Source organism: Cynocephalus volans, chromosome 1 (genome assembly GCF_027409185.1).
Source record: "Cynocephalus volans isolate mCynVol1 chromosome 1, mCynVol1.pri, whole genome shotgun sequence".
Classification (NCBI taxonomy): Eukaryota; Metazoa; Chordata; class Mammalia; order Dermoptera; family Cynocephalidae; genus Cynocephalus; species Cynocephalus volans.
In genome coordinates, this window is record NC_084460.1 from 22,081,332 (window position 1) to 22,205,792 (window position 124,461).

General features: G+C 40.0%; 3 protein-coding genes across 4 annotated transcripts; 1 reads left to right on the forward strand and 2 right to left on the reverse strand.

The window, feature by feature from the left end:
* Positions 1-18,814: 18,814 nt before the first annotated feature.
* On the reverse strand, positions 18,815-61,201 carry MCM8 (minichromosome maintenance 8 homologous recombination repair factor). The gene is made up of 19 exons (XM_063101936.1): positions 60,965-61,201; positions 59,833-59,985; positions 59,477-59,560; positions 57,570-57,652; positions 56,992-57,141; positions 54,703-54,806; positions 53,700-53,898; positions 50,212-50,297; positions 45,457-45,608; positions 45,016-45,205; positions 42,215-42,245; positions 41,520-41,660; positions 38,779-38,920; positions 32,742-32,937; positions 31,109-31,328; positions 30,600-30,809; positions 29,519-29,595; positions 26,174-26,363; positions 18,815-19,042 (listed from the first exon to the last, which is right to left on the reverse strand). The coding sequence occupies exons 2-19, from the start codon at positions 59,978-59,980 to the stop codon at positions 18,950-18,952; spliced, it is 2,496 nt and encodes an 831-aa protein (XP_062958006.1). The 5' UTR covers positions 59,981-59,985; positions 60,965-61,201; the 3' UTR covers positions 18,815-18,949.
* Positions 61,202-61,439: 238 nt separating this feature from the next.
* On the forward strand, positions 61,440-72,870 carry TRMT6 (tRNA methyltransferase 6 non-catalytic subunit). Of its 2 annotated transcripts, none has more exons than XM_063104085.1 (11): positions 61,440-61,725; positions 65,014-65,141; positions 66,736-66,845; positions 67,506-67,597; positions 67,705-67,812; positions 68,071-68,195; positions 68,969-69,327; positions 69,725-69,810; positions 70,419-70,521; positions 70,624-70,710; positions 72,018-72,870. In XM_063104085.1, the coding sequence occupies exons 1-11, from the start codon at positions 61,598-61,600 to the stop codon at positions 72,207-72,209; spliced, it is 1,518 nt and encodes a 505-aa protein (XP_062960155.1). In that variant the 5' UTR covers positions 61,440-61,597; the 3' UTR covers positions 72,210-72,870. The 2 variants fall into 2 exon arrangements, with proteins under 2 accessions (XP_062960155.1, XP_062960166.1); XM_063104096.1 differs by having other exon boundaries at positions 67,729-67,812.
* Positions 72,871-86,474: 13,604 nt separating this feature from the next.
* On the reverse strand, positions 86,475-99,618 carry CHGB (chromogranin B). The gene is made up of 5 exons (XM_063080404.1): positions 99,481-99,618; positions 94,713-94,759; positions 94,107-94,197; positions 87,421-89,156; positions 86,475-86,552 (listed from the first exon to the last, which is right to left on the reverse strand). Exons 1-5 carry the CDS (start codon positions 99,527-99,529, stop codon positions 86,475-86,477), a joined length of 2,001 nt encoding a protein of 666 aa, XP_062936474.1. The 5' UTR covers positions 99,530-99,618.
* Positions 99,619-124,461: the final 24,843 nt, after the last annotated feature.

The window sequence follows — 124,461 nt, forward strand, 5'->3', positions numbered from 1 at the left end:
TTGACTATGCCACTCGCCAGAGAGGGAGTGGCCCAGTCCCCAACCTACAGCCTTTGGCTTCATGGCCATCTCCACCGGAGCTTCTAGGCTTTGCCCAGGAAGAGGATTGACCCAGGGTAACTCGCCTTGTAGCAGGTAAGCTGATCTCTTTTGTCATAGATAAAGGGGCCATTTACTCTACCCTTCCTGAATATGCAGGACCAACAACCCCGTCCTCTATCAAAATAGTAGGGGGTCACAGGATCAGAATACCAAATCACTCAAACCCTTTCCTGCACCCTACATCACACCCAATTCACACACAAATTCTTAGCAATGCCTCAATGCCCAACCCCCTTACTGGGACAGGACATCCTTTTCAAATTCAAAGCTACTCTTACCCTAAACACTTTAACTCCAGCTACAATACTCCTGTTACAGGCCGCCCCAGACCTGGCCCCTGAGGCTTCCACCTTCCCCTCCCACTTGGACAAGGTTAATCCCTAGTATGGGATGCTTCTTCTCCCTCCATTGTACCATCCCCCTATCCTTGTTAAATTGGTGAACCCCTCTATGTTCCCTGATGTCCCACAGTACCCCATCACTAACAAACACCTAATAGGCTTAAAACCCATTGTACACAAACTCTTCTTCTCATCTCTCATGGCCTACCCACTTGCCTTTCAATACACCCATCCTTCCAGTTATAAAGCCTAACAGCTCATAACATTTAGTACAGGACTAATCCTGACATGCATCATTCCCAACAACTTACTTGGACAGTCCTACCTCAGGAGTTTCGGGGTAGCCCCCACTTTCTGGCCAGGCCTTAGCTCAAGACTTATCTGAACTTCCCCCAACCTCTAGCACTTTAATACAATATGTGGATGACCTCTTCCTTTGTAGCCCCTCCTATGAGGATTCACAGGCCCACACTGTTGCTCTCCTTAATTTCCTGGCCTCCAGGGGATATTGAGTGTCCCCAGCAAGGCCCAAATTTCTTCTTCAGTTTAAGAGTCTAATTTCTGAACTCCCTACGCCTACCACAAAAGGTGAAATCCTTTCTTTCTTGGGGCTTGCAGGGTATCTTCACCTATGGATTCCTAACTTTGGCTGCTAGCAAAGCCACTTTATGAGGCAGCCAAAGTGGATCCTGCCATTCCTTTAGATCCACAAAGCCCATTTATTCTCCTTCCAGTGATTAAAAGCCACTCTCCTCACAGCCCCAGCTCTGCCCCTCCCAAACCTATCTCATCTTTTATCCTATGCATCACTGAAACCCAAGTATTGGCAGTCGGGGTTTTGGGACAAAAAGCAGGAGATATTTTCTCCCTGGTTGCATACCTCTCTAAACAACTAGACACCACAGCTCGAGAATGGGCCCCCTGTTTACAGGCCTTGGCAGCAGGCACCCTTTTAACACAAGAAAGCTCTAAACTAACTTTTGGACAGCAAACAGTCAAGACCGTCTCAGCCATAAGGAAAATTCCCAGTTCTCCTTTAAACCTTGCCCTTCCTTAAATCCAGCCACTAACATCCCAAAAGACTCATGACCCTTAAAACATAACTGCATGGAGGCTTTAGACCTCTTTCTCAATCCCTTTCCACACGTCTCCTCACATGCCATTACACAGTTCATAGATGGGAGCGCCACCTCCATGCCCGCCCCCCCGGGTGGGTTATGCCATAGTAAATCTAACACAAGCTATTGAGGCTGCACAACTCCCAAAGGAGGTTGGGGTTATACACTGCAGAGGACACCAAACCTCCAATGACCCCATGGCCCAGGGAAACAAACTGGCAGATCTAACTGCAAGACAGGCTGCTCAGTTACCAGGCCCCCACTCTTCCTCTCCTGCTCAGGTCCTTCTCATGGCCCCTATGCCCTTATCCCAATACACACCCCAAGAAATACAACACCTCCAACAATTGGGGGACACAGGAAGGACAACTGGTATACTCTCTGGTCACTACGTCCTCCCTACTACACAAACTGAACAAATCCTTTTAGATTTTCATAATTCAGTTCATATAGGCTATGAACCCCTACTACACTTTCTTCAGCCCTTATATTACTCTCCCCACATGGCCAAGTTACTAAAAAAAATCACTCAAAACTGTCCTTTGTGTACTTGTTGCTCCAATCAAGGTGGCCTCCAAGTTTGCTCCTTTCCCACCCACCAGGCCAGAGGATACAGTCCTGGCCAGGATTGGCAAATTGACTTTACTCACATGCCTCAGGTTGGGTTGAGGCTTTTCCCTGCACTTCAGAGGATGCTACAGCAGTAACGCATGCTCTCACCTCAGAAATCATCCCTCGTTTTGGCCTACCCACTGGTCACTCACTCGCCTACGGGCTGCCCCCTGCAAGCCCACAGGCCTCAGCCCCCCCAAACTTATGTACAGTAGACCCTTCACTCTCACACCTCTTCCTTCCAGCTCATCGCACTTAGGCCAGTATCTCCCTACTCTTTCGCTCATTAGGGATCTTCTTAGGGAACAGGCCAACATTCTATTACCTCATCCTTTCCCCACCACCCTCTCAGACTTTAAACTGAGCCCAGGACAGCAAGTGTATTTTAAAACCCAAATCCCAAACCCCCTCTCGTCATGCTGGGAAGAGCCTTATACAGTACTTCTCACCGCCCTCACAGCAGTAAAAGTAATAGGAAAGGCCCCTTGGTATCACTTATCCTTGGTAAAACTAGCACCTGAGACTTTACCCAAAAATCTGCTAACATCAAGCCAGAGGGGTCCCTCTACTCAACCCCCAACCTAACATCTCCTGACATGTCATCCATTTTATGACCCGCAAAACTGAAAATCTCCAGGACCTCGACTCTTCCCCCAGTCCCAGAAAAAGGATGATCTTTCCCCTGGCGATTATCCTCTCACTCTTGCAGGCCCGCTCCACATCCCTCGCACAAGAGCTACTATTATACTGTCTGTTCTAGTACTTGCTACAGAATTGGCCACTGCTGCCCCAAAAGATTGTAACATTACAGGAAGATTTCTCCTGGCACTCCTTTACCTCCTATGGTAGCATGCTTCTTAGCAATTTCACTGTGGCAATGTGCCCTTTAAATTCTTTTGGCTCCCTAACCCTTCGCATCCTTCTCTTGTGTTTCCTCCTATCTCAATGCTCCCCCTTACCTGGAACATGGAGGTTCCAGGTCCGCAGGGACAAGCAGTCCTCAGCGAATCAGACTGGTCCCCGAGCGACTCATCTGTCTCCCACTTTGCGAGAAACTTTTTGTGGTTACCCCCCTCCCTGTCGATGAAGTCCGCAATGTTTCCACAAATGTCTCTTCACTTTCCTCTAATCTCACCTGAATGGGGACTGTCAGCGTTGTGCAGGGCCTGCCCACACTCTGCCTTACTAATACCACCAAACGTTACCACTCACTTACCCCCTCCTCATCCATGCCCTAAAACCGGAATATATTTCCTTTGTAAAACTACTGTTATCCTGTTGCCTGCCCCTAATGCGATTTCTTGCATATTCCTTTGGCTCCTCCCTGACATCACCCTCCAGACAGATGGAGGGATGGAGACGGGACTGGGACTAACTTTGGCCCCTCCCTCTCAGGAAGTGCCCCCACTCCTGTAGGGCACTTACCCTTTTTTTTTTTTTTTTTTTTAAAAAAAAGATGACCAGTAAGGGGATCTTAACCCTTGACTTGGTGCTGTCAGCACCACACTCAGCCAGTGAGAGAACCGGCCATCCGTATATGGGATCCGAACCCGGGGCCTTGGTGTTATCAGCACCGCACTCTCCCGAGTGAGCCACGGGCCGGCCCTAACCATACCTTTTTTAATTGGGGCAGAGATCCTTCCTGCAACTGGGACTGACATAACGGACCTTGCTACTGCCTCTTAATTCTATCAATAACTCTCAGAAGAGCTAAGTATAGACAGCATCTCTTCCCCCCAGCGACAGGTCACCTCACTTGCAACAGTCGCTTTACAGAACCATTGGGCCCTTGACCTCCTTACAGCTGAGAAGGAAGGCAGCTGCCTCTTCTTGGGGGAGGAATGCTGTTATTATGTAAATGAGTGTGGGGTGATCCAAAACAACTTCAACCATTTCACTGAACCCTTGGATACCCTGGCTTATGCCCCTACTAGGCCCCCTAACTGTGCTGGGACTCATCCTACTTTTGGTCCCTGTCTCTTTTGGCGTTTCTCTAATTTCTTGCAGGAATGTATACAGGCTTTCACCAACCAAAAGGTCGCCGAATTGTTCCTGTGAGGAGGATATCAGCCCCTCAGAATCAGCGACCCTTCCCCAGAGGAATACAGCCTCCCCACATAAAACCAATACCCTGCCACCTAATTGTTTTACTCGCCAACATAAATCTTCTACTTTTTCCATATCTTCACCCATCTCCAGCAGGAAGTAGCTTCAGAAGAATGAGACCGCCCTTTTTCCCACACTTAAAGGGCAGGAATAATAGATCTGCAACATAACCAGCGCCATTTTAGACAAGCCCAAGTACAAAATGGCACCGTCCACCTCCTCCCCTCCCGTCCCCTGTTCTCTTTTACAAGAAGCCTCATGGTTTCGGAGAAAATGAAACTTCCGGCATTTCCACATGAGCAGAACTCTCCATCCCCATGACCTAACTCAATCCCCACCCCAGAATTACATCACCCAGCTCTTGGCGCCAACATACCAATGTAAGCTCCCACTGCTCTAGGTTAGCTGCTGTCCCGACTAGGGACGGTGGGGTCCCCAGTAGCTGCTGACCTCAGGGCAGCCCCAGGCTGTTCCCTACTTTGAGCACAGCCTGGCAGATTCTTTTCCTTTAATAAAGGTTGAACGGTACCCGGCATCTTGGCTCACTTTCTTTCACATTAGTATGTGACTTACTTTATTTTCTATTTCATTCCTCCTTCCTGTAAAATTTAAGAATCTTGTTTTCCTTTTGGTAGTTTAGAGATCCGTTTAAATGTTATCATCTAATTATCCTTTCCATTTCAGAACATGTGACTGAATTTTGAAAGATGATAAAGCACCTCCTTCCCCTCCCCTCCTGCACCAGAAAAAATTAAACCAGTACTGTGGTCTTCAGTGACCACAGTGATTTATGTCTGAAAGAAAACTTAAGATACATGCATGAGATAATTTCTTTTCCCTCTACAAAATCCTAGGTACTTTAGTTAATTTTAAAGGGATCTATGTAATACCTGCAAGTGGAATGCAAATGTAAGAATTTTGTTTTTCAGAGTGTTTTTGAATACACTAAAATATTCTTCAACTATTAATTTTCATGCATACCTCATGTTTCTCAAGAATTGCACAGGGGTGTTACTGTTTACATTTTTACAAACCACGTCTCCACCCAACCCAGCACTAATTTTTTTTTTTAGTTAAATCAGATTATTTAATAACCTTCATTCTGGTGCATATACTGATACCAAGGATAAGATTCTAGAACTGCCCACATCCTTGCCTGATCCCTCCTTCCTTTGCCTTCAGAGCTAGCAATATTGCATCCGTGCCTTTCTTCACCTGTCACATCTTCCTCTGACTCTCCTACCTCTGTCTTCCACTTTTAAGATTCCTTCTGATTATATTGAGCCCACACAGATAATCCAGGATAATCTCTCTATTTTAAAGTCGCTTTTTAGCAACCTTAATTCTCCTTTGCCATGTAACATAATATATTCACAGATTCTGGGGATTAGGATGTGGATGTCTTGGGGGGTGGCATTATTCTGCCTACCAAACATGTAAATGCAGTGTTGTGAGGCACTTCTCAGGACTTAGGAGAGTCGTTTTTAATATCGAAGATGATATACAGTCTCTAAGGAAGAGTATATTTTAGGCTATCCAGTATTTTCAGTATATTGAGATGAAGCTTGTTGAAATTAGTATTCATTATAGAAGTAAAGATTAAGGTTCTATAGTTCCAATGAATTATTCAGTAACTTTGCAAGTCCGTTGTACTAAGAATAGTTTTGATATAAAAATTGTAACTCTAACCTGCATTATTGCCTATATAACCTTAGCCTGCACAAATTGTAACAGAAAAGTAACAGAGAAATATGACTTTAACTTAACCTGCACAAATTATTCCTGTAAGCACTTACTAAAAACGGGGAAAACATATCTAAAGGTATTTTAAGTGAAGCAGCTTTTAAGAGGTCAGGCAGAAGTCAAAGCAGAACCAGGCACACATTCCAGGAGACAGCCAGTCCCAAGGACTGAACCAGCCCCCTCTTATCCTCTGAACACCTGGCTGGACCAGGGAAGATAAACATGTAACATCTTTTATAGGAGTGCTAGCTGTGCGGGCCTGTTGAGCCTAACCATAAATCTTAAGGTGCCACGGCTAATTAACAACTCAGCCTGTTATGAGAGTCTGTCTAAGAAAAACTGTATAAAAAGCCTTGGTATTGTAAGTTCAGGGCCGCTTATGAAAAAGCGACCCAGAATGCTGAAATAAACACCTCTTGCTTGATTGCAGCGGACTCTTGTCTCATGGTCTTTGTGAAGCTAGACACTCCGGGTGTAGGATTTGTGCTTAGTGCATGGGTCTTACAGTTTCAGTTTAAATGTCAAAATATCACTCAATTTTTTTTTTGTTTTAACCTTTTCATTTATTGATTTGTATTTTATAAAAGCTGTGTATACACGTGATAACTAATTCCATCATATAGAAAAACTAATGATGAGAATCAATAGGTATATTCTACCTTTCCATTCCCAGGCCCACTCTCCATAACAAACCTGTTATACCTTTTCTGTTTTTAGTTCTTCTGATGTTTACCTACATAACTTTAAATAAAGCCAGTATGTAGTTTTTGTGAATTAATATTGCCTCAAAACTTTTAATACATGATATAGGGGGAGTGCTTTAGATAAAGGTCTGTCACTGAGAGTCTAGTTACAGGAAACACAAACCACTCTAGATAGCCACATTAAAAAGGATTCTAAAACAAGGAAGTGGATGCTTGCAACAATGCTGGAGGTGCTAGAGGAGTGGGTTCCTTTCTGGGTCTCCAGAACTGACTGCCAGAAAAACACCAGGTCCAGCTGGCCAGGGGAGTTGCTACCCCACAATAATGAGAAAGGTGGAGAAACAGGACTGTGGCTACATCACCACTGTTAATAACTGCTAGAATTCTGCTGCAGGGAAATTAACTGTCTTCTGAACCCCACGAGCCACCAGAAAACAAGCAAGAGGAAGATGGCTTTCTCTTCAATTCTGCCTCCCAAATCTCACACAAGGACATCTGATCAGTGGAACCCAATTCACATCTGGAACTCTAGCTGCAAAGAGAATTTGGGAAATGTGGTTTTTTTCACCTTCTAGCCTTCTGCATCATAGGAAGGTACACTAGGAGTGTTGAATGAATGTTGAATACCAAATCACTATACCTACTGTCATCCATCTCTTTGCTTAGTCAGTATCCATACACATAATTCTACACATTCATAAACAGTGTATAAATACTATTTAATATCCTTTGTATGACCATAGCAACTATAACGTGTTAATGCTACCATATTTCCCTTCTTTATAAAAGATGAGCTATAAAGATCCATCAATCACAGGGTGGTGTTTATTCCTCTTCTGTTCAGTTACACTCTCACCTTGATAACCTCTATCCTAAGGACTAAATTATCAAGTTAATTACTACCAATACATTTTATTTAAAGTAATAGAGGAAAGTAAGGGGGGAGAAAGGCAAATTTGTTAATGTATAAATGCAGGCAGACTTTCTGCAATGGGTCATGAGATTCTAGCTAATATCTAGAGCTACCTTCTTCCATTCCTGTTCCTTACTACCTTTGTGCTCGGTCAGCATCTCAGCTGATCTGGATTCTTTACCTGGTAGGATGACCTAACTCCTCCTTTCTGAGGAGTCCCAGCCTTTAGTATTCCTGCCTATAGCCTTCTATCACCTTTACCATTGGATGTGAACATATTAGGAGTTGCGTCTTCTAAGATCTTCTAGGTTCCAGAAATGTTCTTCCATGCTCCCTTTTATAGCAGTGGCCCAATTTCCCCTTCAATATCAGGTGCAAACCTATTAATCCTCTTTTTGTTTTCTAAATTCATGGGCATGAGTCTAGAATGTTTAGGTTGTAGTCTGTTTCCAGTTCAATGGAGCCATTGCTGTGTCCTCTGGTAGAAGTATTCCTCTTTTTGATACTAAGCCCTCTAACCAGTAAAACCCAAATTTATGGGGGTGCAAAGCAAAACCTTTATGAATGGGTCATTAGAAGTAACAGTGACAAGCGTTATTCTCACACCTTAGTGCCTGGACCCATATATTCTTGCTGTGGGAGAAATAGCAGATTGGTCTTTGGCTCAGAGGAGATAATACACCCTGTAGGGCAGTACTCCAGATTTTCAAGATATTGTCACCTAGATGGCAACATAATGATTTTCTTTGTCCATTCCAGTGTTCTCTAAGACCAGATACTCTTAGGTGATGGGGTGCAGTATCCCATGAACTCCAACCCATTGCCTTACTTCCATCTTAAAATGATTTCCTTCATCAGAACTTAGATTAGGTAGGATACCATGATGGTGAATAAGGCCGGTAAATCCACATATGACATTGTTGAAAGAAGCAAGGTGGGAAAGGAAGACATAAGCTCACCTCTCAACTTCCAGTGAGAACAAATGCTGCCCCTCTCAGAGCCCAATGTACCTGATCTGCCATAAGCGGCAAGCTGGTCGCCCTTAAGGATGGCACTGTGTTGTTTCAGGATGGGATGCTCTGCTGGCAAGTTAGACACTGAGCAATGGTGGTAGTCTAGGTCAGCCTTGGGGAAGGGAAGTTCATGTTGTTGAGCACATGCATAACTACATATCTGCCCCATGGTCACTTTATGAACTCAGTGAGCAAGGAATGGGGTGACTGGAGAAAGAAGCTAGCTGACATCCATGGAATAGGCCACATCCATCTAACTGCAAGGCCCCTTTGGTGACCATTCACACAGACACAGATGTTCTAGTACTCAGAGTACATTCTGAGAAGTTCCTTTACATCCTCTTCCCCAGACCTTTTCATTCATTTAGCAAGCATTTATTGAGAGCCTGTCATGTGCCAGGCACTATTACAAGAACAGGGAACTTAGCAGTGAAGAAAATAGTAAAATATTCATATTCCCATGGAGCTTACATTGTAGTGCGAATGAGGAAACAGACATAAACAAGATGAAGAAAGTACACAGTATGTTAGATTGTGTTGATTACTATGAAGTAACAAAGTAGGGAAAGCAAATAGGGTTAAGGGAGTGAAACTTTAAACAGAATGTCCAGGGAAGATGTCATCAAGAAGGTGACATTTGAGTAATAACCCAAAGGAGTTGAGGGGATAAGCCATGTGGGTCTCTGGTAGAAGAGCATACCAGATAAAGAAAAGAGCTGAAGCAGAGTGAGGGAGAGGAATGAGTGCAGTAGTTGATGTTAGAGCATGTACCGGGGGGCAAGATCACGAAAGGTACTGAGTATTTTTGCTTTTACTACAAGACAAGCATATAATGTGACATTATCTAACTTACTTCACCAACCCTCCAATCTTGTTTCTTATAAGTCCTGACTGTTTTGCTAATCCACATAGTGTATGCTAGAAATTGTACCCACTGGGAAGAAATCTTTTCCCCAGTGTTCTCCAGGGCAATCCTTAAAAGGATCTGTGATATGCAGCAGGCCACTTTTGGTTATGCCAGCATGTCATGTAGAACCTTCCATAAACCAAGCTCAAAATGTTTCTTTCTCAGTCAGCTGGACCTAGGGAACTCCCCACGAGGCCTCGGATATGGAGGGAAGAGGGCAGTGTGGTAGGACCAGACACATTGGAAGTGAGTCACATGCTCCTGAAAACATACTGGGCCTTCGAGACCCACTCAAGCCTGTTCTTGCATCTGCTGCTTTCACTTTATGATTGGTGCTGCTGCACCCACTCAACTTTATGACTTGGGGGATCAGAGAATACTTCTAGAGTCCTGTGGACAATAAATAAGTGTTCAGTGGAGAGCTTGGAGCTGTTTCTTTCTTTTTTTTTTTTAGCGATTGGCCAGTATAGGGATTCAACCCCTGACCTTGGTGTTATCAAGACCATGCTCTAACCAAGTAGGCTAACCGGCCAGCCCTGAAGCTGTTTCTTAAAAGGAGAAATAGCTATTTGCTGAAGAGAATCTGGCCTTATTCCAATCCTGGAGGCCTATGTTGTGATTGTCCTATCAGGACCTGCCTGGATCAGGCTTCATACAGTAATCTGACACAGACTTTTAGAGCACAGTGACCAGGATGTTCGCACTGCAGCTTGGATCAGCTGGAAAGCCTTCTCTTGCTGAGCCCCACTCAGAACTAGCAGTATTATGGGTAAGACAGTAAGTGGGTCAGAGTAGCACACCCAGTGGGTTGTACATCGCTTCTAAAATTCAAAGAAGCTCACCAAGTATTGTGTGTCTTTCAGAGTAGAAGGGGATGCCAAAGGAGAACTTGTCTTTCACTTTGCAGGGTATATTCTGATATGCTACAGACTCCTCAACCCCAAAATCTTCATCGAGAAGGTAGGCCCCTAAATTTTTGTGAGGTTTACCACCAAGCTATGGTACTGATGACTTACCAAGGCATCTAGGATGTTTGATACAGTCTGCTCACCTTTATCATTCTATCAGCATGATGTCATCAATGTATGGACCAGAATGGCATCCTTTGGGATGATGAGGTGGTCAATCTCCATGTATCAAATTATGATGGAGAATTAGAGCTGTCATAGTCCCAAGATAAGACATTGAGGGAATACTGTTCTCGTTGGTAGGTGAAAGCAAACTGTTTCCAGTGTTGTCTATTAGAAAACAGAAAATAGGATTTGCTAAATTTATAGCTGCATACCAAATTCCAGGGCTTGTGTTGATTTGCTCCAGTAGAGACTACTACACTTGGAACTACAGTTGCAATTAGAGTAATTTAAGATATTCCACTGCCATTTTTCTAAGACATCTTCTACAATAAGCCTAACAAGTGAGTTAAATAGTACATTTCTTCATCTTCCAAAAGAGACAGCAGCACTAATCTTTTTAATTAATCCAGGGACACAGCATTGCCTTTGCTTTACTGTTGGGTCCTTCCCATCTTAATAGGTCTGATCTACAAATGAGGGAGCCAAGTGGATATTCTGCAGTTGATAAGTGTGTCTATTCCAATTATGCAGTCAGGAACTGAGATAACTAAAGGATAAGGTCAAGGACTCACTGGGCCACTGTAAAAGGATTTGAGCCCAAACTTAAGTTACCTGATCCTCATAGCTCTGCCCCTAGCCCCACCCAACTCTGATCTACCATGCTGTTTTCCAGAATTAGTGTTAACTCATAGACGATGTACAAAATTTTTGGTTTTTATTTCTTAGACTCCAGTTACTTATGTGCAAATTTTAAGTTTTTAGTTTTATTGCTTTGCGATAAGAGAATATTGCCTAATATTGACACTTTCTGGAATTTTAACATCTACTTTGTGGTTATTAACATTTGCAACTTCTGTGAATATTTGAAAGAAGGTATATTATTTTAAGGATACAGACTTGGTATTTATCGATTAGATTCACCTCACTATAATTCACATTTTTTGTCCTTCATTTTTACCTATTTAACTGCCATGAAGAGAGAGAACTAAAATCTTCCATTAATGAGTTTCTGTTTGCTACTATCTCCTGTAGCTTCTGCTTCCTAATTGTTACTTGGCACATATCCAGAATTATGTAATTATTGTGAATTGCTCTTCTTAGCATTATAAAGTACCCTTCTTTGTTTAATGGGTGCAGTAGGTTAGAAATCTTGATTCTCGTTTGATTTTTAGAATAGGGTTTTTAAGTAATGCATGTACGGAACAAAAGTCATCAGTTCAGAGACAATGGTCTACAGCCAGTGGGCAAAAGCCCATCTAATCAACTCTAATCACTGTTTAGGTATGGGATTGTACACTTTAATGATTTTAGAGCTAACAGGTGGTTGACATACCGATCCTGTTAAGAGACTTTAAAGAATTGCTGTAGGAAAAATGTGAAAAAATGTTTGCTATGTGCAAGCTATTTGTTGATGTAAACTTTAGAGACAATTATACTTAGATTTAAATGATGTTACTAGTTTCCATTGCTTAAGCTATACTTAGCCATAGATAACTTTTGTCACATTGCCCATGTCTTTGTGTCCTTTTGAAATGATTAAATCAATTGCTTTTTCTTGTGAAACTTCCTTGTCTTCACAATAAAAAACAAGCCAACTTTGAATTGGGGCTGTACTCAGTTTTCTCCTTCTAACAGGGGAGTTGCTGAGGTAAAGTTCCTTTGGGCTTCTCATTGCGTTCATATTGCTTTGTTATACAGCAAGAAGTGTAACAAATGGGCTTTGCCCTGATTTCAATACACACACACACACACACACACACACACACACACACACACACACACACACACACACACACACACACAAACTATACCCTTGCTTTCTGTTGGCTTGCATTTTCCTGGTATACCTTTGCCTACCCTTATGAGTTTGTGATCCCATCTGAAAATCTTTTTGTTTCAATAGGTGAGTTTAGCCCATTTACATTTAATATGGCATTTAGGTTTAGGTTTATTTCTGCCATGAATATGCTAGGCAATTTTTGCATGTTAAAAACTTTTCACGGGCTGACCCCGTGGCTCATTCGGGAGAGTGTGGCGCTGGGAGCGCAGCGGCACTCCCGCCGCGGGTTTGGATCCTATATAGGGATGGCCAGTGCACTCATTGGCTGAGCGCGGTGCAGAAGACACCAAGCCAAGGGTTGCAATCCCCTTACTGGTCACAAAAATAGAAAAAAAACAAACAAACAAAACAAGCTTTTCATGATGTTTTTTGCTTTGCTTTGTTTGTATATTTCTGTTCTAAAACTTGTACCCAGGATTTGTTTTAACCAGGCATGATAAGACAGACATGAGACTACTGCGTTTGAAAGAATGTGTTACAGTACTTGCATTTCCCAGGGAATGGGGACATAACTTGCTATGCCATGCTGGGCCACATAGGGAGGCATCAAGGCCAGAGCCTTTATTGCTAAAGTGGTGGGAAGTTGTTAGGTGGGGACGTCACCTATTGGTTTGGTTTTTTTGGCAGCTGGCCAGTATGGGGATCCAAACCCTTAACCTTGGTGTTAAAAGGCTGTCCTGTAACCAACTGAGGTAACCAGCCAGCCCAGGATATCCCCTATTGGGCAGGAAGTGAAACACAGATGTTGAGGTTTATGGTTGGAGTATTTGTAGTGTAACTGCTTTTGTTTTTGTTTTTGTTTTTGTTTTGGCAGCTGGCACGTTCAGGGATCCGAACCCTTGACCTTGGTGTAATTTACTTTCAAAGGAAGGGAGAAATAGCAATGTATTTATTTTGTAATTATTATATATATTTTATACATTCAAAGATGTTGTGGAGCAGTGGGGGAGGAGAGGAAGGGGAGAAGGGGTATGGAAATGGAGGTGGGGGGGGACTGGCCCATGGCTAGTACCTTTGATGGCCTGGTTGCAGAGGGCAAGGGGGAATGGCTGAGGCACCCAAAATGCCCCCATTTCAGCTCAGGAGCCCAGGTGGCTTCTGGCTCTTTTAGGTTTTATAGGTTTTCTTTGGTGGTGTTAGACCTTTACTGGTTAATATCAGAACTTTATCTCTGATCTGTGGGTGTTTTGTGTTTTCTTTCACTTCTGTGTTGGATTATTAGCTACCCCCACTACTTCAGCTCTGCACTGGAACTAATTTGTTCTCCTTTGCTTACTTCTAAAATAGGGGAACTTCCTATGGGGATCATCAGTTGAGCTCTAGGTTGAGTTAAACTGCTGCTTTGCTGCTGAATCCATGGGGAAGGCTTTTTATGCAGCTCAGGTTTTAACTGTTGATCTTTTAAGCACTTCTGGGTCTTGTAAGGTCCAATACACCTGGGTTGTGTGGAAATTCTGGTCTGGACCTGAGTCTTTTCAGCAAACTGCACCCCCTGTAGATCTATACTCCTGACCAGTCTCCACTGAGTGGGCCTAAGCTGACTGGAGGGCAGATCAGTTGTCCATGCTGTGCCCGTGTTCCCAAGGTAGGCCCATTTCCTCCATCCCCTATACTCCTAACAATTCCCATGGGACAGGCCATGTGCTGGTTCCTTGTGATGACTCACCAGCCTTTGAGTGGTTCCTTTTTTCAGTTGTCTGTGGCCACTCACTCCTGTGTGGGACCATGGGTACCCTGTCAGTGGTCTTGCTGGCCTGGGGTCCACCAAGGCCCTCCTCTTCCCTGCAATCTGCAAGCAACTTCACACAAAGGGCACAGCTGTGGTTTTTGCCAGCTCTTGCTCTATGTGCTTACCAGGGCCAGCCTTGAAATGGCCGGGGCTCAAATCAGTCTGAGTGGTCCCTTCTTTCTTTCATTGCAGCTAATCCCGCCTTCATGAACTCAGTAGATCTCTCTTCCTCTTCCCCTGAGCTCTAGTGGCCCCAGCTTGGCAGTCATTGCTTTTTTTTTTTTCTTTAGTGAGTGATCAATTTATTTTTTTTTTTTTCTTAATTTTATTTTGTCGATATACAATGTGGTTGATTATGGTGGCCCATTACCGAAACCTCCCTCCCTCCTCCCTCCTACCCAACAATGTCCTTTCTGTTTGCTTGTCATATCTACTTCAAGGAATTGTAGTTGTTATGTCTTCTCCCCCCCGCCCCCCGGCTTTTTTTTGTGTGTGTGTGTGTGTGTGTGTGTGTGTGTGTGTGTGTGTGTGTGTGTGAATTTATTTATTTATTTTTAGCTCCCACCAATAAGTGAGAACATGTGGTATTTCTCTTTCTGTGCCTGACTTGTTTCACTTAATATAATTCTCTCAAGGTCCATCCATGTTGTTGCAAATGGCAGTATTTCATTCGTTTTTAGGGCTGAGTAGTATTCCATTGTGTAGATGTACCACATTTTCCGTATCCACTCATCCGATGATGGACATTTGGGCTGGTTCCAACTCCTGGCTATTGTAAAGAGTGCTGCAATGAACATTGGGAACAGGTATACCTTCGACTTGATGATTTCCATTCCTCTGGGTATATTCCCAGCAGTAGGATAGCTGGGTCATATGGTAGATCTATCTACAATTGTTTGAGGAACCTCCATACCATTTTCCATAGAGGCTGCACCATTTTGCAGTCCCACCAACAATGTATGAGAGTTCCTTTTTCTCCGCAACCTCACCAGCATTTATCATTCACAGTCTTTTGGATTTTAGCCATCCTAACTGGGGTTAGATGGTATCTCAGTGTAGTTATGATTTGCATTTCCCGAATGCTGAGTGATGTTGAGCATTTTTTCATATGTCTGTTGGCCATTTGTATATCTTCCTTAGAGAAATGCCTACTTAGCTCTTTTGCCCATTTTTTAATTGGGTTGCTTGTTTTTTTCTTGTAAAGTTGTTTGAGTTCCTTGTATATTCTGGATATTAATCCTTTGTCAGATGTATATTTTGCAAATATTTTCTCCCACTCTGTTGGTTGTCTTTTAACTCTGTTAATTGTTTCTTTTGCTGTGCAGAAGCTCTTTAGTTTGATATAATCCCATTTGTTTATTTTTCCTTTGGTTGCCCGTGCTTTTGGGGTCGTATTCATGAAGTCTGTGTCCAGTCCTATTTCCTGAAGTGTTTCTCCTATGTTTTCTTTAAGAAGTTTTATTGTTTCAGGGTGTATATTTAAATCCTTAATCCATTTTGAGTTGATTTTAGTATATGGTGAGAGGTATGGGTCTAGTTTCATTCTCCTGCATATGGATATCCAGTTATCCCAGCACCATTTGCTGAAGAGGCCGTCCCTTCCCCAGTGAATAGGCTTGGTGCCTTTGTCAAAGATCAGATGGCAGTAAGTGTGTGGGTTGATTTCTGGATTCTCTATTCTATTCCATTGATCAGTGTGTGTTTTTATGCCAGTGCCATACTGTTTTGGTTATTATAGCTTTGTAGTATAGCTTAAAGTTGGGTAGTGTTATGCCTTCAGCTTTATTTTTTTTGCTCAGCATTGCTTTGGCTACATGTGGTCTTTTATTATTCCATATAAAGGTCTGGATAGTTCTTTCCATTTCTGAGAAAAATGTCTTTGGAATTTTGATGGGGATTGCATTAAATTTGTATATCACTTTGGGTAGTATGGACATTTTCACTATGTTGATTCTTCCAATCCAAGAGCATGGGATATCTTTCCATCTTCTTGTATCCTCTCTAATTTCTCTCAGCAGTGGTTTGTAGTTCTCATTATAGAGATTTTTCACCTCCTTGGTTAACTCAATTCCTAAGTATTTTATTTTTTTGGTGGCTATTGTAAATGGGCAGGCTTTCCAACAAAGAAAAGCCCAGGACCAGATGGATTCACAGCAGAATTTTACCAAACATTCAAAGTGGAATTGACACTGATTCTTTACAAACTATTCCAAAAGATTGAAATGGACGCAAGCCTCCCGAACTCTTTTTATGAAGCAAACATCATCCTGATACCAAAACCAGGTAAAGATATAACCAAAAAAGAAAACTACAGGCTGATATCCTTGATGAATATAGATGCAAAATTCCTCAATAAAATACTAGCAAACAGATTACAGCAACACATACGTATAATTATTCACCACGATCAAGTGGGATTCATCCCAGGGATGCAGGGTTGGTTCAACATACGCAAATCAATAAATGTGATACACCATATTAATAAAATCAAACAGAAGGACCATATGATCATCTCTATAGATCCTGAAAAAGCATTCGATAAAATTCCGCACTCATTCATGACAAAGACCCTCTATAAGTTAGGTATAGAGGGAAAGTATCTCAACATAATTAAAGCCATATATGATAAACCCACTGCCAATATCATTCTGAATGGGGAAAAGCTGAAAGCTTTTCCTTTAAGAACAGGAACTAGACAAGGATGCCCACTCTCACCACTCCTATTCAACATAGTGTTGGAAGTACTAGCCAGAGCAATCAGAGAAGAGAAGGAAATAAAGGGCATCCAGACAGGAAAAGATGAAGTCAAACTGTCCCTGTTTGCAGATGACATGATCCTATATATCGAACAGCCTAAAGCCTCTACAAAAAAACTCTTGGAGTTGATAAATGATTTCAGCACAGTAGCAGGATACAAAATCAACACACAAAAATCAGTAGCATTTCTATTATCCAATAGTGAACATTGCTTTTTTAATAGTTGTAAATTGGTCAATTGTGGGAGTGACGCTGGGGACTGTCCATTCCACCATTAACCTTGCTGTAATTTTTGTGTTCCCACAAAAACTGGATTGCAGGGGAGAAGTAAACTGGATGTTTGGCCCAGTGATTAATGGTTGCCAAGTAGACAAATACAGAATCTAAGAAAACATGGAACAGTTTCTTCTGATACCTTAGGTTTATATCATCTTTTTTTCTATAGCTTTATAGAATAATAGCCTTATCCTTTGACCTTCTGGACAAAAGGTATAAAAGATCCTTATTTTCCTCTCTGAACAACTATGAATTAATATATTTCCTTTTCTCTCTTATGTCTGCCACTTTATTTTGGTTGATATTATCTATGTGCTGACCTTTGAGAAATATTCTTCTAATGCTATTAAAAGACTTATCAGGTTTAAATATCTTTTAACCCCAAACCTATCCTTTAAATATAAAAACAGCATATTTCCACTACCATCTACCTTCTCACTCCTTCCTTTTTAAAAATCAGGATTTAATATTTACATTGTGTTTTATGGCACTAATGCTCACATATATTTTAGTTTTGGTCTGACAAACATTCAATGGATACTGCTAGTTTGTTTTTTTTTTTAATTTTCCATTTATCTTCTGGTTTGCTGAAAGTTGTATTTTAATATATACTCCAACAATGGTTCACATTTCCTGAGTTCTTGGAACATTAGAGCTTGTGCTTTATAAATAAATGAATTTGGCTGCCAGCCCAGTACCATCTGAATCATCTCACAAAATATGGGAAATTCTGGACTTACTGGTCTTGCTTCCCTAAAGCGGAACCAGGAAAACTCCCTAGCATCCTATTAAAGGAGCATATGACCCAGACTTTTTCAATCAGATGTTTCTGGAAGAGAATTCTTTTGAATTCAGCAATTTAAGAACACCCCATGAAGAATCCTTTTTTTGCCATTCTGGTCTGAGTAGGGGCATTCTTCCATCTTTCTGCAGAGGCAAAGCTTCTCAGTATAGAAGTGGCATCAGTGGAGCATGAAGACAGTAGCACTTGCCTCTGGTCCCCTGTGTGGCAACAGGATATTAGTATTCCTCTTCAGGTCATTTCTGAGGCATGGTTTTATAAACTGCTCCTGGAAGCTTCCCCTCCTGGTTCAAAAGCCTTCTAACAATTCTGAGTGAACCAAAATTCTTTCAAAAAACTCTGGTATCAGTTAGTCAGTTCCCATTATTTGCAACCAAGAGTCTACAAACTACAGCCTGTAGGCCAGGTCAGGTCCACTGCCTATTATTATAAAATGGCTAAAAAAAAAAAAAAAAAAAGTATTTTGTATTCTTGATGCATGAAAATTTTATGAAATTCAAACTTTAGTTTCTATAAATGAAGTTTTATTGGAATACAGACATGTTCATTTGTTCACAGATTATCTGAATGTGTACCCACATGGAGATTTGATATGCAAAACAATAAAATATTTATAAAAATAAAAGGTCAAAAATATAAGTAATTTATAATTATATCATTTAGATAAAATACTGTAAGTAGCCTTTTAGAGAAGTTGCAAAAAATTAACACATGACTATCACTTCTTAAATTAGTTTGCCATATCTAACACTATTTTCCTTTACAATACTTTTGAGACATCATTTTCCAAAGAACACCTGGGTTTTTTTGTTTGTCTTTTTGTTTGTTTTTTGTTTTTTTTTAATATTCTTCATTATTGAGATGGCTTTAAATTATTAATAAACTCAGGAGGCCCTAACTTGGTAAAGTCCTTTTACATAGTTTGAAGCTGGTAAGCCTTTGGCCCTTTTTTCAAGAGGTAACCCTGGTCATTTAGTGATCCAATAAAGTTTTCAAAATCAGCAACCTGGAAGAAGACATCAAAAGAGTTAGTCTACTAAGTAATAACTTTTGAATTAAATCTCTCAAACAGTAATATACAACTGTCAGGTTTCTTGGGCAAATAAAATTATTTGCACTTTTTACAGAGCAAACTGCTTATATTTAAGCTTTGGATTCTATAATGCCATAATAAATACAGGTTGAGTATCCCCAATCCAAAAATCTGAAATCTGAAATCTCCAAAACCCAAAACTTTTTGAGCACTGACATGATGCTCAAAAGAAATATTCACTGGAGCATTTTGGATTTTGGGCTTTTGGATTAGGGATGCTCAACCATTATGAATTCTGTAAACATACCACAGTCAAAAAAAAAAACCAAAAACTAAAATCAGAAATACTTCTGATCCCAAGTGTTTTGGATAAGGGATGCTCAACCTCTAAAAATGAAAACTCCTGTATGCAGAGAATCTTTTATATTTGTTTTAGCTTAACTTAAAAAAAAAATTAGACCAGCTTTTGAAATTAAGACAGCAATTTTCCACATAAACTGTTTTATATGTTTAAAGTGTTATTACATATTGTTTACTAGAACTTTGAATTAGGAAGAGCAGGTGGAATCTTGTCTGTTTAGTAGATAAGAAAACTGAGGTTTGGTGATGCAGCAGCAGGAGCAGCAGCAGTGGAGGACTGAGGAGACCTGAGAGGGGAACGGCATGGCAGACCAGGTTCCCTGATCCACCTGATGAGACTCTGCACCCTTTCCAGCTGGGAGGAATAGGCTTATTAAAAACCTGGAGGAGGCGCCCCGCTGGAGAGGCCCAAGTCCTGCGGAGACCATGCGCCCCCACAGCGCCGGCGTGTGACCGAGCAGGTAGGCCTCGTCGCCACTGGACTCCATCCCCAGCCCAGCCAACTGCGTGCTGAGCAGAGAGGCGCCCCTCTGGAGAGGCCCGAGATCCGCGGAGACCACAGATCCTGTGGTGCCAGCGTGCAACCTAGCAGGAAGGCCTTGCCACAACCAGACCCCATCACCAGCCCGGCCGAGTGCATGTCAACCAGAGAGGCGCCTCCCCGGAGAGGCCCAAGACCTGAGGCGACCATGCGCCCAAGGTGCCAGCGGGTGACCGAGCAGATACTGAGGTAGCCATGCCAAATTGGCAGCCCCAGCAGCATCCTAGCCAGACAATAGTGTCAAGCCAGTGGACCATGAAATCCCTAGCCACAATGATTAAACATCAAAGGAAAAATACCAGAAATATGAAAAATCAAGGAAGTACACCACCAAAGGGTAGTAACTCTCAAAATATAGATACTATAGAACAAGAAGCCCTTGAAATGTCTGACAAGGAATTTCAAGTGATAATTCTAAGGAAACTAAATGAGATACAAGAAAACTCAGCTAGACAACATGATGAAACGAGGAAAACTATATAGGACCTGAGAGAAGAAATGACAAGGAAATGAATGCCCTGATAAAGAATGTAGCAGAGCTTGCCAAGCTGAAGAATTCATTCAATGAAATAAAAAACACAACAGAGTTTAACCAGCAGGTTTGCAGAAGCAGAAAAGAGAACATCTGACCTTGAAGATGAGTTGTTTGAAATAACACAGGCAGACAAAAAAAAAAGAAAAAAGAATTAAAAACATGGAAGAAAATGTAAGAGAGATACCGATCAACCTTAAGCGCCCAAATATCCGAGCCATGGGTTATCCAGAAGGGGAGGAAAAGGAGACTGCATTGAAAACATATTCAATAAAATAGTGCCAGAAAAATTCCCAGGTATAGGAAAAGATACAGATCTTCAGATTCAGGAAGCTCAAAGATCCCCAACTGTATTCAATACAAAACGATCTTCTCCAAGACATGTTATAGTCAAATTGGCAAAACTCAAAGACAAAGACAGAATCTTAAAAGCTGCAGTAGAGAAGCATCAAATCACCTATAAGGGAGCCCCAATTAGATTAACATCGGACTTTTCATCACAAACCCTAAAAGACAGAAAGGAATGGGATGATATATTCAAAATACTAAAAGACAGAGATTGCCAGCCAAGAATACTCTACCCTGCAAGGCTATCCTTCCAAAATGAAGGGCAACCAGTATATTTCTCAGACAAACAAAAACTGTGGAAGTTCACTACCATATGACCAACCTTACAAGAAATTCACAACGAAATACTGGGTTTAGTACCTGAAAAATAACTACCACTGCCATAAAAACTCAAGAAAACTTAAAACCCACTAGTAAAAAATAAAAATGCCAACAATGAAGAGGAAAAAAAAAAGTTTATCTACAAACCAAGAAACCAACAAATACAGAAGACAAACAGTAAATCAGAAAGAAAGGAACAAAAGACATCCAAACAAAAATCAATAAAATGCTAGGAGTAAACCAACACTTTTCAATAACAAGTCTTAATGTAAAAGGCTTAAATTCCCCAATCAAAAGACACAGACTGGCTGACTGGATTAAAAAGGAGGACCCAACTATATGCTGCCTTCAAGAGACCCACCTCACCCATAAACACTCACATAGACTAAGAGTGAAAGGATGGAAAAAGATTTACCATGCAAACAGAAAAGAAAAACGAGCTGGAGTAGCTATTCTTTTTTTTTTTTTTTTTTTAAAGATGACCGGTAAGGGGATCTTAACCCTTGACTTGGTGTTGTCAGCACCACGCTCAGCCAGTGAGCGAACCGGCCATCCGTATATGGGATCCGAACCCGGGGCCTTGGTGTTATCAGCACCGCACTCTCCCGAGTGAGCCACGGGCCGGCCCAAGTAGCTATTCTTTTATCTGACAAAACAGACTTTAAACTAAAACTCACAGAAAGAGATAATGAGGGCCACTGCATAATGATAAAAGAATTCATCCATCAAGACATAACATTCATAAATATATATGCACCCAATGTTGGAGCAGCCAGATTTATAAAGAAAACTCTATTAGACCTAAAGAAGAAAATAGACACTAATACCATAATAGCAGGGGACCTGAACACCCCACTACCAATATTGAACAGATCATCTAGGCAAAGAATCAGCAGAGAAACAGAAGATCTAAATAACACTCTAAATCAATTGGATTTGGCAGATATCTATAGAACATTCCATCCAACCTCAGAATATTCATTCTTCTCATCAGCACATGGATCATTCTCCAGGATAGATCACATGTTACGTCACAGATCAAGTCTCAACAAATTGAAAAAAATTGGAATTATCCCATGAATTTTTTCAGACCACAATGGATTAAAATTAGAAATCAATAATAAACAAAATTCTGGAAACTATACAAACACATGGAAATTAAGCAGCACTCTACTTAATGACATATGGGTCCAAGAAGATTACAGGAAATCAAAAAATTTATTGAACCTAATGAAAACAATGATACATCATACCAAAACCTTTGGGATACTGCAAAAGCAGTACTAAGGGGGAAATTTATCGCATTAAATGCTTACTTCAGAATGGAAAGATGGCAAGTGAACAACCTAATACTTCACCTTAAAAACTACAAAAACAAGAGCAATCCAAACCCAAAGTTAGTAGATGGAAAGAAATCATTAAGATCAGAGCAGAACTTAATGAAACTGGAACTCAAAAAATGATACAAAAAACCAATGAATCAAAAAGTTGGTTTTCTGAAAAGATAAATAAAATTGACAAACCCATTAGCACGGCTAACTAAAAAAAGGAGAAGACCCAAATAACAAAAATTAGAAATGAAAAAGGTGACATTACATCTGATACCTCTGAAATACAATGAATCATTAGAGACTACTATAAACAACTATATACCAACAAATTTGAAAATCTGGAGGAAATGGATAAATTTCTAGACACACACAAACTACCAAAACTGAGCCAAGACGATGTAGAAAATCTGAACAGACCAATAACAATAAAAGAGATTAAAGGTGTTATCAGAAGGCTCCCAACAAAGAAAAGCCCAGGACTAGATGGATTCACAGCAGAATTTTACCAAACATTCAAAGAGGAATTGAAGGGCCGGCCCGTGGCTCACTCGGGAGAGTGCGGTGCTGATAACACCAAGGCCCCGGGTTCGGATCCCATATACGGATGGCCGGTTCGCTCACTGGCTGAGCGTGGTGCTGCCAACACCAAGTCAAGGGTTAAGATCCCCTTACCAGTCATCTTTTAAAAAAAAAAAACAAAGAGGAATTGAAACCAATTCTCTATAAACTATTCCAAAAGATTGAAACAGAGGGAATTCTCCAAAGCTCATTCTATGAAGCAGACATCACCCTGATACCAAAACCAGACAAAGATACAACTAAAAAAGAGAACTACAGGCCAATGTCATTGATGAATATAGATGCAAAAATCCTCAATAAAATACTAGCTAACAGAATACAGCAACACATACGTAAAATTATACACCATAATCAAGTGGGATACATCCCAGGGATTCAAGGTTGGTTCAACATACACAAATCAATAAATGTGATACATCATATCAATAAAATCAAATACAAGGACCATATGATCATCTGAGGTGCTAAAAAAGCATCTGATAAAATTCAACACTCATTCATGATAAAGACTCTCTACAAGTTAGGTACAGACGAAAAGTATCTCAACATAATTAAAGCCATATATGATAAACCCACTGCCAATATCATCCTGAATGGAGAAAAGCTCAAAGCTTTTCCCTTAAGAACAGGAACTAGACAAGGATGCCCACTCTCACCACTCCTCTTCAACATAGTGTTGGAAGTACTAGCCAGAACAATCAGAGAAGAGAAGGAAATAAAGGGCATCCAGACAGGAAAAGATGAAGTCAAACTGTCCCTGTTTGCAGACGACATGATCCTATATATTGAACAGCCTAAAGCCTCTACAAAAAACTCTTGGAGTTGATAAATGATTTCATCAAAGTTGCAGTATACAAAATCAACACACAAGAATCAGTAGCATTTTTATTCTCCAATAGTGAACATGCAGAAAGAGAAATCAAGAAAGCTTGCCAATTTACAATAGCCACCAAAAAAATAAAATACTTAGGAACTGAATTAACCAAGGATGTGAAAAATCTCTATAATGAGAACTACAAACCACGGCTGAGAGAAGTTAGATAGGATACAAGAAGATGGAAAGATATCCCATGCTCTTGGATTGGAAGAATCAACATAGTGAAAATGTCCACACTACCCAAAGTGATATACAAATTCAATGCAATCCCCATCAAAATTCCAATGACATTTTTCTCAGAAATGGAAAAAACTATCCAGACATTTATATGGAATAAGAAAAGACCATGCATAGCCAAAGCAATTCTGAGCAAAAAAAAAATAAAGCTGGAGGCATAACACTACCTTGACTTTAAACTATACTGCAAAGCTATAATAAACAAAACAGCATGGTACTGGCATTAAAAACAGACACACTGATCAATGCAATAGAATAGAGAATCCAGAAATCAACCCACACACTGACAGCCATCTGATCTTTGACAATGGGACCAAGCCGATACACTGGGGAAGAGACTGCCTCTTCAGCATATGGTGCTGGGATAACGGGATATCCATATGCAGGAGAATGAAACTAGACCCACACCTCTCACCATACTAAAATCAACTCAAAATGGATTAAAGAATTAAATATACACCCTGAAACAATAAAACTTCTTAAACATAGGAGAAACACTTCAGGAAGTAGGACTGGACACAGACTTCATGAATACGACCCCAAAAGCATGGGCAACCAAAGGAAAAATAAACAAATGGGATTATATGAAACTAAAGAGCTTCTGCACAACAAAAGTAACAATTAACAGAGTTAAAAGACAACCAATAGAGTGGGAGAAAATATTTGCAAAATATACATCTGACAAAGGATTAATATCCAGAATACATAAGGAACTAAAAGAACCTTAAAACAAAAAAAAAAGTAACTCAATTAAAAAACGGGCAAAAGAGCTAAATAGGCATTTCTCTAAGGAAGATATACAAATGGCCAACAAACATATGAAAAAATGCTCAACATCACTCAGCATCCTGGAAATGCAAATCATAACTACACTGAGATACCATCTAACCCCAGTTAGGATGGCTAAAATCCAAAAGACTGTGAATGATAAATGCTGGCAAGGTCGCGGAGAAAAAGGAACTCTCATACATTGTTGGTGGGACTGCAAAATGGTGCAGCCTCTATGGAAAATGGTATGGAGGTTCCTCAAACAATTGTAGATAGATCTACCATATGACCCAGCTATCCTACTGCTGGGAATATACCCAGAGGAATAGAAATCATCAAGTGGAAGGTATACCTGTTCTCCAATGTCCATTGCAGCACTATTGACCAAAGCTAAGAGTTGGAACCAGCCCAAATGTCCATCATCAGATGAGGGGATATGGAAAATGTGGTATATCTACACAATGGAATACTACTCTGCTATAAAAAAGAATGAAATACTGCCATTTGCAGCGATACGATGGACCTAGAGGAAATTATATTAAATGAAATGAATCAAGCACAGCAAGAGAAATATCACATGTTCTCAATTATTTGTGGGAGCTAAAAATAAATTAATTAATACACAAATAAACTGGGGGAGGGGAGAAGAAGACACAACAATTACAATTCCTTGAAGTTGATACGACAAGCGAACAGATATGAGGTTGTTGCGAGGGAGGGGGGAGAGGGAGGAGAAAGGGAGGTTTCGGCAATGCACCACAATAATCAACCACATTGTATACTGACAAAATAAAATAAAATTTAAAAATAATAATAAAAAGAAAAAGAAAACTGGGCCGAGCCCGTGGCGCACTCGGGAGAGTGCAGCGCTTGGGTGCGCAGCGACCCTCCCGCCGCGGGTTCAGATCCTATATAGGAATGGCCGGTGCACTCACTGGCTGAGTACCGGTCACGAAAAAGAGAAAAAAAAAGAAAAAAAAAGAAAAGAAAACTGAGGTTCAAAGACATTAAGATGGCTTCCCCACAAGGGACTGTCAGAAAAACATGGAGACTGAGTCTTGCTATAGTGCTTCCCTCTAACTATCAAGATGTTGAAAACCTTTGAGAAGAGATAGGTATGAATCTTAAATAAATAAAACCTGTTTTTGTTTCATTATACATTAATAAGGACCTCCTGAAATTATTACAAAAAATAAGTAGTTTATCATACCTGAATGTTTAGCTCTTTGGCAATCTGCCGCAGTTGATGAAATTGAAATAAATTATTATAAGTTCTTTCAGCAATGTTGTTGAGAGCAGAAATAAATCTTTTTGCTGTTGACCTGTTGCTCATTCCAGAACCATGCTGGGATCGCTCAAAATCTAGGTTCCCAAATTCATCAGAGTAAGTTCCTAGCATGCTGAAAGGAGGGAAGAAAAAGTTACCCAATGTGGCATGGCTAGAGAAATTTTTGTCCTGGGCTTCTAGGTTATAAGAAGAAAAATTTGGAAGTAGCCATGAGGCTCACTTAGCAAAGATTTACACGTGTATATTGAGTAGCCACTTGGAAATTCATTATGGTATGGACTGTTTTGGGTTAATACTATTTTGTACACAGTTACTGCTTTTAAGAAATCTCCAAATTTGAAAGGGGAAATGCATAAAAACATGTTATTTGCAATATAAATACCTGAAAAATTCTTTTTGATTCGTGAAAAAAAGAAATTCTAAACATAATAAATTTAGGCTTTACCAGGTAATGAAGTGTTCCTATAGTTACGCTTAACATATCTTTCATTGATTTCACAACCAAATTTATTTTTCTCTTCTACTTAGAAAAAATCCTAAACTCTAAATTCTTATCAGTGAAAATCAAATTATTTGCACAAGTATTTGGCAGTCTCTAGGATTCTTATTAGTCTCCCAAGAAGTCATTCCCAGCAGAAGTCAGGCAGGCAGCATGTTTGTGACCACTCCTTTATTTCATATGCTAGTACAATAAGCCCTTGGCAGCACATTATATGAGAAAATCTAGTAATTCCTAGACTATCTGGTTACTAATAAATGGCCATTGGAGGATCTCTAACTCAATTAAGTCAACTGAAGAGGAAATGAAGCCAGCTAGGTAAAATTTTCAGCTACGAGATCTCTCAAACCCTATTACTGAATCACATAAAGAGAAAATTGATGATTCAAGCACTACATGATGTCATACCAATAGGATATTTAAACATAGAATATGTTACGAATTGGTTGAAAGGGTTGGTAATCATTAATTATTAATAATTTAACTTGTTATGAGGTGCAGTTGCTTTGGGGCCAGCAATAAAAAATTAAGGTTTGTTAATTCTAGAATCTTTAAAACTTTTAAAGGCAGTCAGTATAACTTCACTGTTGCTGACACACTGGATTAAGGAGAAACGTTCCTCTTCTTCCAAAGGCTGCCTATAAGGGTAGAAACCAGATGTAGATTATTGCTCAGACTTTCAGGAGATGCACGGGAGCCTTTCTACTCATATGCATACTTCTAGAGGCAGCAGACAGAACAGAGCAGCCTCCAGTGATGGGCCAATATCAGCCTGGGGATGAAGAGACAACTAAGTAAAGTCTCAGCCTATGAAGAGAGGGAGAAAAGGATCTGCAGCTCAGAGCTACTGGAAATTTAGATGGACAGCATTGAGGAACAGACCCCAAAGATTCTTTGAAAAGGGTAATTTTAGAAACTTGTGATCAGGGATCCAAGGTTTGCCAGTTTTTGAAGACTTCAGTTTATGGTATGGGTCAAAGAAAATGGATCTCTCAGTCTCTTCTTAATATCATCATCAAAGCTGGGACTGCTGATAGTAAATAGAGTTTACTGAGTGTCCACTAATGTGCCAGAACCGTATTTGTTACTTTATACAGCATCACTGCATGATACTCAGAGCAAAAGTCTTTGTAGTTTGTTTTACACCAGAGGAGACTGAGAAGCAGAGCACAACCCATCATGGCAGCTTCAGGTTAGATTCTAATGCCCTTGCTCTTCCAGCTTTGCTGCATCATTTTTATTCACAGCCGAAGAGGAACAACTGGGCAAAGCCACCTAGCTCTGACAACAAGTAAGTCCCAGAATAGCAGCTACTAGGAAAAAAAAAAAAAAAAACAATCCATCTACCTTTGAAGAAATAGAAATTACTTAACAAAATAAGATAAAATAATTGCATCGTTAATTTTTTTTTGGCCTTGGAAAAGTAGATTCCTAACAAATTTAATTGCTGTGACAGTGTATTTTAAAAAGCTAATTTCTACATTATGACACAGTTGTGCAGATGAAAAGGAAGCTCTTTAGGCAGTGATATGGAATGATCTCCAATATGCATTTTAAATGAAAAAAGTACAGTATAGAATGTGTATGGTAGTTATCTACTATTTGTCTACAAAGGGGAAAACAAATATACAGATACATACTTGTGATGTGCATTTTATATGTGAAAGTCACACATATTAAACAGGGTAGAAAAACTTTTTCCACTATATACATTTTGAACTTTGGAATTTTAAAGAATATCAATGTATTAACCTATTCAAAAAAATTTTTAAGATGGAAAAAATCCTACCTAAAATAAACAGCTTTCACTTTCACTCATTAAAAAAAAAATCTATGTCTAAGATGACCTATATGTTTAATTAAAATATAAGTTTTTTTTCTTTAGGAATCATGATCTACCAAATGATATAAAACGCAAAGGATACAATTTAGCAGTATTTATCAAAATCCTAACGTACTTACCCTTGGACCCAGAAATACCTCTTCTGAGAGTTTATCATACAGGTATACAACCTACTCACATATGAAGTACCTTATATAGAATATTCCTCATTATAGCATTGCTTGTAATAGCAAAAGAATGGAAAATATTCGTGGTCTAGCAATAGGGGACTAATTAAATATCTACACAATAGAATACTATATAGTTGTTTAAAAAAAAAAAAAAGTTGTTTCTATGTCCTAATAATGAAATAATGAAAGATCTCTGGATACAAAGTGAAATTAAAAATTGGTAGAACGGTGTAAATGATATGCTGTTTTCAGGAAAGTAATGGGTGAATGGGTGGAGGAGAGGGGCAGGTGGTAAACAGGTGCATTATCATTTGAATGGGTAATACATCCACATAGTTCTAAAATCAATTCAAAAATACATATTTTGAGAAGGCTTGCTTTTTTTTACACAGTTAAAAAGATTTTAAGACAAGAAAGTACAGTTTGTTCAGAGTAAAATAAGTCATCCAACGGGCTAAATAAAAGTTATTTTGCTTGCCCTAATTAAATACATAATTTAGGGCCTGCCCATGGCTCACTTGGGAGAGTGTGGTGCTGATAACACCAAGGCCACGGGTTTGAATCCCTATATAGGGATGGCCAATTAGCCCACTTGGGAGAGCGTGCTGCTGACAACACCAAGTCAAGGGTTAAGATCCCCTCACTGGTCATCTTTTAAAAAAATAATAATAATAAATAAATACATACACACATAATTTGAGATGGTAAGATAACTGGTATTTCATCTAAAACAGCATTTAAAATTTTAATCGTACCTATATTTCATAATTTCAACTATATCCTCAGCATCTTCTTTGGTTGCTTCCTCTCTTAAGTCCAACCTTGTTCGTGCCTTTGAAAGAAAACCACCATTTTCAGACAACAAAAAATAAATATATCTACCACTGTTTAAGCAGGTACAGTATAGCTAAGTTTATTTCATTTATTCTTTTTCCACAAAAACTGACTTTTGGAAGAGAGAGGCTGTAATTATCAAAAGTCACGATTTGAGTACTTGGATATGAAAATAACAACTCATGTAGCTGGCTGATTAGCTGGGAAGAGCACAAGCACAATGTTATACCACCAAGGTCAAGGGTTCGAATCCCCATACCAGACAGCCGCCAAAAAGAAAAAAGATGAATATAAATAACAGACAAACCTCTGGTGAAACTGACCAAGAAAAAGAGAAATAAAATATGAAAATAACAACTCAATATATGGATAAAACTAATTTTTACCTACTAACATATCTTTCTGAGAATGTTCCGATTTCAGGAGATTTTATTATGAAACACACTTGGCTTGTCCTTGCCTTTCACTTTCCGGAAATCAAGCCTAACCAATTTGTTAAAATAACAAAGAGGAAAAAGCCCAAACTCTGACCCAGCCAATTTTAACTGCCAAAGTTCTCTTAGCATTCTACAGCTGTGAATAGATATTATTGCTGTTATGTAGAAACATAGGCATTATCCTTACAGACCTGTCATGTAATCAAATCAAATACTCAAGACAGTTGACATGGTCTACATTCCCATATACTCAACTTGGAATCCCAGAATCCTAGTTAACCTAACCTCTGTTCAGTCACTTTAGGAGTCTCCTAAGTGTCATTAAAAGAAAAAAAAAAAAAAAATGTATGGTAAGAACTGGTCCTGTGCCTAGAAAGAAGTGGCTATGCTTTGACATATTACATATATTACATATATGACCAAATCTTTTTAAAATGTTTATCCATTCATCTCTAATGTCTCTGAGTAGGAAGAAGAACTTGGTCAATTATGCAGAAAATTGTTCAGAAGAGAAATCATACTGCATCCTACTCCCTTCCAAGAAAGGATGAACATAAAAATAAACCTCTGTTAGACGAATCAAAGATTCTAGCTGTCTGGTAGTGATTGGTGAGCTATTTAACCGCTGGCTCTGTTTCCGGAGCTCAAGGTAAAAATCTTGAAGAACTTGAGCAGCTTCTGTGGATAGCCTCGGGTAGACATACTGCCGAGCATAGCCAATGTACTTTCTCAATAGCTGGTGGGGAATCGGATCTATTGTTTCTCCAGGAACCACCTAACCATGATAAAAAGACCCATGATTACAAGGATAAGCAGCAAATGTAATCTTTCTGCTAAAATAACTATGTTAGACAAAAATTCTAAAAGACTCTCCAAATAAACCAAACACTGAAGTTGTAGCTTTCATTCTAGTTGACTTAGATTATTTCAAATGTAATTTACATAAACTTTAGTATCATAATATAAAAAATTTTGGTATGACAGTTTATATACTACTGCTCTACAATAAGACACACATTGAACTTTGAAATTAAAACAGAACCAAACTGAATGATTAAGGGAAAAAAAACATACCTTTAGTCTTTCTGATAATGGTTTCTCAGAAACCACTTCAAGTACAGAAGTATTTGAATCTTGACTATTCATACGAGCCACTGTGGCACTGCTAACAGTTCTCTGCTTTCCAGCTCTTAGTGCAATCACATGCTCAGACAGTAAGTGATCGTGATGCTCATTTGGAGTGTCTAGCAGGATAAAGACCAAATCAAATCTGGATAGTAGGGCACTCCCCATTCTAAGAAGCATGAAAGAAAAAAGAAACAATGATTGTAATCAAAACAAACAGAAAACCTAGGAAATCGTTTACTCACTTGTTTACTACTCAGGTTCCATATAGAACATGGCCCTTTCTCACACCACCAAAACCACTGAATTCTTTATATTCTATTATCACTAACTGACAGTAATGCTACGTGATATATCAGAGATTATCTAGTTGAGTAGTTCTTAATCTTTTATACCTTTTGTCTCACTAAAACACAGAGTATCTCAAATACCTATGTCCCATTTAGAAGCAAAAAGCCCACTTTCTCTTAAAAGGGCATCTATATGTCTATTAGTCCTTATAATAAAAATGCTGTGTTCTTTTTAGTCATCTTTTCCAAACCCACCAATACAGATAGATTTGAGACATGAAAAATGAAAAAAAAATTTGACCAAGGTTTCAACGCAAATTTGTAGTACCACTAAAAACCAGAATCCAAGTCTTCTGGATTTTTGCTCAATAGGATCCTTTTGATCTTTCCAATATAGCATTTTGCCATTTTACAAAAGAAAAAATACTAATATTGTCTTTTTTGGTGGTGGTAGTTCAGAAATACCCAAAGTCTCTAAGTACAATGGTATATTTTATGTATCAAAGACTATTTCTATATTAAATATATAAATTGTTAAACATTAGGAAATTAGCTTTTTTCTTCCACTAGACTTAAGGTTCTAATTTTTCACATGAGGCACTCCTGTTTTTTTCTTACTTTTGCATCACCCAAGTCTATTTTCTTATTTCATACATCTTGTCCAACCTGTACAAAACGGGTTAAAAGAAAAAGCATACACACTTACAGATATAAACATTGTCTTTGAAAAAATGGGATCCCACTGCATGCATAAGTATTTAATGTGTGCTCTTCTCACTTAATGGTAAGGCACAGACAAGCTGCCTTATTAGTACATACAAAGCAAATTTCATTCTCGTAATCATTACACTGTATGGTCTTATAGTTTTAAGTTGTTTCCAGTTTGGGGCAGTGATAAGCAATGCCGTAATACCTACCCTATAAACATATCTTTGTGCACCTGTGTGACTATTTCTGTGAGCAACATTCCTAAAAGTAGAATGACTGGAACAAATGGAATATATGTTTAAAGTTGTAATAAAGCCAAGTTGTCCTTCAAAATACTAAATTGTGTATGTGAAAACCAATTTCCCCACACCTTTGCCAATAATGATTGTTAATAATTAAAATGTTAGTCAACCTGGTAGATATCAGCGATACTTCATTTTTTAATTTGCACTGTTTAAGCACATTATTGCACATTTATTGGACACTTGTAACTTCTGTGAACTATCCATTTACGTCGTTATCTTCTTATTATTGATTTATAGGGATGCAAGATCTTCAAGATATAAATATTTGAAGAAACTTACTTTAAATTCTCAGAAACTGTTTTAGCTTTATTGTAGTGTCCGCCAACCGGATTTGCAGCAGCAATAATAGAAGTTCTTGCAGGGAGGCTACAAACCACACCAGCCTTAGCAAGACTAATACTTTGCTGTTCCATGGCTTCTAATAAGGCTTGATGCTGATTCCCCATCTTATCAAATTCATCTATCCCGCAAATACCTACGATCACAGTAGAATAATACAGACAAATTTTTTTCTTTTGGTCAAGTTCCAGATTTTACAGGATAGAAACCAGATTTCATAAGAAATAATTATTTCCATTTGTTTCCACCAGTTAAAATCATAAAATGTCATTCAAAGGAGGATTACTGCTTGTTTTAAAGCAAATAATACACTTGCCTTATTTAACTAAGTTTTGTGTAATATTTACTCATTCAGCATTTTCCATAGTCAAGGAAGACCCTATGTTGTGAGGGTTACAGAAAAGAAGACATCAGAATGACCCTCAGACTGCTTAAGGGCTTATATTCAAGCAACTCACCTATAAGATATCTAAATTCAAGAAGTATATTTCAAAAGCTCTAAGAGATATATACGCAAAATTATATAAGATGAGTTTTGTGGGCGGGGGGGGGGGGTGTTAAAAGAGGAAAGGGAATCCAGAAAGGTTTCAAGAAAAAGGTGCTATTTGAGCTAGGTCTTTTGGAAACAGTAGAACATCAGGATTTGGGAGAAAAAGCCTGGGCTCTAAAGTTAGAAGACTCGAGTGCCATTCTCAGCAATACTAGGTATTGACTGTACACTTGTAGGGAAATCACTAACCTCCTTAAACATGATACAAAGCACCAACCACTGACTGAAGGCACTGTATGTGCCAGGGATGTTATGTCTAATCCACGAGTTACTAGAGACCCTCTAACATTACCTTGTAATATTTTTCGTCCCCCCTTTCTATACCAGTTTGATTAGCAGTTAGGGGGTCATCTCTGGAGGGCTTTTATGGTCATTTCAATAGATGCTGAAAAAGGAAAAGGGTTACACCCCTCTGTATCTACTCTCTACCCAAGTAAGCCTTGCTAGCTCAGAGGTACATGTGATAAGTAACTGCTGATTCGTCCTTTACTTCAAGATTTTCTTATATCCTTGAATCCACTTCTGGTTCCATTTTGGGGTTCTCTACTTGATGGAATGAATGATGTTAAATTTAATTTGTTCTTTATCTCTAATATTGCCCCTCCATTTGTTTTAAACTTTGTTCTTTTCTTTTGCATTCACTGTGATTATCTCAAGCCTTTCCTTAATATCCATAACTTCTCATTCAGCAGTATTAGTTGTATATATTATTTTTATAATAGTGTAATCAGTCATCAATTTGTTGTCTTTAATATCCCTATCATCTCCTCCCCTTGTTTTGAACTACTGCATTAAATTCACATTCTTACTAAACTCTTGAAACACTTGTGGGGAATTTTCACTTGTTCCTTGGATTATAATTTTATCTAATCTGGGTACTTTTATTGTGCATGTTAAATTAATTTCTTTCTTCCATGTTCTTTCTGCATAGTTGCCATGCTCTTTATCTTGCTCACATTTAATGATGGCTGCTCTTCCAAACCTATTTTCTCTGACAGTGTATGAATTCTCATGAATACTCTTTTCCCATTGTAATTTTGACCCACTTTTTCCTTTTCAGCCATAGTTTGCAGGCTAGGGTATTACCCTACTTTTTGGTAACTTAAGGATTTCGGGGGGGCCTCTTGAACTCTATGCCACCTTTCTTGCTGATCTCTCTTCTGAGAGGGTTCGCTTCTAAGTTGGGAATGTGTCCCATATTCATGACAGGAAATCCCTGTGATTTGGCCTGTTCCTGCTGTTCAGCATAGAGCTCTGGGACATGATGAGCCTTCCCTGCTTCTGCTAAGATCCTGGCAGTGATACACTTGAAAGCTTTATCTCAACTTTTCCATGGGCTGCTTATTGCTCAGTCTGTCCACACCTCTCTGGAATTGATGACATTATTGGAAAGAGTACTAAGACAGTTCCTAAGAGAAGAAACAGAAGCAAAGTCAAGCTACTTTCTTTGGCTGCCACTTTTCAAAGTGTAAAGCACGAGACAGCAAACTTTTTCTGTAAACGAGCAGAAATAAATATTTTAGGTTTTGCAGGCCATCACAGTCTTGGGTTGTTTGTTTGTTCTTTACAATCCTTTAAAAATATAAAATCTAGTTTTAGTTTGTGGATTGTACTAAAACAAGTTACAGGCTGGGCTTGACCTGTGTGGACTGAAGTTTTCTTTTTTTCTTTTGGCGGCCGGCCAGTAAGGGGCTCTGAGCCCTTGACCTCAGTGTTGTTAACACCACACTCTAACCAACTGAGCTAACCAGCCAGCACTGGACTAAAGTTTTCTGACCTCTGGTTTTAAAGCATAAAGTTTAACCTTCGAACATTTTATACTCTTTTTCTTGTTTGGCTACAACCGGTAAATCCTGTTGCCTTTTTTGAAAAAGAAAATTAACAATTTTTTTTTTGTCATTTCGTCAGATGCTGAAAAAAGGAAATATTATTGGATTTTTTTTTGGCTGGCTGATTGGTAAGGGGATCCAAACCTGTAGAGGGTTAGAAATATTGATTCCTATCTGATTATTAGGTAGGGTTTTTAAGTAATGCATGTATAGGACAAAAGTCCTTGGATAGGAAGCAAGAGCCCACAGCTAGGGGGCAAGAGCCCACTGAATCAATTCTAATCAAGTATATGTTCATTCTCAGTTGATTTTTAGTACACAATTTTTAGGTAATGCATGTAGGGGACAAAAGTCCTTGAATGGGAGGCAAGAGCCTACAGCTAGGGGGCAAGAGCCCACAGATTCAATTCTAATCACTGTTTAGGTAAGGGATTGTATACACTGATTGTTAATAGAATGGGTTCATTGGAAGATTTTGTTGAGAAGGAAACTCACACAAGTCTAAAGCCTTTAATGTGAACAAGAGAACTGAAGCAAAACAGGAATTGTTCTGAGGGCAATAACCATTAATACAACAAAACTTAAATGATGGGAAAATATGTGAGTTAAGATTTCCAAGGACATTCTGCTAGATTAGTTAGTACATGGCGGTTGTTCCACATTTTGCTTTAAGCTGTTTCTTTGAGTTTCTCAAGCAGTCAGGCACCTTAATGATTATCTTATTGTTTTTTTTGCATGTCACATAGCTTAGATTTGACTCTTTTGATGGTATATTGTTTAAACTATTTTGAACAATGCATACTTGGATGAAGATTGTTACATAGCCAATTTCTTTATGTTCTTACTATGACTGGATTAACCATCTGTCTTTTCCCCATAATTTCCTTGTCTTTACAATAAAAACTGAAGCTAAACCAACTCGGGACAGTACCCAGGTTCTCCTTCTAACAGAGGAGTTGCTGAGGTGTAGTCCCTTTGGGCTTCTCATTGCATTCACATTGCTTTGGGTAACCTTTTCCATGTCTCTGTTACACAGCGAGAGGTGTAACACAAACCCTTCACCTTGGTGTTGTAATACTGCACTCTAGCCAAAGGAAATATTATTAAACCACTTTATTTCTTTTTTCCCTACAAATCTTCAGTAAAGACTTTAGCAAGACCCTGTATTTGTCTCTAGAACTTGGTCTCTGCTGACTTTTCCTTTATACTTTTCTCCTTTGTATTTGTAAAATCCCTTTCTTTAACAGTGCTATGTTTACTAACACAGTGTTTAGCTTATCTACATATATTTGAAGAAATGGCACTGGGTCTCAACATTCTGCATCTTAAATTCCATTAGATATCTGTATAGTGAAGCCTCCAAATCACCTTCAGTTTCTAATTAATGAGAAGTCTGATGGTTTAACAATTAAATTCCTTTTTTTTGGTATATTTTCTTCACCTGATAACAGCAAAAATACTTTCATTTCTGATGAGCTATATAATAACCAGATAAATGTTTATTGAATTTATTAATTCAGCAAATATTTATTGAATACCTTCTATATACCAGTACTATGTTCTCAGCATGCAGGATATACCACTGAAAAGACAAAATTTACTGCCCTTGTGGAGCTTATATTCTACTTTGCAGGTGGGAGGTGGACAATAAAAAAAATTAAACCATATAGAAGGTTTTAAGTGTTATGAAAAGAAAAAGTAGGGCAAGGAGAATAGGGTCTGCTAAAGTGGTGGTGAGGGAGAAGGGAGTTATAACTTCAAATATGGTATTTAGGGAAGGCCTCACTGGGGTCAGGAAATTTGAGCAAAACCATCAAGGAGAAAAGAGAACAAGCCTTGAAGATAGGTAAGAACATTCCAGGCAAAGAAAATAACAAGAACCAAGGCCCTGACACAGGAACGTGATGTGCTTGGTGTGCTGGTGGTGTCTAAGGTATAGCAACATAGTTAGAAAAGAGAAAACAAGAGGGAAGTAGTAGGTAATGAGGCAAAAGAGTTGATGAAGGACCTGAATGTGAATGATCCTAGGCCACGCTCAAGCCTTTGGCTTTCACTCTGAGTGAGATGGGCTACTGGAGGGTTTTGAGCAAAAGAATAATGTAATCTAAATTTTAAAGGGATTATTCTGCTCCATTAAAAACAATAGGAAAGGGCAAGGGTGGTCATAGGTATGTCAGTTAGGAGATCACAGTAATAATCCACATGAGAGATGATGGTGTTGTGGACCAGGGTAGTATCAGTGAAGAAATGCTTAGGTACTAGATATATTTTGAAGGTAGCGCCAACAAGATTTGCTGACAGATTAGATGTGGGGTAGGAGGAAAAGTTAAGGATAGCTCCACATTTTCTGCTTTGGGCAAACAGAAGGATAAAGTCATTTACTGAGATAAGGAAGACTAAAAATAGGTTTAAAAGGCAAGATCAGGATTTTGGTTTTGAACATGTTAAATTTAAAAAATTTGTGGAGATGCTGTGTAGACAATAAGAAATACATGCCAAGAGTTCGAAGGAGAAGAGATTATAAATTTGAAAATCTTTAGCAGATAATTAGATAAAGCCATGAGACTATATAAGATCACAAAGAAGGTTAAGTACAGACCCATAAGACAAAATGTTCAGGAACTAAGCCTTTGAGGTACCAACTAGTTAAGCAGCTGAAGATATGAACCAGTAAAGACTGAGAAGAAACGGCGAGTGAAGTAAGAAGAAATCCAAGAGTGTGGTGCCTGGAAACGCAAGGAGAGTTTCCAGTGTTTCAAGGAGCGGGAAGTGATCAACTGTGTCACATGTGGCTGACGGGTACTGAATTTAGAAATGTGGAGGTCAGTGGCAAACTGGAAGGAATGAATGACTTAAATTGGACTGAAATCTGGGTACTGGCTGACACATGCACAGGAACATGTTTTTCCAATAAGGTTAAGGCAGCACGAACAGAAACATAGGTAGCAAAGCCCAATGTGGAGATCCCTTCTTGCTGAGCCCTACAACTGGATTTTTTTATAAAATATTTCTCAAGTCCTTAAAAAAACCCAGTAAGACAGGTTAAAATCCAGCAGAACTATTAATTCTAAAGTAACAGCTCTAAACTCTTATTGCAAGTTTTCTGAGAGCAAAAGATGACATCTACCTTCTTTTCAGTTCTAAGGTATCTAGAACTAAGCTAAGTTATGGTAATAGTAATGCATTCAACAGGTATACTTTACACCTGTGTACTAGGCAATGGGAACACAGCAGTCAACAAGATAACCAAATCCCAAAACATGCTATAAAACAAATGATCACAAATGTGAGAGGGGTGGTATGAAATGGGAAGAATAGGGTACCATATATAGTTTACCTGATTTTTAAATTTTTACGTATAATTGTATCTGCTATAAGATTCTGAAAATGAATGACATTAAGTACTGGTTTCAATTCTTTAATATAAATAAAAATGATAGTACTATGTTTCCAATTATTATTACTGACACTCATTGTCAACTCACTATTGCTGTCCAAATGCCTCTTGAACTGAATGTAAAGAAATTAATTGAAAAGGAAAAGTCTTTAAAAAAAAAAGCCCCAGAATTACTGAGTATTATTTCTTTTGGTCTCTCACCTTGATCACCAAGAACCAGGGCACCAGCTTCCAAAGCAAAATCTCCAGAGGAACCATCTTTTGAAAGAGTTACAGTCAGACCAGAGGTGGTTGTGGTGTTACCACAAACATATACTCCTCGAGGAGCAACGTTGCATACTGCCTAAGGAAACAAGTTTAAAAGAGTTATACAAAATAAAAGGAAAATAATGGCTAATAGTAATTGCTCACAAAGTTAGCTATATGCCAGGTATTCTTCTAAGAGCTTTCCTGTACAATCTTCACAACCACAGAGGAAAGTATTCTTTTATCCCCGTTTACTGATATAGAAATCAAGGCTTACAAAGAGTGAATGAGGAACTATACAGCTATGAAAGAGGGATGCCAGGATTCAATCAAACCCAGGCAGTCTGACTGGAGTCTGTGTCATGTGAATATTCAACACAACTCCATTTTATGCTTCATTTCAAGTTTAAATAGCAAAAGCACGAGTACCAACTTTAATTTTGAAGGCTCCAATGCTTCTTTAAACATCAGGTAATAAAATGGCTCAATACATGCTTACCTTCTGAGCAGACAAGGTACGGCACGTCACAAAGTAAACAGCATAAGAGTTAAAAGCACAGATCTCTGGAGTCAGGCAGACCTGTTTAAATTCTGGCTCCACCATGCCTTGGCCGTGTGGCTTTCAGATCTGTCTGAGCCTCAGATTCCTTGTTTTATCATAGTACTACCCTGAGGAATAAATGAAATGTGTATGCAAAGCACTTAACCTAGTACCAGGCACACAATAAGTACCCAGTGCAAAGCTTCTGTGTATAGCTGTGTGCTGTCCAACTCCCAGGACAGCAGTCACACTGTTATCTATATCAATGGTGCACTCTGGATCTGAGCAGTGCACATCCCAAGTGCCCACATGATGCTGGCCCAATAAACAGTAACTATCATTTTTGTTACTTGAAACTTCTTATTTGTTAGTCTTTCCGAAGAACTTTACAATACTCAGAGAGCAATGGTTGACTAAATGGTCAGAGGAAAACAGGATTAAAAATGTAAATGGCTCATAATTGTGTTAGCCTAATTTTTAAAAAACCTGGCTTACTGGGGCTCTTGTATGCAACACCTGCCATTGTTTAGAATGTTTAATTTCCACTAATATTACAGCTCCTATTTTTAAATTGAGCCAAGAGTTTTAAAGGCATTATTCCAAGTCTAAAAAACAAGAAAAATTGCCAGTGTCATTTCTTGGTATTAAAACTTTTCCAGTACTATTTAATGTATTTTTGAACCATTATCTGCCAAGAGGCATTTCTTAAATGAAAAAAAAAAAAAAAAAAAAAAGAGAGAGACAAAGGGAAGTTTTATATGCTCTAAACAACATGTATAAATTAAATTATAAGATTTATTCACAGAGATAATCAGACACTGTGAACACTGTGAAGGTTAAACCAGTCCTACCTACAGTACACTAATACAAAAGTTACACACACACACACACACACACACGCACACACAGCTACAAAAGATAGAAAAGAAAACTGAAACAATTAAGATTACCACAGGCACCTTTTCCTGCATATTCTGGCTAAGTATACTGTTTTAATTTTTCTTATGAACACTGTTTCACCCTCAACTGGGTCCTCTTTGCCTCTGTTGTCAGGCTTGCTGCAAGACCTCAGAACAGAATTTTTTAAAAGAAAATTGGCCCAGCTGTCCAAAAGGAAACAAGCATGGATGAAATGTCATGTTAGGAATTAAAATGATGACTGGTTTAACACTCAACCACAGAGAGTAAAGAACAACTCAAACATGAAAGACAGTGGTTTATAATGTAACGAGAAGATCAAAGCAGTTCTCCATCCTGGCTGTACAACAGAATCACCTGTGGAGGGTTACAAATGTACAGACACTAGGATCCTAACTTGCAGACTCTTCATTCAATTTGCTTGGGGCAATCCACAGTATCTTCAAAGAGTTCCAGAGGTGACTCTGATGTGCAGCCAGGGTTCCCAACTCCTGGGCAAACATTCAGCAGCCATAGGACTACAACTTACTAAAGGCCCAGGGAGTCCCCGGTCTGGTTGCATTTTCCATATTGGGTTGGGAGGAGGGGGGTCATGGACATTCTTAGAAAGGACATTACAACTGGCTGACCAAGTGTCACACTGAGGAAACTACAAGCACTCTAACAAGCGGCACCTTCTGGAGCCATCATAAACCCAGGCTCTGATTGGCAGAGGCAGAATCTTCTTGGGAACCAACAACTGACTGGTCACAGAAGATGCCTTGCTTTAGACTCAGAGAGAAACAGAGGACATGTATACAGACAGATCCCTTACCTTTATCAGACCATTCTTAAAGGCCAATACAGTGTTACGTATTGTATAAGGGAGAATGGGTAACCCTGCTGTACTTCCTTGAACTATTCTGTTCACAGATGAGGTCACAACAATAAAGACTAGCAAAGCAATGCTAGATAGAAGAAAAAAGAAACTTGGGGAAATGGTCAACATTTTATAATAGTTGATATCTCAACAGACCAGGATGCCTGTGCAGCCTGTGTGACAGGAGATCAGCTCAATTAGAAAATATAATCAGATACAAGTTACATATTACTCATACAATCTATAATTCACTTATATCACCAGAAAAATATATCCTCTGGAACACAAACACTACATGCTCTGAGAAAATTCACTTGTGAATAATTATTCATGCATTTTATAAGCACAAGGCCAAATACTGAATGACTGATTTTCTACCTGTAGCATCTGACTCTTTCCTAAGCCTGGATCTCCAACAACAAGGACATGTGGGTCTCCTCGAATTGGAATTCTGTTCTTGTCATCTGCATATTTCTGGCTTCCTCCAAAAAGTGCTAATACCAAACCTGCTTTAACAAGCTCAAGTATGAAAGAAGAGAGGGAGAAAAAAAAAAGAAACAGTAAGAAAAACATAGAGATAACTAGCAAAAGGGATGTTCCTCCTTCTATGTTTACAACATTGATTTGTTTGGGAATTTTTTTTAAAGCATGATTGAACTTTAATTTTTTTTAAAGAAATCTAAAAACTTAAACTTCTATAATGTAAATAATTAGAAAGCAAAAACTTAAAAACACATAAAAACAGAAAGATATCTTGGAAATTACTAAGTAAATACCTATCTTGCAATGCATAAATCCATTCCACAATAATGAGAAATATCTGTTAGTTTCTGCTTTAACACTTTAAGTGTCCAGTCACTTTTTAAAAAGCCCATTCCTATTAACTGTAATTGGTAGGCGTTTTTTTTCTCACAAGGGTCTGTAGTTTGTCATCCACATCATTTGTGACGAATAAAGATTTATATTAAAACATGAATAACTGGCCAACAGAAATTAGCTAATTTTTATAAAGTCTTTATATATTATTTTTGCCAACTTCATATATTTTTTGAATGATAAAGTAAAATACTTACTTCATGACCAAAAATGACAGGGCAAAGTGAGCTGAAAAACAGAATACAATGTATAAATTCTAACTTATACTTCATTGACCCATTAAAAGATCTATTTTACAAGTTGCTTAACTCATCTTATTTAGCATAAAAAAGACAAAAAAATTTACATCCTCAGGGAACTCAAGAAATTTTATTCTTACAATAAATTTTTCAAAATTCTGTAAAGAAAGAATGGTTTAAAAATTGTGCCTGTATAAGAGACAGGATACTTACAAAGCATCTTAAAGTAATCAAATATCTTTTGATCTTTTTACAGAAAAAGTCTTTAAAATGCATCATAATCGTGGTCTTCCACTTCAGGACACAGGATAACATTATGTTTTATGTGAATAGATATCGTTAGACCTCTGAAGCCAAGTAACTGAAAGGAGACTAAAGAGTGAATTCAGGGCTGGCCAGTCAGGTCAGTTTGTTAGAATGAGGTGTTATAACACCAAGGTCAAGGGTTTGGATCCCCTTATCAGACAGCTACCAAAAAAAAAAAAAAAAAAAGTGAACTCTATACTTAAGATGGGATAAAATTTCATTTTTTCATCTCAATTCAAAAGGTCAGATTAAATAAAAATATGAATATAAAAATGTATATTTATATTTATCAATTTTATAAACAAGGAGCAAACAAAAATTGATAGGGTGGAAGAGATATAATCGGGAGTAAAATGTGAATTTTTATCCCCTTTTAATACACAGAAGTTCGTGTCCTGCCCATATCCCCTTGGCACTCACTGTTCAGCATGTTCCTGCATAATCACTGCTGGCTGCCTACCAAACACCTGCACCTGTCTGCTAAGGGGCTTTCTACAGCCACAGAAGCACCACCAGCAGGCAGGATGCAGTATTTAATATTCTGGGAGCACCCCAAATGCAGGCTCTTAGATGGAAAAATACTGAGACTAGTTTTGCATTGTGGAGTATAAAAGAGGCCTCAGAAGGATTGTGCCCTGGATGCTGTTCATTAAGTAACCATATATTGACTGTAATCCTTTCTCTGTATTACTTCTCCATTCTCCTACCAGTATTTCCAGGATCACCTCCCAAATAAACTATGTTTACCCAAATCATTGCTTCTACAGAACCTAAACACTGTCTTCTCCACTCTCCTTTCATGGTCTTCCATTTGCTATCTAGCATAGGTCGACAAATTTTTTCTTAAAGGGCCAGGAAGTAAAAATTTTCAGCTTTGCAGGTTTTACTGTCTCAGTCACAACTACTCAAATTTTAGTGTGATAGCAATCATTGACAATATGCAAATTAATTGTGTGTGATTGTGTTCTAATAAGGCTTTATTTACAAAAATATGCAGCCAACTAATTTACCAATCCCTGCTAGATTAATAAATGTAGAACCATGAAAAATTATAGTTTTGATGCTAAAATCACAAATACAGGGAAAAAGCAAACTGTTGAATGAAAACCCAGGTTTTTCATACTAACTTATTTTCTATAAGTATGGCAGAAGAAACACCACTGCAAATGTTCAGTTTTTATTTATAACCAGTAAAAGAACAAATCATAAGGTGTTTTGATCCTCAACCAGGTTGCTTCTTGGCCACCTGCTCACTGACCACTCACACCCAGATCACACCCTCCACCCTCTTTCCCAGGGTGGGTCTGGATGGCAGAGGGATATCTCTGAGGCTTTAAGGACAAAAAACTCTGAGAAACTCTATATTTAACTCAGTTGACTAATTAACCCATAAAAGACTGAAAGAAAAAGCATCATATTATCCTAGAGCCCAAAGCCTAAGTGAACGGGAAAGTATGACAAGATCAATATTTCTAATACAATGCATTTCAAAATCTTCTCATTACTCTACCTCTCTTAAGTACATCTATTATTCAATCTCTCTTGTTTTCTCCTATTTCTTCAAAATTATCCAAAAAGTTCTAAAAAAGTATTAAAAATAACAGCATGTTGCATTAATTATGTTAAGTACATTATAAATCCCAATTAATCTTCAGAACAACCTGCTGAAGCAGGTTTTATTATTTCCATTTTATAATGGTAAAAATGAAGAAGAAATTAAGTAACATGCCCCAGATCTCACTGGAAGGAAATGGCTGAAGTAGGTTTCTAACTTAGGTTTGTCTCCAAAGAAAAACTCTTAACTACCAAAGCAAAAATGCCTCTACTTTGCTTCTTCTGTACTGTGTGGCAATAAAAAGGAAATAAACAACAGTATGAAATACTTCTTGAATGCGAGTGACTTCTATTTGAATCTCTTTTTTACTTTTTCAAAGTAAACAACACCTTACGTACAAATAATTGAAATGGCTTTGGAATTCACTGTCCCCTTACTCTTCTGTTGAGTAACAAACTTCTTGTGTGAGATAGTAAATATTCCTTTACTGTTTAAACTAGAGATCAGCAAACTTGTTCTGTAAAGAGCCAGAGGAGAAATATACATGAGCCATATTCTCTGTTGCAACTACTCAACTCTGCCACTGTAGCACAGAAGCAGCCATAGACACTCCATAAATGAATGAGTGTGGCTGTGTTATAATAAAGCTTTATTTATGGACACTGAAATCTGAATTTCATATAATTTTGTGTATCATGAAATATTCTTCTATTTTTTTCAACCTTAAATGATATAAAAACCACAGTTTGTTCATGGGCCATACCAAAACAGGTAGTGAGCTGGATTTAGCTTGTGGACTGTGGTTTCCTGAATGTTTTGACTAGTTTTTTGTACTTTCAGCCAAGAATATCCCCAACATGCATATATGTAATAAAACTTCAGATAACCTCATACATACTTGACAATGAGTTTAAACAGGTTTTCTTCAGCTTGAATCTCTTGAATGGCATAAAGGTCTTTAAGTGAGAACTCCATCAATGTTCCGTGCTTACACCCATCCTCAGTCTTTTTCTGTCCTTTGCTATTGCTAATAGAATTTGCTTCAATGTACAAAAGAAACATGCACTTGTCATTCTTATTTCGAGAACCTGTAAATTGAAAGCATTAAATGTGGTCATTGGTACTTTCATTTTTCCTACAATGATTCAACTGAATGTAAAAGAATGTCACAGTGAGCTACAAATAAACCTTTATTTTAGAGGAAAAGTTTCATTTTATGTAAGCAACAAAGAATTAACTAAATTCTTTCAGATTCAGAAGTGTCTTAAAAAGAGAAGAGATGAATGCTGACAAATCATTATTGAGAGACAATCAAAATAAGGAAGGAGTTATACCATACCTTCTTCAGCATTTGAGACTTTGACAATGCCTGTAACAGTCACTGTGTCTCCTGGGACACAGCTATCCACAAGATCATGAACAAGCTCACATTCTATCGTTCGTGGAATCCGACCCGCTTCTTGCTGATCATCAGACATTAGCTCCTGGATTCTAAAAAGTTAAAGTTTTTATTTAGAATACATACTTTGGGTTGGTTTTCAACATGTTAACTATTTGGGATCCACATGGTGCTGAGCTAGATAAAGGGCAGATTAGTTTTAAAAAGATCAATGGTGTATCTAAAATTACTTCAGCATTTCCAATTCAGGATAGTATAATGAGCATGTGCATGTGCCTAGCCTCCTTCCGAAATGTCCACCTAAATGAGAGTCAAAGCAATTTTGGGGCATGCAAAAGTGTCATCAGCAAATGAGATATTAATGAAATTTTTGAAAACAGCAAATGGGAAAGTTCTGATGGATAAAACAAAATGAAGTCCAGAATAAACACAGGCAAAAGTTACAAGGGTACAAGAGAAGTGGGAGTCAATGTTCTCAGCAGAGCCCTAAATAAGCTTCCAAGTGAGAGGCAGCAGGAATGGAAACCAGAGTGGATGGCTGGAAGAAAAAAAAAGAATCACCTGAAAGATAAGTCATGGAATAGCTGTTCAGATTTTTTCTGGAAGGTGGATGAACAAGTAGGGGAAGAATGGGGACTTTACCATCTGGCAAAAACCAGAGCACTTGTAAGGAAATGGACCCATCCCCTCTGTGAGAGGAATTAAGGCATCCATTGAGTATATCAGAGCTCCAGAATAAAACCTCCTCATTCTGGCATTTGAGAAGCCCAATCCTAATTCAAACACATTTAAAAAACAAAATTTAATAGTCAAAACCCCTACCTTCTTATTCAGGGATGAAGAAAAACTGCCTGTAAAAACTCCTGCCTACAAAATAGCAAAGGAAACCTATCCTGTCTATTGCAAGTAATTTCTTATTCTTCACTAGACATTTGAGAATGAACTGGCAATAATTCAGGGAGGAGACAAACATTAAAAATACGCAAAAAACTGCCTAAGAGTTTTGAGAAAATGCTACCATCATAAAAAAAGCATAAGCTGCTATAAAAAGGAAAACAAGGGTGAAATTTAGAAAATTAAAAATATGTATATAAAAATCAAACATTTGTAGAAAGGATACAAGAAAAAAGCCAAAGAAATCTAGAAAATAGCACAAAGAAAATGAAAGGGGGAGGGAAATTTAGATAGATGAACAAAACAAGGGATGATAGGAAGCCCAAAAAGAGAAAACATCCTTTTGAAAACAAAAGGACCTGTCAGTATCAAGCAGGACAAAGCCATAACTAGATATACCTTCACTGTTTCAGAACACCATAGATAAAAAGATTACAAAGAGGGGAGAAAAGTCCAGTCCCTTCAAAAAAATGAGAATCAGACCAGCACCAGATCTCTCATCACTAGCAGGGAAAATTATAACAAAATAGACTTCAATAGCCAAGCAAACTTTTACCCATGCTAAAATCCAAATAAAGACATTTTTAGACATGCAAGGACCCAGAACATTTTACCTCCCCAGCACACCTTCTGAAGATTTACTTGAGAATATTCTCTAGAAAAACAAAATTATAATTTTCAAAAATAGAAGACAAAGGGCCGGCCCCATGGCTCACTCAGGAGACTGCAGCGCTGGTAGTGCCGAGGGTTCGGATCCTATATAGGGATGGCTGGTGCGTTCACTGGCTGAGCATGGTGCAGAAAACACCGTGCCGAGGGTTTCCCTCCCCTTACCGGTCAAAAAAATATATATATATATATAAAGTCCAACAGAACAGTGGCCTAATCCAGCAGTGCAATGATGCAAAATCCCAGGATGAAGCAGATTTTTTTTTAAAGGTGAATTCCATGCATTCCATAGTATATTTAAGAGAAAACAGAAAATCATGGTGAAGCATACTCTAAGAAGAAAAACCAACACTTAGAAACCTTAGGGGAAAAGAGTGCTAAACAACAAAGTTACAGTCCAAATATGAAGCACACTAAAACATGAAATAATTCGGAACCAGTGGAGGGAGGATAAGAAAAGACAATTTGATTTTGATGCTTGGAACATTTTCATTTAACAGGCAAAAAAAACAACAAAAAAACAGAACAAAAAAATTCCACTGACATACATTACATCTCCTTTTCTTGGCATTTGATTACCTTACTTGGTTCTTTGTAAAACAGTATTCACATTATCTTAATAAAACAGTATTCACATTATCTTAAAAATGTAAATGCTGTTTATTGGGCTTTTTTTAGACAAGACATAATAAATAGACTGGAAGACAATTTATGGTTAGAAAACAGAAGGTAAGCTTTGATGATTTAAAGTTACATCAGAACTAAGAAAGTCTACAGGTAGATGTGAAAGCAGGTACAATGTCTCAAAAGTCCTGCGCTCACATAGAGTAGATGACATTAAGTGAAGAGACTCAAGAATGTCATTTAAGTTACGTACTGGGTAACAGGAAGGTGTGGGGACTGTGGCCTTCTATACTGATTGAATTTTTAAAAACATTTACATGTATTGCTTTAAAACTTTTTTTATTTAATTAGTGTAAATACAATCAGTGAACACTAAAATAATAATTTTAGAATACATTCATTCTATATCTAGATTATCTCCCAATTCTCTTCATTCAGGTCACGGCCAGGCATTAGGTCCCACCTAACCCACATGATTTCAAACCCTGGCTCCCTGGTTACCCACCACCTTCACCTTCAACGCACATTCAAAAATTGGCAGAGTGGAATGAAAAGTCTCATAACAACACTTGCAAAGATCGCCTTGCTTTAACAAATTAGATGTTTAGACTTTTCTTATTAAAAGAAAATGTATTTCTATGTGTCTCCCTTAGAAAATTTTAAAAATACAGATGAACAAAAGGAAGAAAATAACAGTAACTCCAATCTCACCTCCCAGACAGTATACTCCTGACACATTTTTGCATTTCTTGCCAGTGTTTTGTTTTTAATTTCTTAGAAAATAAAGCGAGGATTAAACTGTAGATAACATTCTGTGACCTGCTTTTTCACTGAACACATTGTAAACATTTTTTGTTGACATTTAAAAATATTTTCCTACATCACCACCTTTAGTGGCTACATAATAATCCAGTTTACCATTCTCATAATTTTCTTCAGATGTTTAGTCTGTTCCCAATTTTTTAGCAACAGTGTGAAAACATACATTCAGCAAACTATTTCTGCACATATCGTGAGTTTTTTCATCAAATGAACTTCTAGGAACAGAGACTGCTGCAACTATAAGGCTGTGATATACATTATAAGGTTGTCACATTGAAGAATCCAGATGTTCAGTGCACTGGTTGAGAAATAATAATTTAATTCCTTATGGTCATCCCAAGCTAAGTTTCAGAAAAAAACAGAAATTGAATTTGCTGTATATGGCAGGAAAGAGACCTTTGTTCTAAGGCAAAAAGTTACTTTATCTATAGAATACAATTACATAAGTTAATATCATATTGACAAAGTTTTACTATAACTCATTTAAAGTGAATTTGAGCAATACCTTATTTTTAAAGATTCAAGAAAAGGATATAAATAAAATAGCCTCTTCTCAATCATCTATCCCTAAGTTTGATTTCCTAATATCAAGAGATCATCATTCAAATCCTATTTTCTTGTCTGTTATTTTTACCTGAAAGCCAAGAGATTTTGTTCAAATAGTTAAATCACCATCAATCCTCTCTGCATAAATACCTTTATAAAGCCTGTAGTACTTCTGATGTCCTCATCCCCCCTTCAGCAGTGAAAGTCCCACAGACCTGGCTGGAAATCAGGCTCTACTAATGATGGGGTATATGATCATGCTCAAGAGTCTTAAACATTTCCACATTTATAAAATGGGGTGTTCGTAAAAATCTCAGCATGGTATACAGCTAATTATTACATATGTTGGTCTTCATTTTTACAAGGCAGAAGGGGGTGAAGCTAGGACAGGGCTTAGTAGTAAGTCACCTCATCTTTTCCCTAGGTTCTTAGTTTTATAGGACTATCTCCTGTTTCAGCCAGGTTTCCTGGAAAGCACTCTGACTTCAAAACTATCCATTATTCCCCCCTCCAACTGCTCTGCAAAAACATCTTAGAGTGTAAAATAATAATATTAATAAATAAATACACTTAAAAAAAAAACCTACCCGTTATTTTATATTTAGGGATGAATTATGGGCCTATGGCTAGAAAAAAATTGAATAAATTATTGGATGAAAAATACGCAGAAAAACCTATCTGACTTGCAGGAAAAAAAATAGTTTAAAAAAAGCTTTTAGTAAAATGCTTCATGGACAGTGAGAACATGAAATGAAACAAGCCCACTTTTAAGGGATTCTTTATGTGAAAACTTCAATATTATTTCTATCACAGCTTGTTATGGAAAGAATAATATAGCTTTATTTATGGCCTCCAACCAGTTCAATGAATCATATAATTAAGACATAAAATGAACTATTTCTTAGTAGCAACAGGACTTAATATTTGCATATCAAATCCTTTCTGGAATTTGATAAAGAATAAATTCCAAATAAAGACAATTATTTTTTAAACACTAAAATTCATCAAATAAACTTTCTATTATACACTTTATCATTGTTTACAGATAAAAATTACAATATAATTCAGTAAAATTATAGATTTGCTCTGCAGTAGGAAAGACCTAAAACCTGCCTTTTATTTAACAGTCTGATTGCTTACTTGATCGACTGCCAGTCCATTGTAACTGTAAGAGAAGAGCTGCGGAGAGCAGTAAATGACCTCCCTCGACATGCTGGCACAGGACACTGCAACAAGAGTAATTCCCATTCAGATTTTGATAAACTATGATCACATCTCAGGAAGAGTTAAGTTAAAATACTTCGTTAATATTGTTTTAGAAGTTGGTCTCAGGATGTTATTAAAGCACAATCTGCTAAAGAGCTGTAATGGCTTTCTATTTCCTCCTGCAGTGATGCAATATCATGAGCTTTCAAGGCACTTTTCTAGTTGGTCCTCTCACGTACTGCTCTATTATTATTACTGTGGGTATATAAGCCTCCTCGTTCACCTCTCTCACCAAGAGCTCTTGCTTCCTCTGTGCCAATGCAGTCTTCCACTACTTGAATGGCCCCTCTCATTCAGTCCCATAAACCCATCCTCAATCTTCTCCTTTTTTAAAAGCCTTTCCTAGGTCTTTTTAATTCCCCCAGCTCTCTCTTCAAGTCTCTTTTTGTGTCAGAAGTGATGCCATATGACTTTTGAGGCTAGCTCATAAAAGGCAAAGCCATTTCTGCCTATCAGCTGGACCTCTTTGCTTTGAAGCTGCCAGCAGCCATACGAGCAGACTGAGTGCCCTGAGCTGCCATACTGTGTGAGAGAAGTCAAAACCAGCCCACACATAGATTGCATGGAGAAGACAGAGATGCCAGGCCAGCCCCAAGCCACCCTGCTGTACCAGCCACCATCTGACTAAAACACCATGAGAGACCGAGAGCCAGAACGACTCAGATGAGTAGTTCTTCCAAACTCTTGACCCATAGAAATCATAAGAAATAATAAAATGATTGTTATTTTGAGCCACTAAGTTTTAGGTTGATCTGTTGTGCAGCAACAGTAACTGGAACAGAGATCACCTGAAACAGCCATTTTTATGGTCATCTCAATTCACTGCAGTTCAGAAACATGCAGGACTACTTCACACTATCACTCACCTAATGAGTCAGCATTACTACCCACTTTATTAGAGGGCATAGAAATACTTTGAACAAATACTGTTTACAGAAAATATTTGGCTTAACACAAGATTTAAATTCTGGCCTCTGAGCTAAAGGCTGTACCTTAAACCTTAAGCCAAGACAAATAATAGATGACACCCATTTATCAACACCACTGATTACTCAGAACCAACAAATGATTCTAAAACACCATGTTCTTCCTGTAAGAGACAGAAGCCCTAGGAATTTCAAACATAAACATTATGTATTTCTATTTTTAAATTCTTTAATGAATTCTCTACTTCACTAAGAATTCAACTGTTTACATGACTAACAATTTAATAAATGTTAAATTTATCAAAGTCCAAAGATGGTAAAGGCAACTCTGGAAAAGAATACAGACAGGGCAAGAATCTCTGCCTTATCAAAAGTTTTAATAAGATCAACAGAAATAAGATAATATAGAGCTGGTACAGGGCCAATGAAATGAAACAGACTCACATGACTATAAGAGCACAGTGTACTACAGAGGAAGCACTACACATGAGTGGCAATAAAGGGCCTAATTGATAAATAGTGACAGGACAAATGGCTTTTCTCTTAAAAATCAGATCCCTAGTTCCATGCCATTCATAAAATTAAATTCCAATTGGACAAAAGATTTACATACAAAAAACAAAACTTAGGAGGGGTGAGGGAAGGACAGGGTGGAGTGGTGGGAAAAAAATCCAAAAATCAAAAAATAGAAAGGTATTAGAAGAAAATGTAGGAAGTGTGTTTATAATGCTTGAATGAGGAAAGCCTTCTTAAGCAGGGCATAAAATGTACAAGTTGAGAAGGAAAAGACTGATCAATTTGACCATGTCATAATGTAAATCTGTACAACAGAAAGCATCACAAAGTTAAAAAACAAACCAAAGACTGGGAGAAGATATTTGTAATGTATACAGGCAACAATGATTATCACCTAGAATATATAAATAACTTCTATCAATAAACCAACAGGAAAATGAACAGAAGATATAAATAGAAAATTCAATGAAGAAGGAAACTGAATGGCCAATAAAGGTATGAAAAGATGCACCAACCATAAGAGAAATCATCAAAATTCAGATTATAAATGAAACACCATTTTACACCCATCAGACTGGCAAAAATTAATAAGTCTAACAATACCAAATATTAATGAAAATATGGGAAAGTGGTTACTGCTTAACACTAACAATAGGGGTATAAGTAAGGACCAATACTCTAGAAAGCAACTTGCCAACATCTAATAAAGTTAAAAATAAGTATAGACTATAACTTTCTGCTAAGGAGACATGTACAAGAATGTTCTCTGTAGCATCATTTCTAGTTGTAAAAAACTGGAAACAACACAAATGTCTACAACCAGGAAAATGGATAAATAGTGGCTATTCATTTAACAGAATACTTCACAAAAGTAAAAATGAAAGAATTAGGTATGTATTTAAAATAGCTAGAACTCCAAAATAACCAAGTGAAAAAAAAAAAAATCACAGAATGTTACATTCAGTATACTGCTTATGTAAACACAACACAACAAAACTAACCTTACAGATATAGTCAAGAATAAAAATGTAGACTTGAAGAATACCTGCCACTTCAGAATAGTGGCTGCCTCCAGGGACAGAACAAAGGGAATGGCACTGGGGAGGGGAACAAACACTTCAACTTTAACTACATATTTTTTGTTAAAAAATTAAGCTAAAATAACAAAATATTAATATTTGGTAACTCATAATGGTGAATACAGACATGTTTGTAACATTAGCCTGTGCATTTTTCTATAGTTTTAAAATATATAGTTTTTTTAAAAGTTAATAATAAAGAAGAAAAAAAACAAAACACATCACTTCCAAACAGTAAAAGGAATAAGGAAAGAAAACTTGATGTGTGTACCGACAAAGTCAAAATACAAAAACGTAAATAGAAAAGATGCACATTGACTTCAGAATAATGATTGTCTGGGAATGGTACTGGCAAAGGGTAAAAAAGAGACACTAGGCGCTCGTCTGATAGCTCAGTTGGTTAGAGTATGGTGCTGATAACACCAAGGTCCAGGATTCGATCTCTTTACTGGCCAGCTGCCCAAAAATAAATAAATAAATAAATAATTAAAAAAAGAGACACTAATTGTATCAGTGATGCTTTATACCTTTAAAAATATATTTGGAGCTGAAAAATGTAAATTCTATGTGGTGGGTAGAGGAATATTTTATTTGTTTCTGTATTTTCCGTACCCTGAAGTATTTCACAATTTCAAAGATAAAAATAAAAATAACCTGTGTTCAGAAATATTGGGCAATATTTTCTGTAAATTGATTTGCCTTTTTTACCAAGATAAATAAAGAAGCAGTTTAAGAACATATCACCTGGGAACACTTATTCTATTTTATGGAATAAGAGGTTATGCAATAAAGCTAATTGAGATCATTAACTAAAAAAAAAAAAAAGAAAGAAAAATGTCACCTTTGTGGGAAGATTATATTTTCCATCTGGTAAAGAAAAACTCTGAACTTCTCCACATGCAGCACAAAGAAAAGCCATCTTGGCGCAAAGAGGCTTTATATTACTAACGCGAACCACTGTCCCTCTTAGGGCAATGTATTTTCCATAGCAATTTGCTCGAACGTTCTTGAGCTGCATCAAGGGCTCATAGTTGTAAATCCTAAAAACAAAACAGGAACTTATTCATGTATAAGTTTACAATGAACAGAAAGATGAGGTTGTTCACATTTCACAAGTTCCTTTTAGGAGCAACTAATAGAATTCTCAAACCATACCATCCCTTTATATATCAGAAATTTCACAAGAATTAAGTCATTCTTAAAAAAAAAAAAAAAAATGCTAAATTTTCCCTTTTCTTCTTATCCTATAAGCTGTTCTCCAGGGAAAAAGAGGGAATTTTTTTAAAAAAAAAAAAAAAAAGAAAACTGATGCCAAAAGAAAAATGTACAATTGAACAACTTTTGGGTTTCTAACTGCTTTTTAAAGAACTGTTTGAAAATGTTTTCTATAAATTCTGGAGAAGAAAAACAAAGCCATGATAATTAACTTATTTATCTCTTCTAATGAATTTAAAACCTGAAAATACAATAAAGACAAATTCAAGAAAGACAAAATAAATTTTTTTACTCCCTTGTGTCTTGTAGAAACCTAATAATTTAACAAAATACACACAACTTAGTGTATTATACAGATTATTAAATTTAGACAGCATGGTCTTCAAGACCAAAATCAACGTTTACAAAAACATGCAGGTTGGGAAATTAACTTATTTGGGCAGAATATGTTCATTTCTGTCTTTAAATAATTTTCACTGGGTTCACTTTGATATGATGATCAATGAGATAGCAAAGAACGCATACATTTTTTACTCATTTCCTTGCTTTTTATAAAATGAGGTTCTCATTCTTAAAGAGTCTTTAGTCTCCTATTCTAAATAATTCTTTAATACCAGCAAATCCCTCACCTTGCATGAATGTGGGGCACATTTACCATTGTTTCTCCATCACTAGACAATCCTTCTTGGGCTTGTAATTCAGCTGCATGCCTTTCAAGGTCCTTAGTTAATACCTAAACAGGACAGACATTTACTCCAAAGTTGAAAAAAATTTAAAAAAATAAAATAACCTCTTTAAGTAGAACTCTTTTATGGAGAATGTGAAGTTTATAAACAGTTCAGAACAAAACAAAATATAAACAGAACTCTAACAGCCTTTTAAAAATCTGATATTTAATTATGACAACTGCTGTGGATTGAATGTACCCCCAAAACTCACTGAAGCTTGATCCCCACCGTAACAGTGTTAAGAGGATGGGAAATCAGATTATGGCAGCGTTGAAAGATGGGGGGCCCTTTAAGAGGTGACTGGATTGTGAGTAAATTAATCCATTTGGGAGTAATGAGTTAATGGTTTAGTGGGTCGTCACAGCAGTGGCACTCGTGGGTTTATAAGGAGAGCTAGTGAGCATGTTAAAGAGCTCTCGCCATCTTCGTTGTGTAATTGCCTGTATCTCCATGGAACCCTGTAGTGAGTTCCCACCCAGAAGAAGGCCTTCACCAGATTCACCCCCTGGACTGTGGGCTTCCCAGCCTCTAAAACTGTAAGAAATAAATTTCATTTCTTTATAAGTTACCCAGTTTCAGGTATTCTGTTATAAGTGACAGAAAAGGGACTAATACAACTACTTATTTAAGTGGATTATGTTTCACATGAGAGCTTGTTGTCCTTGGACTAGAAAACTACAGCATCCCTGTCCGCTACTTTCTGTCCTAACTAAACCTAGTAATAAAAGTTCTCATAGTAGCCCCCAAAGCTACTTCTACCTCCTGAGTTCTAGTAAAAAAATATTTTTCTACTTCTCTATATTCACTTAGTAATTAAGATAGAGAAAATAAAGATGACCTTTAAAATACCCAATACCTGATCCCTTGGCATTTGACATTAAATAAAATATTTAAAGCCTACTTGTGTACAAAGCAGTATGCTGACGATCTAAGAGGCAAAATAAGATGCATATACACAGCTATAATTGTTACAAAGACCATAAAGATATATAGAAAAAAATATCATGCAAAGAGATTATGAGAAAGGTTTTAGGGAGAGACAACTGAGCTAGGCTCAAAGAATTTGGATATATGAGGTGAAGGGAATTCTATGTTGAATGGACAGCACATGCAAGAGGTAGGACTATTTAGAGAATACTAGAGGGAGCTCAGTCTAGTTGGATAACAGTGAATGAAGGAGAGTAGTGGAGAGAACTTCAGTGACATATAAAGGATCTAGACTCCATTTAGTATAAAAGAGTCACCAGTTTCCAAGGACAGATCATTTTTACAAAGTGTAGCAACAGTTTAGGAATGATAATGAAGACATAGCCTAAGACAGAAGAAGAAAGGATGGAAAGGAGGTGGATTTAGCAGAAATTTTATAAAGAGAAACAAAAGGATGTGATGACTTGAATGTGGGGAAATAATGAGCCAGATGAGTCTGAAGACAACAGTCCAGGTTCCCAGTTCAGGGGTCCTAGCAATGTACACATCTTTGTGATGAACTGTTCCTTGTACTTGGATATCCTTACCTCACTTGCTCTATGTCCAAAGTCTAGCTACCCCTTTAAGACCTATCACAAACCCCACCACCTATGCAACATCTTCCTTTGGGCTTTCCCCATTCTTCCCCAACAGCTGAGCATCTTATCTTTACCTCTGAATACACCCAGCATTTTAACTGTGCCTGTCCTGAGATCTGCTACTCTTTACCTTGAAGCATCTATCTATTTGCTAGCCTAAAAATGCTTTCATACATGTTGTATCATCTAACCCTGAGAAAAACTCAGGAATAGGGATACAGTACATATTACTATTTCCATTTTATATATGGGATGCTCGGGAAGATTAAGTGATTTGCCTCCTGCCACAGAATCTAGGTCTGAGGTTGGTCTTTTTGCTCCAAGTTCATAACTGATAACACCAAACTGCCTTGTCTTATTTTGAGATTGTACAGCTCCTTCAAAACATGGTTTAGTTTCGGCACAATCTTTAATGAGATTAAACTAATTCAAATAAGTTAGAAGTAAATGTTATATTTAGGTAAGCTATTGTATATGGAATGGAATGGTATATTTTAGGACAGAACTGCAACCTTTCAGTTCTAGCCAACAACTTTTGGTAAAAGCTAAGTATCTTTTGGAGAAAGTACCATTATTGTGAAATCTTCCTTTAAAATTCTGACAAAAGTCAGCACAAAATATTTACCTGATGTATTGCCAGACCCATGCAAGCCAAGGTTTTCTCAGGCCCATCTCTTAGTTCATTTGCTATATTTGGTATCAAGTTAGTTACTTCATCATCTTTTGTCAGTTCTTTAAAATCCACCAAAATACTTCCCTTTCTTTCTATTTCATCCTGTAAAATATAAAAGTATGAAAACAATGATTGGTTTTTTTGGAGTCAAATACCGTAACTAAGCATTCAATTTACACTTTGAGAAACCATATGATTATAAGGTGACAATGGTAAGTAATATAGAACTATAAGCTTTGTGCCAAGCATGATTCTAACATTTTAAGTACATTAATTTATTTATGCCTCTTAACAACCCTTTGAGGTAAGGACTCATGCTATTACCTCTAACTGATAGATGAGAATACTGAAGTACAGAGAAATTTAGTAATTCACCAAAGTCCACACTGCAGGTAAATGGCAGAGTTGGGATCTGAACCAAGGCAGTCTGGTTCCAGTGCCTATGATCACAATCCCTAGCATCTCAAATACATTGTCAATAAGATGATACATAAAAATGGACCAGCAGCTTTGCTGTAGAGGAATCTTACCTTATCATATAAATCAATACGCCTCGTGAAAAATTTTTCGAATGCTTGAATCTTCTCAATAAGAGGAGAGTTATCACTGTAAACTAATCCAACAAATATGGCATTAGCACTAATATTTGTACATTTACATATTTTTCATGAGACAAAAGAAACACTATATACATGGCAGATGACTTTTTCCACTTGTTTTGTATTCTGATTATATTTAGATAAGAACACATGTAAAATGTATACTGAAGATTCTAAAACAAGTTTAGGCCTGCATAATCTGAAATGCAGATGGGAAGTGTCTTTCTAAAAGCCCCAATACCTGGAAAACTTTGTATTGAATCTTTTACACCTAATAGGACAAATTATTTCAAACAGCTTACATAATAAGCTTAAATCAAAAATTATAATAAAGACAAAGCCAGACATATGAATTAAATTCTTATACTGAAACAGAGCTGAAGACAATCAGTCTCTGCAAAGGAAATTCTATTAGTCCAAACTGCCTCTTGTCAAATTCTTTCCTGAGAGGAGACAGATCAACACTTTACTATCCCCAAAACTGTAAAGCTATTTTTTATATGCTAAAGTTCTATAATATTTTCAAATTGGTCTCCCACAGATAAATACAATAAAGCAGTCTGGAAGTATAGCTGGTCAAGCCTAAGGTGCCTCATGAACTACATCTTTAGAACCAGTCCAAATATCACTTACAGTGCTCTGAGCTAACTGCTAGGGGAATAGTGCAAGTGTTTGTTGCTAATGCATCCTACAGCAACCAAAGATGACTTATGAAACACATCTGTCTATTCAATAGAAAACAGCAGGCTCTCAATACAAAAAGCATTTGTAAAGTACTTTATTCATTCACAAAATGAATACTGAGTGCCTGGTATGAGGGCAGATTCCTTGACCTCAAGCAGTATAGTCTAATGGGGAAAAAAACCATAGATATACATATATATGTACTTTGTTTTTTATATATAAATATATAAAACCCATATCTCATAGGAGACATAACAAACATATAGATACCATATGAACACAGAAAAGACAGTTCCCACACCTATACAGAGATGTATGATGTTAGCTGGCACTCTGATTATGAAAGGGAGATTCCTGAACTGTGTTTCTGTGCAAACATGTGTTGGTTATTGTCTCTTGGTTCCAACCCCATCATTCTATTCTCTGCTCTATTTTGCTATGATGGAGAGCTGCACCCTACATTTCCCAGACTCCCTTTAGGTTCTGCCAATTGGAGGCACTTTAGAGTTTAGAAGACGGTAGAAAGTGAAAAAGGAATTTATTCTTGTTTCGAATTCTTTTCAGCACCTCTGCAGCTGCAGAGAGCTACAGTTCTAGCTTCCAGCTTCGAGCACCCACTGAGTCAGTCATGCCCCTTCAGTTACCAGCAGCAACCACCTTCATTCACCTCAGTGGTCTGAGAACAGCTCTGTAAGGTACTCTTCAGAGACCCAAGCACAGCTTTGTAGGGTGTCCCTCAGAGGTCAAAACAACAGCTATGCTGTACCCCTACTTTCTGAATTCTTAGGTTCTGATAACTTCAAAACTTCTTTTCTTCCCTCAGCCATGGGGACGGTTGCTATTTCCTGAAGTTACTACTTTCTGGGGGATTACTTCAATGTCCCCTTTCTGCCCTTTCAGTCTTCCATCTGTATATCCAATTCCCTGTAATAAATCCCCTTTTTGAAATACCTAGTGTGCTTTCTGTTTTCCTGACTGATACAAAATCTAAAAATAATGCTCTTGAAATATAAACATGATTTAATTGTTTAGATAAAGTAAGATTAAGGGGGTATTATCGGTAAGCCAAATGAATTACAGTAATGTGAGATGTAGCATCCAAAAACAAGTTAAGGAAATATAATTTATGGTACTTTTTGTACTTTTCACTCTACCTTCAGAGAAATAAAGCTTCCAGCCTTTATATGGTATGAACTGATCCAATGTTGACTGGAGTAACAAGGTCTGTTGAGTTTGTTCTGAGAAAAATAAAATACTAGGTTAGCAAAAACAGAGCAAACATTTTTTTTCCAATTTGCTTCTCTTTCTAAAAATGAGAATCTGACAAGACATTAACAGAGTAAATTAGAGGCTGTGGTAAGAATTTGGGATATTAACGTTCAAATACTTGCTAAGGAGTAATATCAAGTAAAAGACAGTCTGAAGTTTGAGTTAATCTGCCTTGTATGAAAGGCATGAATTACTTCCTTCATTAAGGAAAAAAAAATTGAATAATCATTGGCCTTCCTACCAGAAGTATGTTTTCCTGTGGTTTTACTCATGCCGGGTCTGTGTTCTCTTTCTGTCCATTTTCCTGAGAACTTCCCACCACCTCTTCCTCTTTTCCAACTTTGAAATCTTCCTCGTCCAAATCCTCTGCCTCGGTACTCTCCATTCATGTCTTCTAAAAGGTAGAGATTAGAAAAGTCTTCATCAAAACTGTAGGGGAAATAGTGCTCCTAAAAATGTATTTACGTAGTCAAAAAGGAAAATTAATTTACTCTAGGTTTGAGACTAGAAAACAGACTTGCAAAGTTGCACACTGTGGTACAAGACCCAAACATTCTGCAACTACTTTTCTAATCCCCATCACTTTTTAAGGTATGTCACCGGTGCTTAATTAAGTATACTAGATGCTCATGGGATAAAAAATAAGAAAAGGTACTACTGTACCTGTTTTCAAGGAGCCCCCAGACAGAAATGAAAAAAAGACAGGGAATTAACTCTTAGATAACTTGTTTGCAGTGTTTGACATGTGTGATAGGTCAGTACTGGCTGAACGTAATCCTGACCTATGAAACCCTAGGGGATACATCATTATTACTCCTTACACACAGTCAATCCTGCAGTGTCATATCCACTTTCTGTGCAATTTTCTAAATCTAAAACTATTCTAAAAAAGTAAAACTTACTTAAAAAATAGTTCATATCCTAAAGATACAAAAAAAGAGAACATATCTGTACACTGTAGTGCAATTCATTACAAGAGAGCCTATCCGAATCTTTATTTAAAGGGATCTAGTTAATAAACAATAACTAAAAAGTTCACGATTTTAGGGTATGACAGGATTTTTATAATCAACCAGACATTACACATTAAGAAAGTAAAGCTCAGAGAAATTAAGCAAACTGATCAAGATCAAAGCTGGTGACAGTACAGAGATCAAAACTCCATGTTTAGACTCCCAAGCTGAAGCGCTCGGTCGACAACGCTCCGTGCCATACCCTTTTCAAACAATGTAATATAGTGGGAATAATTAGCAACAATTCCAACACAAATGTAGGAGGTAGGACTGGAGAATGAGTAAAAGAGTCACCCGTCGGCCAGCTGTGCTTCGTTAAATACCCTACTTTATTTACGTCTCCTCAGGCTAAGTTCTTACTTCCGTGGGAAAGAGGTTCCAAAGCTCTCCCAGCTCACAACTGGGCCTGCTCTGGGGTACGCGCTGATCCGTCCCGCCCGATTGTTCCTCCTTCCCAGCGCGGGGAGGACAACCGGACTAAGGAGACTCCGAGATCCGAGCTCCTCCGGCGACCCCGTCAGGTCCTGCGGTTCTCTTCAGCCGCAGTTCTCCGGACGTCCCAACGCGGGGCTGGATCCCATCTGTCGCAGCGGCTCGGGAACCTCAGTTTTTCCACCGCTCGGGAAGGTGTCTGGAGCGCAGAGCGCGCAACTTCACCTCAAGCTCAAGTCCAGTCTTCTTCTCAATTCTTTTTTGGCGCTTCTGTGACGCAACTTCCGTTCGAGGAAGGGGCGAGATGGGATGGGCGAGACCGAGTGCAGCCAATCAAGGAGTTGGACCAGACGGAAGCCGTGAGGCTCCCGGAAGTAGTGCCGAGGTGCGGGCCGGAAAGCGGAAGCAGCGAGCAGCACGTGGGGGCGGTGCCGGCCCGAGGGCTTTAGGTTCCCCCCTGGGTTGTAGGAGGTGAGGCTGGCGGCGGCGATAGCCGAGGAAGAGAGACGGGACGCGGGGTGCTAGAGGGACGCCGTGGAGCACGGAGACTGGGTCAGCGTCATGGAGGGCTCAGGGGAGCAGCCGAGCCCACAGTTATCACATGCTGGGGACCACCGCATCCGCGATGGCGACTTCGTGGTGCTGAAACGGGAAGATGTCTTCAAAGCAGTGCAAGTTCAGCGGAGAAAGTAAGTCAGGTTGCTGATCTTAGGGGTCCTCCCCCACCCCACCTACATACCCTCTCCCGATCTTCCTACAAACTGCTCCCTCCAGTCCCATTCTTTGCTCTCTAGGTCCCCATCCTCCGCCCTCGTTGCCTCCTCTCTCTTCCTGTCACGGAAGGCTTTTCCACCAAGATCCCATCCTCAGTTCTCGGGATCTCCCCTACCCCTCCTGTCTTCCCACAGAAACCCCGTCCATGATTTCATATCTGGCCGTCTACCTTGAGCATCTCTTCTAGTCTTTCCACAGAATCCCTTCCCCAGAATTCGGTTCTTGGTCTTCGGATGCCCGGAGACCTCCCTCCGTCCCTCTGAACCCCGTCCTGGGATTCTTTCTCTAGGTCGTTGGGATCTTCTCTCTCTCTTCACAGACCTCCTTAACTCTGAGATCTCATCCTTGCCTCACAGAGTCTCTTCTCGGCCACCACCACCCCTTTTTCCCGTAGATCCTCCTTCCTCCCTAATTCCTCAGCCAGGGTCGATCTCAAAAAATGAAACCTCTCCGACCTAGTCTGGCTTTCCGGCCTCTTCTCTCTACCCAAACGGGAATACCTATCTACACGGAATAAGGAAAGGAGACAACTTTGGGGTTCCCTCCCTTTGCGTCAAGTGATTCAAGGTCCTGGAAAGTTGAATTGCTCAAGAGCTGTTTGCTCAAGATCTCAGAACTTAAAGTTTCTTTTCTGCCTGCTGACTGGTAACACTTTTAGTAGTAGAGAAGTGGGATTTTGATAACTTTCTGGTGGGGGTGGTGAGGTTGTTAAATCATCCTAATTAGTGGTGAATGTTTGTTGGGATTATTGGGTTAATTTATCTGAGAAGTACAACCACGTTTTCTTTTGATCTGGGTTGTATTACTTTTATTAATAAAGAAAGACTTTGCAGCGTCAGGAGAACAGCTTTCTGCAGACCATCTTCAGATGAATTATTTTACTCCTGTTTGAATCAAACTGTTGACTGGTATTTCAAGTAAAGCGGGTTATCACTAGAAAATAATCAAGCAACAAAAAATATTGGGGGAAATGTATTTCTCTTAGTCCAGAAATGTAATATCTGCATCAGCTTTTAAGCATTTTAAAATTCTCCATTAATAAAATATTTCATTTTGGTGGTTGAAATTAAAGAAATTTTATAACTATCCCTCATCACTACTGAACTTTTGTGTTCTTGAAACCAGTCTATTTTTCTTTTCAGAATTTTTAATTAGATATCCTGTGCCTGCTTTCAGGTACATAATTGGAGGTTGCCAGTACTAATTATTTAAACTTTTGAAGTATAACAGTGCAGCAAAACTGCTTAGATTATAAGTACATAGTTCAGTGAATGAGTTCCACTTTGTTCACCTGTGTAATGACCATCTGGGTAAAACTTTTTTCTTTCTTTTCTTTGTCATACTTACTGTTTGATATTTATTTGGAAATACTTTTCATCAGCCCCTTTTCTCGGCAGAAGCCAGAGTGGCAATTTCCATTTTATTTTTAAAATGACACTCTGAGCTCAGCTGAATCCCAGGCCAGATCCCCCCATCACCCTTACCTCGGGGCTGCATTTATCTGCTTGGGCAGAAGCAGTCCAGGCTCTGTGAGAAGGAGTCTCTGCAAATCATACTGCTTCCCAGTGGAGACGTGGTCCCCACATCTCTCTGACTGGGCCCCACCTTCTTGACTGGGGCAGTGACCTCCTGTCAGACCAATCAGTTTGAGTGACACCCCTCCCCACTTTTGCACATCACATAGGCTGGCAGAGCGGTAAACCCAACCCAGCTCAGATCCAGCGTTTCATTAGCACCAAGATGCTTGAAGGATTACGTGGGAAATGCATATCTGGGAAGAGCTGAGTTTCAGCTTCTGAGGGGGTTTATCAGCACATATTTTGAGTGTCTGATATGTTCTATTATGTATTAGTAACTGGGGATCAGCAAAGAATAAGAATTGGCTTTATGTGGCTCTCTTGGGTTTCAGGATTTCACTCAGATGGTTCAAGTGACATTTAATGAAGATGTGACACATACACACACAAAAGTGTGGCAGGGTTTAGGGAACCAGTAAAGAAAGGAGGTGCACCTAGGGACTAGCAATGGTGGGAGGCCTTTGATGAGGGTGCCTGGGCAATGCGGCAATGCATTGCAGCAATGCATTCCGTCATGATCAGCCTCCAGGGGCACAGAGAAAGGAAGAGAAGGACTGGGGTGGGGCACAAACAACTAACTAGTACATATCTTTCCCCCAGGATTCAGAGTCCTGTGGATGTGGGTCTTGTCCTGAAGCTAGGAGGGGCTTCTTAAGATCCTTTGGTCTTTGCTGGTGTAGACTGTGTGGGATAGTAGAAAAAAAACAGGCTTTAGTGTCAGATAGACCTGGATTTGAATACTAGCTTCAGCACCTTGTAACTATGAATCTTGAACAAGATCCTTCTCCCTGGGCCTCAAAACACTTTTCTGGAAAGATTACTTTCCATGATTACTGTGAGAATTGTATCAAAAAGTATGAAACATACCTGGCACACACTGCCTATCCTCTAGTTGGCACTTAGCAGATGTTAGTTTTCTTCTTTTGAAAGGAACAGATTTTTTTTCTTTTTTTTTTTTTTTTTTGAAAGGAACAGATTTTGTTTTTGTGGGATTTCCCTTTTAAATTGCAATAAGATAAAAATCTGGGTAATAGGAAAACAAGTTGCTTGGTCCTCAGTAGAGTGTTGTCAGTGTTAGGCTCCATTTCCAAATGTGTAGATTGCCAACGTTTATTTGTAAATATAATTTGCTTTTATTAGATAATTTTCCAATAAAATGATCAGTAAGACGAAGACTGGGGAATTTGTTAAATCCTTGTCATCTTAATGATTGTTCAGTTTTCATATTTTCTGGTGTAAGATGCAATGTCACCATGCATGTCCAGTGGCCTTGTAGTTTTGGCAACCCTGTATGCTGATCAGAAGATCTGCAGAGCCTGTGAGCATGGACATCTGGCAGACAGTGCAAAGTAGGGTCAGACCAGAGCCCCAGAAGAGGAATGTCTCCTGTCCTTGCTTTTTTCCACAATTTGCTTGTTTCCACAATTCAATGTTTTTGTGGCTTCTTTATTAATTTTATGTCTCTGTCCCAACCCAGTTCTCTGTAGTTCATTTGTCAGATTGTGTTCAGAGATAATGTGGCTCATCCATAGTGGAGACCATTTTTGAAATGAACTAGGATGAACTTGTCTTTTCTATACTGAATGCAAAAGAAATTCAGTTAATCGATTCCTTTGTTTCCCCCAGAAAAGTAACTTTTGAAAAGCAGTGGTTCTACATGGATAATGTCATTGGCCATAGTTATGGAACCACATTTGAAGTGACCAGTGGAGGAAGTCTTCAGCCCAAGAAGAAGAAGGAAGAGCCTGCTTCAGGTGCCCTACTTTGGATGTATGAAATAGATGCTCTTCAACTGCCTAGTCAGAAACATGTCAACCTCCAACTAATTCCAAAATGCTAACGCAGGCTGTCCCAAAAGAAATCTAAACCCTTGTCTAAGAACTGTAGCTTGTTGAAATGAAGCAAGTACTACTTTGGCAATGAGATAACCTGGATTCTGGCTCCAGCCCACCATTAACTGGCTCGCTGACCTTGATCCAGGCATGTAATCCTTTGAGTCCCTGCTGCTTCGTTGCAGGAGCATGTTTAGAACCCTTTCAGTGCCCAGAAGCAAAGTAACAGCTGCAAGGTAGTTAGTGTATAGTGTAGAGGTCTGGTTTTGAATAGGATTAAAAGCCAGCTTCAACACTTGCCTTATAACCTTGAGCAAGTGATTTGATTTTTCTGATTCTTATATCTTCTTTAAAATGGGCCTATAAACATATATAATGCCTAGGTTGTAGTGAGTGTTCAGCGATATGACTCATAGGAAGATCTTAACAGTGCCTTGCCTGTTTTATGGGCCTCATAATTTTGCTTATTAATTAAAAGTAAATACTTAAATATTTATTAAAATAAATATACTGAATATTTTATTGCTAAAAATATTTAAAAATTACTAAAACTAAGCAATTAAAATACTGTTACAGTTCAGGCCCAAACCAGTTAATTAGATACATACTTTGGTAATGGAGGAATTTCTTTTTTTCTTTTTTAGTGGCTGGCCGGTAAGGGGATCTGAACCCGTGACCTTGGTGTTACAAGGCTATGCTCTAACCAATGGAGCTAACCAACCAACCCTAGATACATACTTTTAAATTAATATTCATATTTTTATTAAGCACCAATTATGTGCCAGGAATGGTTAGACACTACAATTATAGCAGTTCATAAGATAGACTGTCTTATAAAATGTACCTACCTATGGGGAACACCAAAACTAATCAAGTAGACAAGCAAACAGCATGATTTCTGATGATGATGATGTGTGTTATAAAGATAATAAAGTGGGAGTGTGTACTGGAGCCTAATCAGGTGAAGTGAGCCTTAGCTGAGATTATGAGCTGAGTCCTGAGTAATAGAATGATCCAGCCACTGAGAAATCCATTATAAGTGCCTCCTGGGCAGAGGAAGCAGCAAGTACCAAAATCCTGCTGTGGGACCTTGCTTGGTGTGTTCAAGGAACAGAAAGAAGGGCAATGTGTCCAAAGCTGAGGGGTCCAGACATGAGGCTAGAAAAAATAGGCAGGGGTCAGGTCATATACAACCTTGTAGGCCATCTTTGGAATGTGTTCTCATTGCTGTGGGAAGCCACTGTATGGTTTTAAGCATGAGCTGGTGGAGCCAATTTGCATTTAAAAAGAGCACTGTAGCATCCAGGTAGATATAAAGGTAAGAGTGGGAAAGGAAGATGAGTTAGAGGCTTGCGGTAGTAGTGGCCAGAAAGGATAGTGGACTGTGACAGGCACAGTGGTAAAGGAAGGCCAAACTTGAGTGGCTGATTGGCTGGGTATGGATATGAACTCAGAAAAAGAAAGATTATAATATAATTTCAAATTGTAAATGTCATAGAGCAATTTCTTTCTTTAGAGACTAAAGAAGCAGGCACTGATAATCGAAATATAATTGATGATGGAAAATCTCAAAAACTTACTCAAGATGACATAAAAGCTTTGAAGGACAAGGGCATTAAAGGAGAGGTAATATTCAAAGGATTTTTTGGTTTTGTTTGTCTGGTATTTCAGAAATTGTTTGATTTTCAAAGCAGACTTTAAGATAAAATGGAAAAATAATGTTATGCTTTTGTAAGAAATAAGTTGAAATGTACTTGCAATTCAGTATATCAAAGATTTCATTTCTTATATACAGGAATATAAGTGAATGACATCAGTAATATTGTTAGTGGTAGAAAACTTAAGAACAATATATATCAGGATTTAACTTTGCTTATTTTCAATAATGTTTTCAGCCAGTGTATGCAGGAATGACAGTTTCCTTTACCTCTCTTCTCCCTTTATTGTATATCTCTGTTCTTTTGCCTTGGTTTAAATGGAGTTATAAATAGTTGTATTTTGGGAGGTTTTGTTTTGACGGCTGGCCGGTACAGGGATCGACCCCTGGACTCTGGTGTTATTATCATTACCACACCCTAACCAACTGAACTAACCAGCCAGCCAAAAGTACTTGTATTTTATTACAAATCCTATAATATAGAAATACAAAGTTTACCTATTTGGACTTCTGTGAAAAAGGGACTGTGCAGTCAGACCTTTGGATACCTTCTGGGGTAAGAAACCTTCGAAGTTATTTGTTCTGTGAAAGTAAAGTTTCAGAAAGTCTGCTTGCTCCTTTTCTTATAGGAAATAGTTCAGCAGTTAATTGAAAATAGTACAACATTCCGAGACAAGACAGAATTTGCTCAAGATAAATATATAAAAAAGAAGAAAAAGAAGTAAGTAGTTTATGTTTGAAAAGGTTGAAAATATAAAATCTTTTTATATATTTGTAAAATATATATATTATTAAAAATAAAATATTTTAAATCATTTTTCAAATCAGTGTTTGGTTTTTTTCTTCTTGCAGATATGAAGCCATCATTACCATTGTGAAGCCATCCACCCGTATTCTTTCAATTATGTATTATGCAAGAGAACCTGGAAAAATTAAGTACGCTTTGTTTCCTTTCATAATTGGGGGAAAATATATCTTTAAGCAAGTCATGATTTTAAGTAAAATGAAAAACTTGCTCACCTGCATAAAGTGTCCTCCTACCTCATAAATTGTAAGTCCTTTTACTGTCACCTCCAAAGCAATCAATAATCTTACCAACATAATTTTTATAAAACAAACAAAACTTGAAAAATGATGATTAAAATATCAGGCCCTACTTAGCTAAAAATGAATGAATCATTCTTATTTCCTTAGCCATATGAGATACGATACACTAGCCCAGATGTTGACATTGGGAAATATCCGTGCTGGCAATAAAATGATTGTGATGGAAACATGTGCAGGCTTGGTGCTGGGTGCAATGATGGAACGGATGGGAGGTAAGACTTAACATTTTCAAGTCTAGGAAAACCCCACCCTGATGTGAGTAGCGTGGTCCAAAAATTCAAAATCATAGAAAGTCAGATTGAATTACTTGGAGACTAATGAAATACCTTGGGCAAATCTGCACAGCTCCTGTCCCAGGACCTTCCTGCACAGTCCACATCCCTCAGCCCAGGCTGTGTTGGGTTTTTTAATCTCCCTGTTGATGATTTTTCTCTACAGCTCCAAGGTCAGTTGGAGTGATTCTGGAACCCAGGGCTGGTTAGGACTTCCAGAACAGTGATTCAGTAAGCTCTTGGATAGGTAGTACTCATTTTATTGGCCTCAGTTGAGGAGATTGAGTGGGAAGAAAACTAGGAATGTATTCTCTCTTGGAAGAATACAGCACAGCTTGATTTGCCTGTTTTTTTCTCTGACCCCATAGAAGATAAGAACTCATAACTTCCCTATTTGAGGACTGGAGTAGGGGGAAACAGAGAGTCGATTATCAATCACATGAAATCTGAATTTACATAATCACTGGGTTTATTGTAGTGTCAAGTGTGGATAAGTTTCTTTAAGACTTACTGTGTGTCTATTTTGGAATTATATTCCACTGGCAATAATCATAGACTACAAACAGACCCCCAGAGGAGCCACTTCATTTTTCAGTCTCTGAACAGAGTAAAGGAGAAAAACCTTCAGTCTTATTACTGTGGAGGACTCTGAGGGCTTGCACAGTCTAGAGTCGCCTCCGTCATGTAGATGTTTGTTTCTTTTATCCATTCAGGTTTTGGCTCCATTATTCAACTGTACCCTGGAGGTGGACCTGTTCGGGCAGCAACAGCATGTTTTGGATTTCCCAAATCTTTCCTCAGTGGTCTTTATGAATTCCCCCTTAACAAAGTGGACAGTCTCCTAAATGGAACATTTTCTGCTGAGATGTTATCTTCAGAGCCAAAAGACAGTGCTTCAGTTGACGAAAGTAATGGTGCTCTTGAGGAAAAACAGACTTCAGAACAAGAGAATGAAGACAGCATGGCCGAAGCGTCAGAGAGTAGTCCCCCAGAAGAACAGGGAACAATGGAGATTGCTTCTCACAATCTAGAACATAAGGAACTTAAAGAAAGAGAAAGCAAAAAAGATCATGTAAGAATGTCAAGCGTCCCCACTACCCTCATAATCTCCTCAGGGCCTCAGTTAACTTCATTTAAGTAATGAGATTTGGTTTGGCTTTGGAGCATCAGCTCCCAAGATGATAAATATCAAAACAGTTGGAGAAAGAGTGCATGAGTACGTGTGCACAAGCGTGTGATGTAGTCTTTGGAATGGAGCTTTAGGATACAGAAAGCATTGTGTAGGTAGCTTAATGATGGTTTTATAATATATAGGCTTTTTTGTGTGTTTTCAACTTCCTTATAAACAATCTACTTCTATTGCTGCAGTCTGAGTTGATAAATATTGTTGAAATGTTTTGACAGACCAGATTGTTTTCATAAACCTGACTGAATGACAGTACGTTGGTTTCTTATTTTTCTTCTTGAAGATTCAGGAAAAACAAAGGAAACAAGAAGAGCAGAGGAAAAGACATTTAGAGGCTGCTGCTCTGCTGAGTGAAAGAAACGCAGATGGGTGCGTTGATGAAAGAATGCAAGAGACTTCTTGGTGCTTGTGGGCTCTGCTTCAGCATTCTCTTTCTGTTTGTCTGCTTTGATTCTAGTGGGAAATGAGCTGAGGATTTTGCCTTGGGTTTTTTAAGAAAGGAGCCTGGGTCTGGCTGAGGTGGGAAGTTGATTTTACTGGTTCAGAGTTCTTCTCCAAAAACAGTGCATCAGATAGGGCTGTGTAGTCCCACTAGTTGCAGGTCATGTGGCATTCAAATGGCTGTGATGCTGACTAATGGCAAAAGCTAATGAAACCCTCTGATAAGGAAAGGTAAATTCAGATATCTGCAAAACCAGCATATTCAATGTGGGATTTGTATCGACTATTTAAAAAAAAAAAAGAATGTCATTAAATGCTACTTAAAGTTGCCAAGCACCACAAGAGCTTGTAACACAGTTTGTGTTTCCTAGAAAGAAATAGCTCATAATTTTATTCTATTGAATTTCTAGAATGTTGCATTTAAATCTCTTTCTTGTGTTTCATGCAAATAAGTATGACGGTTTTGAATGCATTTTAAAGCCTATGCTTCACTCTGGGGCACTAGAGAAATAATTTGTGTAACATTTTCCTTGCAGTTTAATTGTAGCTAGTCGTTTCCATCCCACTCCACTGCTGCTGTCTTTGCTGGACTTTGTGGCCCCTTCAAGGCCGTTCGTGGTCTACTGTCAGTATAAAGAGGTACGCTGGAACAGAATGGACAGGAATTCTGGTATCTGAATGTTGATTCTGAGACCGCATCCCAGGAAGTAATTCTTAACAGAACTCTGTTTTTGCCTTCAGCCTCTGTTGGAATGCTACACAAAACTGCGGGAGAGAGGAGGGGTCATCAACCTCAGGCTGTCTGAAACCTGGCTCCGAAATTACCAGGTATGTGTTCTCTCAGCCAACCCTGGGAGTTGCTCTGCTGAGTTGCTGTCTCCTTGCCCTAGTACTGGAAGTTGTTAAATAGCGATAACCCTGTTTCTGTCTAGAGATGAAAATATCTCATGCCTATAACTAATTCAGAGAAAGTGCCCCTGACTTTTCCTGACCCGTTTTTTTCTCTTTTCATGCCAGGGTGTATTGTTCTGTAACTCTAGCCCAGAGGCATTTAAAATGCAAACACTTGGGGTTCATATTGCTCCAAGGCCTCAATATTACTGTGGGAAGTGTCACTGATAATAGCAACATCTCCAGGTGGTCCTTTCCTCTCTGCTAGAACATCTTTGCTGCAAAAAAAAGGGGGCTCTGTATCAGTTTAGGTCTTCTGGAAGACATACACCAAGATGGAAGTCAAAGTGCAAGAGGTTTATTGGAGGAAATGCCTTTGAAAGATAAGGGGAGAGGGAGCAGGATTAGGTGGTGTGAATTGATGCCTGTGAAAGGAGGGGGTGGAGGAAGGAGGACAGGGAAGGAAGATCCTGTAGTGCTGCTCTGAGAAAGTTTCAGCCAGGCCATTGGGAAGCCCAGGAGAAAAGATTGCCAGTTAAAGGAGTCCTGAGTTGAGCAGAAATGGTCTAGTCCTTACCCGTGCTCAGGAGGACCCCATGGCCTGCAGTGTGAATGCTGCAGCAGATTCCAAAGGAGGGGCCACTGGAAGCTTTCTGCTGCCTGAATGCCTCACAGCCAGTTTCCCTGGGAAGGGAGATCTGAGGGCAGCATCTCCATGCTGCCTCAGGCCCTGTCCAGCTGCTTGGCATCTTATCATACTTAGTAGGGATGCTGTTGAGCTTTGGGTAACCCTGCCCTTCATGAAGGTCATCTTGTTTAGCTAAGGTAATGAGAGAGAATTCTCATCAGAGTTAACAGGGTAGCAGAGAAGGGAGGTTCTGAGTTTACATCCAGGAGCTACTTTTCCATAGACCATTGTTGGCCTGAAGCTTGCTGGAGCCAAGAGGAGGAAAGCTACACGCAGGCCCAGAGTATAACACAAACCCTTGACCCATTCTCCACCAGAAATTTGCTTCAGGTTTGAGAGAAACAGGGCCTCAGTTTTATTTTTCAAAAGAAAATCACTTAAACAAGTTTCTGCACTTTGCACTGTCATGTGAAGGAATGAGTTCCTTAGAAATTGGTTCATTTAAGTGTTCAGGAGAATCTGTGTCATTTAAATTCTGATTTTTGGTATGTGTGTCATTAGCATGCACTTTATTGTCTTGGGAAAACATAAATGCCCGTTTTTCTGTCTTGATTAGGTTTTGCCAGATCGAAGTCATCCCAAACTGCTGATGAGTGGAGGTGGGGGATACCTTCTCTCAGGCTTCACCGTTGCCATGGACAACCTTAAAGCAGACACAAGCCTCAAGTCCAATGCGAGCACTTTAGAATCACACACAACAGAGGAGCCAGCAGCTAAAAAACGGAAATGCCCAGAGTCTGACTCTTAACCCTGCAAGAATTGCTTTGGTTTTTGTTCTCAGGCATTATACAGTTAGTAATTAAATGTTAAATGCCATTACTAATTGTTTTTTCATATCCTGAGAATAAGAAAGTGTCTGTACACTTGTTCCTGGGAAGGAAGAGTAAAACCTATTGTCCACTTCTGACTCAGATGGATTTGGTCTGTCAAAACTGCAACTCTGGGATGTGCAGTAGAGTCGTATGACCAATTTTGTTTATTTAGCACAAATCCTCTAAGTACTTTGTGCAAATATCTTGAGAATTTCAACATCCTAAAATGTATTTATACAAGACTTTGTTTATATTTTAAGCTAAGTGGAATAGCTGAAACTTGGTGGTACAGAAAGGAAGGACTTTGTGGAAGAAATTTCCTCTGTTCATTCCATTCTCGTCAACCTAAGCAATATGGACACGTGAGTGTGTGAGATTTACAGTACCAAAAATGTCCACCCTGTTCCCTGTAGTGGAATAAGTTTTATAAATGCCAGGTTTTATTATTTTAGTAGTTGACAACCTGGGAAAGTTCTGAGTATTTATTTTAGTGTGTTTTTTTTGTGCATAGAAAGGTTTAGTGGGGTACTTTTTTGCATTAATTTGCCAATCCTCTCATTCTTTGTTCCAAATAAAGTGACTAGAATTTTTGTGAAATATTTAATTAAAGGAAACAAATCGTTTTTTCCCTCTTCAGCAACTTATGGACATACACATGCACACACATACATATGAGAGTACTTCAAAAAGTTTGTGGAAAAATAGAATTAAAAGGTAATACATATCTTCCCATGAACTTTTAAAGTGTCCTCATATACGTATAGATATTGGTATACCCACACACATATATTTATATATCTTCACACACATACACATAGAGACAGAATGTACTATTTATATGAATATATGCACACACACAGAATATACTATCTGAACTATGGCAAAGTTTTGTGCAGGACGTAGACCAGTTCTTATGGCATTAGTGTCACTTTTTGTCAAATGTACATTAAAGTGCCTTTTTTGGTGATTATTAATGCTGGTCTCAAGAGCTCTGGCATGAGGAGGTAGTTGGCCTTTCTAAGCTCTGAAAAAGTACAATCAAATGGTTTGATCATCTGTTCCAGCAGAGTTTCAAGTAGGCCACACCTCTTGTCCTTTTGAGAGCCTGTGTCTCTTGCTCACTATAACACACTCATCACATGTATTGTTTATGTCCTCATAGAATAGATGTGTATCGTCCGGCGAGGAGCATCTCAGAAATTTCTTTTTTCTAACAGCATGTTATATTCTGATAATGGCCAGTGTGATTACCAACAAGTACAATTTTGATTTCTTTTTTTTTCCAAACAATTGCTTTTAAAGAATAAAAGTGTTTCTTACTATGATTGGTCTGACTAACATTAATGATGCAGTCAATGATGCTGCATTGACTGGCTTTCAGCAAGTCTGTGACACATGGTCTATGGTAGAAAACATACCTGGATTGGCACCTCACTGAATATGTTACAAACTGTTGTCACCCATGCACAGCCAGTCACATTTGGTTAAGGAAAACACAGAACTGCATAGACTAGATCCTGTAGTGGCTGGCCTCCACTGGTCACTGTCATTAGAACCATCTCCTACCTGCTGCTCAACCAGTTTCCAAGTCTTAGTCCATTCCCTAAACCCTTTGCATCAGTTCCCTCAGGAAGGGGTCTGGGTTCTAAGCTACCAAGACCCTGTGTGCCCGTGTACCTACCCCTGGAGATAAACCCGTGAACTCATGTCCCCAGCACCAACAGCAAAATACCTGTGTTTTTTTTTTTTTCTCATCCATATAATTTATTTCATCTTTGAGTACAGATAGTTTGATTCAGTGATTTACAAACTTTGTGTGTGGACTTAGTGTTTGAAAACTTAGAATCTCGGGCCAAGCCCGTGGCGCACTCGGGAGAGTGCTGCGCTGGGAGCGCTGCGATGCTCCCGCCGTGGGTTCGGATCCTATATGGGAATGGCCGGTGCACTCACTGGCTGAGTGCCAGTCACGAAAAAGACAAAAAAAAAAAAAGAAAACTTAGAATCTCCTAGAGGGCTGGTTAAAGACAGATTGGTGGACCCTCCACCCCAAAGATTTGTATTCAGTAGATCTGAGGTGGGGCAGGGAATTTGCATTTCTAGCAAGTTTCCAGGTGATGCTGTTGCTGCTGGCCTGGGAACTAGCCTTGAGAACCACTACTGTGTGCACCACATCACGGGCAGCTAAATACAGGGTGTTTCTGTCTTGTATGTAAAGTGGACATTCACCTTTGGCGCAAATGAATGGATAATTTTATGGTTCTGAGCATCCAGCCACCAGGAGAGTTACATGGAATAGCACTTTAATGACTGGCAATCAAAAAGTGAAAGACAAAAATCATTTCGTAATATCTATCCTATATCCACATTAGACTAGGGTACTTAGCAGTATACTGTAGTGCCCATTAAAGGGCATGTTTAACTTAGAGGTACCTAAAGTTGTATAAAGGAAATCATTAGGCAATCATTCATCTATTGATTGTATATGGAAAAGCCAAAAATAGTCTTTTCTGAATATGTACAATATTTTGAAAAAAACTTAGGTGTTTGCATTTCATTTTAGAGCGTTAATTGTAAATATTGCAAGAGCAATATACATGTCCTAAAAATTTGACCTAAAGAGTATGTCCTAAAAATCTGATCAAGATTCACGTTACTCTAAATGTTTCTGATTTTGTCATTCATTAAAGTGCAATGCTAGAAAAGACCAGAGTATCAAATACCTTTACTTGAAATATAATGTCACTTAACATTAATTTTTATAAAAAGGATCACAGATTTTCCTTGGACTTAACTGTGTAGCACAGACCAGACGACAAGAAATGTGAGTCCGTGAGTAGCTAAAGAGCAACTGATAAACTACCCTATTAACATTTACTAGGCACCCACAGGTTTTGAGCGTTTAGAAAGAAGGGCAAAATCTTTGAAGCAAAGGAAATTATCATGTACTTCCCCTCCCCTCTTTTGCCTCTTTTACAGTTCCATTAATAACCTGGGCTTTTGGCATTTCACTGAGATAGCATTAAAGCAAGACTGGAAAGATTTTGACATTTTATTTTCACTTTGTCAGAAAGGTAACAAGGCGCTAAAAGAAATTTTGTTTTGAAATGGTGGGCTCAATCTGTTGGGTATTTTGTACACTTAGTGTTATCGTTCTAAACCAACAAACTTAAAAAGTGGAGAAATTAATCCAGAGGGTGGAGGAAATGATACCAAGAATTACCTTTGCCTTCTGGGAATACTTTTCCAATCAAATACTCAGTTGGGTAAAGTGGCCTCTCATGGTCCTTTACTATCAACTTTGAGTAACAAAGTAGGACCTACACATGATCTGGAATAAAGCCATGTACTGACACATTCAAAGAAGAGGAAGTAAAAATAAGAAATACGGTCAATTCTTTTTTTTTTTTTAACTTTTATTTTGTCGATATACATTGTGGTTGATTATTGTTGCCCCTTACCAAAATCTCCCTCCCTCCTCCCTCTCCTCCCTCCCCCACAACAATGTCCTTTCTGTTTGCTTGTCATATCAACTTCAAGTAATTGTGGTTGTTATATCTTCTCCCCCCCCACCCAGTTTTTTTTTGGGTGTGTGTGTGTGTGTGTGTGTGTGAATTTATATATTAATTTTTAGCTCCCACCAATAAGTGAGAACGTGTAGTATTTCTCTTTCTGTGCCTGACTTGTTTCACTTAATATAATTCTCTCAAGGTCCATCCATGTTGTTGCAAATGGCAGTATTTCATTCGTTTTTATAGCTGAGTAGTATTCCGTTGTGTAGATGTACCACATTTTCCGTATCCACTCATATGATGATGGGCATTTGGGCTGGTTCCAACTCTTGGCTATTGTAAAGAGTGCTGCGATGAACATTGGGAACAGGTATACCTTCGACTTGATGATTTCCATTCCTCTGGGTATATTCCCAGCAGTAGGATAGCTGGGTCATATGGTAGATCTATCTGCAATTGTTTGAGGAGCCTCCATACCATTTTCCATAGAGGCTGCACCATTTTGCAGTCCCACCAACAATGTATGAGAGTTCCTTTTTCTCCGCAACCTCGCCAGCATTTATCGTTCAGAGTCTTTTGGATTTTAGCCATCCTAACTGGGGTTAGATGGTATCACAGTGTAGTTTTGATTTGCGTTTCCCGGATGCTGAGTGATGTTGAGCATTTTTTCATATGTCTGTTGGCCATTTGTATATCTTCCTTAGAGAAATGCCTACTTAGCTCTTTTGCCCATTTTTTAATTGGGTTGCTTGTTTTCTTCTTGTAAAGTTGTTTGAGTTCCTTATATATTCTGGATATTAATCCTTTGTCAGATGTATATATATATATTTTTTTTTTTTTAAAGATGACCGGTAAGGGGATCTTAACCCTTGACTTGGTGTTGGCAGCACCACGCTCAACCAGTGAGCGAACCGGCCATCCGTATATGGGATCCGAACCCGGGGCCTTGGTGTTATCAGCACCGCACTCTCCCGAGTGAGCCACGGGCCGGCCCTGTCAGATGTATATTTTGCAAATATTTTCTCCCACTCTGTTGGTTGTCTTTTAACTCTGTTAATTGTTTCTTTTGCTGTGCAGAAGCTTTTTAGTTTGATATAATCCCATTTGTTTATTTTTCCTTTGGTTGCCCGTGCTTTTGGGGTCGTATTCATGAAGTCTGTGCCCAGTCCTATTTCCTGAAGTGTTTCTCCTATGTTTTCTTTAAGAAGTTTTATTGTTTCAGGGTGTATATTTAAATCCTTAATCCATTTTGAGTTGATTTTAGTAGATGGTGAGAGGTATGGGTCTAGTTTCATTCTCCTGCATATGGATATCCAGTTATCCCAGCACCATTTGCTGAAGAGGCAGTCCCTTCCCCAGTGAATAGGCTTGGTGCCTTTGTCAAAGATCAGATGGCAGTAAGTGTGTGGGTTGATTTCTGGATTCTCTATTCTATTCCATTGATCAGTGTGTCTGTTTTTATGCCAGTACCATACTGTTTTGGTTATTATAGCTTTGTAGTATAGCTTAAAGTCGGGTAGTGTTATGCCTCCCGCTTTATTTTTTTTGCTCAGCATTGCTTTGGCTATGCGTGGTCTTTTATCATTCCATATAAATGTCTGGATAGTTCTTTCCATTTCTGAGAAAAATGTCTTTGGAATTTTGATGGGTATTGCATTGAATTTGTATATCACTTTGGGTAGTATGGACATTTTCACTATGTTGATTCTTCCAATCCAAGAGCATGGGATATCTTTCCATCTTCTTGTATCCTCTCTAATTTCTCTCAGCAGTGGTTTGTAGTTCTCATTACAGAGATTTTTCACCTCCTTGATTAACTCAATTCCTAAGTGTTTTATTTTTTTGGTGGCTATTGTAAATGGGCAGGCTTTCTTGATTTCTCGTTCTGCATGTTCACTATTGGAGAAAAGAAATGCTACTGATTTTTGTGTGTTGATTTTGTATCCTGCTACTGTGCTGAAATCATTTATCACCTCCAAGAGTTTTTTGTAGAGGTTTTAGGCTGTTCGATATATTGGATCATGTCATCTGCAAACAGGGACAGTTTGACTTCATCTTTTCCATCCGGATGCCCTTTATTTCCTTCTCTTCCCTGATTGCTCTGGCTAGTACTTCCAACACTATGTTGGATAGGAGTGGTGAGAGTGGGCATCCTTGTCTAGTTCCTGTTCTTAAAGGAAAAGCTTTCAGCTTTTCCCCATTTAGGATGATATTGGCAGTGGGTTTATCATATATGGCTTTAATTATGTTGAGATACTTTCCCTCTATACCTAACTTATAGAGGGTCTTTGTCATGAATGAGTGTTGAATTTTATCAAATGCTTTTTCAGCATCTATAGAGATGATCCTTGTGTTTGATTTTATTAATATGGTGTATCACATTTATTGATTTGCGTATGTTGAACCAACCTTGCATCCCTGGGATGAATCCCACTTGATTGTGGTGAATAATTTTACGTATGCGTTGCTGTATTCTGTTTGCTAGTATTTTAGTGAGGATTTTTTCATCTATATTCATCAAGGATATCGGCCTGTACTTTTCTTTTTTGGTTATATCTTTACCTGGTTTTGGTATCAGGATGATGTTTGCTTCATAGAAAGAGTTCGGGAGACTTGCGTCTGTTTCAATCTTTTGGAATAGTTTGTAAAGAATCGGTGTCAATTCCTCTTTGAATGTTTGGTAAAATTCTGCTGTGAATCCATCTGGTCCTGGGTTTTTCTTTGTTGGGAGCTTTCTGATAACAGCTTCAATCTCCTTTATTGTTATTGGTCTGTTCAGATTTTCTACATCTTCATGGCTCAGTTTTGGGAGCTTGTGTGTGTCTGCTGGGCTGCTGGATCATGGGGCCGTACCGCAGGGTATGTGGTCTCTGCTGAGCTTCCACTTCCCGTGCAGGACTTCTCCCTGTTCCGTGCACTCTGGCCTGGGCTGTTGGATCACACAGTGGTGACCCCACAGGGTGTGTGGTTTCTGTCGAGTCTCCACCTCCCTAGCCGGACGTCTCCCCACTCTGTGCGCACTGGGCTGGGCTGCAACGTGTCTTCTGCAGCCCTCGTCTATCAGCTGGGCCTTCAAGACCCTGCTCGGCACTGCCCCACCCAGGAAGTCTACCAGGTTTCTGCTAGGCTCAGACGACTGGTCGCTCTGGGTGCCTTTGTAGCACTGTGTAGATGTTTCTCGGGACTTATCACCTTCCTCCTGGTATCACGCTTATTTGTGTACTTGTCTTATCTCCCACACCAGAGCGTGAGCTCCTTGGGGGAGGAGCCCGCAGCACATGGTTCACCTTTGAATCCCCCTGGCGCGGACCGAGTCCGGTGCCCGCCCGCAGTCAGCTCTCCGGCAGGTTCAAGCAAACTCGGGAACGTTCTGACCACACTATTCCTAACCAGAAATCAGTTAGGCGTTTTTCCGAACTGGTGGCCTCAGAGATGGTATCTGCCTCCCGGTAACAGGAAGTTTACCGGGGGCTGGAGCCCAGGGTGCGGTGGAGTGACAGTCGGCCCAGCCCATACTTCCTTGCCCTCCCGACGCTGGCCAGGGATTCCCCACGCCACCAGCCCTGCCAGAGAACCACGGAGGGAGTGGGAGGGGAGGCTGGCCCGCAGGCTCTGGGAAGCCCCGCGCCGGGGCAAGCAAGTGGGAAGGCTCAGTGAGGAGCCGAGCTGGGTGAGGAGGACAGGCTTGGCCGAGCCGGGCCAGTGCCGCCACCACCTGAGAAAATGGAAGCAGTCCCGGGGCCGGTGAGTGTCCCGGTGGGGCAGGCGGAAGCCAGGCGGGCGTCTGCCCCCCGAGCAGGGCCGGGCCAGGGGTCACTCACAGGGCTGTGCCGGGTTGGGTGGCTCCCTCTCTGCCTCTGCGTCGTCACCGTCCCCGTTCTCGGCTGCCGCAGCCTCGGGCTGCTCACTCGGTCCCACGGTGCGGCTCGGGCGCTCCCAGGAGTCTTCTTTTATGCTGGCCTGAAACCTCGAATCCTGAATAGGGCAGCTGGCCGCCTTCAGTGCGGCCCCAGCCTCTGGGATCCTGGCAGCGTCAACAGCAGCCCCGGCGCCGTGTTCCCTGTTTAGAGACTCACTTTTGCAGCTAAGAAACAGTTCTTTTCCTGCTCCATACTTCAAAGCTGTTGCCTGTAAATGAGGCAGCCTCTCTTACCAAGAGCAAAGTGGCGGTCAGCCCCCACGACCGGCCACCAGCAGTGGTCCTCCCTTAAGAGACGGCAAGAGGAAGGTCCACAAGTTTCCCGGCTGCCTAAGGCCCAGTGGCCGCCTTTTCCACCTCAGCTACTCCGCGCCAACCGCCGCAGCGACCGCCATCTTAGGTAAAGTTGTCCAGTGGCTCTTTGGAGCAGGGTCGAAATATGGTCAATTCTAATCAGGAAGCAGCAAACTACAGCCTGTGGGCCAAATCTGGCCCACTGCCAGTTTTTTGTATGGCCTGCAAGCTAAAAAGAATTTGGTTTTTGCAGCTGGCTAGTATGGGAATCAAACTCTTGACCTTGTTACAACACCATGCTCTAACCAACTGAGCTAACTGGCCAGCCCTAAAAGTGGTTTTTATAATTTTAACCAGTTGGGGGGGAGTAAAAAAAAAAAAAAGTAATTTTATGACATGTGAAAATTACATGAAATTCAACTTGCAGGGCTCATAAATGAAGTCTTACTGGAACACAGCGACACTCATCTGTTTATGGCTGCTTTCTCACTATAACAGAGTTGAATAGTTGTGATAGAAACTGTATAGTCTCAAAGCCCAAAACGTTTTCTGTCTGACCCCTTAAGAAAAAGTTTGCTGATCACTGATTTCAGCAAATGATGAGAGGGATTGTGGCACAGACGAAACGGGAGCAGTGCTTTGGAGCAGCCACGGCAAGGAGCTGGTAAGAGTGAGCAGCAACAAAATGTGAAATGCAGAGCTCCTTCTTAGTCCTCTGGACCCATCAGCAGCGTTAGACACTGTCCGCCCTCTACTTTCCAGTTTTTCACACTTGGCTTCTAGGACACCACTGTCTCCTGGTTTCCCTCCTACCTTTCTGGCCTTTCTTTCTGTATCTCTTTTGCTGGTTCATCCTCATCTCTGAGACTTCTAGACATTGACGTGCCCCAGGGCTCAGCTGGTACACCTCCTCTCTTTCTTTCCTACACTCTCCCTTGAGTGTTCAAGGGATTTGGGGACTGAGCAAGAAAAAGACATGTCCATGAGGTGGCAGTAGCACATACATGCTTATTGGGTGACAGGGACAGTGACAGGTTTGCATGAGGGAGGAGGGATATCCCTCATAGCAAGTGTCTGCAGAGGCTACACCACAGGGTTGCTACTCAGTAGGGGAGGAGGGAGGGCAAGGGTACTCCCCCCAACTGGGGGAGAGAGAGGCAGGAGCGGCTTGGGGTCTTATAACCACAAGGATCTGTTATGAGTGGCCAGCAGGTGTTGGGTTTAGTTTGGTAGGGGGTATGCAAAGCAGGCAGGCCCTAAATGGCTAAAAATTTGTTTAAAATTTGTTTAAAATAATCAGATGAGTAAAAATTTATGTTTGACCATTGGGCTTTTGAGCTAAACAGTCACAGCCTGCAATGAAGAAATAACCTAGGGGTCAATACACAGAGGCCAACTCTGACTCATTTCTAGAACACTAGATGATCTCATCCAATTACAAGGCTTTAAATACCATTTCTATGATCATGACTCCCACATTGTCTTTAGCACAGGCCTTTTCCTTCAGCTCCTGCTCTGTACACCCAACTCAACACCTCCACTGGATGTCTGTTTACATTTCAAACGTAATACATCCAAACCTGAGCACCCCATCTTTCCCCTCCCAAGCCAGTACCTCCTGCAGTCCTCCCCATCTCTGTTCTTCCCAACTGCTCAGGCCTAAACCTGGACATCATCCTCTTGTTCCCTCATGCCGCACCAAATCCATCAGTGCACCTGTCAGCTCTGTCTCTGCAACCGGTCCAGAGTTTGATTACTTTTCCCTACCACACTGGCCCAAGCCATGACAGTGGCTGGCCAGAATTATTACATGCCCTCCTTACTGGTTTCTGTGTTTCTGTCCTCACTTTCCCTACAGCTTTCTCTCAACCCAGCAGCCAGTGTTGTTGTATCATAAAGCAAATCACGTCAGTCCTCTGTTGAGAACTCTCCAATCACAAAAGCAAAACTCCTTACCAGGACCTACAAAAGCCTGCGTGATCTGGCCCCTGCCACCTCTCTAACTTCACCTCCTATGACAGTCCCCCATGCTGGCTTCCTTGCTCTTTGAACAAGCCAAACTTTTCCTGCCTCAGGGCCTTTGCACCTGCTATCCCCTCTGCCCGAAACATCCTTCCTCCTGGTGTCCACATGGCTCATGCCCTCACTTCCTTGAGGTCTTTCATCAACAGGCACTTTCACAGTCAGGCTTATTGTGTATCTGAGTATCTGATGGCTGGACTGCAGAATTTTAATTATTGAAATTAGTTAATTGTTTTAGCACCTGAGGTCTCCTGATCATGCTATGTTTTACAATGGCATGTTGTGTTTTCATTTTGTAATGTTAAGATGCTCTCTCCCCTCCTGTCCTATCTCTGTGCTGTAATTCCTTTGTGAAAAAATACTAGAGAACATGACAATTAAATAATTAAATACAAAAAAGCCTCTAAAATAACTCCAGGTGTCTGCATCTGCAGGATGCGGGCAGGAGGAGGGGGACAGGGAGCATACTGAGGCCACTTATTTCTCATTGTACTAGTTTCCTCGTGCTGCCATACAATGTGCCACAAACTGGGTGGCTTAAAACAACAGAAATTTATTCTCTCATAGTCCTGGAGGCCAGAAGTGTGAAATCAAAGTGTGGGCAGGGTCACGCTCCCTATTACAGTTCTAAGGGAGGGTCCTTCCTCGCCTCTTTCAGCTTCTGGTGACCCAGACATTTCTTGGTTTGCAGCATCATAACTCCACTCTTTGCCTATCTTCACATGGTATTCTCCTCGGTATGTCTGTGTCCAAATTTCCCTCTTCTTATAAGGACACCCGTCATATTAGATATGGACCCACTCTAATGACTTCATCTTGACTTGATAGCATCTGCAGAGACCCTGTTTCCAAATACAGTCACATTCACAGGTGCGGGGAAGTTAAGACTTCAGCATATCTTGGGGGACACAATTCAACCCATAATACTTATAAGCCTTTCAGGATTACTTGATGTTTTTACTACGAACATATATTAGAAGAGGAAATTATTAGAGGAGAAAAAATAGTGGCCTAGAGAGTTCTTGACTTCTTCCTAGAGAAATGGTGGCATGCCCAGAGATCCTAATTGCACTCTGCCTGGCACCATGACTTAGATGGGATTCTCTTGGATATCTCCTGAATCCTTGATAGGCCATCGCTGCCTGCACATTCTCCTGCCCCAAGGTGTTTGCATACTAAAATGAAAAGATGTGCCAGAGCTCAGGGCATCAACAAGGTGGGATGCCAGGAGGAAGCTGTGTGAACCATCTCCAGGCTGGGAGGGTGCCATGCTCTGCCATGCTGTGCTCCATCTGCTGACAGCTTCTCCTCACGAGCTGTGCCCAGTGTGTGTGTGTGTGTGGTGTGCTGGCTGGCATTTGGTGCACTGCAGTGTTTTGCTTTCTCTCCTCCAGTGAGTAAGCCCCTATTCATCTCGGACTCCTCAAATTCTCTTTATTTAGGAAATGATTTTGTTTTCCACTGGGTTGCAGTAGGAAAACAGGCAGAGACATACTGCATTGTGTATAAGTGGGTATCTTCCCAGTATCTTATGTTAGGATGTAGTAAGACAAGGGTTTACAACTGGGACATATTATAAGCCGCAGTTGTATTATTTGCCATAGTGTAAGCCTTGGCTTTGGATAGTTACTTAGGTCAGGGTACTGCAGAAACAAACCCTGAGATAAAAAGTCAAGGACAAGTAATTTATTGGGGAGGAGATCCCAGGAAACACCAGTAGTGTCACCAGTAGACAGCGAACCAGGAAGGTAAAGACAGTTAGTACAGGAAGCAGGTCACTGCTGTGGCAGCTGGGACACAATCCACTGGGGAATTCTGAGAGGCACTATATATGCCTCAGTTATTCCACTGAGGAGGGTGGAAGCTGGCCTGCTTTGTTATGGATTGAATTGTGTCTTCAGAAAAAGATACGCTGGGCTGGCCTGTTAGCTCAGTTGGTTAGAGTGCCATGTTATAACACCAAGGTCAAGAGTTTGGATCCCCATACTGGCCAGCTACCAAAAAAAGAGAGAAAAAAAAAAAGATATGTTTCTTGACATCCCAACACCCAGTACCTTAGAAAGTGACCTTCTTTGGTAATAGGTTTGTTGCAGATGTAATTAGTTAAAAGATGGAGGTCATACTGGAGTAGGATAGGCCCTTAATCCGATATGACTGGTATCCTTATAAAAAGAGCACCATGTAAAGAGACAGACTGACAAGGAGAGGACAAACATGTAAGGATGGAGGCAGAGATTGTAGTTTTGCTGCCACAAGCCAAGGAATGCCTGGGGCCACCGGAAGCCAGGAAGAGACAAGGAAGGACCCTCCTCTACACAATTTGGAGGAGCATGGCCCGGCCACCACCTTCATTTTGGATTTCTGGACTCCAGAACTGTAAGAGAATAAATTTCTTCTGTGTTAAGCCACCCAGTTTGTGGTACTTCGTTACGGCAGCCTTAGGAAACTAGCACAATATTTATATGCCAACCCCTTGTCCACCATGAGGGCTGCGTCCAGCAGCCTTTATCCCCCTGGCACTTCTTGCTAGCTTTTGCAAACAGCCAATCATAATCCCATGGCCAGAAAAAAAGACCCCAGGCAGATGGTGAGCAACCTTCCAGAAGTGTGAGCCCAGCTTTAGAACAATTTGGCATCAAATTCATAGCACTGACTGGCTTGCTCCTTGTATGAAAAAGCTTCAACTCACCCGGAAAAGTATGTCACTGACAGTTATTCTCAAATGAATCTGATTAAATTAGCAAAGGCAACTCTTGAGTTAGCCGAGAGGAAGAGAACCAGGACTTCCTGGATGGATAAAAGTCATGTGTGATTCCCAGACTTATTTTTGCCATTGTTGTAGCTCAGTACATACCACCCCAAAATATGACTGTAGGAGATCAGGATGTGCCACCTCAAAATATACCACTTTGGCATATTTTGAGCTGGCTATTCTGAGAAACTGCAGACACAGGAATAGCTCTGAAAAGTTGTCTTTTCCTAAAGGAAATTTACATCTATAAAGGAAATCTACATTAGTAAAGTATCTACCAGGAAGAAGGCTGTTCAGAGGTAACTCTTAGTACCTGAGAGACATTGTCTGCATAACAAGACCACCTTTGTTCACCATACAGTTTCTCCCTTTGCCCTCCCATAATTTGTGGCACCCACTCCCCAGAAGCCCCAAGACCCTAGTCCTTCCTATAGCTGAGAATGCTATAAAAACTTCAGTCATCTGGCCCTTCGTTGAATCTCGTTATTTTGTGGAACCCCCCTGTGTATATGTAATTAAAATGGTTTTTGTCCTGTTAATCTGTCTACCCTCAGTTTATTTCATAGACCTAATTATTGAACCTTCAGAGGGTAGAAAGTTTTATTCTCCCCTATACCACCTCCCAGAGAACAGCTTTTTATCTGAACTGTAAAAACCAATAGAAATCAACCAAGTAGAAGCCATCATTAGTAAGCAATGAAGTGACAGGTAAAAGAAGGAAGAAGGGGAATTGTTCCACTGTCTTGCTATGAGAAATTGCAGGGATAAAAATGACAGCAGCTAACATCTGCTACACCATTGCCATTTACCAGGCATTGCTCTTAGTGTTTTGCGTAAATTTGCATCATCCTTGTAACAACCCAAATGAGACAGATGTCTTTATTTCACTGATGAACCTGAGGTTGGGAGAGGGAAAGTCGCTTGCCCAAAGTCATACAGCTACTTAGTAACAGAGTCTGTCTTTCTACAGAGTAGAAATCAGACAGACCCCAAGAGACCAAACCTGTCTGGACAGGCCAGATGTTCTGACTCCCAATCCAGAGTTCTTCCCATTATCCAGGCTTTCTTCTCAGCGCTGAAAAATGGCCCTTGGTTGGCTACTTCTAGAGCTCTCCAGGTAATAAGATTTTTAAAGTAGTATCTTATGACTGTTTTTGAAACAGGTTCTTCAAGCCTATCTAATCTCTCTCCAGCCCAGGGGAGCAGCTGTCTTTTCCTGAGCTCTCTCTCTATATCTTGTACATTCTTTTACTTCAAAAGACTTGCTTTTTTTTTTTTTATGCATCCAAAGACCAATGAATCCATATACGATCTTTCAAAATTTACTTTAAAGAATGGACTTGAAAATCACATCCCTCCCAATTAAACAAAAGAAAGCTGAGAATGATGAAGCTTTTGGTCTCAGGTAAAATCTTTTATTATATCAAACTGAGACAAACATTTTTTAAAGACAGTAGCACAGTCACTGTAACAAGCATGTTAATATGTTTATTTAGCCAGAAAGAATATGCTACAAGTCATGCTATTCATATTGTTAACAGCATTCTGGCAAATACTAAGGACATTTCCAATTGTGTCAAACATTTAATAAACAGTAAATTCTACTTTCTGCCTTTGGGTAAATAAATGGTGTCTTTCAGTGAAATGGTACAAAACAGATAATGTGAGGGCTGCTTCTTAAAACTGCTCACTGCTCCAACAACCATCAACCCTTTTGGCTGAACTTCTCAGCTATTTTCTGTAGTTCCAAATCCATGGCAGCCAAGTTTTCAAGTTCTTTTTCCTGGAAAATACAGAAAAATGGAGGCATGAGGTTCTGGATTGATTTATTTTGCTGTAGTTTGAGGGAATATGAACAGAAAGGGGATCTTAGGCATGTTAGAAGCTGCATGAGTCAGCCTACACCCATTCTCAAAGTGTGACCCCCTGGCCAGTAACATAAGCATCACCAGCATCATTGAGGAAAGTGTCAGAAATACAGATTCTTGGGTCCCACCTGGGACCTACTGAATCAGAAACTCTGGGGGCTAGGAATCCCTCATGATTCGGATGCACACTCAAGTTTAAGAAGCACCAACCTACATAATCAATATTAGGAAAAAACATTGTTTGGGTAGGTACAGCTCCAATAGCATTACCCTTCACAGATGTAAACTTATGATGGTAGCAGGGCATGAACCAATAATGACAGACCAAAGCAACTAATTTCTCCATCACCTGTTCTTCCTACCCTGGCAGATAGCAATGAACAGTCAAATGACCAAGGGAAAGACACCAGAACAGTGGTTGTCAACTTTGACTGTAAACACCTGGGGGCTTTAAAATATCCTGATGCCCAGGTAGTACCCGTACAAACTAGAATCTCTGGGAGTGGGACCCAGACACAGTAAATTTTCAAGCTCTCCAGGTGATTCCAATGTGACGCCATCGTTGAGAAGCACTGCAAGACAGGGAAGTGGGCACGGATGCAGACAATGGCCAGACGGCAGGTGGAAGTCAACCCCAGAGGTGGTCTCTGCTCCGTTACTAGGACGTATTCTCATGGTGATAAATTCTCATCAATTTCTCTCCATTAATATCAGATAGTCTCGGACATAACATACTAAAATTGACCATAGTAAGTTAATTTTAAACAAAAGCCCACACCGTACCTCTTCCTCTGTCAGAACTCTCTGGTCAGCCCTGTTGTTTTCATTTTCTGCCTCGGGGCGTGAGCTCATCTGCTCCTCAGAATCATAGTCAGCCGGAAATTCAGCTGACTTCTTCCTGTAGTGAAGGAGCTGGTCCAGTTCAGCCACTCGGTCATACTGCCTTTTCAGATCCAGTTTCGGGGCTGTGGGGAGGTTTCTGTTCTCATATCCCCAGTTTACATCCTCCGAGAAGGGCTTTTTCTCCCACCAATCATAGTCATATTCTGGGAAGAAATTCTTCTCACTCAAGGTCAGCCCATTTTCCTCTTCACCCTCAAGAAAATTGTCATCCATGTTGTTTTTTTTCTCAAAATGGCTGCTCTTCCACTGGAGAGGGTCAAAGTATGGGTTGAAGATCGCCCCCAATCTCTTCCTCTTTTCAGTGATGTGACGGGGGCCGTATTGTTTGTCTTGAAGCCTGGCTTCCTCCCTGTTTCCTTCCATGTCTTGCAGGTCCTCCTGCTGCTGCCACTTCCGTCGGGCTCCTTCCTCACCATAGTTGAGGTAATTTCTGTCCTGCTCCTTCCACTCACCTTGTGGATACCTCCTTGACTTGTCCAGCTGGCTTTCTTGAACACGGAGGTGTCCTTCACCCAAGAGCCTTTTCTCTTCTCTGGGGTCAGGAGCAGAATAGACACCTGGCTCCCCTCCCCTGCCTCTCTGATGCTGCCCCTTTCCCCCATCACGGCCCCTCTCCTCCTCACTTTCTTCTTTATATCTACGTGCCACACTGTCAAGCTCTGAGCTGAGGAGGTTTCTCTTGTCCTCCCAGCTCTCCTCACTGTGAGGCCTGGGAGCCCTGTACACCTCACTTCCTCTGCCCCCATATCGTTCTGCCTTCAGGCCCTCAGGAGCCTGGACCCCTGGATAACTCCTCACTTTTTCCTCATATTCGGGTTCTTCCTCTGAAGCCCTGTGGTGGGTTGAGTGGTGGTCCCTCTTTTCCTCTAAAGTGTCTAGGCCCATGTTTGACTCCTCCGATGCCTCAAGGGGGTGTCCCCTTTCCTCAGAGGGAGGATTCCCTTCTTGGTAGGACCTGTCGGGCCTGCTCCTTCCATGGTGGTGTCTGGGCCTCGTGCGTCGTTTGGCCACCTCAGAGGTAGCATCTTCCTCACTTTCCTCAGACACTTCCTGGCTCCAGGACTGGCTTTTAGACTCTTGGGGGTGTTTCTCCTGGCTTCTCGTCTCCTCTCCGCTCTCCTGGCTACTCTTCTCCCGGCTGTGTGTCTTCTCCTCAGAGCGCCCAGCAGAGCGTGTATCAGATCTGGCCCCTAATCCCTCTCTATTCTTAGCCGTGGCCTGGTTTCTTTTGTTGACAAAGGCGTTTTGTGTCTCTTCTGGCTCTTCAAGATGTTTCTCTTCGCTGTCATCTTCCCCAAGCTCTTTTTTCTGATAGTCCTCTGCCTCACTCCTCTCAGAATGGCGTGTCTTTGCTTCTTTGGAGGTTTGACTGTTGGAGGGATAGAGGCTCCCTTGGGGCTCGTGTGCTCCTTCTCGGCTGTGCCTGCCTTCCTCTGCCCATTTCTCTGTGTCTGCCTTTGTCAAGCCTTGGGTGTCCTCTTCTCTTGGGGCTCCTGTTCCCTCCCTACTAGAAGGCCTGAGGGCCTCCGAGGCATCATCTGGGTCTCTTAACAATCTTACTTCAAACTTTGTGTTTTCATTTTCACTTTTGTCTTCATCTTTGACCTCTTTTCCACCTATAATGAAAATGTAAGAGTAAGTATCACGTAAGAATTGCTTGTGGTTCAACAAACACCAGCCTCAGTAATCACTACAGATCCTGAGAACACTGAAAATTGCTTGGATAATTTTTTAAGTTAATAAATATTATACTCAGATTCCTTTTAAAAGCAAATGCTATGTAAGCTTTGTTTAAATCTAATAATAAACTGAATATTTTTATGTATCCATAATGTCAAACCAGCATCTCTCATTGCTACTATCGTTGATCAAGTTGAAACCCAGATATGGACTTTATGAAATATTAGAATTTAGAACCAGAACAAACCTTAGAATTCATCCAGTCCAACCTCCTCTTTTTGCCAAAGAGAGCACTGAGACTCACAGAGGTGTAATTTGGGACTATTCTTTCCATGTTTACTCTAAGTAAAGGTTAAAAAGTTAACACTGTGTGAATGGCCCTGACTGTAATCCAGCTAAAGTTAAATAGCTAAAATGGGAAATATCAAGATTCAAAGGAGGATTTAAAATATTTTAATTATTAGTGTATCAAACTTTTATTATTATTATTTATTTTATTATTTTTATTATTCAGCTGTTCAGACTCAACCTAGCAGCAAATGAAAATATAACTTAGTAACTGATGGTAAGAAGGATGTGTATATTTTTTCCGAGAAAACTGCACAGCAGTGGAAAGGACTGTTTCTTCCTTCACTCAAGTTCCATTCCCCCAACATGTTGTCAGATGTTGAAGAAAAACTTCAGTATACTGAGTTTTCCTTGTGTTTCATAAGTCAGCAGTAGATGGGATAACTGATATTTTAATTGAATGCTGTTCTCTCCCATCTTTTGCAGATATCGACCGCTCCTTTGCTAAATCCATCTTAACTCAAGGACACCTCATGAAAGGAGATATGCAGTTAACACTGTCTGAGTTGTTAGCTGGGAGGGCTTGGATTTCAGCTTATGTCACTGAGTTCAGATAGAATGTCTGAGGCCAAGGCCACTAAAATCTCTGAGTCTCTGTTGTGGCAGCCGCTAACCTTCTGTGGCTGGTCCAAACTGTTATGCTACATGAGTAATATACACACCAGATTTCCAAGACTTCATGTGGAAAAAAAAAAAAGAATGTAAAATATCTCAGTAACTTTTATATTGATTATATTGATTTATATTGATATTGAAATGATAATATTTTGGGTGTACTGGATAATATTACAAATATATTAGTTATATAAAAAGTGTATATTGGACAAAAATAAAGTATATTGCTAGAATGAATTTCACCTCATTTTACTCCCTAAACGTGGCTACTACTAGAAAATTTGAAATTGTATCTGTGGGTTACAGTGCCGATTAATCTTTTTTTTTTTTTTTTTTTTTGGCAGCTGGCCAGTACAGGGATCCAAATCCATGACCTTGGTGTTAGACGGCTGTGCTCTAACCAACTGAGCTAACTGGCCAGCCCCTTTATGAGTCATTTTGAACTATTTGCAAAATGGAAAAATTGATCTGTTTTGTAAAAATGTCCCAGAAATAGTGGACTGTCTGTACCTCTCTGCTTAAAGCCAAGCCTGGTTGATAACATTCTCTTGTTTGTGAGTTAATGGAACTGTCCCTGACCTTTTATACCCAGATGCCAGAAGGTTGACCCATCCATCGCTTGTTAGTCCTTTTGCCTTCTAAAAGCCAGTGGTAGTGTGTGCAGCATTAGGTCAGCACTAGGTCAGCATTACCAGGTGGGCACAGGTAAGCAGGGAAGTTTTGAGTAATCCTGTGGACTGAATGTTTGTGTCCCCCCAAATTCATGTGCTGCAGCCCTAATCCTTAATGTGATGGTACTTGGAGGTGAGGCCTTTGGGAAGTAATTGTGTCATAAGGGTAAAGCCCTCATAATGGAATTGATGTTCCTAGAAGAGAGGATCTCTCTCTCTCCACTAGAAAATGCAGCAAGAAGATGGCTTTCTACAAGCCAGAAAGTGGGCCCTCACCTGGATCTTGGACTTCCAGCCTCTACAACTCTGAGAAATAAATGTTTGCTGTTTAAGCCACCTAGTCTGTGGTATTTGTTACAGCAGCCCAAGATGACTAAGGCAGGCAGATACTGATGTCATTCTGAGAGTCAGCTGAAATACAGCTATCAGATAGGACCTCAGCCTCCAGGGGCACAGATTATATGGCTCCTTTCCTACTGCCTACTGCTATGTGGGGTCTTAAATGTCAGGAACAGAAGTATTTTTATTTTTTTCCCAATTAAATGTGTACTGCCTACAGCAGCTTGTGCCTGAGGCTTAGCACTTCCTCCTAAATTTAGCTTGAAGCCCCCGCAGGTGAGACTGAAAGAGGAGTGTGATTAGCAGCACAGTCATTGTCAATCTGTAAAAGCAAGGTGTGAAGCTCACACTTACTTTCAAGTAAAAAGGGGAAAATGAACCTTTTCTCCCTGTCATGCTGCAAGGATGACCAGATCAAGCCTGGTCAAAGACATTCTTGTACCTATTAAGAAATTGGACTACATATTCCCTGAGGTCTCTTCAAGCCATGAATCAATTATTCTTCTCCACTCCCCATGTGCTTGTTTGCTCAATGAGTGGTTGCTGGCTCCAGAGACGTGTAGGAGAGAATGGGAGTGGAGACTGGCCTGGGGTGAGAGGAAGGCTGCATGAACGAATGCATCCAGCCAGCTGGCAAAAATCTCCACTAGTCTTCTAATCAGTTTAAGACATACCAGCAGGAGACAGAAAATTAGACTAGGGTAGAAGTCACAAACTGGTAGTCCAGAGGTGAGTTTGGTTGGCCTAAACAACAGGTTTTTTTGTTTGTTTGTAGGGTTCTTTTTGCATCTGGCCAGTATGGGGATCTGAACCCTTGATCTTGGTGTTCTCAACACCATGTTCTAACCACCTGAGTTAACCAGCCACCCTCCTAAACAACATTTTTCGTGAATTCAAATTCAGAGGCGATACTTAAATATCAGGAGATATCACTTAAAAATCAAAATTTTAACTTCTTTTGAAAAATTCCAAGATCTGGGAACAGTCTATATTTCTCTACAATAAGACTGGAGCTGAGAAATATCTGCTCCCCTCAGAAGGGGCACGTGCCCTCCAGTTTCTGAGTCACTTCCTGTCCTGCCTAACTCCTTTATGTTATCTGGCCACAGTTGCTGTTGGAGGCTGCAACCCTGGAGGAGCTCTTAAACTCTCTGGATCTCAGCATTCTATTGCTCTGTGGATATGATGTCTCCAGAGTCTCTATAGACATGGGTCATTTGATTTTTTACCAGTTGCCCTGGGAATTGACATCCAAAGAGCCCAATCAGTGACAGCAGGGTCTATAATCACTATGGCCACAGTCCAAGGGCTAAGAATCTGATCTTGGCAGGCAAGCAGAGCTTGAAGTTCAACACCTTTTCCTAAGCAATCATAGTTCTTTGATGACTTAATATAACAGACTTCACTTTTGCATCCATCTGGTAAATAGGGAAAGGGGAAAGGAGATAATGAGATGAGTTTGCTCAAAAGAGCAGCTTCTACTCCCTGCCTGGAGACCCCCACTACTCTCACTCACTTCCTGTAATTGCTGGAGAAGAAAGTTGGGGAGAAATTCAGAAAGAGGTATACAGGCTGGGAGTGGTAGGAAAGCTTCCATTCACTGTTCATGGGGTCTCTAAAGACACAGGCCCCCACACCTACCAGGAAGTCCCCAAAGGTGGATTGAGTCACCCCAAATTACTCTTTTAGCCAATTGCTAGTACTTGTTTTTGCCATTTATGCACAAAGCTTCATGTGCAGCAATAGCAAGAGAGTGTTTTCTTCCATGGAGAGGTTTTGATGGTGAAAGGCAAAAAAAAAAAAAAAAGCCAAAACAAAACACTGTTCTCAGCCTGACTAAAAATTTTAAAGCAGAGGGAGGTGTTGAAGGGAGCAGCAGTTTGTGGGTTTGTTTATTTTATTTTTTGGCAGTTGGCCAGTAAGGGGATCCAAACCCATGACCTTGGTGTTATTAGGCTATGCTATAACCAACTGAGATAACTGGTCAGTCTGGGGGGCTTGTTTAAATCAGTTTGACTTAATGTATAAAAGAGACTGAGTAGTTTTGTAAAATTCACCTCAGAACATCAATTTCCAGTAGAAACTTGTTTCATATAGGGAAAACAGCCCAGTCCAGACCCAGAGGGCCATTAGTCTGACTCACTGTGGTACTTGACTTCCACCCTAAATTCTTCTAGTTCTCAGGCCCATTTGGTGGTACCTTCCATTTTAAGCTCTACATTAAAATGTCTTAACTAATCTGTTGTGCAAATTGGGTAGAAGTTTTGAAGTCACCCTTCAAACCTTTCTAAGCTTCTAACATCTCACTATCATAAGAGTAGAAGGCAAAAAGAAGAATTTGGGGGGGGGGGGGAGGGCAGCTGGCCTGTAAGGGGATCTGAACCCATGATCTTGGTGTTACCAGCACCACTCTCTTCCAGGTGAGCTAACTAGCTATCCCTAGAAGAATAATTTTTAAATCTCCCTCTGTCCTTTTATCTTCCAGCATTCCCAGAACACTTATCCCCCACCCCCTCAATCTAATCACAAACGAGGACTCTCTACACCTCCTCCCTCCACCCAAATGAAGGCCTATTCTAAAAATCCAAAATCCAGAACCAAGGAATTTAAGAAGTAATAGACATCTCAAAGACTATCATTAGGTTGGATTCCCTAACTTTACTTTGAGGAAATAAGCCCAGAGAGGTAACTGGTCTTCCCCAGGGTCACACAGCTACTAAGTGGTAAAGCAGGGATTCGAAGCCATATCTTTTATCGCCCCAGATACTAATATAGTCAACCCTCTTCCTACTGCATTATGTGTCCCCCACCCCACCTTCATTCATTGGTTGGTAAAGTGGAAGGAGAAGTGGAGGCAGCAGGAGCAAGGATCACTGCAGGGACAACATTCTGCCTGCAGTATGGGACACTTACTCTTCTTCAAGACTTGTCGGCACTCAGGGGTGATGGGAGCCTTGGACTTCAACAGGACATTTGAGAGGACCTCGATGATGCAGTGAGTTACCTAAGGGAAAACCCAAAAATAGATTGGCAAAAGCTGGTGTCAGCAGCACAATGGACTGCTCAACCCAGAGCTGCTGTCAAGGGAGGTTTGCCTATGTGACCTGTACTGATGCAGGATCCTTAGGATAGGGATACAGATTTACAGGACCATAATGAAACTTCCCACGCCTCTACACAGAACAATGCAAGAAGGCATTGAGTTGAGATTACCCTGAGAAGGGAAATAAACCCTCATTTCTGAACAGGTTGGAAGGAAAATGCTATGATGACACAGCTACCCTCAGGGGCACTAAACCATCCAGGAAGGATGTAGGAGCTGGGCACAGTAGCACAGGAGGGACATCCCTTGCCCCCATTCTCTCAAGGATGAAAACCTGGCTTTGTAAGACTATGCTGTGTTGTGTGTGTGTGTGTGTGTGTGTGTGTGTGTGTGTGTGTGTGGTTGGTTATGACAGAGAGTGTGAGAATACAGAGTCTAGATACAAGTCTAGGTGCTAAACCGACATTTCAACTTACCATTTCTTCGTTGTGGTTCCTGTTATCCACTGGCATAGAACTGACAGCTTTGGAGGAGAAAAAGAATGGCAAATGGCTTGAGTTGATTTTTGGAAGCTGTGTGAAACCAAACTCACAAAATCACTCCACATTTGATGGAAGAGAGGGGCAAAGTCAGAGCTGAATAGAGACAGCTGGGGATGATGGCCACAGTGGCCACACTTGCCCCTCTTGCACATACACACATGCACATACACACACATGTACACACATGCACGCATTTACACACTCACAGCGCTGTCTTCTCCTAGCAATGTCATAAACATGATTTGAAAGTACACGCTATCTTACATCCAGTGTAAATCAAATCCAGACCACAGACAAGTGGGGCTTCTGGGGTACTGGTCATGTTCCATTTCTTGATCTGAGTGCTAGTTACACATGTGTGCCTAGTTTGTAAAAAATAATTAAGCTGTATACTCATGATCTGTGTAGTTTTCTTTTTTTTTCTTTCTATCACATCATCCTCTTTTTTTAAAATTTTAACTTCTCAATATACATTGTAGTTGATTTTCGTGTCCTTTCCCAGTTCCTCTTTCCCTCCTCTCCCCTCCCCCCATCTACATCATATCTGTTCACTTGTCTTAACAAGTTCAAGGAACTGTTGTGATTGTTGTATCTTATTCCCACCCCCCCACCATTCATTTGTTTGTATATTTATTTATTTTTAGCTCCGACAAATAAGTGAAAACATGTGGTATTTCTCTTTCTGTGCCTGACTTGTTTCACTTAATATAATTTTGTGCAGTATTCTCTATATTATATTTCAATGAAAAGTGTAGAACAAACCAAGTCTAAATAGAACCATATCCTCCTCCTCAACCCTTCTCTTCTGCCTACCCAAAATGGGTAAAGATCTGTGGTTCCCTCTGCTGTCCCTGTTCCCAATAAAATAGTCTCCCCCAACTCACTTCATTTATAAAAACATGGTTATGGCTATCTCCTATAATTAATTACCTCATTGTTTTACCCCAAGGCCTTTGCCTGAACAAGGTTGCTTATGCATCTTTAACAGTGCTGTGTTTCCCTTCCCCCACGTTGTCTACAACCATGGAAAGAACGGGGGAGGTATCCAGTCCTCCTAATACAGCATCAAGTCTGTAATATCATATGCAAATTGGTGTTTAACAGCTGGTTTATGAGAATATCTTAAAAGGAAAAATTTAAATTTATTCTGCCTTTTTAAAAACACTGTTTGAAGTGCGTTTGTCGTCCTAGGAAATGCTTCAAGTGATTTTAATTTTCCAGTGCCATTTTTTCTCTCAAATCTGCTTTGATTCTTTTATGTTTCACTTTTATTTCATTCTGCCTAAGCCCTTTCTATCAGAGAAGCTCAACGCATTTACACATAGGTCCATCTCTACAGTTCTCCTGACATTTCCTGAAGTAGACAACTGCCATTATGGTGGGAGAAGCTCAGTGCAGAAAATTATTCTAGGTCCCAGGGACAAGAGAAGAGCTAGCTGAGGCAGGAGCCGAACCCCTACACGTTAGACATAAAAGCTATTCAAATGCAGTTCATTTTTGACCAGCAACCTGAACTTTCCTCCCAAAATGCTTTGCTCTCCAAGCCGCTTTAAACACCCCTCCCCCCAATCAATTACATATCATAGGGCTCAACTAGATATAAAATACCTACTTCATTTACTCACTTTGCTAAATTTTCCTTTTTAAAGTGCAGCCTGAGATCCACTTCAATTGTTTCAAGAGGCCCGAAATTATCCAGTCTACCAGAATCATTTAAAAAAATATTTGAGAAATGGCTAACAAGCTATGAAGACCCCAAGTTCTTCCTAAAATGCAGGTCAGACAAGATCTGGATGGCCCACCTTGGCACCCAGGGTCTAATATGCTGGGTTGTAATTTTATACCCAAAATGGCTTTTTTGAGAACATACACACCTTGGCACTTCCTCTTTCTACCTAAAATCTGTAAAATCCTCTGGAAAAAAATAACTACAAGATATTTACTCCCCTTATAAAATAGAAGGTGCCTTTTTAAAATCCAGCTTTACTAAACCTTCTTTAGTAATGCAGTTTCTTGCTAATACTTTTTTCTTTTTTCAAAAATGTAAAATAAATGCTTTTATTAACTACTGGTATCTCCAAAGTATTAACAATTGTCAGACTTGGGGGAAGAGAAGAAATATTTTTCTTTTTATTACTCTAGACTATTTGTAGCTAATGTTCGTAATTACAGAATAGTTCTGTTTCTCTGATTGAGGCTCTTCAGAGCTCTTTTTGATGGAAAGAAACTAGGGTCTGCTTGTGGAAGTACATTATGCATCTTGGTGAGACCTCTAAGTGCCACTATGTTTCTTCCAACAGAGTCTGTGACAGCAAGTAATAGCTAAAGGCATGTTGACTCCCCTAAAGTAGTTTAATTTAGTTTTGTATACAGTAAGATTCTGGGGAAAGAAAAGAAAATCTAACGCCTATGGGCCGAGCCCGTGGCGCACTTGGTAGAGTGCTGCGCTGGGATCGCGGCGACGCTCCCGCCGCGGGTTCGGATACTATATAGGACTGACCGGTGCACTCACTGGCTGAGTGCCGGTCACGAAAAAACGACAAAAAAAAAAAAAAAAAAAAAAAAGAAAATCTAACGCCTATGTTAAAAGGGAAATAATAAAATGGTAGAAAAAATACTAAATAACATAAGAAATCTGAGAATTACTTATAAGTAGTAATGTTGCATAAGACTATCAAGGTTTGATCCCAAATTGAAAATATAGATGTAAAATAAGTTAAGCAAGCTCTTCTGAATTCAGAAACCATCCTACCCAGAATAATATGGATATCATGTACCTACTTCACTCATATTAGTCTTTAGAGTATACAATAACTACCGTAGAAGGTTGTGAATCTCCCTCTAGAAAGACGCTCTTAAGGGTAGGAAATGAGCTAGATGGTTTCTTGAGGTTTTCCTCAAGCCTATGATTTTGCAAATAAACTCTGCTTGAAGGTTATCATATCTCATGACCAGAGGTTGGGGGGAGGCAGGAACGGGGAGGTGACTGCTAATGGGTATGAGCTGTCTTTCTGGGGTGATGAAAGTATTCGGAAATTTAATAGTGGTGATGGTTATACAATCCGTGAATATACTAAAAGCCATTGGGTTATATACTTTAAAATGGTAGATTTTATGGTGTGTCAATTATAGCTCAATAAATAACTTTTTAAAAGAATATTGTCTCCATTTTGGCTGCTATTACAATATGAACCTTTATTCAAATATTCTCTTACATAAGAGATCTCTAAGTACTTTACCACCATAGTTAAATAAGTTCCACAAATGTCAGTTTTTTTGTGGTCTATAGCACAATACATAGCATAGCTTTAGCCTCTTCAGCAGTTCCTTTCTGAAAAATTTTTGACCAGAAAGGACTCGAAATTATTCATTTGGTTTTCTTTAATTGCATTTAGACCATTTGTTGGCAATTTGTAAGAATAACAAATTTTTAGAAAATTCTGACTGTGTATAGCTAGCAATAAAATAAATTACCACTGGCTTTCATTTTGTCTCTACATTTTAGATGCAGTAATTGCTGTCTACAAAATGTTCATATTCACAAATGGCAATACCTCAATTCTAGTTAGGAATCTCAATCTCAGGTATAAACAATATTCTATGGAGTCATTAATCTCCCCCCCAAAAAAACCCTCTAATTTAATTTGGTGGTAGTATACTTACTTATCAATAGTCTCAGTACCTACACTGACTTTACTTCAGTACACACACATATACTTCAAATCTTTAGAGATAATTTCTTTCAGATTCAGAGTAGTTTGAAAGATTAATCCCACAGTCTTCCATACATAAAGAGAAGCTGTCAAAATCTACTACTTAAAATTTTATCTGGGCCTGACCCCTGTACCAACCAGCCACCAAAAAACAAAACGAAACAAAAACAAAAACATCCTCCTAAATTGACTAAAACACTTTTTTTTTTACTACTACAAAGATACTTTTGCAGTTATTTTATGCTCTAGGTACTTTCCTGGAGTACAAAAGTCAAAAATATCTACTGCAGTTTCCATTCATAACTTGGAAATGGATTGTGTGAAACTGCCTCTCTCTAGAGATAGAAATACAGAAATATACTAAACCTGTATACACATATACATGAACACACATCCACACTTATATATGAACATGTTAAGAGAAAAGGTTTATCTTATATACATACACACAGGACCTAATTTTATCTCGTTATGTTTATATAGTAATAGCAGTAGTAATGATAATAAAGGAAATTATGCAGGTGCCAACTAATATCATACTACATGTATGCTTGCTTCTCTTTGGTCACCTGGCTTTAAAAAGCCAGACAGGCACAGAATCAAACTACAACAGCATCTCTCTAGACAGGTAGAGAGAGTATTACATCTTAAAGGTGGGCACAAAATGTGGGGTTTCCTTGGAGGTGCGGCATGTTTTCTTCCTTTCTGTCTACAGAAAAACTCAGCTGTGAAAAGACAGACTCTCCTGGCTGGGCTAGGAAGCCCTCTGGCCTTTTCCGAGTTAAACGGGTTGTGGGGATAGGGAGGCGGGAAGTTGGAGGGAAACACCCAGGGAAGAGAAGAAATAAGGAATTTCAAGCAACAGAGAGAAACCTTCCACTCGACCTTCCTTCTCCCAGAATCCGCCGGCCAAGATGCTCAAGCAAGCCGCAGGGAAGACAGAGGCCGGCGCTGTCCGTGGTGCTGAACGGCCCGCCCTGCCCACTCACCGGCCAGCACCGCGGCTCCCAGGAGGCTGAGAAGCGCGGCCGGCTGCATGGCCCCGCTCGCCCGAACCTGTGCGAAGAAGATGCGGCTGGACTGGTGAGGCAAGGTGCGGAAGGAAGGCGAGATGGAGACGCTCCGGGAAACCAGCCGTGTGTCCTGGTCCCCGCGGTGTGGGGCGGTTGGCGCAAGCCCTGCTCTTTTAAAGGGCAGGAGGGGGCCTCAGGGCCGGGAGAGGTGGGCAGCCAGGAGGCGGCGCCCCCTTGCTCAGCCCTGACGTCACGAGCAGCCCCCACCCCCCGCCCGGGCGGCGGCGCAAGTAGGCGGAAATTTACGCCAGTCCAGTCGCCTGGGCGAGCTGGGGCTGGTGCAGGGGTGGGGGATTAAGGCGGGGGAAGGGATAGGAAGAGTGAAGGGAGGTATTGCAAATCTGAGACGGGGGAGAGGCGGGAAGTCCTGCTTAGATTGCCTAGCTTGCTTCCCATCTCCCGCTACGCCTCCAAATCTTAAAACGTGTGTTTGAGGCTGTGTGCATATGCCTGTGGTTCTGCTGAGGGTGTGTGCATGACGAAGTCTGTTTTGTGTCTCTACTATCCAGCTGAGGAAAAGACTACTGCTAAAGAGAGAGGATTAAATGGTCGGTCGGGGAAAAGGGAAAGGCAAGGGATGGTTTTAAAAATGAAAGGTGCAGCTGGAGAATATGGGTCTTGCTGTTCCTTCAGACTTCTGGTCTTTATATCTACCTACCTATCCACGAGTCTATCTATCTAGTAGTTATGACTCTCTCTCCTTCTTTCCCTTTCTGAATACATAACATATACACGGTTAAAAAAAAAAAGTCAGACGATATAAAAGGGTTTTCTAAAAAGTCTCCCTTCCACTTCTATCTCCAATTCTCAAATTCCCCAATTTCCCTCTGCTGAGTCACACAACTTAATCACTTTCTGTGGTTTAGGCTTAATTTACTTTGTAACATACGAGAGTACCTGAGAAAATTCATGGTAAGATTCATATTATCTTTTAATTCTATTTTTCCACAAACTTTTTGAAGTAACTGCATATACAGCTCCACCTTCTTTTGAATGGCTGCTGTGTACTGCATTGAATGGTGTTAAGTTTAACCAGTTCTCTTTCTGGTGAGCATTTATTTAGGTTGTTACCCTTTGGCCTTTAATTACTCCTTTACAACACAGCTGTAGTGTCAGGGATGGGTCACAAAATAATCTGTTTGTAGGAAATAATACATCCTACAAGCCCTGTGTATCCTCTCTTGCTTTAAAACTGAGATAGGAAAGTATTTTGTTATTATGTGTGATAGGAAGGTGAAAACATCTTCCACAATATTTTTGACATGGATTCCCTCAGCCTAATGAGGAATCAGGAAAAAGCAGCAGGCAAGTGCCCTGCACAGAAGAAAAACAATCTTCTCTGATAATACAGACTTTGTTCTCTGTATCAAATTCACAGGGAACAGAATGGGACTTCATTTGGGATCTTTTCATTCAGGGAATGAAGAGGTCTGTAGTCACAGCTAAAAGGAGGTTTCAGTTTCCTCTTCCTGAAGATCAATGAGGCTCAATTTTTTTTCTTTTTTTTTTTTTTGCATATCCCTACTGAGTGGCTACATCTTTATGAAAAGGCTGGGAATTATTTCACCAAGACCGCAGTCACAGAATGTTTAAAAGAATAGTCTCAAAAAACATGTTAGTGTGACAATTGGTAAAATTTGAGTAAGATTTATAGATTACATAACCCTATTGTATTAACGTTAATTTCTCAATTTTGAGAATTGTTACATAACTATGGTTATGTAAGAGAATGTCCTGTTTATAGGAAATGCACATTGAAGTATCTACAGGTAAAAGGATATCATATGTACAACTTTCAAATTTTTAGAAAGTATTGTAAAGATAGTGTTGAGAGAGAGAAAAAGAATGCTAAGGTAAGCAGGGCAAAATGTTTACATTTGGGGAATTGGTATATGGGTGAGATGTATATGGGAATTTTTATACTATTTTTGCAGTTTTGTGAAATCTGAAATTATTGTAAAACAAAGAAAAAAAGAAGGTTTAGGCACGGAAGAGTCTATTTAAAACCTTGGTAAAGCAATGGGTATAGAAAAAGAAGTTGTCAAGTGAGGGCCCTTCTTTAGGTGCAGGTCTGTAAGAAGTTCTTCCTTTACTGTTGAAATTATGTAAGGATTCCAATTACTTTTTAAAATGCACTGGTTGCCAATAGTTCTTTAAAATTGCCACCTTCCAGAAGCATCTGCATTCTGGTTTTCCAGTGATTTTTTTCTCTTTTTGCTCCCTTGAAAAGTACAGGATTAAACAACGTTAACGTCATCTTGTGGCCTCTGAGACAGGGCTTGGGCTGAGTTTATTAGTCATCAAGACAAGTCCTGATGTAGGAAAGATCTTTTCATTATTTTCAATTGGATTAGGGGTAAAAAAGGCACGACTGGCCTACAGCCAGTTCCCACATTCAGACTTAGCTTTCTTTTTTAATTTTTCAATATTTTATGAACTTTTTATGATTTTGCCTTTCACACTTATATCTCCATGTACCAGGGAAAAAAAGCCATCAGGAGGAGCATTTCTCAGAAATTCTTTCAAAGCAGGATGAAGGAGGAAAACCAATATTTTCCTTAGGAACCAGGACTTTGAATAAACATGGTATGAGATAGGGGTATGGTCACAATTTTTACCATATCATCACCAAATCGTTCTTGTAATTTTTATTGATGTGATCATCCTTTCCTACCTGCTCTGCAAATGTGACTTTGAAAAAATAATCAAGCATTCATATACACATAGATATGTTTCTGGACTCTTCTAGAACAGTGGTCCATTCTATTTTACTGGTATATTTGTTCCTTGGAGCAATACCACACTTTCTCTATCATCAGGTTTTTTTTAATAAGTCTTGATATCTTTTAGGAAAGGTCTTCCCGCCTTGTTTTTCTTCAGGAGGGTACTGACCATTCTTGGCTCTTTACATTTCCATACAAATTTTGAAATCAGTTGTCAATTTCCATGGGGAAAAAAATCTTGTTAGGATCTTAATGGAGATTATGTTGAATTCATAGATTAATTTAGGAACAGCTGACATCTCTACAATATCGGGCAGACTTAGCTATTTGATTGCTGATAATGTTCTTAATATAATCTTATCTCAAGTGGCACAAAATATCAGGAAAAGAAGCCATAGGAAAGAGAATCTCAGGAATTCTCTCAAATAATTAAGGAAGAAAACAAACTTATCTCCTTTAGAAACCAGGGTTTAGAATTAAGTATTGTTTCATACATGGCTCCTGAAATAGGTTATCCATCAGGGTCCAGCCTAGAAAATGAAACCGACAGAGGAAATTTGATACAGGAAACAATACACAGAGATTAGAAAAGTTGAAAACAAATAGGGGAAGGTTAGAAAAGCTAGCGATTAGCAAGTGCAGGCAGCTGATACACCCTCAGGGATGGAAAGATAAAGGAAGAATGTGTCCTCCCTGGAGCCCAGAAACATAGGCCACCTAGTAGGAGTGGGCACCTCTGCTGACTAGGGTGGTGGGATTTGGGGCCATAGGGAGAAGGGCTCTCTTATGGGAGGTGAAACCACAGAAGAAAAGCAGCCAATGTTATAGGTACATCTCCTTCCCCCCAAGAAGAGAAAGGGGGAGAAATACCCTGACTTCTTCCTTTCAGTGCTAGAGCCCCTTATTGGCTGATACTACCTGAGAAATATAGTTGCCAAGGTCCATTCCCCCCAGTGGTACAAAACAGAGCAGGGGAGCGAATTGGAAAGCAAACAAAAAAATAAATGGCATATAAATCAAAACTACCTAGCAGTATAGGTACTGAATTTAAATTTTTCTCTCAAAATTTGTTAATTCATTTCATTGCATATATGAATGCCGACTATGTGTCAAGCACTGTAGTAAACATGTTCATATTCCTCTGTCTATAGCAAATTATGTGGTCAATACCGACATTCATCAATGGTCCTCCACCTACTCTAGCAGAGCTCACCAGCCAGTCAGGGAGTAAAGGTGAAGTGGTGGAGGGTAGACTCCAGTTCTAGAGCTGGAGGATCAGAGCATGGCTTGCCAGGAAAATGGCACTTCCATGGAAACCACTGCCCTGCAAACGGACATCTTCAGAATTCCCTGTGTTTGTGGCCAACAGGATAAACATTTATCTTTTGTGACTTTCAGCTGTTTTCCTAATAAAGATCACTATGCCAGCATGTAGTTTTCCTAGGGTAGTTTGCTCCCAGAATACATTCAGTACCTGATTTCTTATGTCAGGTCAGACAGATTCCTGATGCACTTCGACATAATTAAGAAATAACAAAGCAAGCCTTCATCTTAAGGAGAATAGAAACTTTTTTTTCAGTCCACCAAATTGTGGGTAATGTAACTCCATATAACTTGCATGCAGATACATATTAATAAAAACTTAAATTTCTCAAGGGAAGTCAAGAGAAAGAGCTACAACCATTTGGGTGTGACAAAGTGGGGATGTTACTCTTTGGCTTGTAATTTGCATATAATGGGATGTGCCAGATAAAGAGATTCACTTATTTGAATATTTGAGAGAAAGCAAGACACTGATATGAAAAAGCAGTCAGGATAACTATGCGTTGGGTCTGTTGAGTTGATAAGTCCATCAGGCTCTTGAAAAATTTTTATAGTCAGCAACATAACACATAGTCAGGGTCTAGTAAGGAGGGTGCTTGCTGTCCTTTTGTATGCTCCTGCCCCTAATGCACACTCACTTGGTACACTTTACAGTTTCCAAAGCACTTTCACAAATGTTGCACACCAGGTTTTCACAAAAAATGTTATGAGACAGACTATTTAGGCCTCTAATACCTACTTTCACTGGTGAAGAAAATGAGGTTAAAATGAAAAACACAAAATGTCTTGTTCATGATCACATGGTGGTAAAGAGGCAGGGCTGACATTTCTTTTCGGTTCACTTCTTAAAATTAAGAAAAACATTTTTGGAGTTCCAATCAAGATGGCAGAATAGACAGACGGCTCCCAGTGTCACTCTGTCCCACAAATCAATCAATTTACAGCTATAAAAACGTAACATCAGCCAAGCTGGGGCCACTGGAGCTCAGGGGAAGAGGTGGAGAGACTTATGGAGTTCATGAAGGTGGGAAAACCACGATGAGAGAAAGGAAAAACTGCACGGAGTGTTTCGGGCCATGGCCGCTTTAAGGCTGGAACTGATGAGCACATGGAGTAGGAGCCATCAGAAGCCACAGCTGTGCCCTTCATATGGAGTTACTTGGAGGTGGCAGGGGAGAAGAGGGCCTTAGTGGCCCCCAGGACAAAAAGACCAATAACAGGGTTCCTGTGGACCCACACAGGAGCAAGGAGCCACAGCAACTGAAAAAGGGGAGACATTCAGAGGCTGGTGAGTCATTGCAAGGCATCAGCACAGAGCCCGTCCCATGGGAAGTGTTTGGAGCATGGGTGGTAGGGGAGATGGGCCCACCGGGAGAACACTGGGACACAGCAAGGACAGCTGATCTGCTCCTCAATCAGCGCAGGACCACTCAGAGGAGACTGGTCAGGAATGCAGAATAGCATGGGGTGCAGTTTGATGAAAAAACTCAAGCCCAGATCAGAGTTTCTACACAACCCAGCTCCACCAGGTCTCTGGAGAGCCATAAGTATCTGTAAGTTCAACCATTAAACCCTGAGCTGCACAAAAGCCTTCCGTAGGGAAACAGTAGCAAAGCAGCAATTTACTCAACCACACAGCTCAAGTACTGGTTCCCACAGGAAGTTCCCCTGTTTTAGAAGTAAGCAAAGGACAAAAAATTAGTTCTGGCCCAGGCACACCACCAGCACCTTGGGGCCAGCCTGAGAACTGGAGGCTTGGAGCTGGGGACTGGATTCCCCTTCTACAACCAGGCACACCACGCCAGCACCTCGGGGCCTGCCCGGGGACCCAAGGCATGGAGAAGGGGACCAGATCCCTCTCCCACAACCAGGCACACCACGCCAGGGCCTTGGTGCCCACCCAGAGACCCAAGGCATTGAGAAGGTGACTGGACCCCACTCCCGCATACAGGCACACTGCCAGCACCTTGGGGCTCTGCCCGGAGTTATGAGTCATGGAGAAGGGGACCAGAACTCCCTCCCACAACCAGGCACACTGCCAGCATCTTGTGGCCCTGCCTGGGGGCCCTTTGCATGGAGCAGAGGACTGGACCCCCTGCCCATAATCAGGCACACCACACCAGCACCTTGGGGCCCTCCATGGGACCCCTGAGGCACAGAGCCAGGGACCAGACACACCCCACAACCAGGCACACTGCCAGTGCCAAAGAGCATGCCAAAAACATTACCTCCATGTGGGTGGCCCACCACAGCCACCACAATAACCATGGCTGCTGCAAAAGTGGCTAGACACCACAACCACCACACAGATGGTCCACCGGTCACTGGAGTGCATTGTCACAAGGAGAGTCACCAGCAGAGATAAAGAAAAGAAGAGGATGTCTCCCTCCACAAAGCCCATTTCAGAGTGACAGAAGAAGCATCTGCTCTATGATAATATTGGGGGACCTGAGCACACCTCTCAGCATTGGACAGGTCATCTAGGCAACAAATCCACAGAGTAACCATTACTCTTCAAGAAAGAGAGAAGAAACCTAAAGTAATTAGAAAAGGAGGGAGAGGAGATGGAAAAGATTGGACAAGGGCATACATAATAATTACGATTTGTAACAATACATATGCCAGTAATATTGATTTGATCAACATATCTCAATGATGAACCCCAAAAATATGTATAATCAATTTTTATTCAATAAAAAAATTTTTTTAATAAATAAATTTTTTAAAAATGAAAAACATAAAAAAAGAAAAACATTTTTAAAAAAATTTAGCTTGTTAACATCGTCATGTGGGAAGTGCACAAATCTTAAGTGTATAGATCATTAGAATTTTACACATTTACACCCATATAGTCACTACCCAGATCCGGAACATTCCCAGCACCCCAGAAAGCTCCCTCAGGCCTCCCAGTCAACACTCCCACTCTCCCCAGAGAGAACCACACTTCCGATGTCTACCATTATAGATTATTTTAACCTGTTTTAAAATTTTGTGTAAATGGAACTATGCAGTATGTGATCTTTTCTGTCTATTTTCATTCAATATTATATGTGTGGGATGCCTCCATGTTGTTATGTATAGCAGTAATTTATTCTCTTTAAGTGCTGTGTAAAATTCCATAGCATGAATGTGGAACAATATATTTATGTATTCTGTTGGTGGTGGATATTTGGATTGTTTACAATTTGAAAATATTATGAATAAATATGCTATGAACACTTGTTTACATGTGTCTTGAACATAAGCACTTGTTTCTAGTGAGTGTACACTCTATCTGTGAAATTGTTGGGTTAATTCTAGTAGATACCATCAATTTTCTGAAATGATTTTACCAGGGGCTGGAATTTAAATCTGGGTTGTTTGGATGTCACTACATGCTCTTCTGTGATGTAACACTTCCCCTTAGTGCAGCCCCGCTAAGGTTGGAGGGGTGGGTGGACATCTCGATTCCAGGATGCGTTGGGTGGATGGCTGCTAGAAGGAGAACAAACCTGGCTATGCTTCACATACTTGCTCAGTGCTTGGACCTAGGGACAAAGGTTATTCTTTTTTTAAAGTGGTGATGCACAGAGGCAAGGCAGAAACAGAGTACTGAAACCCACTGGGAGAACACTTGGTTCATTTTACTCATTTCCTTAGCCATCCTTTGCTTTAATATTTATTTCTGGATTCCATAGCACAAAGACTAGATCAATGTGGCAGAACGAGAGGATGCTCCAGTCTCTTTCAGAAGAGACCAGAGAGAAATTTCATACACACACTCAGCAGATGCTGCTGGTTCCCTGCCTATTTCCCTCACCCATACAACTTCAGAGCATGCTGGCTTGACTTCCAATGGCCAAGACCTGCATTCCTTTGCCTGAAGGCTTTCTCTGGCCATCAGAGCCAACACTGCTATACAAATGGCAGTCTGGAAGGGCCGGGGAAGTAAGGCCCCCAGGAGCGGCCCTCAACAAATGTCTGATAGGAGTCAGTCTATAAATACTCCAGATTCCCAGATCTTCTGACATGTGTGTTCTACCCAGGCTCTGCAAGTTCCCAGTGAGACTGAGCTCTAGTTACTCACAATGGCATTTACAGCACCAAGCCAACAATGGTGTCCATGATAAAAGAAAGTGAGCCGAGATGCTGGGTACCATTCAAGTTCTATTAAAGAAAGAAATCTGCTGGGCTGTACTCAAAATGGAGGGCAGCCTGCAGCTACCCTGAAAATGGGGGTACAGCCCCAGGTGTGGGGGTGGTAGAGCTTATATTGGTATGTTGGCACCAAGAGCTGGGTGATGTAATTCCGGGATGGGGATTGAGTTAGGTCATGGGAATGGAGAGTTCTGTGCATGCGGAAATGCCAAAAGTTTCATTTTCTCCAAAACCATGAGGCTTCTTGTAAAAGGGGGAAGGGAGGGGAGGAGGTGGACGGCGCCATTTTGCACTTGGGCTTGTCTATAATGGTGCTGGTTATGTTGCAGATCTATTACATGACCCTGAAACCACGTCACTTTCAGGCAAACATGGCTGACATTGAGAACCCGGAAGCAGTCCTGTGCTGATTGTTTTGAGGTCTCTCTCTCTGCCCTGCCTACTGAATCCCCCTGGCCCTTCTCTCTGCATGTATCCTCAGGAGTCATGAAATGTAAGTTGGCTCTGCCTCTGTGATTCTGAGAGATTTGGCTGACTGCTCTGAGAGGAGAAATTCTTCTGCTGCTGCTGAATTTTTAATTACTTATGGTGAATATTAGAGCATATCAACTTGAGGCAGGCCTCTCCTCAACAAAAATGTACTCTGTACTTACAAAGTCCAGGAAAACTTCATGTAGGCTAATTTCAGTTTTACACCTATGTATATTTTATTGTCCAATAATTCATAATAGTCCTTGAGGAGCCATTACTGCTAAGTAAATATGCATAGTCTGAAACCTCCCAAGATGTAATTGCCCATATTTTTGTTCTGGATAACAAAGATCTAGCTGTATAGTAGGCCATTTCCTATAAGTTGTATTAAAGGGTTGTTCTCTCTTTCTTTCTCCCCCTCCTCTAGTGTTTCCTTTCTTTTACATTCACTCGCAAAGCTTAGAAAAGAGCACCAAAAAATATTGCATTGCCATGTAAACATGGTACTGTCTGAAACTGTAAATAACCAATGGATGAGCCCATCTCAACTCAATCTTTTTGTCTTTTAGAAGGCGTATTATCCTATCAAGTACGAAAATAAATATCACAAAACTAAATATCAGAAGACTTACTGGTCACTCCCCTTCCCCCCACCACCAAAGAACATTGGAGGTAGAATTCACAGCTAACTTTGGAAAGGACAAAGAATCTTTGCAGAAATATGATCCAAGGAACAGTGATGTACCCCAGATCCTACATACTAAAGCAGCAGACTCAAAGTTCATCAGACCCAAGTCTACGGGAACATGAGCCAGTTTCCAGCCTAAAGGTAGAAGAGGAAGTAAAAAGACATCCAAAAGATGCTGCCTATTTACAGCCCGAGGAAAGATTGAAGAAAGGTCAGAGCAGCACAAGGGAAGGGAGTTGCCTCTAGGAGAATGGTTTAGTCACTGAAGAGGAAACCTGAATCCCCTAATTTCCGAATTCACCCAAGGACTCCATGAAACGGATAAACAGCATTACTCATAAGCTAGAGCAGTAGTATGTTTGTATAGCTATTCAGTGTTCTCTTGTAATACTTTGTACACTGTTTTGACAGTGGGGATGTGGAGGGAGAAAAGAACAGGGAGAGAATGGAAGAGACAGCGTGTACCACACAGGAGTTCCTGCCCTCTGCTCTAGGTAAACCCACACAGTGGTATTCTTGGACCCTGCTACTTCTTGGTTTGAGGGAAAAGGGTACATAGAAAGATGTGCAAGACTCAGGGCAGGCCTTGAAATGCCAAGTTGGTCAGTGGCCTCCAATCCTCTCCTTTTCATACCCTCCTTTCCATTTCTCCTGGTCTCTCTCTATGAAAGGACGATACGAAGACAAATTTGGGAGATGTGGAGGAAGTAACTCCGAGAACATACTTGGTCTCCTTGTCACTGTTCTAGAGGAAGCATCCAAATAACCCAGCTCACGTCATCTGCCTGCTCCTTGAACACCTGATTAGCATCCCCCTGTACCAGACCCAAAAGTGAAGAGATAATAAGCACAAAATGTGCAATTACAAAGTGCTAATGAATGCTGAGAGGGTCCAGACCAATATTATCCCTGGAGCCATTTCAGAACAACTTGTTCCTGAAGACACCTAACAGGAGAGAGCACATGAGTAGAATTTCAGACTCAGTGCAAGAGTTCCCCAAGGGACACCCTTAAATTAAGAGCCTTCTCAGGATCCATCAGCTCATAATCTGTAGGTTGTGGTCCACTCAGTGGATCAACTCTGCTCTGGCTTTACCTGGAAAGTATAACTATCATGATAGCATCCTTGGAGTGTGAGGAGCCTGCTGAAGTGGACATTCTGTGAGCACTGCAGAGTGGATGTAGGTTGAAAGACCTTCCAAAACTCCTGGGGGAAAGGTGTGGCTTTTGTTTATGTCTGCACCCTGACAGCATCTGGCCCAACCTCAGTGATGATTCTCTGGATCAGGTGATCCGCATCTCAGCTGGGTAAAGTGCTGATCCTGGGGTGTCACCTGACTGCTTCTGCAGTTCTCATCTGTCCACAACTAACACTTCTCCCTGTACCTATGGGCTCAGCCCTGCCTGAGTCTCAGGAGCTTCCTTAGACCTGGTTAGGAGAAATAAATGGAGTTCAGCACCCCAGAGCTCAGCATCAGGTCACATTTGTAGATCGTCTGGCCCAGTCTGGAGTCCGAGTTCTTGTAACTAGACTTGTTTCTGATCATCTCTGACCTGTCCCCAGCCACCTTCACCATAGTTCAAGATTATATAAAATGTGTGGTTAAGAGTTTGGGACCTCAGATCAAATCCCATTTAGGCCACTTACCAGCTGTGTGCTAGTGAACAAGTTACTTAACTCTGAAACTTGCCTTCCTTGTCTGTAAAAAGAGGATAATAATGCCAACCTAAGAGGCCCATGCAGGAAATGAGCTAGTTTTGGTAAACCCCCTACTACTGTGCCTGACACATGGTAGCATTTAAGACATGGTTACTGCTATTGTGATTTTAAAAAATAGCAGCTTGACTGGGATATAATTTACATACAATAAAATTCATCCTTTTAAAGCGTACAATTCAGTGGATTTTTTAGTATATTTACAGAGTTGTACACCATTGTCACTATCTAATTTCAGAACATTTTTCATCACCCCAACAAGATACCCCATACCTATAAATAGTCACTGGCAACCACCAGTGGATTTATGTCTCTATAGATTTGCCTGCTCTGGACATTCAATATAATATGTGAATGGAATCACACAATATGTAATCTTTTGTGTCTAGCTTCTTTCACTTAGAGTAATGTTTTCAAGGTTCATCCATGTTGTAGCATGCATCAGGACTTCATTTCTTTTTATAGCTGAATAATATTCCATTACATGGATATACCACATTTGTTCATCCATTCATCTGTTGATGGACATCTGGGTTGTTTCCACTTTTTGGCTATTACAAATGATGCTGCTATAAATGTTTGTGTACAAGTTTCGGGGCAACACATGTTTTCAGTTCTCTTGGGTGGATACCCAGGAGTGGAATTACTAGGTCATATGCTAACTCTATGTTTAACTTTTTAAGGAACTACCAAAGTGTTTCCCACAGAGACTGCACCATTTTACAATCCTATCAGCAATGTATGAGGATTCCAGTTCACCACATCCTCCCTAACACTTGTTATTGGCTGACCTTTTGATTATAGACATCCTAGTGGGTATGAAACTATATCTCATGATGGTTTTAATTTGTATTTCCCAAATGACTAATGACGTTTAGCATCTTCCCATATGCTTATTGGCCATTTGTACATCTTTGGAGAAACGCCTATTCAAATCCTTTGCCCATTTTAAATTGGGTTATTTGTCTTTTTATTTTTGACTTGTAAAATATCTTCTGGATACATGTCTCTTGTCTAATATACGATTTGTAAATATTTTCTCCCATTTCTTGGTTGTCTTTTCACTTTCTTGATGGTGTCCTTTGAAGGACAAAAGTTTTTAATTTTGATGAAATCCAATTTATCTACATTTTCTTTGGTTGCCTTTGCTTTAAGTGTCATATCTAAGAATTCATTGGTTAATCTGAGACAAGATTTCTTCTTATGTTTTCTTCTAAGAGTTTTACAGGTTTAGCTTTATGTTATGACTGTAATCCATTTTGAGTTAATTTTGTGTCTGATGTGAGATAGGAGCCCAAATTTATTCTTTTGCAATCTGTTGAGCTTTATGTCTATTCTTATGCCAGTGCCACACAGTATTTTTTTTTTTTTTTTTTGCAGCTGGCTGGTTTGGTGGATACGAACGCTTGACCTTGGTGTTATCATACAGTCTTGATTACCGTAACTTTATAGTAAGTTTTGAAACAGAAAGTGTGAGTCCTCTAACTTTGTTCTTCTTTTTCAAGATTGTGTTGTCTATCGTGAGTCCCTTGAATTTCCAGTTGAATTTTAGGATCAACTTGCCAATTTCTGCAAAAAGCTAGTTGGGACTTTGATAGTGATTGCACTGAATCTGTAGATCAGTTTAGGGGAGTACTGTCATCTAAACAACACTAAACCTTCTGTTCCATAAATATAGGATGTCTTCCTATTTCTTTAGGTATTGTCCAATTTCTTTCAACGTGCTTTGTAGTTTTCAGTGTACAAGGCTTGCACTTCTTTTGCTAAATTATTTCTGAGTATTATTCTTTTTGATGCTATTATAAATGAAATTGTTTTCTTAATTTCATTTTATTGCTAGTATATAGAAATACAATTGATTTCTGTGTATTGTTCTTCAGTTATTTCAAAAAGATCATCTTCGAGATCAGAAATTCTTTCTTCTGCTTGCTCTAGCCTGTTGCTTAAACTCTCGGTTGTGTTTTTTATTTCATTGAACAAATTCTTCATTTCCAGGAGTTCCACTACATTATTTTTTAAAGTATTAATCTCTTTGTAAATTTCCTCCTTCATATCCCACATACTCTTTCTCATTTTGTCGTGTTGTCTAACTGAGTCTTCTTTTATCTCATTGATTTTCCTTAAGATTGTTACTCAGAATTTCTTTTTAGTCATTTCAAGGTTTTCCTGCTCTATGAGGTCTGGTACTTGAGAATTATTGTATTCTTTTGGTGGTGTCATATTTTCTTTTTTCTTTCTTTCTTTCTTTTTTTTTTTTTTTTTGTAGTTCCAGTATCTCTATGTTGATATCTTGCCATCTGATAGAGTGATTGCTTTTTCTACTACTCTGGAGTGGACTTTGAGGAGAGAGCCTTCTTCTGTAGATGTGCTTTATATTGACTCTTGAGTAGGGGGTTTTAGTATTGGTTCCAGGTAGATGCAGTAGTGTAGTCTCTGTATGAGTACTTCAGATATATTCAGTGTTGGAGTTACATGTGAGTGCCTCCTTGGTCTAGGCACTGGGGCACTTAGTGATTCCTTGCTGAGGTTAGTGACACTGTGCTGGTATGTTGGGGGGTGTGGACAAGCTCTTGAGTTCTTGGGAGAAGCACCTGAGTGCCCTGTTACTCTTTGGCTGGGATGGGTGATTCTGGGCAGGCTTGTTGGTACCCTGGCTACTTTCCCATGACCCTAATGAGTGCACTAGGGTATATTGGAGCTCCTCAGTTTGAATGGGTGACCCTGGGTAGGGTTTCTCTTTCTTCTTTCCTACTGGCAGAGGCTCATTCTGGGTTATTGCTTCCCCTGGTAAGGGAGATGGGTTGGTGGTAACTGGGAATTTTCTTCCTTACTCTGTTTGGATATCCTGGCTTTCAAGGGTTTCTGCATGTGTCTTTCTCTAGATCAACACAATCATGGAGGCTGCACACGTACCTCCCATACCCAGCGTACCCCACACTTTCTCACCTCCTTACCTGGGCTCCACTGGTTACTCTCCTTTGTCAATGCAGTTGAGTGGTCTATGGGCCACCTGCACAGTGGTGTTGGCTGCTGCTGTGGTGGCAAGCTGCCCTTGCTGCAGAAGTGGCTGTGGTGGTAGCTGTGGTGTTTTTTTGCCATCTGCTCTTTTGTGTATTGTTCTTGATTTTTGCAACCTTTCTAAACTCATTTATCAGCCCTAATACTGTTTGTGTGGGCGGGGGGCGGCAGCTGGTCATTTCCTCTACCTTGACATGCTTTTTTTCTTGGCTTCTGGGACACCACACTTGCCTGTTCTTCTGAACTCTTCATCTAAGTTTCTTTTGCTGGTTCCTAATGCCCCCATCTCTAAACATCAGAATATCCCAGGCCTCAGTCCTTGGGCCTATTCTCTTCTCTTGTCTATCTATTACCTCTCCTTGGTGCTCTCATCCAATATCTTGGTTTTAAATATCATTATGGTGACATCTCCCAAATTTATAATTTCAGTTCGAATCACTCTTCTGAATTCTCACTCAGATATTCCATTGCCTACTTGACACCTATACCTAGTTGTTGAATATCCACCTCAAACCTTACCTGCCCCAAACTAAACGTCTGGTCTTGCTTCCTGAATGTGCTGTTCCCTGACATCCTCACCATAGTAGATGATGTCTTCATCCTTTCGGGTGCTCAGCCACAAACCTTGCTGTCATCCTTATCTCTTCTGTTCTCTCTCATCAATATCTAATCTTCGCCTCCAGCTGCTACTACCACAGCCACAAGTCACCATCTTCCCCCACTTATATAAGTGAATGGCCTCCTCACTGCTTTCCTTTTGTCTATTTATAGTCCGTCCTCTGTATTGCAGCCAGAGTACACTAAAATGTTTTGTTAGTTTATGTCACTCCTCTGCTCAGAATGCTCCAATAGCTCCCATCTCACTTGCAAAGCCAGAGTCCTTACAGTCCTTACAGTGGCTACCAGCCCTTTTTAATTTGGCTCCATTTCCTCGCTCACTTCTCCTCCCTCTTTCCCCCTCACTTGCTTTTCTCCAGGAACACTGTCCTCTGTGCTGTTCCTAAAACATGCTGAGCATCCTTCTGCCTCAGGGCCTTTGCACTTACTGTGCCCTCATACAGGGTCAGAGATCCACATGCTCCCTCCCTTCTTCTTTCAAGGCTTTGCTTCAATTCCACCTTTTCAGTGAAGTCTTCCCAGACCTTCTCCTTCTCCCTTTGCCAGCATTCCCTGTCCTTCCTACTGCTTCATTGATCTCCAGAGCACTTATCACCACCAGTAAAACACCATGCGTGTTTTACTTATTTGTTTGCTGCTCATCTCTTCTACCAGAGTGTGAGCTCCACGAGGGCAGGGGTTTTTGCCCGATTCATTCTGAACTCTATTCTCAGCATCCAGAACAGCACCTGGCTCCTGGTGGCTGCTCAGTGCATATTGTTGAATGAGTGAATGAGGTACAACCAGATATGAAAGCCATTTTTAAGAAGGGTGTTCAACCAACAGGAGGATGTGTGGTCTACTCTGGGGGCCTTTAAAACTATGACATTGGGTGGTTTGAGGAAAGGTGTACTGAATGCCTACTGGGAGCATGGCACTGTAGAAGACAAAACAAGATAAGGACCCTGGCCCCTTTGCTCAATTCAATTTGACAAGTGACCACCTGCTGAAGGTCTGACATTGTGCAGGTTGTTGGGATTCAAGGACAATTAGGACACACAGTAATTGCCCTCAATAAGCCTATTGGGAATTTAGAGAAGAAAATAAATAATTATATTACAAGATTCTGAGTGCTTCCTAGAAGGAAAGTACAAAATGCAAAGTGGGGCCAATAAAGATTTCAAAGGTTGGCAGGGGGGATCCTTAAGCCTTCCACTGGAGGTGATTTTGAGCCGGCTCTTACATAATTACATGTCAGAGAAGTTTACTATTTCATAGAATAATGAGTAACATTATAAGAAAGAACAGCAGTTACAGGCAGTGTGCTACTCGTGCTGAAGGTAGCTCATACCAGCTTAAGAGAGCTGATTGTTAAGTTTTCAGGAATTTCAATAGTTAACATCACGTTAGTAGCTTTAACTTGGCCATAGTGGGAGAGTTAACACAGAAACCAGCTGTACATGTGTCAGGGCTTCACTCCCCACACCTACCCATGGGAGCTGTTTGCTGAACATTTACCAGCACACCCTAGAGCACAGGACAGACATGCTCCCATGGTTTATATGATGGGATGGTCACAGCAGCTGTCATTTAGGAACAAATCACCAGGCGATGGAATGTCAGCTGGACCTTCATGGTAGGTGATATTTGGACACACCCAAGTAAATGTACTGGTGGAATCGTGTCCTCCCAAAATTCATATTTACCTGGAACCTTATAATGTTACCTTATTTTGGAAATAGGGTCTTTGCAGATATGATTAGCTGAGTTAAAGTGAGATCATATCAGATTAGGGTGGGTCCTAAATCCAATGACTGGTGTCTTTGTAAGAGAAAGGAAAGGAAGATTTGGATACAGAGACACAGAGGACAAGGCCGTGTGAAGAACAACAAAGAAATTGGAGTGATACAGCTGCAACTAAAGATTGCTGTCAACCATCAGAAACTAGGAGAAGGCAAGAAAGGATTTTTCTCTGTAGGATTAGAGGGAGCATGATCCTGCTGGCCCCTTGATTTGAGACTTCTAGCTCCAGAACTATGAGAGAATAAATTTCTGTTGTTCTAAGCCACCAAGTTTGTCATAATTTACTAACACATAATTTACTAAGACAAAGGTGGGAATGTGTCTAAGGGAAGGGTAAGAATAAGAACTCTTGCCATTTATTGGGGGCCTTTATAAGCTTCCTCCACTGCTATGATGTGCTTCCTGTGTTGTAAACATCATTTCTGTTCATCCTTAAAATACTCCTGTGAGGAAGGGTTCCTTATCCTCATTTTGAAGATGAGAACATCTCAAAGTTCAGAGAAATTAAGCAACTTGCTCAAGGTCACACAGCTATTAATGACAGAACAGATTTAAAACAAGCTTGTTGGCTTTTAATGCTCACATTCCTTGCCCTGTAACATTCTGCCTGGCTGATACTCTCTCCCAGGTGAGCAAGAACCATCTCAAACAGTCTCAAATGATGGAGACTGTGATGAGATAGTAAAAATCCTCAATTTCTCATCAAGGAAGCATATCAGCGTGGTGCTGATGGCACCAGGTCAGGGGTTAAGATCCCCTTACTGGTCATCTTTTAGAAAAAAAAGAAAAAGGAAGCATGACAAAGAGGTTTTAGGAACCGTGTAGAGTTCAATGTCTTAAGCATCGCAAAGATCGCTTCAATCTGGTAGGAAGATTCAGAAGTCAAAGAACAGCATTTCTAATAATCACAGACATGCTAAGAAAAATGCTATAAGAGAACAGAGACCCTTTATATGGAAGGAAAATACCATGTTCAGAAGAGATTCAAGCAGTTGCTATTTATGTTGGTTAGAGTCTCCCCCACCTCACCCACCCCACCCCACACGATGCCTTTTATTTGGCATCACAGTCACACATCACGGTTAAAGAAATAAAGATCTAGCAACTGGAACAAGAGGCAATAGTCCAGCAACATTCTACATGTTTGTTCACATAAGACAATCTTTGACTTGAAAAATAAAAACGTTTCTACCACAGTTATAAAGGAAGAATCGCATTAAACACTTGTGGTTAGTATTGTGACTATATTTCGAATATATTTAATTGACAAAAAGTCAATTACTTTTCCCCCAAGTAGATTCATGAAAAATGCTTTGGGTTGTATAATATTAGGATTGCATTCGAATTTGTATATTGGTAAAGGTAAGAAACCAATATAAAAAGGAGCATTCCTCACATAAGTGCACTAATTATAATTTCATGAATTCTCTACCTTTCCTTGTTTACATAAACACAGCCTACATGCAGGATAGAGTTTCTCATCTGATTACTACATGTATTAAAAGCTTAACGTTAACAATGCTGACATTTTCACTATTTAAAAAATTTTATTTTTAATTGTGGTGGTTAGAATCTTTTAATCTGTGATTCTAAACTCTTGGGGTCTGAACTCGGCTTAACAAAAGAAACTGGTTTCCATTAGGTCCCTGTCTCACTGTGGCATTCAGTGTGGAGATCAAGAACTGGCAGCCTGAGGGCCAGGCTTGGCCCTGCTTGTACTGGCTGGTTGTCTTAAACATTTGAATCTAAATGCCTTTAGCGGAGGCTTGTCCTTTCGTGTTTAGCCACACTCTGTCTCCACCACTCTTTAAGGTCTTACATCAACTCAGCTTCCACAGTTTCTCATCGATGTGGTCCTTGAAAGCATTTGCTTCTGTGGTCCTTGAAGGTAATGCTTAGGACTATTTTTTTCCGCACATGCAGAAATGTTTCCATTATCTTGATTATGCTTCTAATCCCCACGGGAGAAATATTAGTTCTTCATACCTCAGGGTGAAATAGTTGAGTCAGATTGTTTTTCTCCTCATGCCAAAAGTCAACCCAAAAGGAACCAGTTCTGCTGGTGGGGAGTGTTTATCTATTTTTCTTTTCTCTCTACTAATGTATATATATTTTATTTTATTTTATTTTGTCAATATACAATGTGGTTGATTATTGTAGCCCATTACCGACACCTCCCTCCCAACAACCTCATATCTGTTCACTTGTCGTATCAGCTCCAAGGAATTGTAATTGTTGTGTCTTCTTCCCTCCCCCCCAGTTTATTTGTGTATTTATTTATTTATTGTTAGCTCCCACAAATAAGTGAGAACATGTGATATTTCTCTTTTTGTGCCTGACTCGTTTCACTTAATATAATTTTCTCAAGTTCCATCCAAGTTATTGCAAATGGCTGTATTTCATTCTTTTTTATAGCAGAGTAGTATTCCATTGTGTAGATATACCACATTTTCCATATCCATTCATCTGATGATGGACATTTGGGCTGGTTCCAACTCTTAGCTATTGTAAATAGTGCTGCAATGAACATTGGAGAACAGGTATACCTTCGACTTGATGATTTCCATTCCTCTGGGTATATTCCCAGCAGTGGGATAGCTGGGGCATATGGTAGATCTATCTGCAATTGTTTGAGGAACCTCCATACGATTTTCCATAGAAGCTGTACCATTTTGCAATCCCACCAACAATGCATAAGAGTTCCTTTTTCTCTGCAACCTCACCAGCATTTATCATTCACAGTCTTTTCAATATTAGCCATCCTAACTGGGGTGAGATGAAATCTCAGTGTGGTTTTGATTTGCATTTCCCGAATGCTGAGTGACATTGAGCATTTTTTCATGTGTCTGTTGGCCATTCATATATCTTCCTTTGAGAAATGCCTATTTAGCTCTTTTGCCCATTTTTTAATTGGGTTACTTGTTTTTTTGTTGTAAAGTTGTTTCAGTTCCTTATATATTCTGGATATTAACCCTTTGTCAGATGTATATTTTACAAATATTTTCTCCCACTCTGTTGGTTGTCTTTTAACTCTGTTAATTGTTTCTTTTGCTGTGCAGCTTTTTAGTTTGATATAGTCCCATTTGTTTACTTTTCTTTTGGTTGCCCATGTTTTTGGGGTCGTATTCATGAAGTCTGTGCCCAGTCTTACTTCCTGAAGTGTTTCTCCTATATTTTCTTTAAGAAATTTTATTGTATCAGTCCTTAAATGATGTAGGGGAAAGGGCAAAATGAGCAGGACCAGGTAGAAAGGGGCTTTAAGCAGCTAAAGTGCAGGGCTGGGGGAAAGCTAGGAGTAGTGTTTCCATGAGAAAATTCCTTCCCAGCATTTCTTGGACAACTTATCTACTTTTCCAAATCTCAAATTCCAAGACAAATCAGTTGAGAAAATAGAAAAAAGTATTACCGTTCTGCAAAAGTTGAAGCTTAACAATCAGCAGAGACACTATTGGTTTGAAGGGATCCATCAAAAGATCCCTTGAAAGCCAGATCAGGAATGCTGACACAGGAGTTGAAGGTTGAGGTAGACATTTTGGGAAGTAGGGTGGAGCACATTACAGAGAAGATGCAGTGGTTTGATCAGTCTTTCTTGCTTGTAGCTTTTATCATGTAGTAAGTGTATGTTCCTGGCCTTGTCTGCTGCTAACTGGGAGTCATTCTTGCAAATAAAATAAATATTAATAACTTAATTTTTTTATAGTATACTTTATACAGATTCTAAGAGTGGTGTTCCAAAAAAAAAAAAACTTTTGGAAGCAAAAAGTCCAAAAATTGGTAATTTAAAAATGTGATTTTTGAGTAATGCTATTAACTTTGCTGGGTTGAATTACTGAAAAACAACTCAAAAATGTTCTCTGGCATTGTACAATGTTTACATATTTGCTATAGGCTACAGTTCTCTGTAAATACTACTAAACATAATATTTCTTACTTATTAGAAAATGTTAAGAAATCCATAATAATGAGTAAAGAATTTCTGATTTTTCATTTCTAAAGTCCCAAAGATTAATATTTATTGAGAATTTGGAAACACTACAATGAACAAAGATACGAAAAGGTGAGGGAGAGTCTGTGTTGAAACATTGCCCAGGGCCAGTCTTGTTCCTGGAGAAAAAATAATGGGCTCCAAGAGGCAAGGGTTTCTACAGGGAAGCAAATTTATCAAGTAAATGTCACAGGCTGAAGAAGCCACCAGGATTTGCTCATTTGTCGTATCTCTCATGTGCTCACTTTCATCTAGAAACATCGTTTTACTTTTGTCTTGGCTGATGAGTCAGCTCCTGTGCCTAAGGAGGCTTAAGTGAATGTCACTGACTGAGCTGCTGCTTTGGTCATGGAATCAGATGTCTTTCACTGCTGTGAGGCCCAAAGAGTCTCTAGCTTCCCAAGTGCCAACTGCATGTTTTCCAGCCCTGACCAGTTCACATGGAACAAGATGTGATCAAACCATACCAGGTTCTCAAAGTAAAACTGATTGTTCTTTTGAGAAGAAATGATTCTTGATCACCTTTCTGATAAATTGTAAGATAAGTGTGTCTGCACCAGATGCCCTCTGGTCCTGGGGAGCTGGCAAGCAGAGAGAGGGCATGAATGAAATTCATCAGGTACATGCTTAACTTCTCACTTCAATCCAAGTCAAAATGGAAGCCTTTTTCACTGCTTGTCAGAGCCCGTAAGGCAATAATATTGAGGAGGTTATCAGCAGGAGCAAAGCCATAAAATAGATGTGTGTGGGTAGATATTTAAAACACTCAAAACATATCCTATATATATTTCCCCAACATTTTATTATGAAAAATTTCAAACACACAGAAAACTTGACAAAATTTTATAAATAAGACCTGTATACCCACTTAGATTTTACCATTAGCATTTACCATGCTTGCTTATCCTAAGTCTATCATCTGTCCACAATCTATCCACCCATTAATATATCTTGTTTGTTGATGCAAGTTTTACATGTGTTTTTAATTGATTTCCTAGAAGAGTAATTTCCCAGAATGGCTACATTTGACTTCTTATAATTAAACACTATTATCTTGCCTATGATGGTCATAGGTCACCTGGGATGTCCTGCAGAACAAATTTTTGAAGGATTTAGTAAGTCATCATGATATTTGCTTAAAATTTGAATCTAGAATCCAAGCAAAGATAAGCCCAGAGTTTATTCAGAATAGATACTGAGAATAGACAAACTGTGCAGCATTTCTCCAACCTCTCTTTTGGAAGAATTTTCAGACCACAAGTAGGCAACGTCCTGTCAAGAATGGTTTAAATGTGGTGTTGTCTGGAGGCAGAGGAGCTGCCTGGTTGGCTATTAAGTTTCTTTTTGATAGAGTTACCTGATCCTGAGATATCTCAGTTTTTACTAAAGGTTGATACTCAGGTTAAAAAAAGAAAAAAGGAAATGTTGAAAACCAGAAAAAACATCAGTCTTCAAGATATCTCTTCTTTAATATAAGATCACATAGCAAACCTCAGATGACCTTTTAGCTCATTTGTTAAATCTTAGTAGGATGTTCACATACCAGACAAAACCAAGCATGTGTTTCTGCTTTCACTGACAACCCAGCCTCTCACAGACATCGCCAGTTTGCCAACACACAGCTGGTGATCCTCAGTTTAAGAAAATGCTATCCATAGTCCTGAAAGAACCCGACCTCTTCCCCCAAAGAAGAGAAATAATTTACTCCCTCAAGATCACAGCACTCTACCTATCCAAGATTTATCATGTTTAGCAAATTGTAAATCTCTCCAAAACATCAAAGCTGACATGGACCTGCTGAAAGTGCACTGGCTGTTGATTGCAGTGTTTCCAGATACCCAGGACATTTGCTGAATGGAAGGAATGGAAGAAAGTGGGAGTTGGTCAGTCAATGAGCATTCATCTGGCTATCCCCAGGGCTGCGGTCAGAGCTGTGGGCTGCTAATGAGTTACAAGGCAGGACTAAAAGAGGACTAAACCTCGGAGTGACCCTGTAACATGGGCAGAGAGTTATTGAGCAGTAAATAGTGAAATAAGCCATCTGCGCCAGTTAGAAATTTGGTTTTGGGGGTGGTGGAGAATGTGTGCCTCTTGACTGGTTCTGGGAAGATTTATGCTGGGCTTTGAATGGGTGGAGAACAGAAAGCTTCTATGGGCCTGGAGGATGATAACACGGTGCAGCAGATGCTGTGGGTGCCCTGTCCATACCCCTTGGGCCTTAGCATTTTGTGCACAGCAGCCTGACTTGCAACTGCCAGCATCTGCCTCTCTGCCTGCAGGCTTTGTCTGGTGGCCAGGGTCTGCTCTATCCATTCATACAGCAGGTCAAAAGTTCCGGAGAATTAGTGCCCTCCCAGTTGCAGCCTTCAACCAAAAACTGATGGGAGATGGTGTGTAAATACCCCAGCTACCTCACTCCCTGTGCAGGATAACTCTGAGGCTTACATTCTGCACTGGCTCACAGTTTCCCAGTAGAATTAAGCTCCAGCTGCCCACAATGCTAAATTGCTTGATAATGCACCTCTTATTGTCTTCCTTGCCTCTACTGTCTCATTTCCTCACTCCTGTACTCAAATAAACTACTTGCACTAGAATTCGTGCCTCAGAGTCTATTTTTGAGGGGAGCCTAGGCTCTGAATGCCCTTCTGGCTCATTATTTTTCACCTTCTAATCCGTTAAGGTAATCAGAAAGCAGAGAAAAACCTTCAAGGGCATCTTTTCCTGTTAACGGAGAAGCTCTGTTTCTTTGGGAACAGCTGTCACAGTGTCAGCTCTGGCCTCATATTACTTAACCATATAACAGCACCTCCCATTATGGAACTTGAGAGCCGTCAGAAATACAGTGAAAGAACAGTGGCAGAATCCTGGCTGTTGCCTCAACAAACCTCCTATGTTCCAGTTCATCTCTGCTCCAGTCTGATACACAGCAGCATGGAATGCATTTAAGTGCAAGTTGAATCAGTAATAAAATCCTTGGAGAAGACATTTTAATGCTCCTGGAAGCTAATGTGCTCACATTGAGCATCTGAACGAAAGTCAAGTGGACAGATTGATTTTCGGTTTTCCTCCAGAAATTAGAACAGGTGACAATCATTGACCCATCAACACACAAGAAGAAACTCTTTTCCTTTCAATTGAGGTTAAAGTCTTTGCAAACTCAGCACTTAGAATAGTGCTGTTTCTCTGGGATGTAATCCACTTTTGGGGGTAATAGGAAATGCCTCCATATTTTGTAGAAATAAAATAACTACTGTTGGCTATGTCTATAGGCTAACAGAAGTAAATCCTTGTTTGAATCCTGATTCAAACAAACCGACTGTTAGAAGGCATTTTTGAGACATCTGGGGAAAATTGAACATGGACCAAATATTAGATGATGTTAAGAAATTTTTGGTGATTTTCTTGGGAGTAATAGTGGTATTCTGGGTGTTTTTTAAAAAATCCTTATCCGTTAGAGATACAAGCTGAATTTACAGGTGCAATAAAATAATGTCTCGGATTTGCTTTAAAATACTCCAGCTCAGTACTATTTAAAGTGTGGTCTGTAGGGCCAAGCCCATGGTGCACTCGGGAGAGTGTGGCGCTGGGAGCGCGGCGACGCTCCCACCACGGGTTCGGATCCTATATAGGAATGGCCGGTGCACTCACTGGCTGGGTGCCAGTCACGAAAAAGACAAAAATAAAATAAAATAAAATAAAATAAAATAAAATGTGGTCTGTAGATCAGGGCCAGTTTGCAGATTGTCTGCTGTTAGTCTATAATAACTATATAAATTGATAATAAGTGTTTAGAAATGGCTATACAATTTTGACATTGTCATGGAATAGAAGCAGTGATTAGCAAACTTGTCTCCTCAATCAGGGTAGAGCCCAATTTTGTTGTCACCGAGGTTGTGTGGTGAGTTGTGTGTGGCATGTACACAAGCTGTCTGCTGGTATTGAAAGTCAAACCAAAGTATCCTTCACCACTGAGAGCTTGAGAAGCAATGCTTCAGCGCGCGCACACACACACACACACGGAGGGGTGGCAGGACTGATGAAAAAGAATGGCAGAAAGCTGATGGCTGCTCAAGCTAGGTGATGGACACATGGGGTTCCTAATACAATTCTCTCTACTTGTGAATGTTTGAAAATCCACATTATTTAGTATATCAAAAAGTTTAAAAAGTTAGCTTTTCAATGGAGTTATTTTAAATATATGCATTTTAAGTGTATATATTTGTATCTAAACATATTGTGTGTGTGTGTGTGTTTCAAATAAAGTAACAGAAATGACTCATAGAACAAATAGTTCACGTAGGGCTTATATGTAATGATTCAAGTATTTAGTTTACTTATTTTACAAAAGAAGTCTTAGGTAAACAAACAGAAAGTAATTTGCTGGGTTATGAGCTTGGTGACCTTTCATTACATAGTAAAGTCTCATTATCTAATA

Bases quoted from the DNA above. Each gene is read 5' to 3' on its own strand.
- MCM8 (XM_063101936.1), bottom strand. From the start codon at position 59,980: ATGAATGGAGAGTACCGAGGCAGAGGATTTGGACGAGGAAGATTTCAA. The intron at 45,609-50,211 runs GTAAGCAATCAG...TTAACTTTTTAG, and splicing joins ATGGACTGGCAGTCGATCAA to AATCCAGGAGCTAATGTCTG. The intron at 30,810-31,108 runs GTATGTTTTTTT...TATCATGGTTAG, and splicing joins CATTATCAGAAAGACTAAAG to GTGGTTCCTGGAGAAACAAT.
- CHGB (XM_063080404.1), bottom strand. From the start codon at position 99,529: ATGCAGCCGGCCGCGCTTCTCAGCCTCCTGGGAGCCGCGGTGCTGGCC. The intron at 94,760-99,480 runs GTGAGTGGGCAG...TCTCCTCCAAAG, and splicing joins GGGAGCCGCGGTGCTGGCCG to CTGTCAGTTCTATGCCAGTG. The intron at 86,553-87,420 runs GTACGGTGTGGG...TGTATTTTCCAG, and splicing joins GAGTTCTGACAGAGGAAGAG to GAAAAAGAACTTGAAAACTT.
- TRMT6 (XM_063104085.1), top strand. From the start codon at position 61,598: ATGGAGGGCTCAGGGGAGCAGCCGAGCCCACAGTTATCACATGCTGGG. The intron at 67,598-67,704 runs GTAAGTAGTTTA...TTTTCAAATCAG, and splicing joins ATAAAAAAGAAGAAAAAGAA to TGTTTGGTTTTTTTCTTCTT. The intron at 70,522-70,623 runs GTACGCTGGAAC...TTTTGCCTTCAG, and splicing joins TCTACTGTCAGTATAAAGAG to CCTCTGTTGGAATGCTACAC.